Below are 142,840 nucleotides of genomic sequence, written 5' to 3'. Positions count from 1 at the left end.
GGAGTCACAAAGCATAGGAGAAACATAGAATCATAGAGTTGGAAGAGACCCCAAGGGCCATCCAGTCCAACCCCCTGCCATGCAGGAAATCAGAATCAAAGCATGCCCAAAGGAGCATTGGGGGGGGGGTTTGCAAAGATAGTAAGGGAGTCACAAAGCATAGGAGAAACATAGAATCATAGAGTTGGAAGAGACCCCACGGGCCATCCAGTCCAACCCCCTGCCATGCAGGAAATCAGAATCAAAGCATCCCCAAAGGAGCATGGGAGGGTTTTTTTTTTTGCAAAGATAGTAAGGGAGTCACAAAGCATAGGAGAAACATAGAATCATAGAGTTGGAAGAGACCCCAAGGGCCATCCAGTCCAACCCCCTGCCATGAAGGAAATCAGAATCAAAGCATCCCCAAAGGAGCATGGGAGGGTTGTTTTTTTTTTGCAAAGATAGTAAGGGAGTCACAAAGCATAGGAGAAACATAGAATCATAGAGTTGGAAGAGACCCCAAGGGCCATCCAGTCCCACCCCCTGCCATGCAGGAAATCAGAATCAAAGCATCCCCAAAGGAGCATGGGAGGGTTTTTTTTTTGCAAAGATAGTAAGGGAGTCACAAAGCATAGGAGAAACATAGAATCATAGAGTTGGAAGAGACCCCAAGGGCCATCCAGTCCAACCCCCTGCCATGCAGGAAATCAGAATCAAAGCATCCCCAAAGGGGCATGGGGGGGGGGTTGCAAAGATGGTAAGGGAGTCACAAAGCATAGGAGAAACATAGAATCATAGAGTTGGAAGAGACCCCAAGGGCCATCCAGTCCAACCCCCTGCCATGCAGGAAATCAGAATCAAAGCATCCCCAAAGGAGCATGGGGGGGTTGCAAAGATAGTAAGGGAGTCACAAAGCATAGGAGAAACATAGAATCATAGAGTTGGAAGAGACCCCAAGGGCCATCCAGTCCAACCCCCTGCCATGCAGGAAATCAGAATCAAAGCATCCCCAAAGGAGCATGGGGGGGGGGTTTGCAAAGATAGTAAGGGAGTCACAAAGCATAGGAGAAACATAGAATCATAGAGTTGGAAGAGACCCCAAGGGCCATCCAGTCCAACCCCCTGCCATGCAGGAAATCAGAATCAAAGCATCCCCAAAGGAGCATGGGAGGGTTTTTTTTTTGCAAAGATAGTAAGGGAGTCACAAAGCATAGGAGAAACATAGAATCATAGAGTTGGAAGAGACCCAAGGGCCATCCAGTCCAACCCCCTGCCATGCAGGAAATCAGAATCAAAGCATCCCCAAAGGAGCATTGGGGGGGGGGGGGTTGCAAAGATAGTAAGGGAGTCACAAAGCATAGGAGAAACATAGAATCATAGAGTTGGAAGAGACCCCAAGGGCCATCCAGTCCAACCCCCTGCCATGCAGGAAATCAGAATCAAAGCATGCCCAAAGGAGCATTGGGGGGGGGGGTTGCAAAGATAGTAAGGGAGTCACAAAGCATAGGAGAAACATAGAATCATAGAGTTGGAAGAGACCCCACGGGCCATCCAGTCCAACCCCCTGCCATGCAGGAAATCAGAATCAAAGCATCCCCAAAGGAGCATGGGAGGGTTTTTTTTTTGCAAAGATAGTAAGGGAGTCACAAAGCATAGGAGAAACATAGAATCATAGAGTTGGAAGAGACCCCAAGGGCCATCCAGTCCAACCCCCTGCCATGCAGGAAATCAGAATCAAAGCATCCCCAAAGGAGCATGGGAGGGTGTTTTTTTTTTGCAAAGATAGTAAGGGAGTCACAAAGCATAGGAGAAACATAGAATCATAGAGTTGGAAGATACCCCAAGGGCCATCCAGTCCAACCCCCTGCCATGCAGGAAATCAGAATCAAAGCATCCCCAAAGGAGCATGGGAGGGTTTTTTTTTTGCAAAGATAGTAAGGGAGTCACAAAGCATAGGAGAAACAAAGAATCATAGAGTTGGAAGACACCCCAAGGGCCATCCAGTCCAACCCCCTGCCATGCAGGAAATCAGAATCAAAGCATCCCCAAAGGAGCATGGGGGGGGGGGGTTTTGCAAAGATAGTAAGGGAGTCACAAAGCATAGGAGAAACATAGAATCATAGAGTTGGAAGAGACCCCAACGGCCATCCAGTCCAACCCCCTGCCATGCAGGAAATCAGAATCAAAGCATGCCCAAAGGAGCATTTGGGGGGGGGTATGCAAAGATAGTAAGGGAGTCACAAAGCATAGGAGAAACATAGAATCATAGAGTTGGAAGAGACCCCCAAGGGCCATCCAGTCCAACCCCCTGCCATGCAGGAAATCAGAATCAAAGCATCCCCAAAGGAGCATGGGGGGGGGGGTTGCAAAGATAGTAAGGGAGTCACAAAGCATAGGAGAAACATAGAATCATAGAGTTGGAAGAGACCCCAAGGACCATCCAGTCCAACCCCCTGCCATGCAGGAAATCAGAATCAAAGCATCCCCAAAGGAGCATGGGGGGGGGGGGGTTGCAAAGATAGTAAGGGAGTCACAAAGCATAGGAGAAACATAGAATCATAGAGTTGGAAGAGACCCCAAGGGCCATCCAGTCCAACCCCCTGCCATGCAGGAAATCAGAATCAAAGCATCCCCAAAGGAGCATGGGAGGGTTTTTTTTTGCAAAGATAGTAAGGGAGTCACAAAGCATAGGAGAAACATAGAATCATAGAGTTGGAAGAGAGTACTAGGGCCATCCAATCCAATCCCCTGCCATGCAGGAAATCAGAATCAAAGCATCCCCAAAGGAGCATGGGGGGGGGCTTGCAAAGATAGTAAGGGAGTCACAAAGCATAGGAGAAACATAGAATCATAGAGTTGGAAGAGACCCCCAAGGGCCATCCAGTCCAACCCCCTGCCATGCAGGAAATCAGAATCAAAGCATCCCCAAAGGAGCATGGGGGGGGGGGTTGCAAAGATAGTAAGGGAGTCACAAAGCATAGGAGAAACATAGAATTATAGAGTTGGAAGAGACCCCAAGGGCCATCCAGTCCAACCCCCTGCCATGAAGGAAATCAGAATCAAAGCATCCCCAAAGGAGCATGGGAGGGTTTTTTTTTGCAAAGACAGTAAGGGAGTCACAAAGCATAGGAGAAACATAGAATTATAGAGTTGGAAGAGACCCCAAGGGCCATCCAGTCCAACCCCCTGCCATGCAGGAAATCAGAATCAAAGCATCCCCAAAGGAGCATTGGGGGGGGGGGTTGCAAAGATAGTAAGGGAGTCACAAAGCATAGGAGAAACATAGAATCATAGAGTTGGAAGAGACCCCAAGGGCCATCCAGTCCAACCCCCTGCCATGCAAGAAATCAGAATCAAAGCATGCCCAAAGGAGCATTGGGGGGGGGGGTTGCAAAGATAGTAAGGGAGTCACAAAGCATAGGAGAAACATAGAATCATAGAGTTGGAAGAGACCCCACGGGCCATCCAGTCCAACCCCCTGCCATGCAGGAAATCAGAATCAAAGCATCCCCAAAGGAGCATGGGAGGGTTTTTTTTTTGCAAAGATAGTAAGGGAGTCACAAAGCATAGGAGAAACATAGAATCATAGAGTTGGAAGAGACGCCAAGGGCCATCCAGTCCAACCCCCTGCCATGCAGGAAATCAGAATCAAAGCATCCCCAAAGGAGCATGGGAGGGGTTTTTTTTTGCAAAGATAGTAAGGGAGGCACAAAGCATAGGAGAAACATAGAATCATAGAGTTGGAAGAGACCCCAAGGGCCATCCAGTCCAACCCCCTGCCATGCAGGAAATCAGAATCAAAGCATCCCCAAAGGAGCATTGGGGGGGGGGGGTTGCAAAGATAGTAAGGGAGTCACAAAGCATAGGAGAAACATAGAATCATAGAGTTGGAAGAGACCCCAAGGGCCATCCAGTCCAACCCCCTGCCATGCAGGAAATCAGAATCAAAGCATGCCCAAAGGAGCATTGGGGGGGGGGGGTTTGCAAAGATAGTAAGGGAGTCACAAAGCATAGGAGAAACATAGAATCATAGAGTTGGAAGAGACCCCACGGGCCATCCAGTCCAACCCCCTGCCATGCAGGAAATCAGAATCAAAGCATCCCCAAAGGAGCATGGGAGGGTTTTTTTTTTTGCAAAGATAGTAAGGGAGTCACAAAGCATAGGAGAAACATAGAATCATAGAGTTGGAAGAGACCCCAAGGGCCATCCAGTCCAACCCCCTGCCATGAAGGAAATCAGAATCAAAGCATCCCCAAAGGAGCATGGGAGGGTTGTTTTTTTTTTGCAAAGATAGTAAGGGAGTCACAAAGCATAGGAGAAACATAGAATCATAGAGTTGGAAGAGACCCCAAGGGCCATCCAGTCCCACCCCCTGCCATGCAGGAAATCAGAATCAAAGCATCCCCAAAGGAGCATGGGAGGGGTTTTTTTTTGCAAAGATAGTAAGGGAGTCACAAAGCATAGGAGAAACATAGAATCATAGAGTTGGAAGAGACCCCAAGGGCCATCCAGTCCAACCCCCTGCCATGCAGGAAATCAGAATCAAAGCATCCCCAAAGGGGCATGGGGGGGGGTTGCAAAGATGGTAAGGGAGTCACAAAGCATAGGAGAAACATAGAATCATAGAGTTGGAAGAGACCCCAAGGGCCATCCAGTCCAACCCCCTGCCATGCAGGAAATCAGAATCAAAGCATCCCCAAAGGAGCATGGGGGGGGTTGCAAAGATAGTAAGGGAGTCACAAAGCATAGGAGAAACATAGAATCATAGAGTTGGAAGAGACCCCAAGGGCCATCCAGTCCAACCCCCTGCCATGCAGGAAATCAGAATCAAAGCATCCCCAAAGGAGCATGGGGGGGGGGTTTGCAAAGATAGTAAGGGAGTCACAAAGCATAGGAGAAACATAGAATCATAGAGTTGGAAGAGACCCCAAGGGCCATCCAGTCCAACCCCCTGCCATGCAGGAAATCAGAATCAAAGCATCCCCAAAGGAGCATGGGAGGGTTTTTTTTTTGCAAAGATAGTAAGGGAGTCACAAAGCATAGGAGAAACATAGAATCATAGAGTTGGAAGAGACCCAAGGGCCATCCAGTCCAACCCCCTGCCATGCAGGAAATCAGAATCAAAGCATCCCCAAAGGAGCATTGGGGGGGGGGGGTTGCAAAGATAGTAAGGGAGTCACAAAGCATAGGAGAAACATAGAATCATAGAGTTGGAAGAGACCCCAAGGGCCATCCAGTCCAACCCCCTGCCATGCAGGAAATCAGAATCAAAGCATGCCCAAAGGAGCATTGGGGGGGGGGTTGCAAAGATAGTAAGGGAGTCACAAAGCATAGGAGAAACATAGAATCATAGAGTTGGAAGAGACCCCACGGGCCATCCAGTCCAACCCCCTGCCATGCAGGAAATCAGAATCAAAGCATCCCCAAAGGAGCATGGGAGGGTTTTTTTTTTTGCAAAGATAGTAAGGGAGTCACAAAGCATAGGAGAAACATAGAATCATAGAGTTGGAAGAGACCCCAAGGGCCATCCAGTCCAACCCCCTGCCATGCAGGAAATCAGAATCAAAGCATCCCCAAAGGAGCATGGGAGGGTTTTTTTTTTTTGCAAAGATAGTAAGGGAGTCACAAAGCATAGGAGAAACATAGAATCATAGAGTTGGAAGAGACCCCAAGGGCCATCCAGTCCAACCCCCTGCCATGCAGGAAATCAGAATCAAAGCATCCCCAAAGGAGCATGGGAGGGTTTTTTTTTTGCAAAGATAGTAAGGGAGTCACAAAGCATAGGAGAAACAAAGAATCATAGAGTTGGAAGACACCCCAAGGGCCATCCAGTCCAACCCCCTGCCATGCAGGAAATCAGAATCAAAGCATCCCCAAAGGAGCATGGGGGGGGGGGTTTGCAAAGATAGTAAGGGAGTCACAAAGCATAGGAGAAAGATAGAATCATAGAGTTGGAAGAGACCCCAACGGCCATCCAGTCCAACCCCCTGCCATGCAGGAAATCAGAATCAAAGCATGCCCAAAGGAGCATTTGGGGGGGGGGTATGCAAAGATAGTAAGGGAGTCACAAAGCATAGGAGAAACATAGAATCATAGAGTTGGAAGAGACCCCCAAGGGCCATCCAGTCCAACCCCCTGCCATGCAGGAAATCAGAATCAAAGCATCCCCAAAGGAGCATGGGGGGGGGGGTTGCAAAGATAGTAAGGGAGTCACAAAGCATAGGAGAAACATAGAATCATAGAGTTGGAAGAGATCCCAAGGACCATCCAGTCCAACCCCCTGCCATGCAGGAAATCAGAATCAAAGCATCCCCAAAGGAGCATGGGGGGGGGGGGTTGCAAAGATAGTAAGGGAGTCACAAAGCATAGGAGAAACATAGAATCATAGAGTTGGAAGAGACCCCAAGGGCCATCCAGTCCAACCCCCTGCCATGCAGGAAATCAGAATCAAAGCATCCCCAAAGGAGCATGGGAGGGTTTTTTTTTGCAAAGATAGTAAGGGAGTCACAAAGCATAGGAGAAACATAGAATCATAGAGTTGGAAGAGAGTACTAGGGCCATCCAGTCCAATCCCCTGCCATGCAGGAAATCAGAATCAAAGCATCCCCAAAGGAGCATGGGGGGGGGGCTTGCAAAGATAGTAAGGGAGTCACAAAGCATAGGAGAAACATAGAATCATAGAGTTGGAAGAGACCCCAAGGGCCATCCAGTCCAACCCCCTGCCATGCAGGAAATCAGAATCAAAGCATCCCCAAAGGAGCATGGGGGGGGGGTTGCAAAGATAGTAAGGGAGTCACAAAGCATAGGAGAAACATAGAATTATAGAGTTGGAAGAGACCCCAAGGGCCATCCAGTCGAACCCCCTGCCATGAAGGAAATCAGAATCAAAGCATCCCGAAAGGAGCATGGGAGGGTTTTTTTTTGCAAAGACAGTAAGGGAGTCACAAAGCATAGGAGAAACATAGAATTATAGAGTTGGAAGAGACCCCAAGGGCCATCCAGTCCAACCCCCTGCCATGCAGGAAATCAGAATCAAAGCATCCCCAAAGGAGCATTGGGGGGGGGGTTGCAAAGATAGTAAGGGAGTCACAAAGCATAGGAGAAACATAGAATCATAGAGTTGGAAGAGACCCCAAGGGCCATCCAGTCCAACCCCCTGCCATGCAAGAAATCAGAATCAAAGCATGCCCAAAGGAGCATTGGGGGGCGGGGGGTTGCAAAGATAGTAAGGGAGTCACAAAGCATAGGAGAAACATAGAATCATAGAGTTGGAAGAGACCCCCAAGGGCCATCCAGTCCAACCCCCTGCCATGCAGGAAATCAGAATCAAAGCATCCCCAAAGGAGCATGGGGGGGGGGGGTTGCAAAGATAGTAAGGGAGTCACAAAGCATAGGAGAAACATAGAATCATAGAGTTGGAAGAGATCCCAAGGACCATCCAGTCCAACCCCCTGCCATGCAGGAAATCAGAATCAAAGCATCCCCAAAGGAGCATGGGGGGGGGGGGTTGCAAAGATAGTAAGGGAGTCACAAAGCATAGGAGAAACATAGAATCATAGAGTTGGAAGAGACCCCAAGGGCCATCCAGTCCAACCCCCTGCCATGCAGGAAATCAGAATCAAAGCATCCCCAAAGGAGCATGGGAGGGGTTTTTTTTGCAAAGATAGTAAGGGAGTCACAAAGCATAGGAGAAACATAGAATCATAGAGTTGGAAGAGAGTACTAGGGCCATCCAGTCCAATCCCCTGCCATGCAGGAAATCAGAATCAAAGCATCCCCAAAGGAGCATGGGGGGGGGGCTTGCAAAGATAGTAAGGGAGTCACAAAGCATAGGAGAAACATAGAATCATAGAGTTGGAAGAGACCCCCAAGGGCCATCCAGTCCAACCCCCTGCCATGCAGGAAATCAGAATCAAAGCATCCCCAAAGGAGCATGGGGGGGGGGTTGCAAAGATAGTAAGGGAGTCACAAAGCATAGGAGAAACATAGAATTATAGACTTGGAAGAGACCCCAAGGGCCATCCAGTCCAACCCCCTGCCATGAAGGAAATCAGAATCAAAGCATCCCGAAAGGAGCATGGGAGGGTTTTTTTTTGCAAAGACAGTAAGGGAGTCACAAAGCATAGGAGAAACATAGAATTATAGAGTTGGAAGAGACCCCAAGGGCCATCCAGTCCAACCCCCTGCCATGCAGGAAATCAGAATCAAAGCATCCCCAAAGGAGCATTGGGGGGGGGGGTTGCAAAGATAGTAAGGGAGTCACAAAGCATAGGAGAAACATAGAATCATAGAGTTGGAAGAGACCCCAAGGGCCATCCAGTCCAACCCCCTGCCATGCAAGAAATCAGAATCAAAGCATGCCCAAAGGAGCATTGGGGGGCGGGGGGTTGCAAAGATAGTAAGGGAGTCACAAAGCATAGGAGAAACATAGAATCATAGAGTTGGAAGAGACCCCACGGGCCATCCAGTCCAACCCCCTGCCATGCAGGAAATCAGAATCAAAGCATCCCCAAAGGAGCATGGGAGGGTTTTTTTTTTTGCAAAGATAGTAAGGGAGTCACAAAGCATAGGAGAAACATAGAATCATAGAGTTGGAAGAGACGCCAAGGGCCATCCAGTCCAACCCCCTGCCATGCAGGAAATCAGAATGAAAGCATGTCCAAAGGAGCATGGGAGGGGGTTTTTTTTGCAAAGATAGTAAGGGAGTCACAAAGCATAGGAGAAACATAGAATCATAGAGTTGGAAGAGACCCCAAGGGCCATCCAGTCCAACCCCCTGACATGCAGGAAATCAGAATCAAAGCATCCCCAAAGGAGCATGGGAGGGTTTTTTTTTGCAAAGCTAGTAAGGGAGTCACAAAGCATAGGAGAAACATAGAATCATAGAGTTGGAAGACACCCCAAGGGCCATCCCGTCCAACCCCCTGCCATGCAGGAAATCAGAATCAAAGCATCCCCAAAGGAGCATGGGGGGGGGGGTTGCAAAGATAGTAAGGGAGTCACAAAGCATAGGAGAAACATAGAATCATAGAGTTGGAAGAGACCCCAACGGCCATCCAGTCCAACCCCCTGCCATGCAGGAAATCAGAATCAAAGCATGCCCAAAGGAGCATTTGGGGAGGGGGGGGTTTGCAAAGATAGTAAGGGAGTCACAAAGCATAGGAGAAACATAGAATCATAGAGTTGGAAGAGACCCCAAGGGCCATCCAGTCCAACCCCCTGCCATGCAGGAAATCAGAATCAAAGCATCCCCAAAGGAGCATGGGGGGGGGGGGTTGCAAAGATAGTAAGGGAGTCACAAAGCATAGGAGAAACATAGAATCATAGAGTTGGAAGAGACCCCAAGGACCATCCAGTCCAACCCCCTGCCATGCAGTAAATCAGAATCAAAGCATCCCCAAAGGAGCATGGGGGGGGGGGGTTTGCAAAGATAGTAAGGGAGTCACAAAGCATAGGAGAAACATAGAATCATAGAGTTGGAAGAGACCCCAAGGGCCATCCAGTCCAACCCCCTGCCATGCAGGAAATCAGAATCAAAGCATCCCCAAAGGAGCATGGGAGGGGTTTTTTTTTGCAAAGATAGTAAGGGAGGCACAAAGCATAGGAGAAACATAGAATCATAGAGTTGGAAGAGACCCCAAGGGCCATCCAGTCCAACCCCCTGCCATGCAGGAAATCAGAATCAAAGCATCCCCAAAGGAGCATTGGGGGGGGGGGTTTGCAAAGATAGTAAGGGAGTCACAAAGCATAGGAGAAACATAGAATCATAGAGTTGGAAGAGACCCCAAGGGCCATCCAGTCCAACCCCCTGCCATGCAGGAAATCAGAATCAAAGCATGCCCAAAGGAGCATTGGGGGGGGGGGGGTTTGCAAAGATAGTAAGGGAGTCACAAAGCATAGGAGAAACATAGAATCATAGAGTTGGAAGAGACCCCACGGGCCATCCAGTCCAACCCCCTGCCATGCAGGAAATCAGAATCAAAGCATCCCCAAAGGAGCATGGGAGGGTTTTTTTTTTGGCAAAGATAGTAAGGGAGTCACAAAGCATAGGAGAAACATAGAATCATAGAGTTGGAAGAGACCCCAAGGGCCATCCAGTCCAACCCCCTGCCATGCAGGAAATCAGAATCAAAGCATGTCCAAAGGAGCATGGGAGGGGTTTTTTTTTGCAAAGATAGTAAGGGAGTCACAAAGCATAGGAGAAACATAGAATCATAGAGTTGGAAGAGACCCCAAGGGCCATCCAGTCCAACCCCCTGACATGCAGGAAATCAGAATCAAAGCATCCCCAAAGGAGCATGGGAGGGTTTTTTTTTTGCAAAGATAGTAAGGGAGTCACAAAGCATAGGAGAAACATAGAATCATAGAGTTGGAAGACACCCCAAGGGCCATCAAGTCCAACCCCCTGCCATGCAGGAAATCAGAATCAAAGCATCCCCAAAGGATCATGGGGGGGGGGTTGCAAAGATAGTAAGGGAGTCACAAAGCATAGGAGAAACATAGAATCATAGAGTTGGAAGAGACCCCAACGGCCATCCAGTCCAACCCCCTGCCATGCAGGAAATCAGAATCAAAGCATGCCCAAAGGAGCATTTGGGGGGGGGGGGGTTTGCAAAGATAGTAAGGGAGTCACAAAGCATAGGAGAAACATAGAATCATAGAGTTGGAAGAGACCCCAAGGGCCATCCAGTCCAACCCCCTTCCATGCAGGAAATCAGAATCAAAGCATCCCCAAAGGAGCATGGGGGGGGTTTTGCAAAGATAGTAAGGGAGTCACAAAGCATAGGAGAAACATAGAATCATAGAGTTGGAAGAGACCCCAAGGACCATCCAGTCCAACCCCCTGCCATGCAGGAAATCAGAATCAAAGCATCCCCAAAGGAGCATGGGGGGGGGGTTGCAAAGATAGTAAGGGAGTCACAAAGCATAGGAGAAACATAGAATCATAGAGTTGACAGAGACCCCAACGGCCATCCAGTCTAACCCCCTGCCATGCAGGAAATCAGAATCAAAGCATCCCCAAAGGAGCATGGGAGGGTTTTTTTTTCCAAAGATAGTAAGGGAGTCACAAAGCATAGGAGAAACATAGAATCATAGAGTTGGAAGAGAGCACTAGGGCAATCCAGTCCAATCCCCTGCCATGCAGGAAATCAGAATCAAAGCATCCCCAAAGGAGCATGGGGGGGGGGGGCTTGCAAAGATAGTAAGGGAGTCACAAAGCATAGGAGAAACATAGAATTATAGAGTTGGAAGAGACCCCAAGGGCCATCCAGTCCAACCCCCTGCCATGCAGGAAATCAGAATCAAAGCATCCCCAAAGGAGCATGGGAGGGTTTTTTTTTTGCAAAGACAGTAAGGGAGTCACAAAGCATAGGAGAAACATAGAATTATAGAGTTGGAAGAGACCCCAAGGGCCATCCAGTCCAACCCCCTGCCATGCAGGAAATCAGAATCAAAGCATCCCCAAAGGAGCATGGGAGGGTTGTTTTTTTTTGCAAAGATAGTAAGGGAGTCACAAAGCATAGGAGAAACATAGAATCATAGAGTTGGAAGAGACCCCAAGGGCAATCCAGTCCAACCCCCTGCCATGCAGGAAATCAGAATCAAAGCATGCCCAAAGGAGCATGGGGGGGGTTTGCAAAGATAGTAAGGGAGTCACAAAGCACAGGAGAAACATAGAATCATAGAGTTGGAAGAGACCCCAAGGGCAATCCAGTCCAACCCCCTGCCATGCAGGAAATGAGAATCAAAGCATGCCCAAAGGAGCATGGGGGGGGGGGTTGCAAAGATAGTAAGGGAGTCACAAAGCACAGGAGAAACATAGAATCATAGAGTTGGAAGAGACGCCAAGGGCCATCCAGTCCAACCCCCTGCCATGCAGGAAATCAGAATCAAAGCATCCCCAAAGGAGCATTGGGGGGGTTGCAAAGATAGTAAGGGAGTCACAAAGCATAGGAGAAACATAGAATCATAGAGTTGGAAGAGACCCCAAGGGCCATCCAGTCCAACCCCCTGCCATGCAGGAAATCAGAATCAAAGCATCCCCAAAGGAGCATGGGGGGGGGGGTTGCAAAGATAGTAAGGGAGTCACAAAGCATAGGAGAAACATAGAATTATAGAGTTGGAAGAGACCCCAAGGGCCATCCAGTCCAACCCCCTGCCATGCAGGAAATCAGAATCAAAGCATCCCCAAAGGAGCATGGGAGGGTTTTTTTTTTTGCAAAGACAGTAAGGGAGTCACAAAGCATAGGAGAAACATAGAATCATAGAGTTGGAAGAGACCCCAAGGGCCATCCAGTCCAACCCCCTGCCATGCAGGAAATCAGAATCAAAGCATCCCCAAAGGAGCATGGGAGGGTTGTTTTTTTTTGCAAAGATAGTAAGGGAGTCACAAAGCATAGGAGAAACATAGAATCATAGAGTTGGAAGAGACCCCAAGGGCAATCCAGTCCAACCCCCTGCCATGCAGGAAATCAGAATCAAAGCATGCCCAAAGGAGCATGGGGGGGTTTGCAAAGATAGTAAGGGAGTCACAAAGCACAGGAGAAACATAGAATCATAGAGTTGGAAGAGACCCCAAGGGCAATCCAGTCCAACCCCCTGCCATGCAGGAAATGAGAATCAAAGCATGCCCAAAGGAGCATGGGGGGGGGGTTGCAAAGATAGTAAGGGAGTCACAAAGCACAGGAGAAACATAGAATCATAGAGTTGGAAGAGACGCCAAGGGCCATCCAGTCCAACCCCCTGCCATGCAGGAAATCAGAATCAAAGCATCCCCAAAGGAGCATGGGAGGTTTTTTTTTTGCAAAGACAGTAAGGGAGTCACAAAGCATAGGAGAAACATAGAATTATAGAGTTGGAAGAGACCCCAAGGGCCATCCAGTCCAACCCCCTGCCATGCAGGAAATCAGAATCAAAGCATCCCCAAAGGAGCATGGGAGGGTTGTTTTTTTTTGCAAAGATAGTAAGGGAGTCACAAAGCATAGGAGAAACATAGAATCATAGAGTTGGAAGAGACCCCAAGGGCAATCCAGTCCAACCCCCTGCCATGCAGGAAATGAGAATCAAAGCATGCCCAAAGGAGCATGGGAGGGTTTTTTTTTTGCAAAGCTAGTAAGGGAGTCACAAAGCATAAGAGAAACATAGAATCATAGAGTTGGAAGACACCCCAAGGGCCATCCAGTCCAACCCCCTGCCATGCAGGAAATCAGAATCAAAGCATCCCCAAAGGAGCATGGGGGGGGGGGGGGTTGCAAAGATAGTAAGGGAGTCACAAAGCATAGGAGAAACATAGAATCATAGAGTTGGAAGAGACCCCAACGGCCATCCAGTCCAACCCCCTGCCATGCAGGAAATCAGAATCAAAGCATGCCCAAAGGAGCATTTGGGGGGGGGTTTGCAAAGATAGTAAGGGAGTCACAAAGCATAGGAGAAACATAGAATCATAGAGTTGGAAGAGACCCCAAGGGCCATCCAGTCCAACCCCCTGCCATGCAGGAAATCAGAATCAAAGCATCCCCAAAGGAGCATGGGGGGGGGGTTGCAAAGATAGTAAGGGAGTCACAAAGCATAGGAGAAACATAGAATCATAGAGTTGGAAGAGACCCCAAGGACCATCCAGTCCAACCCCCTGCCATGCAGTAAATCAGAATCAAAGCATCCCCAAAGGAGCATGGGGGGGGGGGGGTTTGCAAAGATAGTAAGGGAGTCACAAAGCATAGGAGAAACATAGAATCATAGAGTTGAAAGAGACCCCAAGGGCCATCCAGTCCAACCCCCTGCCATGCAGGAAATCAGAATCAAAGCATCCCCAAAGGAGCATGGGAGGGTTTTTTTTTTGCAAAGATAGTAAGGGAGTCACAAAGCATAGGAGAAACATAGAATCATAGAGTTGGAAGAGAGCACTAGGGCCATCCAGTCCAATCCCCTGCCATGCAGGAAATCAGAATCAAAGCATCCCCAAAGGAGCATGGGGGGGGGCTTGCAAAGATAGTAAGGGAGTCACAAAGCATAGGAGAAACATAGAATCATAGAGTTGGAAGAGACCCCAAGGGCCATCCAGTCCAACCCCCTGCCATGCAGGAAATCAGAATCAAAGCATCCCCAAAGGAGCATGGGGGGGGGGTTGCAAAGATAGTAAGGGAGTCACAAAGCATAGGAGAAACATAGAATTATAGAGTTGGAAGAGACCCCAAGGGCCATCCAGTCCAACCCCCTGCCATGCAGGAAATCAGAATCAAAGCATCCCCAAAGGAGCATGGGAGGGTTTTTTTTTTGCAAAGACAGTAAGGGAGTCACAAAGCATAGGAGAAACATAGAATTATAGAGTTGGAAGAGACCCCAAGGGCCATCCAGTCCAACCCCCTGCCATGCAGGAAATCAGAATCAAAGCATCCCCAAAGGAGCATGGGAGGGTTTTTTTTTTTTTGCAAAGATAGTAAGGGAGTCACAAAGCATAGGAGAAACATAGAATCATAGAGTTGGAAGACACCCCAAGGGCCATCAAGTCCAACCCCCTGCCATGCAGGAAATCAGAATCAAAGCATCCCCAAAGGATCATGGGGGGGGGGTTGCAAAGATAGTAAGGGAGTCACAAAGCATAGGAGAAACATAGAATCATAGAGTTGGAAGAGACCCCAACGGCCATCCAGTCCAACCCCCTGCCATGCAGGAAATCAGAATCAAAGCATGCCCAAAGGAGCATTTGGGGGGGGGGGTTTGCAAAGATAGTAAGGGAGTCACAAAGCATAGGAGAAACATAGAATCATAGAGTTGGAAGAGACCCCAAGGGCCATCCAGTCCAACCCCCTGCCATGCAGGAAATCAGAATCAAAGCATCCCCAAAGGAGCATGGGGGGGGGGTTGCAAAGATAGTAAGGGAGTCACAAAGCATAGGAGAAACATAGAATCATAGAGTTGGAAGAGACCCCAAGGACCATCCAGTCCAACCCCCTGCCATGCAGGAAATCAGAATCAAAGCATCCCCAAAGGAGCATGGGGGGGGGGGTTGCAAAGATAGTAAGGGAGTCACAAAGCATAGGAGAAACATAGAATCATAGAGTTGAAAGAGACCCCAACGGCCATCCAGTCCAACCCCCTGCCATGCAGGAAATCAGAATCAAAGCATCCCCAAAGGAGCATGGGAGGGTTTTTTTTTTGCAAATATAGTAAGGGAGTCACAAAGCATAGGAGAAACATAGAATCATAGAGTTGGAAGAGAGCACTAGGGCCATCCAGTCCAACCCCCTGCCATGCAGGAAATCAGAATCAAAGCATCCCCAAAGGAGCATGGGAGGGTTTTTTTTTTGCAAAGACAGTAAGGGAGTCACAAAGCATAGGAGAAACATAGAATTATAGAGTTGGAAGAGACCCCAAGGGCCATCCAGTCCAACCCCCTGCCATGCAGGAAATCAGAATCAAAGCATCCCCAAAGGAGCATGGGAGGGTTGTTTTTTTTTTGCAAAGATAGTAAGGGAGTCACAAAGCATAGGAGAAACATAGAATCATAGAGTTGGAAGAGACCCCAAGGGCAATCCAGTCCAACCCCCTGCCATGCAGGAAATCAGAATCAAAGCATGCCCAAAGGAGCATGGGGGGGGGTTTGCAAAGATAGTAAGGGAGTCACAAAGCACAGGAGAAACATAGAATCATAGAGTTGGAAGAGACCCCAAGGGCAATCCAGTCCAACCCCCTGCCATGCAGGAAATGAGAATCAAAGCATGCCCAAAGGAGCATGGGGGGGGGGGTTGCAAAGATAGTAAGGGAGTCACAAAGCACAGGAGAAACATAGAATCATAGAGTTGGAAGAGACGCCAAGGGCCATCCAGTCCAACCCCCTGCCATGCAGGAAATCAGAATCAAAGCATCCCCAAAGGAGCATTGGGGGGGGTTGCAAAGATAGTAAGGGAGTCACAAAGCATAGGAGAAACATAGAATCATAGAGTTGGAAGAGACCCCAAGGGCCATCCAGTCCAACCCCCTGCCATGCAGGAAATCAGAATCAAAGCATCCCCAAAGGAGCATGGGGGGGGTTGCAAAGATAGTAAGGGAGTCACAAAGCATAGGAGAAACATAGAATTATAGAGTTGGAAGAGACCCCAAGGGCCATCCAGTCCAACCCCCTGCCATGCAGGAAATCAGAATCAAAGCATCCCCAAAGGAGCATGGGAGGGTTTTTTTTTTTGCAAAGACAGTAAGGGAGTCACAAAGCATAGGAGAAACATAGAATCATAGAGTTGGAAGAGACCCCAAGGGCCATCCAGTCCAACCCCCTGCCATGCAGGAAATCAGAATCAAAGCATCCCCAAAGGAGCATGGGAGGGTTGTTTTTTTTTGCAAAGATAGTAAGGGAGTCACAAAGCATAGGAGAAACATAGAATCATAGAGTTGGAAGAGACCCCAAGGGCAATCCAGTCCAACCCCCTGCCATGCAGGAAATCAGAATCAAAGCATGCCCAAAGGAGCATGGGGGGGGTTTGCAAAGATAGTAAGGGAGTCACAAAGCACAGGAGAAACATAGAATCATAGAGTTGGAAGAGACCCCAAGGGCAATCCAGTCCAACCCCCTGCCATGCAGGAAATGAGAATCAAAGATGCCCAAAGGAGCATGGGGGGGGTTGCAAAGATAGTAAGGGAGTCACAAAGCACAGGAGAAACATAGAATCATAGAGTTGGAAGAGACGCCAAGGGCCATCCAGTCCAACCCCCTGCCATGCAGGAAATCAGAATCAAAGCATCCCCAAAGGAGCATGGGAGGTTTTTTTTTTGCAAAGACAGTAAGGGAGTCACAAAGCATAGGAGAAACATAGAATTAGTGATTAGAGAAACCCATGTTTTTCTTCTCGTTAAGTGAGAGCTTGAGGAGAACTTTTTAAAAAAATATTCGTTCCACAAATCTCTCTTTCAAAGGGTGATTTCTTCTCTCCCTTTCAGCAACTAGCTAAATATTTTTCACAGATTTCTCTGAATGACAATAAAAGACAAGGCGAATAATTACGCTAATTACTTTGCATTTCAAACTCAATTACCATGTCAAAAGGAAGTTTGGCAGAGGTTTAAAGAACATTCCTATGCTTAAAATACCCTGAAGGCACACACACAAAAGGGAAAAATAAACAGTCCCAACAAGAAATGCTAGAGTTGAGGGGACCCTCAAGGACTATCCAGTCCAACCCCCTTCTGCTATGAAGTAATACATAGGAATACATGGCATACTAGAGGACATGTATTATTATTATTATTATTAACCTTTATTTATAAAGCACTGCAAATTTACACAGTGCAGTACATACAATCTTTTTAATCGGACGGTTCCCTGCCCTCACGCTTACAATCTAACAAGACACAACACAAAAGGAGAAGGGAGTAGTGGTGAGGAAGGGACCTCTCTAGTAGCATGTCCTAGAGGACATGTAGTCTGACCCCTGTTCAACATCAGGATGTCACTGGAAGATGGGACAAACTGAAGGTTTTCTTGGCATAAAGAGGAGTTTTGCCATGGGATGCCCCTCAAGCTGAGACAGTGTGACCCACCAGGGACGTAGCCAGAATTTTGGGAAGGGGGGGTCAAGACTAAGTGCCACCATTTTGAGAGGCTAAGAGCCCCCCCAAGACACAAAAAGAGGGTCGAGCGTTTACCCTCGACACCTCGATGGCACCACTTTAACTTCCGTTATGGCTTCGTGCTATGGAATCTTGGGATCTGTAGTTTTGAGGACCTGTTGAATCATCTGTCAGGTTCCGCAACAAACTACAAATCCCAGCATTTCACAACATGGAGCCAAGGGCAGTTAAAGTGGCCAGCTGGATTATTTTTTCAGTGCAGATGCAAACTGAGTCCTTCCTCTGAAGGTGTTTACATCAGATAAATTCATCTCGATCAAGCAAAGTGCAGCTGCTCGAGCAATGAGCGGCAGCCACTCTGTTCATGCTCAGAGGCACTCTGCTCATGCTTTGAGACACTGTATTCCAACTTCTGAGCTGAGTTAAGAACCCAGGCTGCATCCACACATTTCATTCCCACTTCCAAGACTCAGGCTTGCATCCTTCCGAGGTCGCTAAAATGAGTACCCAGACTGTTGGGGGCAAATTAGCTTACTTGCTAATTAGCTTATTTGCTGTTCACCGCTATGATCTTTGGAATAGCGGTATATAAATAAAACAAATTATTATTATTATTATTATTATTATTATTATTAATTTTAAGACACACACACACACACTTTTTAATTCCAAGACCTATCTATCTATCTATCTATCTATCTATCTATCTACCAACCATAATTTTTAATTCCAAGCCATTATACGTTCCTTTCTTTTTATAATAAACAAACCCCTTTAAGAGAATCCTATTTTGGGAGAAAGGCAGGGTATAAAATCAATCAATAAAAAATTATAGTGCAATAGTCCATCAGTGCATGGCTTGCATTATAAGACTTTATACCTTTATACATTTAAAAACAATTAAAATCACAGTAGGCTCAGAGTGCTATAGAATCATGGAATCATAGAGTTGGAAGAGACCCCAAGAATGGCTATCCAGTCCTACCCCATTCTGCCATGCAGGAACTCCCAGTCAAAGCATCCTCAACAAATTATGTAATGGAGGTGTCCATCTACATTGTAGAAAGATATACTATAGCCTTATTAGACTGCAGTTCCCAGCAGTCTGTGGTGCTCCTCTTTTTTGTTGTTGCAAAAATCCAGAAATGACTGTTTTTGAAAACATGAGTCCATTCTCAGGAGAAATGTCCAGAGTAGAGTCTGAGTCTCCTTTCTCTGGACTTCTGAAACCTAAATTATCAGCTCAGTGTGCAGAAGCACAACATTATTTTAAAAATATTGTGCATTAAATTACCTTCAGTCTATGTCTATGAGATGCATATGAGACATACATGGATCCCATCTCCCAGTATATCCCATTAGACATACTGTATAAAAATATACCAAACTCTGAAAAACTCCAAAATACATCTAGTCCTCAGCATTTTGGGTAAGGGATATTATTATTATTATTATTATTATTATTATTATTATTATTATTGCATGACCTTAGCATCACCATGAGAGAGGTGCAGAGAGAGAGAGTTGGTCATGTCTTGCCTCTGAGGCTGAGAGAATGTGACCCTCACAAAAGAGAATGTGGGAGAATGAGGATCTGCTGAACTTTTCCCCTGCCATTTGCTTCTCCTTTTGTCTCTTGTCCCTTTAGATTGCAAGCCTGAGGGCAGGGAAATATCTAGTAATTTGTAAGCTGCTCTGATAGCCTTTTGGCTGAAGAGCTGGGCAATAATAATAATAATAATAATAATAATAATTATTATTATTATTATTATTATTATTATTATTATTATTGGCAAGGAGAGTGCAGAATTTCCAGGAATGAGAGAGTGTGACTTACCCAATGTCACCCTGTGGATTTACATGGCTGAGCTGGGATCCTCCCAGTTCACCATAGAAATTCACTGGCTGACCTTGGGCAAGTCACATCCTCTCAGCTTCAACTCCAACTCCTAGGTATTCCTTCATGGTAGGTTTTATTCATGGCAGAATTCTTGCCATCACACCCTACTCTGCTCCTAATTGAGGATTCCTGCTTGGCAGAAGAGCATTGCCACTTGGCACCCGACCCCTCCCCTTCTCATCTGTGAGGGTCACACTATCTCAGCTTCAGGGGCATCCCATGACAAAACTCCTCTTTATGCCAATAAAACCCTCGGTTTGTCCCATCTTCCAGTGTCATCCTGATGAGACAGTGTGACCCACTTGGCTGTTGATGTTTGTTGCCTTCTGGTGGGCACTCTCAGTGCTTTGGGAGGACCCTGGCAAAACGGGGCAAGAAGGGGGGTGTGTGGGTTTTGTGTGTGTTTAGAGGGCTCTTGCAATGAGGACATGCCAATGTCTTCCTCTGAGACCCAGAGAGTGTGACTTGCCCAAGGCCTCCCAGAGGGCTCCTATGGCCATCCAAGCCCTGAGCTCCCTTTCCCCATGACCTCTTGGAAACATGGCTGTTGTCGTGTGTTGTGACTTTTAAGACTCTCCTGGCATGCAAGGCTTGTTGGGGGGGGGCAGTGCCTCCCTTTGAGGCTGAGAGTCTGTGCCAGGGATATAAGAAAACAACAACAACAACAACAATATCTGGGTATTGTAGTTTTGTGAGACATTTAGCCTTCTTTGTCAGAGAGCTCTGGTGGCACAACATACTACAAATCCCAGGAGTTTCCATAGCATTAAAGTATTGTCGAACTGGATTATTTCTGCAGTGTGCAGCCTTATTAGACTGCAGTTCCCAGCAGTCTGTGGTGCTATCAGAGCAGCTTACATATTGTTAGACATTTCCCTGCCCTCTCTCTCTGCACCTCTCTCATGGTGATGCTAAGAGGTCATGCAATAATAATAATGATAATAATTGGCACATTCTCTCAGCCTCAGAGGCAGGACATGACAAACCTCTCTCTCCAGCTCTCTCAAGGTGATGCTAAGGCAAACCTACATTTATTTTGCATTGTGTGTGTGTGTGTGTGTGTATGTACTTGAATTTCTTGGCCTTGGAGAACCCAAATCAATGTCTCCACTGCAAGGTAATCTCCAGATCATAGTGATGTAACTGTATTTCATCAAAGTGATTAGTCATTTTTTTATCATCAAAATACCTGTCTTAATCCAAAAAACTGTGGCCAAGACCTTTCCTACTAAGTTTTGAGATTTCAAGTTCTTCTCTTCTGTGAGAATTTGAATGTCAGAGCATGGCATAAAGGGCAGAAGCCTCACCTTTTGTTATCTTTTGTTTTTCAAAGCAAAGCTGCTGTGATTAAGCAAAGTTGGAGCAAATCACCCTAACAAAGGAAATAGCCTCCAGGATGAATGGTAGCTTTTCTTACACAAAATATGCAAATAGTGGCCATCGAAATGACTAACCATCAAGATTCTTACTCATTGATCAGAACTGCTCAGAATTTCTCCTCTCTAACATGTTATAAAAATTGTCGAATTAGGCATATTTCTCCTAATTTTCGAATTTTGGAGAATATTCTTTACATCCCTACATAGAATTATAGAGTTGGAAGAGACCCCAAGGGCCATCCAGTCCAACCCCCTGCCATGCAGGAAATCAGAATCAAAGCATCCCCAAAGGAGCATGGGAGGGTTGTTTTTTTTTGCAAAGATAGTAAGGGAGTCACAAAGCATAGGAGAAACATAGAATCATAGAGTTGGAAGAGACCCCAAGGGCAATCCAGTCCAACCCCCTGCCATGCAGGAAATCAGAATCAAAGCATGCCCAAAGGAGCATGGGGGGGGTTTGCAAAGATAGTAAGGGAGTCACAAAGCACAGGAGAAACATAGAATCATAGAGTTGGAAGAGACCCCAAGGGCAATCCAGTCCAACCCCCTGCCATGCAGGAAATGAGAATCAAAGCATGCCCAAAGGAGCATGGGGGGGGGGGGTTGCAAAGATAGTAAGGGAGTCACAAAGCACAGGAGAAACATAGAATCATAGAGTTGGAAGAGACGCCAAGGGCCATCCAGTCCAACCCCCTGCCATGCAGGAAATCAGAATCAAAGCATCCCCAAAGGAGCATTGGGGGGGGTTGCAAAGATAGTAAGGGAGTCACAAAGCATAGGAGAAACATAGAATCATAGAGTTGGAAGAGACCCCAAGGGCCATCCAGTCCAACCCCCTGCCATGCAGGAAATCAGAATCAAAGCATCCCCAAAGGAGCATGGGGGGGGGGTTGCAAAGATAGTAAGGGAGTCACAAAGCATAGGAGAAACATAGAATTATAGAGTTGGAAGAGACCCCAAGGGCCATCCAGTCCAACCCCCTGCCATGCAGGAAATCAGAATCAAAGCATCCCCAAAGGAGCATGGGAGGGTTTTTTTTTTGCAAAGACAGTAAGGGAGTCACAAAGCATAGGAGAAACATAGAATCATAGAGTTGGAAGAGACCCCAAGGGCCATCCAGTCCAACCCCCTGCCATGCAGGAAATCAGAATCAAAGCATCCCCAAAGGAGCATGGGAGGGTTGTTTTTTTTTGCAAAGATAGTAAGGGAGTCACAAAGCATAGGAGAAACATAGAATCATAGAGTTGGAAGAGACCCCAAGGGCAATCCAGTCCAACCCCCTGCCATGCAGGAAATCAGAATCAAAGCATGCCCAAAGGAGCATGGGGGGGTTTGCAAAGATAGTAAGGGAGTCACAAAGCACAGGAGAAACATAGAATCATAGAGTTGGAAGAGACCCCAAGGGCAATCCAGTCCAACCCCCTGCCATGCAGGAAATGAGAATCAAAGCATGCCCAAAGGAGCATGGGGGGGTTTGCAAAGATAGTAAGGGAGTCACAAAGCACAGGAGAAACATAGAATCATAGAGTTGGAAGAGACGCCAAGGGCCATCCAGTCCAACCCCCTGCCATGCAGGAAATCAGAATCAAAGCATCCCCAAAGGAGCATGGGAGGTTTTTTTTTTTTTTTGCAAAGATAGTAAGGGAGTCACAAAGCATAGGAGAAGCATAGAATCATAGAGTTGGAAGAGACCCCAAGGGCCATCCAGTCCAACCCCCTGCCATGCAGGAAATCAGAATCAAAGCATCCCCAAAGGAGCATGGGAGGTTTTTTTTTTGCAAAGATAGTAAGGGAGTCACAAAGCACAGGAGAAACATAGAATCATAGAGTTGGAAGAGACGCCAAGGGCCATCCAGTCCAACCCCCTGCCATGCAGGAAATCAGAATCAAAGCATCCCCAAAGGAGCATGGGGGGTTGCAAAGATAGTAAGGGAGTCACAAAGCATAGGAGAAACATAGAATCATAGAGTTGGAAGAGACCCCAAGGGCCATCCAGTCCAACCCCCTGCCATGCAGGAAATCAGAACAAAGCATGCCCAAAGGAGCATGGGGGGGGTTGCAAAGATCAGTGTTGCCAATTTCGCGACTTTCACACGAAAACGGTGACTTTTCAGAGCTTTTCGTGTGATTTCCGTGCCCTCCTCTATTTCAGTGCATTTTCGGCGACTTTCAGCTCCAGCCTGAAAGCTGCCTGCAGCATGCAACCAACCCTTTGGATTGTAACAGTTTCAGCCAATCAGAAAGAGGGCTGAAGAAAAAAACACACTCTCTCTCTCTCTCTCCAACGACTCCCTTTGAGAGCCAGAAGTTCAGAACGGAGCAAAGAGCAAACCAACCAACTCTGGAATCACACTAACAGTTTTTTCAGCCAATCAGAGAGAGAGGAGGACAGTGATTGATTGCCCCCCCCCCCTCAGGCATTCAGGCTCCGCTCCAGGCAAAGCGGCTGCTGGAGAGAGAGAGAGGCAGGCATTGGGCAAGCAACCAACCCAGGCACAAAGTGTTGCCCAGGAGGAGTGAGGGATTTGGCTGGCTTAATCCCAATTGCCTTGAATTTCCAAGTAAGCCATAAGTTTTAAGGCACACAATCACAAAGGCAATAGTTGATAATGGTATCATGGGTTGATGTTGGGACTACTGTGTGTGCCTGAGAGTGACATTTGAATTTCTGAATTCCTGAGCTTGGGCAGAGTGCCCCAAGCCTACCTCTCAGGGTTGTTGTTGTACTGTGAGGAGGACCATTTGGGTCGATGGGAGGAAAATCTAGTAGGGAAAAAGTAGAAGAATGGAGGAGAAAAAGAGGTGGAAAGGTGCTTCTGAGCATGGGCAGAGCACCTGGGTAGAATAATCAGGGATGTGTTTATCTCCATCTTCCCTCCCTTCCATGGGCTGCCCTACTAGTTAGTTGTGTGATGTGAATGTGATGTCCCTGAGACTGTGTGTGTGTGTTAGTGATTAAATATGCCTCTGAGCATGGGCAGAGCACCTGGTAAGTTGGCATCCCTGCTCTGTCTTCCAAGAAGTTTGTTTTGTGGCTCTCTTTTTCGTTCTCTTTTCCATTGCCATCCATACTGCAGAAATAATCCAGTTTGGCACTGCTTCTAACTGCAAGGCTCCCTGCGATGATGGGATTCTGGGCACAACAAACCACCAAGCCCAGAATTTCACGCATGGAGCCCTGGCTGCCGGTAAAAGCAGAGTCTCAACATGTCACAAGAAACTACAATTCCCAGGATTCCCTGGTTGAACAAGGGAATTGCCTGCACACTTCCATATCACAGCCCCAGAGAATGAGTCTACAGGATTCAGTGTTGTGTTGCCAATTTAAGTCCAGTTCTTCAGCTGCATTTGGATTTAATAATGATAATAATAATGGTGATGATGATAGAGAGATCTTGTAGCACCTTTGAGTCTCACTGAAAGAAAAGTTGGCAGCATGAGCTTTCCTAGACTTAAGCGTATTTCCTCAGATGCATGGGAATTGTAGTTCATTGTGGCACCAGAGCTCTTTCTCACAAAACTACAATTCCCAGGGTTCTCTAGCACTGAGCCAGGGCAGTTAAAGCAGTCTTAAACTGGTTTATTTCTTCTGTGTGTCTTGGACCCAACTCAGGCTGCATCTTCACTCCAGACTCCAGAGACAATCCAGTTTCATACTGTTTTTACTGCCATGGCCCAGTGCTATGAAATCCTGGGAATTGTAGTTTGTTGTCACACCAGAGTTTGCTGAGAGAGAAGGTTAAATGTCTCAGAAAACTAGAATTCCCAGGATTCCCTAGCACTGAGCCATGGCAATTAAAAGGGTGTCAAACTGGATTTATTTCTGCAGTGCGGTTGCATCCGAACACATTTCTATTTGGCACAAAGCTTCCTGAACCCCCTTCATGTCAAAATAAATATCTTAAAAGGACTGAAAGATTCTTTGTTTGGTTCAATGGTGATTTTGAGAGTTGAAATAAGTTACAATTATTTTTATTCAATTATATTTACGTTTATTTGCAAAACATCCGCCATTTTAACATTATGGGAATTTTCTGGGAATTGTGGCTGAAAATTCAGTGTGATGTGAGGGGATTCAGCGGGTTTTGGACAAGCATTTTCGGGAATTATCTCCGAGGCTTGTTGGCAACACTGGAGAGCAGGTCTTCAAGACATCTGCCACTCAGAGCTATTGCCAGCCCACTTGGTATATATACCCAGCAAGAGGCCTTACTTTCTTTTTTTTTTTTTTTTTTTTTTTGATTTTTATTGCAGATTTTATTTATACATCGACATAGGAAAAAAAAGATGAAATAAAAAATAAAAATAAAAATAAAAAATATAATAAAGAAAATATATACATATATTATACAGTTCCGTATACAATTGATTAGACAAATATCTAATGTTCATTACAGTATCTATCAATCTAATAGCCTCAATTTCTGAAATTTCCTTATGGTTTAGTGCTAATAGAGTTGCCATAATTTACTTATATTTTCCCATTTAGTGGCGTGCTCCTGTATGGTTCTGTTTGCTCCTATCATTGACATTTTATCCATTATATAGTAGTCATGCACTCTTGTTAGCCAGTCTTCTAGTGAGGGCAATGCCTCAGATCTCCAATTTTTTGCTAAACTAATACGTGCCGCTGTTACCATATATAGTATGATACTCATTGTATCCGTTGATAAGTTTGATTGAATTATATCTAGCATATTCAGTAAAAATAACTCAGGCTTTAGGGGAAATCTTAACATCAACGTTTCTTGCATCTTTTTATGGATCGTAATCCAATATTTCTTTACATATTCACACTGCCACCATAGATGGAAGTAAGTTCCGACCTTCTTTTTGCACTTCCAACATTTGTTGTCATAGGATACATTGATACAAGCTAGTCTGGCTGGAGTTATATACCACCTGTGAAATATTTTTACATAATTTTCTTTCAATGTATTCCCTTTAGTGAATTTTAGATTCAGTTTCCAAGAGCGTTCCCAACTGGACAATGGAATTGTATGACCAATATTGACCATCCATTTAACCATATTTTCCTTAATAACTTCTTCTTCCATTTCTATTTCTAACAGACATTTGTACATTTTTTTTATAAATCCTTTGTTGTCTCCAAAAAAAATCTTATCTACTGGCTGCCATTCGAGATCTATTCCTTTTTCTTTCATGTCCCTCTCGAATTCTTTTTTCAGTTGGGCGTATTGAAACCAGCTTATTATCTTCCCTTCTTTATTTAATTGTTCTCTCGATTTTATTTTAGGCTCACCTTTAGTTTTAATTAATAGATCCGCATAATTAATCCATTGATTTTTATCTACATATTCGTTTTTATGAAACGCTTCTTGTGTAGAAATCCATCTAGGTATTCTAGAATAAAAGACTCTCCTGTATTGGTTCCAAATCTTGTACAACGACTTCCTTATTAGATGTTGGTTAAATTCCTTTTCAGCCGTTTTATACCCTAAATAACAATGCCATCCATGTTTTATTCCCGCACTTTCTATTGATAATATCTCTTTATTTTCCAGCAGAATCCAATCCTTAATCCAAGATAATGCGCAGGCCTTATAGTATAATTCTAAGTTGGGAAGTCCTAAACCTCCCTTCTGTTTCTTATCTTGCATTACCTTGTATTTAATTCTGGGCCTTTTACCCTGCCAGATAAATTTGGATAATTCCTGATTCCAACTTTTAAATCGCATTTTACTTAAGAATATAGGTATAGACTGAAAAAGAAATATCATTTTTGGAAGTACTGACATTTGGATAGCGGCAATTCTGCCTAACAGAGAGAGTTGCTTTTTATTCCAATCTATTAGTTCGGTTTTTATATTTTTCCATGTCTTCTTGTAATTGTTTTTGTATAAATCAGTATTCTTTCCTGAAATTTCTATTCCTAAATATTTAATTCTTTCTGTTATCTGGATTTCAGTCTTTCCTTGTAATTCCATTATTTCTTTAGAAGTTAAATTTTTCGTTATTATACCACATTTTTTTTTATTAATTTTTATTCCGGCGATGCTTCCAAATTGTTCTATTATCTCTTCTAGCTTTGTTATATTATTTAATGGATCATCCAAAAATACGACAATATCATCGGCATAGGCCCTTAAGTAAAAGCTCTGCTTATTGATTCTTGGTACTTTAAGTATCTGATCTTTTTTAATTTCTTTAATTAACAATTCCATTGCGATAATAAAAAGGAGGGGAGATAGGGGGCATCCCTGTCTAGTACCTTTATTTATTTTACAGATTGGTGTTTTTTGCCCATTTATTATTATTTGTGTGGTTTGAGTCTTATAGATGTTTCTGACCCTATTAAAAAGTTTGTCTTTAATCCCAATTCCTTCTAACACAGCTAGCATATACTCCCAATTAATATTGTCGAAGGAAGAGGCCTTACTTTCCAGGTTACAGTGAGCAAAGAAAAAAAGTCCATCAATCATTCCTGTTTCACTGGGAGTCTAAATGCCTCATCTTTTAAATGTCTACCGCGTCAGTATTCTTGTAAAGATAGTAAGGGAGTCACAAAGCATAGGAGAAACATAGAATCATAGAGTTGGAAGAGACCCCAAGGGCCATCCAGTCCAACCCCCTGTCATGCAGGAAATCAGAATCAAAGCATCCCCAAAGGAGCATGGGAGGGTTTTTTTTTTGCAAAGATAGTAAGGGAGTCACAAAGCATAGGAGAAACATAGAATCATAGAGTTGGAAGAGACCCCAAGGGCCATCCAGTCCAACCCCCTGCCATGCAGGAAATCAGAATCAAAGCATCCCCAAAGGAGCATGGGGGGGGGGTTTGCAAAGATACCAAGGGAGAGTAAATCACAGTCACCAAGCAGAGGAAAATACATGCACCAACCAACCTCTTCAGTGGCTCGCTCCGGCTGGCTGGCTGGCTGGCTGGCTCTCTTACTTTCGCTTTCCTTTTCTCTGCCGCCTCCTCCTTTCCCTGCCCTCCACACTCTTTTATTCATAGAGGGAGGCGGAGAGAGGAGGGCAGAGCTAAGAAAACGGAGCCAGGAGGGCGAAGGGCAGAGAGAGAAGGGAGGAGGGCGGAGCCCATTCGGAGGGCTGGCGCGGCCCTGCAGCCCTGGAACAGGGCTGCAGCAAGCGCCCCGGGCCTCCTAGAGGGGCGCCGCCATTTTAAAAAACAAAATGGCGGCCGGAGCGGCGCCAATCGGCGGCAGGGGCGAGCGCGGGCCAGGCCTAGAGGCTTCGCGGGCCGGATGCAGCCCGCGGGCCGCACGTTGCCAATGCCTGTGTTAGACCCCTAGATATGAGTCAGAGACCATGTAAAAAAAGGAGCTATGCAAGCACAAAAAAAATGTGTGTGTCACACTCACATAGAACACTAACTAACACTACTGGTGCAAAACAATGTTACAGTTCAGTGGTATTAAGGGACACCACTATGCCTCATGTCAGGCAATATTCATAAAGCTGCTTCGTCCCAAGTTTCAAGATCCTTTCTCTGAAGGAAAATGCAAACACTGCCAATACTCTGCATGCTGAGCGAGGCAGAGACCCAATAATTATGAGTATCTTAGTAGTTTGATTCATGCACACAGAAGTCTGAGGATGGACTCGTAGAAGTGAAAGGATGCCATCTCTCAGCTGGTTTGCTGCAGATCCAGTGTTCTTCTCTTGTGCAGCTGGAGCTGGCAATAACTTCATGGTTCAGATAGGCACACCTTCCTCCTCCATAAATCGTAAACCTAAACAAAAATATAATCTTTAAACAAATTGTATCTGAAAATATTGATCTTAATTTTCATGATAGAAACTAATCCCCAGATAAAACAACAAGGTGATACCGAAGATATCTACAACTCATTTTCTAGTTTGGACAAAAATGATCAGAATCCCTTAGAATATTTTAGAAGTCCTGATAATCCTGAGTTACGTCACTATACTTCTTGTTTCTGAGCTGTGTGATTTTTCTTGCTTGAACCATACAGAAAAAAAGGCTCACCATTCAGGAAGAAGGGTATTGTTGATCCATTTCCAGGGCTGCAATGGATTATCTCTTCGGAGACCAATCCAGTGGTCAGGAGGACTTTTGTAACGTAAAAAGAAACTCTTGAAAAGTAAGAAAGAAATACCTTATCAATTCCAGTTTTATTGCAATATTTTACAAGAAACTAGAGAAAGTAATCATGACTTGATGAGGTGCTGAAACAACCATGATTTGTCACAATGGTATCTTTTAATAATAGTTTTGACTAGAAATATATATGACCACTGTCTTTCCCCCCATTAAAATGGTCTGCCCTTTTCCTTACGTCTGGCAAACAATGCTGGGTGACTCCCATTTTTCACAAAATGGGAGTTTACACCTCTAGATATAAACTCTGAAATGACATGATATATTTTTAAAAAGGAATATTTTGAACTCAAACAGGTTTGGTATCAATAATTCACAACTGCAAGGCCTGCCACCCTTTGTCATTTCCTTGTGATCTTGTGCCACCATGATGCCAGGATCAGCCATGCAAAAGAGAGGTGAAGTCATGAGTCCCACATGTCCACAACTTTCCATTGAAAAGACAAATAAAAGCAGCTGCCAATTTGAATGAAGGACAGAAAAAAAGGATATGTTCTTAATCTTTTACTGTCTTGAGTGTAAAAGATCAGCACCTCTGCACTTTTACACTTTGGCCTTCCATCCACCAGGCAAGAGAAGTTAGCATATTTTCCTAATGGGCGATGTCCCTTAAGAGGTAGGTGAGGTCTTAAGCAAACAAATGATCAAAGGTTTAAAAAAAAAAGGGGGGGGGAGGGGTCCTAGCTACACATATTTTATTTTATTTTATTATTATGTTTTATTTACTGGATTTATATCCTGCTCTTCTTCCAAAATGGGAATCAAGGCAGCTTATAATGATTTAAAAAGGATAAAACTAAAACATTAATTACAAAAGTTTAAAAAATAATACGAATATTATAACATAAGGTAAAAATCACAGCATATTTAAAAACATTTGGAAAAGTAAAAAAAACCACGAAAGCATTAAAACAGCAAACCATACTGAATACGTAAAAGTCACACACTTGCCGCTGTTGGTGAAAGGAGAGCAGGGAGAGAGACGATTTCATCTCCCATGGAAGGAAATTCCACAGTCATTGTTTCCAGGGATGGTTACAATCAGGAGTGCAAATCACAGTTCCCCACCCATTCCACAGTTGCCCAACGATACTGGACAACAGCCAAATAATTTGTGGGCTGATTACAAAACGACAGTGGCAAAAAGAATGCCAGGACATATTTAGTAATACAGTATCAGTTATCATAGTAATTTAATTATCATGGCTTCCCCAGGTAATTATATTTTTATTAGGGGATTGAGAATTACATCCCAAACCCCTTGCCTCCCAAATTTCTTCGGTGGGGGGTTATGGGGCAGGGAATCTACTTTTAAACCATGATCATTTGATGCTTATTTTGGGTGTGGATAATAGCTAGATTTATCAATCATGCTGTGTATAATTTTGTACAGTAAACCCATCAATTGTTATTTTAAAAACCTAATTGGTACATTCAGAAAATGCATCAGAAGTGCAAACTTTTCAGTTTAGCTGAACCAGTCAAATCCACACACATCAGAGTTTGCTTCTTCTAGTTAATATTAATTGTCTATTTCAAGATATTTTTATACTTTTCATTTCATAGATTCATAGAATCGTAGAGTTGGAAGAGACCACAAGGGCCATCCAGTCCAACCCCATTCTGCCATGCAGGAAATCTCAATGAAAGCATCCCCGACAGATGGCCATCCAGCCTCTGTTTAAAGACCTCCAAGGAAGGAGACCTCACTACACTCCAAGGGAGCATGTTCCACTGTCGAACAGCCCTTACTGTCAGGAGGTTCCTCCTAATGTTGAGGAGGAATCTCTTTTCCTGGAGCTTGCATCCATTGTTCCGGGTCCTGTTCTCTGGAGCAACAGAAAACAAGCTTGCTCCCTTCTCAACATGGCATCCCTTCAAATATTTAAACAGGGCTATCATATCACCTCTTAACCTTCTCTTCTCCAGGCTAAACATCCCCTGCTCCCTAAGCCATTCCCCATAGGACATGGTTTCCAGACCCTTCACCATTTTGGCCGCCTTCCTTTGGACACGCTCCAGTTTCTCAATGTCCTTTTTTGAATTGTGGGGTGCAGAACTGGACACAGTATCCCAAGTGGGGCCTGACCAAAGCAGAATATAGTGTCACTATTACTTCCCTTGATCCAGACACTATACTTTTATTGATGCAGCCTAAAATTGCATTGGCCTTTTTAGCTGCCGCATCACACTGTTGACTCATGTTCAACTTGTGGTCTACTTGGACTCCCAGATCCCTTTCACACATAGTCTTGTTCAGCCAAGTATCCCTCATCTTATATCTGTGCATTTCATTTTTCCACTCAAGTGCAGTAGCTTACATTTCTCCATGTTGAAGTTCATTTTGGTGGGATACAGACTGCCTATTTGGGGCGGCCTGCAGCCGCCCCTGAGCACCACATATTGGGGCCAGGGCAGCCACAGCAGCAGCCCAGAGGCCACAATCTGGCACTTTTTGGGATCAGGGAGAAGCGGCAAAATGCTGCTCCTCCCTGGTCCCAAAAAGGGGTGTCCTTGGGGCTTCATGCCCCAGGACACCCCGGAAGCCATCCAGGAGCCACAGCCAGGAGAGAAAGGGGCAACTCGCCCCCTTTCCCCCAGCTTCGTTCCCGCAGCCATTTGGTGGCTGTGGGAATGAGGTGCTCCTCAGGAAGGAGCTCCGTTTTGGAGCTCCTTCCAGCGCCACTGAAAGGGCGCCACTAGCGCCCTGCAGCGGTGCAAGCATGTCACACCCGCATCGCGCCATTTGGCTGTGGTGCAGCCATGACATCATAATGGCGGCACCCATGTACACAGGGCACCGCCATTATCACGTCACAGTATGTGCTAGAGTTGCGGGGCATCTGTAAAGGACGCCCCGAGGCAACCCTAGCACGTATCCAGGCCGGCGCAAAGTGCCGGTCTGGAAAGCACCTTTGTTAGCTTTAGCCCAGCTTTCTAGTCTATTCAGGTCATTTTGAATTTTGATCCTGTCCTCTGGTGTATTAGTGAAAAAGTACTCAAAAACATTTTACAATAACAAAACTAGTCTCACAAAACCAAGTGGTAAAATAGCATATTAAGGAGCAAACAATAATGAAAGCCCTCTGGGATTCACCAGGGGTATAAGCCATTGAACTCACCATCTCCTCTTGTGAGTCAATCACAGCCAAAGAGGCATTGTGAGAAGAACAGTGTAAATTACTAGAGGTCCAATTTCTTTCAGCTGCTGAAAAGTAGTAGCATTTCCTCTGGTAACCAATCCAGCCCTTTGGACATTCATCACCAGTGAGGTGATGAAGAGGAGCTGGACGTATTTCACATCTTCTCACTAGCAATAAAAATTAGAATTTGAAAAAAATAATGCTTATTATTAATTAGCATTCACAGTTTAGAAAGCAACATCCACTAACATTCTGCCAACATAACAATTCATGAACAATTTGTTAATTTATATCACACAGAATCGATCATAATGCTTGCTTCATCTGTTTTATATTATGACATTTTCATCTGCTAAATGCTTTACTCCCTCTCTCATAGAAAACAGATTTCCAGAGCATCCACCTCATTGCCCAACAGTCTCCCTGCCTGAGCTGGCTGACTTCATCTCATCAGTGGCATTGCAGTTCCCTCAGCTTGTTGTGCTGGGGGACTTCAACATTCATGCAGAGACTACTCTGTCGGGCACAGCTCAGGACTTCATGTCTGCCATGACAACTGTGGGGCTGTCCCAAGTAATATCTGGGGCCACCCATGCTGCAGGACACACTCTGGACCTGGTTTGTTTGTTTTTTTGCTCTGGGCAGGGTGACAGTGCACTGGGAATGGAGGAACTTTCTGTAGCTCTGTTGTCATGGACTGATCACTACCTGGTAAGGCTTAGACTCACTGGGACTTCAAGCCTCTGCATGGGTGATCCGATTAAGATGATCCACCCCAGGATGTGTATTGATCTGGATAGATTCCTGATGGCTCTTGGGAGTTTCCTGTTGCCTTGGCAGGTGATTCTGTTGAAGCTCTGGCTGATCTCTGGAATAGGGAAATGGCCAGGGCGGTGGACATGACTGCCCCCAAGCATCCCCTACCATGAAGTACAGCTAAACATGCTCCCTAGTTAACTAGGGAGCTGATGGTGATGAAAACAATGGGACAGAAACTAGAGTGACGATGGAGGAAGATTCAGAGTGAGTCTGACTGAACATGGGCTAGAACTCATGGCGATGATGGCAGCAAAGAAATTATACTTCTCTGCCAACATTGCATCTGGACAGCATCGTCCAGCAGAGCTATTCCAAGTGGTCAGGGGCCTTTTACATTCTGGCCCCCAAGAAGAAAGCAAAGACCACTTGACAGCTTGCTGTGAAGAATTTGCAAGACAAAATCCTTCACTCCCTCCCCCTTAGATTTATAAGCTGGTACCAAAGGCTGTATGTGAGAATGTGAAAGCCTGGCCCTATATCCTAGCTTGAAATCTGTACCCTGCTGGTAGCCTAAACTATGCCATTTTGCACTTATCATGCTGCTATGTTATAAGCTTAGAGTATGTGCTCATTGCTGAGATCATCGTTAAACCCTGAAAAGTGGAAATGCTGTTCTTTACTCAGTTGCCTAAATGAACTGAAGAGATGTGAAACAAAGATAGAGATGTAGCTAGTCTATCATAGTTGAAACACTACTTTATTTGTTAGTTTAGGGCATGAACAATTAAAAAACACTGCTTTTTTACTTTTCCCTGCTTTTTCAATCAAATATATATATGATATAATTTTTATTTTTATTTTTAAATCATCAGAAAAGCCTGTAATAATAGTCTAAGGGGCTGTACAGACTGGCATTTTGGGCTGGCCTGGGGGATCCACCCCCAGGACGCCATGACACTGTGCGCTGCACCACATGCCATATGGCATCACGGTGCTCTTCCAGTGCTACATCCATACAGTGCAGCACCAAAGGAGCGCCATATAGCTGCAGCACCACAGCTATCGTGTCCTTTCGAGGGCGCAAAAAGTATTGTTTCTTGCAGCTCCTTTTTGCACCCTGGAAAGGCCAGATTGGGGCTGTGGCATAGTTGCCACAGCACCAATCTAGCACAAAAGGAGGCAGCTGGAAGCCACCCCTTTGGGGTGGTGTGCATAGCCCCTAAAAGGGTTTCAGAATGTCTAATAATAATAACAACAACAACAACAACAACAACAATAATAATAATAATAATAATAATAAATCAAGGGACAGGCTATGGTAATTAGAATTTGGGTGAAGTAATGTTAGGGAAAACAAAGACTTAATAAATCTAATCAGAAACATTCTGGACTTCTCAACATTAAATATCTATTGAATTCTAAAATAAAATGGCAGAAAATACACAGCAATAAGATCAATGCAGCTCTTCACTCACCAGATAATGCAACGATGAGAAAAAGATTCAGAATCACACTGCTAACTACCACCCACAAAATTGCTCTGCGTATTATATACTTTCTATTTTTACTTCTGAGGCATGAAGTGCTTTTCCAGTCAGAACCTTGATGTAATAAATAGAAAATGCGATGTTTAATCTGTCTGTCAGGCAAGCATTCAAAATAAGACATGAATGAAAGACTGTATGGAAGAGAAATATTTGTTCTCCAGTTGGGGTTGCCAACTTTCTTTTTGTATTAGCCCTGCTTCTGGGTGTTTAAAAGCCCATGAAGTACAAGATACAGTGTCCACATAAGAACAGCCAGATGTTCTGGGGAGAATACATGAGGAGCAAAGTGGCCGTAGCCATACAACTGTTCATGTGGCTGTTCAAAGTCAACTCAAACATGACCTTTCAGCCCTGCTTTCTTTTCACTTGTGGTGCCTTTCCCATGCCATCTGAGTGACATCTGAAGTGCCCAACAAGAAAACTCCACTAATCATGCAAATGCTTCTTTTGCCATCATCTTCTCCACCAAGACCACTGAGTTGCAATAGCTGTACCCTCAACAGGGTTGTAGAATAGAATCATAGAGTTAGAAGAGACCTCAAGGGTCATCCAGTCCAAACCCCTGCCATGCAGAAAGACACAATCAAAGCACCCCCAACAAATGGACATTCAGCCTCTGTTTAAAAAACTTCCAAGGAGATTCCACAGTTTCAGACAAGGAAAATTGGAAGTATAATCCAATGGCAATCTGAACGCAATCATGGGGGTTTAACGTTATTGGGTGATAGCCTACTACACGCAAATTCGGGCAATGGGAAGTCAGTCCAAGTGCAATCATGGGGTTTCACATTATTGCATGATAGACTACCACACACAAATTCAGGCAATGGCTTGCTATATTCAGACAATGGGAAGCCAGTTTGAACGCAATTCGCAATCACGTAAATTCGCTGAACTAGCGAATTCACGTGAATGCGTTCTGGCCCCACTTTCTTTTCATTCAAAATTAAGAGAAATTCCTCATGTGTGATAAAGTCCTCCACCACTCTCTGAGGAAGAGTGTTCCACTATTGAATAGCTCTTGCTATCAGGAAGTTTCTCCTAATGTTTAGGTGGAATTTCTTTTCTTTTAGTTTAAACCCATTGATCCAGCTCCTGTTTCATCCAGAAACCCCCAGAGTTGGGAGGCCACCACATGTTCCAATACCTTGCTCAAAACTGGTAGCTTGGACATGGGCCAATAATTATCCATTATAGAGGCATCCGGGGATGGCTTTTTCAATGAAAGTCCTCAAAACTAGGCCATAGGAAGACATTGACTACCCTCTTCACCCACTCAGCCTGTCCCCATGCGGCCTGTTTAATAAGCCAGGAAGGGCAAGATTTTAGTACGCATGTGGTGACTATCATGTCTCCAAGTATCCTGTCCACCTCTCCAAGTATCCTGTCAGGCTAAATCAGGGGTAGGCAACCTACGGCCCGCGGGCCGGATGCGGCCCGGCGAGGCCTGAGGACCGGCCCCAGCCCCGTCCTGACGCCGATTGCCGCCGGGGCCTTTGGCCTCTCGCGTGAGGGCAAGGGGCTTTGGCCTATCAGGAGGAGGTGGGCAAGGTGGAGCAAGCGGCGGGCAAGGGGGGGCAATTGTCTATAGAAGCCTCAGAAACATACATTTATATTAACATTTTTTTAAAAATTAGCATTTTTTTTTCACGTGTCTTCCATTTATTTTTTAAAAAGTATCTCCATTTGAAAATTTTGTCCTACATTTGTCTTGGCTTATTTATTTATATTATTTTTTTAATTATTTAATTATTTATTTTTTGGCTTCGGCCCCCCAGTTGTCTGAGGGACAGCAACCCGGCCCCGCGTCAAAAAGGTTGCCTACCCCTGGGCTAATTAATGTGAAAGTACCCAATAAGAACAGATAAACAGAAGCCAAGGTTACATCCACTGGAACTGTATCAACTACCCTACCAGAACTTTGAGATCTTCAAGAAAAGGCTTTCTTTTGGTCCCACCATCATCACAGGCTCAGTTGGTGAGAATATATGACATGTGAGAACATGTGGCTGTTCCCACCTTCTGGAAGGCCCTTTTGCAGGAGGTTAGGCTGATCTCCTCCCTCCTTTCTTTTCTGGCTGTTAAAGAGGTTTTTGTTCAAGCAGCCTTGATGGGTAACCTGAGAAGGTACTTATTAACTGTTGCATGGTTTTTAAATGAATTTATATCAAATAATGTGGACACAGTCAAAGCACCCCCAACAAATGGACATTCAGCCTCTATTTAAAAAACTCCAAGAAGGAGAGTCCGGACTTTATCAGACAAGGGAAATTGGAAGTATAATCCAATGGCAATCTGAATGCAATCATGGGGTTTAACGTTATTGTGTGATAACCCACTATACCTGCAAAGTCGGGCAATGGGAAGTCAGTCCAAGCACAATCAAGGGGTTTCACGTTATTGCGTGATAGACTACCACATGCAAATTCAGGCAATGGTATGCTATTTTTGAGCAATGGGAAGCCAGTTCGAACGCAATTCTCATTCACGTAAATTACAACTAGCGAATTCACGTGAATGCATTCTAGTCCCACTTTCTTTTCATTCAAAATTAAGAGAAATGCCTCATGTGTGGTAAAGTCCTCCACCACTCTCTGAGGGAGTGTATTCCACTATTGAATAGCTCTTACTATCAGGAAGTTTCTCCTAATGTTTAGGTGGAATTTCTTTTCTTTTAGTTTAAACCCATTGATCGAGCTCCTGTTCTCTGGAGCTGCAGAAAACAAATGTACTCCTTCTATGGCATCCTTTCAAACATTTGGACACTACTATCAGGTCACCTCTTAACCTTCTCTTTTCCACGCTAAACATACCCAGCTCCCCAAGTCGCTCCTCAAAGGGCATGGTTTCCTGACCTGGAGTCAGAAGAGTCAACAGCAATTTTGAGTGGAGTCAGGTTTGGTAGAAATATACTGAATCCCACTCTGGCTTCAAAATAAAAAGGTATAAGACCCAAACAATATGTTTCTGTTAAAACCATCTGAAATGTGATTAAATGTCTAGTATGTTGCATATTTACTTTCACAGGAATTTAGGAAACTTTTCATCTTCAGAAAGTTTAATCAACTATGTTCCAAGTAGCCTACCGATTCATGTGGTGGTGAGGAATTGCCTTGTGCTGTCATTTTACTATAATACATTTGTTATTACTAATTAATAGACATTTGTCACCTATGAAGGAATGAGAGTCAGCAGAAAAATAGAGGAGTTGGAGTTAGTGTCAAAGGTTTGGAGTATCAACTCTCACTTTTTGTCCATTCTGGGAGTGGATTCATATCTCTTCTTCAACTAAACATAGACATACTCCTGCTTATGTTGTCACAACTCACCATCTTCAGAGTTCTCCAGCTTCAAAGAAGATTCTTCTGCTTTGATGCTTCCGTTTCTTATTTCATTCCCTTTTGCATGTGAATCCAAGGGACAATTGTGCTGCCATCCTTCTTTACTTTTGTGAGTTTCAGTCATTTTGTTTTTCTCAGCCAAATGATCTTATAGATGCCAGTTAGCAAACTATTTTACTCAGGTTTTTTATTCGTGTGATGTGGTCAGAGAAAACAAGCCATAAGTACCATTTAACCATGCACTTTATTCTCTGCCTTTTCCCAGCCAAACTGGGCCCTCTGTGTCGCCCTCCTGTCCTGCTTAAAGCAATCCTTTTTGTCTTCTTTTATGGCAATGTTAAGAGTGCTGCTCTTGATGCTGAAGTATCTCTCTGGGTTTTGGCAACACACTTTCACCCTGAGGTCTATATCCATGATTTCTCTCTGGAAAAGAATTACAACGTGAAATTAGTACTGCCTTTCCAAATGGCTTTGATAATTTTCTAAACTAATATTTCCATATAAGGCATAGAGGTTCACTTCCAAACTCTCTGTTAGAAGCAATCTTACTCAGTCTGTCTCACACATCTTTGGGTTCTGGTGGGTGGGTTAGAGGAGGGTACAATGCAGTTATTTTTTGTTTTCAGAATTTCAGCAGTTTCCGCAGCTGTTTCACTATAGTGAAACAAATTTGGAATGGATCAAAAGTTATGGCTACAGAACTGCAGAGCCCTCCAAATTTGTTGGAATACTATTCCCATGAAGCTAAGACTGCATAGGCAACTGTAAAAAAATGCTGGGTATTCAAGTCTAGAAAGATTTGGAAGGCTCTACAATCATCAGGTTGTAGAACAGTGCTTTGCAATTGGGAGTTCCCAGATGTTGGACTACACCTTTCGTTATCCCCAACTGGTAAGGAAAAAATGGGATAGGAACAGCCATGATGCCCTAGACTACTCCAGCATTCTGTTCATGTAGCAGCCGATGAGTTGCTTTTGAGAAGCTCACCAGCACACTGCAAGCTCCCCAGCCCTCCCCTATCTTGCCTTCCTCTGCAACTGACATGCAGAGTCATACCACCTCTGGTATTATTTATTTGTTAAGAGTATCTAATGGGGGGATCAACTTCCATCCCGACTAGTAACCACTGGTGGCCTTCTCTCCATGAATTTATCCAACCCCTCTTCAAAGCCATCCAATTTGGCAGCCATCACTGCATCTGGTGGGAGTGAAATCCAGTTATGTGCCCTGTAAAGATGTACAACCTTTGACTTGGGATGAATCTACACTTTCAGAGGATGACCCCCATGTTCTGGTATTATCCAGGCAGGAGGGAAGCATATCCCTCTCCACTTTCTCTTTTTTTCTAAGCTAGGCAGCTTCAAACATTCTCAGTTCAACAGCATTTCATGATGCCTCTGATTAAAAGAAGAGTCAACGATTTATCTGGGTATTTTGTTTCTGCTGACTGCCTAAAATTGTATGATGGGCTCTTCCTTGTTGGCCCTTTTCTAGCTTCTTCCCTGGTAGTGTTCATCCAATATTTGTGACATTGGCCTTCCTAAGTCTGGAAGTCCATCCTAGCCTTGGATGCCTGCCACTCGCACCTGAACCCAAGGCCCCTTCAGGATCTCTCCTTGGATTTGGGGTGTTTGACTCTCCAGTGTGTGTTAGCTATGCGTGTCCTTTAAGTGTTTCCTCAGCACCCCTTGATTTAGGGTTAAAGAAGACACTTTAACACTTTAACAAAATAACAAGAGAATTAATGTGGCTTTTTATATCTTGTAGAACAGTAATCAGTATAACAACTTAATTGTGTCATTACCCTACAAAACTCTACCTCTCTCACATACAATGCTAGCTGAATAAAACCTCCATGTCCACAGGCAGTGTTTAGCAACCACCTGATGCAGGGGGCAAGTCCTGTTTGTTCATGTGGTGCACAGAACACCTGGCTGACCAATCAGAAGGCAGCTGAGGACCAGCCAATAGAATGATTTGTAATTGGTTGACTGGCTGAACCCAAAGGGTGCTCAACAATAGCACCTTTTCATCCTGGAGAGAAGTGACCAGTGGGGTCCCACAGGGCTCTGTCCTGGGCCCAGTGCTATTCAACATCTTTATCAGTGACTTGGATGACAGAATTGGGAGCATACTTATTAAATTTGCAGATGACACCAAACTAGGAGGAAGTGCTAATACTCCAGAGGACAGGATCAAAATTCAAAATTACCCGAATAGACTTCAAAGCTGGGCCAAAGCTAACAAAATGAAATTCAACAAGGAGAAATGTAAGGTATTGCACTTTGGGCAGAAAAATAAAATGCACAGATATAGGATGGGGGACACCTGGCTTAAGGAGACAACATGTGAAAGGGATCTTGGAGTCCAAGTGGACCACAAGTTGAACATGAGTCAACAGTGCGATGCGGCAGCTAACAAGGCCAAGGCGATTTTAGGCTGCATCAATAGAAGTATAGTGTCTAGATCAAGGGAAGTAATAGTGCCACTATATTCTGCTCTGGTCAGGCCCCACCTGGAATATTGTGTCCAGTTCTGGGCGCCACAATTCAAAAAGGACATTGAGAAACTGGAGCGTGTCCAAAGGAGGGCGACAAAAATGGTGAAAGGTCTGGAAACCTTGCCCTATGAGGAACGACTTAGGGAGCTGGGGATGTTTAGCCTGGAGAAAAGAAGGTTAAGGGGTGATATGATAGCCCTGTTTAAATATTTGAAGGGATGTCATATTGAAGAGGGAGCAAGCTTGTTTCCTGCTGCTCCAGAGAACAGGACCCGGAGCAATGGATGCAAGCTCCAGGAAAAGAGATTCCACCTCAACGTTAGGAGGAACTTCCTGACAGTAAGGGCTGTTCGACAGTGGAACACACTCCCTTGGAGTGTAGTGGAGTCTTCTTCTTTGGAGGTCTTCAAACGGAGGCTGGATGGCCATCTGTCGGGGATGCTTTGATCTGGATTTCCTGCATGGCAGAATGGGGTTGGACTGGATGGCCCTTGTGGTCTCTTCCAACTCTGCGATTCTATGATTGTATGACTTTAAAAAAGATTCCAAGCTGGCAGTTGTGAGAGTGTTGGAACTGGGGCAGTTTAGAACTTCAGTTGGGGGTTTGGAATCCTGAGGGGTGGAGCTAGAATGGAGTTGGGGAGATAGTTAGGATTATAGAGTGAGGGAACAATAAAGTCCAAGAGAGGACTGAGTTCTGATAGTTCCTGAGGGAATATTTAGTTAAAGAACTGCTTTGTCCAGAGAGGGACAATAATAGTTTTGGAGAGTCTAGAGCATTGTTTCCCAACCTGGGGTTCGCGACCCATTTGGGGTTCACCACTCTGTTTCACAAGGGTCGCCTAAGACCACCCTCAGAGCCCCAAACAAAAGGCTCCTAGCCTTTGTTGAAGGCTGCAGGGCTGGTTGCTTAGCAATCGCCCTCAACAATGGACTTGGAGCGGCTCAGGGGGACTGGCTGCAGCGGAGGTGGATGGCTTTTTTCTGTCTCAGAACACAGAGCTTGCAAAAAGAAAGAGAGACTGCACAGCCAATGAGTTCCAGTTTCACTTTGAGCCACTGGGGGTTTCTGGGCTGGATTCTGCAGAGAGGCTTTGCATTGCTATGCTCTGAAGCTGAGAGAGTGTGACTTCTTGCCCAAGGTCAGCCTATCATGGGGTTTTCTAGCCTGGATTCTGCAGAGAGGGGTTGCATTGCTATGCTCTGAAACTGAGACAGTGTGACTTCTTGCCCAAGGTAAACCTATCATGGGGTTTTCTGGGCTGAATTCTGCAGAGAGGGCTTGCATTGCTATGCTCTGAAGCTGAGAGAGTGTGACTTCTTGCCCAAGGTCAGCCTATCATGGGGTTTTCTATGCTGGGTTCTGCAGACTGGGTTTGCACTGCTATGCTCTGAAGCTGAGACAGTGTGACTTCCTGCCCAAGGTAAAACTATCATGGGGTTTTCTGGGCTGAGTTCTGCAGAGGGGGCTTGCATTGCTATGCTTTGAAGCGAAGTACTATTTACAATACAATTCATAACAGTAGCAAAATTACAGTTATGAAGGAGAAACAAAAATAATTTTATGGTTGAGGGTCACCACAACATGAGGAACTGTATTAAAGGGTCGTGGCATTAGGAAGTTTGGGAAGCACTGGTCTAGAGAAATGATACACAGCGTAGTCAGACTCAAGAAGAGGGGTTTGGGTTACATAATTATTTCTTGAGGGAGATTATAGCCTGTGTGGCTGAGTTATTATTTGAAAGTAAAAACTAGACCTGTATATTTGTAACCAAAAGAAGACATAGTAACAACTTCCTGCCAAAGTTACCTTTGCTTATTCTGTTTCAAAATAAACTCTTCATTCTTGTTTATCTATCCACTTAGCCTGGGTTTTTTGAAATCCATCCACTCTACTGACCATTATAAACCCACAGGGGTCTTGAATAAAAAGAGGGAAAGCCTTGTGAGGTGGTGGAAAATCATCCCATAATTTGGTGGCGGGAAAAAAATCAAGTCCAAGCGCCTGCCACATAAGAAAGGAGGTTCATTACAGTTCATTTTCATTTCAGTTCAGTTCATTTTGGCTGGACTAAGATAAGTCAGGGCCCTTTCCCACTACACAATTGTAGCACTAGGGTCCCACTTTAGTGACCCAGGGTTTGTGGTTTTGTGAGTCACTCGTACTCCCCGGCTGAGAACTCCAGAGACCTCACTAAACTCCAGATCCCAGGATTCCATAGGATGGATGGAGCCATGGCAGTGTTGAGCGAAAGGCCCATCAGTCTCACAGGTTCTGTTTGCTTGTTTGTTGGTTTGTGTGTTGGTCCCTCCATTCCCGCCCCCTTCTCTGCTGAAACTGACCAACACAGCTCTCTGTTTGAACACTGATAGGTGTGGTACTCCACTTGTGACAGAATCCAAGGATCATCGTTACCACCATCCTCCTCGTCATCCTCAGCATCTTTGGAGGGCAGTGCTTCCAAACCCTTTCTTAGCTGGAAGCAAGAGTACTGAGGACAGGAGAGACACAGGCAACAGGAAGGCAGATAGACAGACGCTCAGCTGGGCTGACAGCCCTCTGGCTGCAGCAGGAAGACCCCCAAGAAGGAAAGGGGGAGACCCATGTCCTGACTCTCAGGGGCCCCAAAGGTCGCCCCCTTCGCCTTTCTCCTCCCCACGGAGAAAGCCCCCCCCCCTTTGCCCCTCTCCAAACCTCTTACCGGTCCCCTTTTATCCCGATCGACCTGGGCTATTTCGAGAGGGATCCGCTGGGACCCAGGGCTCGGAATTCCATCCCAGCGAATGAGTTTATTCGGAGAACCTCCCTAAGAAGATCGGCTGAAAACAAAGGCGAAAGCGATTTGAAACTGATCGGGGAGGTGGCTTCACCTCATTTGCTCTCTCTTCTTCCCTTCTCATTTACGAGAAACGAGAAACGAGGGTTTACGAGAAACGAGGATGGCGAAAGCGAAAGCGGGTTGGATCGTGGTGGTGGCTTACCTAGCCCCCCTCCCTCTCAGTCCGAACCTAGAGACAGAGAGAGAGAGAGAGTATCGAGTGTCTGTGTGTAAGGCCTAGCAAGTGGCAGGGAGAGAGAGGAGGAAAGGACCTGAGCCCCAGGGGCGCTTGGAGGGCTCCCATCCCGACCAGGGCCCATAGAGGCCTGGGCAGCACAGCTCCCAAAAGGCGGCTTCCTGGGAGGAGGAGGAGGAGGAGGAGGAGGGAAGGACCGGACCAAGGAAGCCCCAGCTTTGAGTTGGCAAGACCCGAGCAGCTCTTTGCATGTCCTGGGAGGCCTCTCATCGATATATGGTCTCCTTCCATCGAAGCTGCCTCAACGACAGACCCCCCAAAGGCCTCCCAGTCTTCTTTCCAGAGGGATTGGCCCTGGCTTTGCAAGACCTGAGCAGAAGGCGAGGGGGGAGTCTGGGAGGCCTCTCATTCAACAGGAAACCTCGGGTGCCTCTGGAGGGACCAAAGGGGCTGCAACCATTTCTTCTTCTTATGATTATGATTATTACCTGAAGAAGAGACCCCTACATGGAGGAGAGGGGCGGGGAGGGAGTCTGCTTCCCTCAGGAAAACAGATCACAAATCCCTCCCACCAACCTGACATACAGAGAAATGTACGGTATTGCACTAAGGGCAAAAGAAAAACAAAAATGAAATGCATCCAGCCTTGAGGAGAGGCAGGAAATGTTTTATTATTATTAAATAAGTTATTAGTTTGCTGAGGCACCAGAGCTCTCTGGCAGAGAAGGCTCAACGTCTCACGACACTACAGTTCCTAGAATTCCATAGCACTGAGCCAGGACAGTTAAAGTGGAGTCAAACTGGATTATTTCTCAGTGCAGATGCAACCTAAGAGAAGGCAACTGTTACAAAGGGAAAGAGAGTGGATTGGATTCAGGGAGGGAGCATGGAGAATAAGCAAAACCAGATCATTTTTGCACTCCTCCAAAATGGGTCTCCTTCAGATCCAAATGATTTACTTCCAAGTAAACCTGCAGCTTCTACACTGATTATTTTGCAGCGAAAGAAATTTATTATTATTATTATTATTATGGAATTATTATTATTAATAATAAAAATTATTTCAGTGCAAAATAATAAAAATATTAATAATGACAATTTTGCCAGTGATACATTCAGTTGAAGCAGAGGGCATGTAGGGATAGGTGACATTCCCTATCACTGACATGAGACTAGCATTCACATGAAACTGGAACCAGGAAGTGGCCCCCTTCTTCACCCCAGAAGTGCAAAGGTTCACAATGCGTTCAGACCCCCACTGAGTATGCGCAAGGGTCCTAATTCACATTGGTGAATCCGCATGGTATGTACTGGTGAGGTAATACAATGTGCACTTGATCCACTTTAACTCAGGAATGATCACAATTTCGTTCTTCACGTGTGATAATTCATCACATGAATTGCCTTGGATTCAAATTGACTCTGCTTCCCCTTCACTTTGGATTGGAGTTCCAGTTTCATGTGTGATTTTGTCAGCATCTGTGGCTGGCATTTTCAGAGAAAGAAGAAACTCTTCTAGAACATGGCCACATAGCCCAAAAACCCATAAAGAACTATGGATGCCGGCCATGAAAGCCTTTGACTTCACCAGGGCCAATCCCTTTGTAAGGAGAATGGGTTGTCTTTGGGGGATCTGTTGGCAAGGCAGCTCTGATAGAAGGAGAGGCACGGGGCAAAATTGCAAGTTTAAAGTGGGCCCAATGCAGGGTCATCCAGGATTCAGAGACCAATTCACAGCTGCTTTTCACATGACACTGCAGCCAATCAGAAGAGAATCCAGAGTGAATGTGAGGTCAATCTGGAAATAAGTAAATTCATAAAACTACCGGATTCACTTGTTCCTTTTCCTTGCAAATTGGCTGTTCTCAAGTAATGGCTGCTGTGGGATAATGCAAGGCTTCAGATGCCTCCGCTTTCCTGATTTTGCAAGCTGCCTTGCTGTCCCTGGGACTAGCGAGTTTTTAAAGGGAGACACACACACTTCCCTCCTCGACCCGTTCTCTCCTCCTCTAATGAAAGGCAGAGCTGCTGGTGGGAGAAGAAGGCAGAGGGAGGGTGCTTTGGAAGTCCTCCTAGACAGGAGGGATAAATGGAGGACATGTTCTGGAAAAGGAGGGCATCTGGGAGGCTCAACCCTCGCTGGAATCAGGCAAGTTTATGGACCCTCTCTCTCTGACAAAGATACACAGATAGATGACAGAGATAGGTAAGTGGGTAGATAGATAGATAGATGACAGAGATAGGTAAGTGGATAGATGACAGAGATAGATAGGTAATAATAATAATAATAATAATAATAATAATAATAATAAATATTTATTTATATCCCGCCTCTTCCGATTGAGGATCGGAGCAGGTAACAACAAGGAAAATACAATATACAACAATAAAAACAACAAGCCCCACAAAACCTCGACCCAACCCTTCCTCCCAGCTATAAAATTAAACAGTAAAAAAAATGTTTTAAAAATACATAACAATACATCAAAGTTAAAAACAAATCACAAGTAAGAAAACTAATAAAAGGGGGATTCAATTGGTTCTGGACATTATTAATCAGGGAACGCCTGCTGGAAAAGAAAGGTTTTTGTTGCCTTTTTAAAAGCCTCAAAAGAGCAAATTCTTTAAAAAAAAATTCTTTGAAAATTTCTCTGCTCATCCACGCACTTTTTTTACTGTAGTACTTCACAGGAAGCGCGGTCTTTGAGATGTTTTTAAAAGCTCTTGGATTTTTGGACTTCCCAATCAGTACAAGGTCCATTTTGAGGGTTGCAGATGCATTGCTGCATGCTAAAATTGTCAGCCTTTCTTTACTACGCTTGTAGCCTGGGGCTGCTGCTTCAGTTCTGGATGCAAGGCTCTTACTGGGTAACAGTTTGTAATTGAGGCCGGTCTCATGACAATTAAATATCTGATCGTCTGTTAGGCTTTCAGTTTCAACAAGGTCTAGAAATTTTTTTCTTGAATGCCTTCATTTCTTCAAAATCAGAAGATAGTTTCTCTCCACAAATACATAACTGACAGACTCCATAACGTTTCTTCCACCTGTCAAGCCAACCAACACTGGCCATAAAACCTGGGTCCCCTTCAACAAATTCCTTTCAAAAATGCAATGCCTTTTGCTGTAAAATAGGACCTGAAATAGGCACACCTTTGTCTCTGAACTGCAGAAACCAAACACTGAACTTCACTGAACTTTTCATAGCCACACTTTTTCATTGTTTTCCTCTCTTTCACGGCCTCATCAGTTAATCTGGAGGAACACCATTTCTCTATCTTCACTCAGTTCCTTCTCCAGTCTCCTACAGTTACCCTTCCAACGCCATAGTCATCTGCGACCTTCTGCAATGTCTCTCCATTGTCCAGTTTCTTGATTGCCTCAAGTTTCTGCTCCATTGATACAACAACCTTCTTTCTTTCTGTTGCAATGCTTGGGGATGTGCTTGGGGACCTGGAGGTTGCCATGCTTTAGGCTGCTCTAGGGGCCTAGTGGTGATCTGGGCCTGGTGGCGCTCTGGGCCTGGTGGCGCCCTGGGCCTGGTGGTACTGCTCGCTGCCACCACCAACAATGCTCCTGTGGGGCTCGGGGCCTGGTGGCAGTGGTGCTGCTTACCGCTGCGCTCGAGGCCTAGTGGTGGTGGTCGCCGCCTCCATGCTAGAGGCTGGTGCCGGTGGCATTCAGGGGCCGCGCTCAGGGCCACCACCTCCATGTATGTGGCCTAGTGCCGGTGGCACTCAGGGCTGCACTCAGGGCCACCGCCTCCGCGTTTGCGGCCTGGTGCCGGTGGCGCTCAGGCCGCGCTTGGGGCCGCCGCCTCTACGCTTGCGGCCTGGTGGTGGTGCTCGCTGCCGCACTCAGGACCGCCGCCTCCATGCTTGCTGCGCTTGGGGCCTGGTGCGCTTGGGGCCTGCTGCTGCTCGCCGCCATGCTTGGAGCCCTTTCCGGTTGGGGGCATGGTAAGGGCTCCAAGCCACGCCCACTGATAATCCGGAATGTCGGATTACCAAAAGTCAGATAAACGAGGCTCTACTGTATTGAAAACCACAAGTGTGAAACCCACAAATGTGAAGAGCCAACTGTACAAATAGTGTTCAGAGGTATGCATTTTTCCATATCTTTCACACCGTGAAGAGAAAATGGTAAAATTATTCATTCCTGGTGGCAGAAATGAAATTTAAATCACTGCTGCAGTGGTGTCACTGGGGGGTGCAGCCTACACTGGATGACAACCCAGAAGAGGGGTGACACCCAATTGGACCCTCCTCCCACTGCAGGGTGAGGAGAGCCAAGCAAACCTCCCCAGGCTTCACAGCAGTGGAACCTTCCTTATCTCTAAGGGGTCATTCCAACTGGCGGAATAACCCATGTTCAGATCCGGCTCTGCCCCACTATCTCAATCGAGTCTAAAAGGTCCCTTGTTCTCAGTATGAAAAGGGGGCCTGTTTTGAATTGATTTATCTAGTTGGCACACTTGTCATGCCCATTGGAGCTGGGAAGACAGAGCAGCCCTTCAGCCAGCCCCCCCTCCCCGGACCCTCCCAACCAGACCCTGTTTCTCTTGCCTTTCCCTTAATCCCTCTTCCTCCCCTCCCTCCCTCCCTCCCTTTGTTCCTTCTCCCTCTCCTCCCCCTTTCCTTCCTACCTTGCTGCTGTCCTTCCCTCTTCCTGCCACACCGCCACCACTTCTCCCGGGGCTGGTGGGGCTGGCGGCGCTGCTGATGCTGTGCCACCGCCGCTTGCCCATGCTGGCCGGTGTGGCAGCAGCACCACCGAACGTCCCACCAACCCTGGGAGAAGCGCCGGTGGCACAGCAGCAGCGCCGCCAGCCCTGCAAGCCCCGGGGAAGGAAGAGAGGCATGGCAGGAAGAGAGAAGGAGATTAGGAAGGTAGGAAGGAAGGAAGATGGGAGGAGGAGAAGGAGGATGGAGGGGTCTTTTCTTTTTCCTTTTTTAAAACAAAATGGGTAGAGTGGCCTTGTACCTATTCGCCTTTGGAAATAGCTGCTTTACTAATCTCTCAATTTTGCAATTAGTTTTATTTTTGTTTTTTGTTTTTTAAAAAAAAGGACCCCAAAAGGCAGCACTGGGGTGTGTGTGTGTGTGTGTGTGTGTGTGTGTGTGTGTGTGTGACATCTCTGGGAATGGATAACACACACCCCTCTGCCATTTGTCCCTCCCCTCTGAAAGAATCCATAGCAATCTTGTGTTCCCACTTATTGGATGTGGGTTGGGATCGAAGCTTCCCAAAAGAACCTCTGAAAAACGGCTAATTAAATACCCAGGGCTTTTGGCCTTTGCCCTGGGTTTTTCCCACTGGAATCAATCAAATGAGGATCAGAATCGATTTCCAGTGGCAAGGAGGGGCATATAGCTCGAATCAAGATCCAAAGTTTTGGGTAGTGTGAATGAGCCCTAAGAATGATATGATTCCACCCTTTCCCATTATCTGTGGGCCACAGCCACTTCTGGCTGCATTCCTGTGATATAGTTGCTCCTGGCTGGCTCATTGAAGCGCTTGGTTCGATGTGGTTCCCAAACTTTGGCCCTCTGGGTGTTTTGGACTTCAATTCCCAGATACCTCAGCCAACTTGGTCTATAGTCAGAAATTCTGGATTCTGCATGTCCAGAAATCAAAGCAAGTCAGAATATCCAGTTAGCTATTCTTGGGTTGATGTACTTGTACCACAAGAAGTATTATTGTTGTTGTTGATTTATATAGCATCATACATTTTCATGGCAGTTTACAGACGTCATCAAAATAGCATGTAACCTGCTAATGGCATACAATCTAAAAGTCATAAAATATAAACCACACAAAAATAAGCAAGTTATGTAATTACAATACAAAACTGTAAAAACATGTAATACATATAGTAAAATCTAAATTAGAAAACAACATTAAACAGTCATACAAAATGCTTCCAAGAACAAGTAGGGCTTGTTCTTGTTTAAATCCGGGTTTAAAGCTAGATAGAGAAGAGATGGTCTGCAGATGTTTAGGGAAGCAGTTTCCAGCAGTATGCTGCAGCATCTGAAATATTCCAAATATATCTCCATGGAGGTGTTATTTTCATATGCATGAAGCCCACAGAGACCATGGGGAAAGTGTGACTTTGCAAGCAAAGAAAGTGTGTGTGTCACCATCTTAAAATTCAGAGGGATTATGAACACCAATATTCATTAAGCTGAAGAAGGAGAGCCCTCTCTCCAGTCCATCTGTCATCATCTGGCCTGGGAGGGAGTGATAAGGCAGGCCCAATTCCATCAGGGCTAGCCAGAGCAAGAAGGCAGCCCTCCCTCCAGTCCATCTGTCATTGTCCAGGCCTCAGAGGGAGAGATGAACCACTGGACTTGATTCCCTTCCCCACCACCATTTCCTTCTTCTTTTGGGTCATGTCTTTTGAGATTGTAAGCTTCAGGGTAGGGAACCATCTGAACAACCATCTGTAAGCCGCACTGAGAGCCTTTAAGGTTAGGCTTGCCATTTCATGGCTCCAGGCGAGACCTGCCTGGTTTTTGACACTGGGGAAGGTCCTGCCCTGCCCCTGCATTCTGTCCCGGGGACAGCTGGACTCCTGGTTCTTGCCTCCCCTTCCCAAAGCAGCCTCCTCCGTTTGTGTTGGAGCGGCTGCAGCCAGGCTCCCAGCTCCTCCATCCCCATTGGCCAGGCAGAGGAGGAGGAGCTTTTCATTCAGCCATGCTGGGACTAGAGAGAGAGCTATGGAGGAGGCAGGCAGAGAGGCAATGCCTGAGAGGACTCTCTCTGGAGGGAGAAGGAAGGAAGGAAGGGTTTCCTCAGGGTTTGGCAACATTTCTTTAGGGAGGGGTTTGCATTCCATCCTCTGAGGCTGAGAGAGAATGACTTTCCCCAGGGCTTTGCAAAGAGAGGGGTTGCCGTTGCATCCCCTGAGGCTGAGAGAGTGTGATTTAGCCCAGTGGGGTATGTTTATGTCCAAGCAAGAGATGGAACCCTGGTCCTTCTCTACCACTGCCTCCTAATGTCCCTTAATCCTATTATTATTGTTATTAACTGAGAGAGTCTGCTTCCTCAGATGCATTTAGTCTCAAAGGTGCTACAAAATCTACATGTCCCTTAATTCTATTATTATTATTATTATTATTAACTGAGAGTGTCTGCTTCCTCAGATGCATTTAGTCTCAAAGGTGCTACAAAATCTACATGTCCCTTAATTCTATTATTATTATTATTATTATTATTATTATTAACTGAGAGAGTCTGCTTCCTCAGATGCATTTAGTCTCAAAGGTGCTACAAAATCTACATGTCCCTTAATTCTATTATTATTATTATTATTATTATTAACTGAGAGTGTCTGCTTCCTCAGATGCATTTAGTCTCAGAGGTGCAACAAGATCCTTATAAGGATTTATAGTAATGTGTTTTTTTAAAATATATATATATTAGTTTTTTTTGCTTTTAGTTGGTTGTGTCCTCCATTTTTTTGAATGTCCTCCATTTTGGGCTAAATTTTGTCCTACAATTTGCGCTACATTTTATCCTTGATTTTCTCCTACATTTTTCTACCTTTTGTTTGGTGGTAGTGAATTATGGCAACCCTATTTAAGGTTGAAGAGCGGGGTATAAATACTGTTAATTAATTAATTTGAAGAGAAGCTTAGAACTTGTAGCTAAGCAAAATGACTTGAACAAAATCACCTACTTGTTAGCGAATACAACTACGTCTTTATGTTCAACACTGCTAGATTTGCTGTCAAAGCAGCGAAACTTAGATTAGACTTTGAGGATAAAGGCCTGCATGGGAATCTGCAGTAAACATTTGAATGGAGTATGGAAAATTGTGATAGGTTTTTGTATGAAATATTTTTATAATTTTAGTGTAAACATATTGTGCTATATGTTATAGAACTAATTGACTGTGGAAGTTTTAAAGGGTTTTAATTATTTTTGTAATTTGATGGCTATAACCTGTATTTGGTTGTCATGAATAAACTGTGTTTACTAGTGTTTACTAATTAATAAATTAATTAAAATAATCTAAAACTGCTTCATCCTAAATTTCAAGTTCCTTTTTCTGACAGAGACTCAGTACATTCTGAGTACCTTGGTGACTTCATTCACGCATGCGTCAATCAGAAGGTGGCCTCAGGCAAGTGACATGGTTTGCTGCAGATCCAGTGTTCTTCTCTTGTGCAGCTGGAGCTGGCAATAACCTCGTGGTTCAAATATGAACATCTTCCTCCTCTATAAATCGTAAACCTAAACAATAATATAGCATTCAAAAAAATTATATCTAAAAGTATTAATCTTTTTTATGGCATAAACTAATTCCCAGATATTTGAATGGCAAGATAACACTGAAGCAGTCTGCAACCTATTTTTCTCATTTGAAGAAAAATTATCGGAAATTCTGAGAATATTTTAGAAGGCCTGATATTCCCATGTCATGTCACTGCACCTCTAGTTTCTGATCTTGATCTTTCTTGCTTGAACTGCAGAGAAGAAAGGCTTACCATTCATGGGAAATGGTACCATTAATCCATCTCCAGGGCTGCAATGGATTATCTCTTCGGAGACCAATCCAATGGTCAGGAGGACTTTTGTGACGTAAAAGGAAACCCTTGGAAATAAGAAAGGAAAAAAAATACATTATCAACTCCAATTTGATTGGAATATTTTACAACAAACCAGATAAAGTAAAAATAAAATCGCTTGACGAGGTGCTGAAAGAGCCATGCTTTATCAAAATGGCATCTTCACAACAGTTTTCGACTGGAAAATATAACACCCCTGCCTTTTTTTCTCCCTTGTTTCTGGCAAACAATACTAGGTGATTCTTCGCCACGTCCGCACCTTTCCTTTCAAAGAGGAGGTGCAGAGGGCAGCAGCGCCACAGGCCTTCAAGGCTTCCTGCATCATCATCCGGCCTCCTTGTCGCTGCCACCGCCGTGGAAGGGGTGGGTGTCGGTGCTGGCGGCTCTTGGCCTCCAACACCGGTATCCAGCCCTTCTGCGGCAGTGGAGGCCTCAAGGAGGTCGGATGCTAGCACTGGAGGCCATGAAGGCCTCCGGCACGGCAGCTCTGCCTCCTCACTGCCGGCGCAGGAAAGGCCCGGTGGCGGTGCTGTTCAGGGCCAAGAGGCCTCCAGCACCGCCATCGGGCCCTTCCACGGCAGCAGTGAGGAGGCCAGGGCTTGGCCTCTGCCACCGCTGCCACCCAGCTTTTTCCGCAGCGGCGGCAGGAGCGGTGGCGAGCGGAGGCCTGAAAGGTAAGTAAGAGGGAGGGAAGGGAGGGAGGCAGGGAGGAGGGAAGCAAGGGAGGGAAGGGAGGAGAGGAGGGGAGACCAGGATCTTTTGTTATAGAACTAACTGACTGTGCATGTGCGCCACCATTGGGAACAAATGCAACTTGAGCATACGTGGATTTTGGTATACGCGGGAGGTCCAGAACGGATCCCCCATGTATACCAAGGGCCCAGTGTAGTAACTAAGACAAATAAACCTTCATTTGAGTGAAGTTCTGCTGAAGTCTGTTTCATTAATTAAGCAGCTGTTTCACTAGGCATTGTTCCAGAAAGTTTTTCCTGTGCTGGAGTTGGCTTTGTTCCTGAGTTCCAGAGGTGACTGCATCTGTTCCAGTTGGTACCAGTTTGGGGCTATGAGGGCAAGATACATCACCCATCGCAAAGATTTTTCTAATAGAAGACACTTCTGAGGTCTTAAGCAGACAAAAGAGCAAAGGGTTAAATTCTTCCTCCACTTCCACTTGCAGCCATCTACTCTTCTGCCGTTGTGTCAAAAAAACAAAAACAGGGGAAAGATGTGTTCAACTGCACAAATGTTGGATTATAGCCCCAAGGAAGAAAGGTTTTCAAGCCTGTACCATGCCTAAATAAGATAATGGTTCTCTCATTATGGGAAGCCACTCTCTAACCAAAAACATGTTTGCTTTTCATAAGGGCAAAGTTGTAAAATAGGTGAGCCACATGCTTTCCCCAAGAAGATATAGATATAGATATATTCCAAAATGTGTGGAGGGCATTTCTCCTAAGTTCCCATCACCACCACTTTAGTCCGAGAAGCCTTTTTTGAAATAGAAAATGAATAAGAATGAGGTTTTCTTGGCAAGATTAGTTCAAATTCGAATTCCATCATTTGAATCATTTTCAGTTATCAAAGCACACTATAATTCTGTAATCAGCCCACAAATTGTTTGGTTATTTTATAGCATGGGCAGACAGATGTGGAAGGCTAGGGGCCACCCCCCTATTGCTCCCATCCTTGAAATGTAATATAAAATATATTTTAATATCATATTGTTTTGCTGCCAAATCTCTCTGGGGAGCATGGGGATATTTTCACTCCATTTTTGGGCCTTCCTGGGAAATTTTAGATCCAGTAGTGCCATAGTAATTTTTATACAGAGGGTTAAGTATCACAATGAAGAAAGTCTAAGAATTTGTATTAAAGTATAAATATAAAGGGAGGGGATTCTTTTCTTCAGCATGTAGAATGAAGTTTCTCAGACTTTTTTTTAGGAAAAGCAATGCTAGGGCATATATATTAAAACAGAATCAGTTATCATAGTCCTTTCATCACCATGGCTTCCCTAGGTAATTATATTTTCAGGAGGGCATTGAGAATAACACTCAGAGCCTTTCTTTCCCCGATCAATTTCTTGGGGGGGGGGGGGAATCAGCTTTTAAAACAGATTTATGTAAAGCTTATCTTGACTTTGAATCATAGCCAGATTCAGAAATTGTGCTTTGCATAATTTTAGAAGCTCATCAATTATTATTTGAAAAACATGATTGGTAAATTCAGAAAATACAGTAGTAACCCATATTTTCAATTTAGTGTAGCTGAAGCAGTCAAATCCACACACTTCAGTGTCTACTGCTTCTAATATTCATTATTTCAATATATTTTTATATTTCTCAATTATGTAAAAGGATTCAAAAACATTTTGCAATAATAAAAACTAAAATCCACAAAACCAAGTGGTAAAGTAATAAAATAAGGATAACACAATAATGAAAGCCCTCTGGGGGTCCTCAGCGATATGAACCATTGAACGTACCATCTCTTCTTGAGAGTCAATCACAGCCAAAGAGGCATTGTGGGAAGAACAATGTAAACTACTATAGGTCCAGTTTTTCTCAGCTGCTGAAAAATAGTAGCATTTCCTCTGGAACCCAATCCAGCCATCTGGGCAGGGATCACCAGGGAGGAGAGGAAGGGGAGCTGGACATATTTGACTTTGACTCACTATCAGTAAAAATAGGAATTTGAAAAAAAATATGTTTATTTCAGATATTCTCAGTAGTAATAAAAATCAGAATTTTAACAATTAATTTTCGTTATTAGCTAGCAGTAACAATTTACAAAGGAACATCCATCATTCCGCCCACCTCAGTAACAATTCATCAAAATGAGCTAATTTACATCACATAGTATCAATCATAATGTTTGCTTAATCTATCTTATATTATTGCATCTTCATCTGTTCAATATGGAGTCCTGTTTTACTCTCTTTCCCTTAGAAGACAGATTTCCAGAGTGTCATTTGGTTCACTGTAATATTTAAAAACTATTAATAGCCACGGTTATATATACTAGAAAAACCTTTAAAATGCTTTAAAAGAGTTTCGGAATATCTCATGATAGCTACAATGGACAGGCTAGCAATTGGAACTTGAGTGAAGTAACATTAGGTAGAACAGAAATTTTTAAAATCCAATCAAAATAAATCTCATCAGCAACATTCTAGACTCCTCAATGTTAAGAAACATTTGCATTCTAAAATAAAGTGTCAGAAAATGCATGGCAATAAAATTAATGCAGTTCTTCACTCACCAGATAATGCAGTGAAGAAAATAAGATACAGAATCATGCTCCCAACTACAATGCACATTACAATGCATATTGCATAGTTTCTTGTTCTGCTTCTGAGGCATGAAGTTCTTTTCGAGACATACCCTTGAAGTAATTAATAGAAAATATGATGTTTTATTCAAGATAAATCTATTTATCTTGCAGAACTCAAAATATGACACCAATGAAAGACCTTATGGAAGAGAAATATTTGTTCTACAATCGGGGTTACCAACTTTCTTTTCTATTGGCTTCACTTCTGGGTCCTTAAAAGCCCAGGAACTACCAGATTCAATTTCCACCTGAGCCTAGTGAGGTGTTCTGGGAAAAATACACCAAGAGCAAAGTGGCTTTATTCTTTTTGCCTGTTTGTTGTCCCCAGCAGCCATTCAACTGTTCATGTGGCCATTCAGTGACACTTAAAACATGACCTTTTAGCCTGGTTCCTTTTCCCGTGTGGTCTCTTTCCTATGCTGTCTCATGGCATCAGAAATACTACATCAAGACAATTGCTCAAATTATACAAGCACTTCTTTTGCTGTCATCTCTCTCCACCAAGACCACTCAACTGGGATGGATGTCACTACCCTCAGGGCTGTTGAGTTGGAGTCAGAAGACTCATCAGCAATTTTGAGAACAGTCAGACTTCATGGAAACATAGTGACTCACACTCTGGCTTCGAAATAAAAACTTATAATATTGAAACAATATGTTTCTGTTAAACCCTATATGTATGTATGTATGTATATATGTATCTGGCCATTCAATATATATATTAAAGACATAGTACATATGTTGCATTTACTTTTACAGGCATCTAGGAAACTTTTCTTTTTCAGAGATATTAATCAAATATGTTCTAAATAGCCTGATAATTCATTTGGTAGATGACTTGCCTTGTGCTACCATTTTGTTGTTGTTGTTGTTGTTGTTAACTGCCATTGAGTTGGCCTTAACTCATGGCTATCAAATGAGATACATTCAATACTTCCTGTCCTTCACTATTCTGCTCCATTCCTGTGGCCTCTCTGATTGAGTCTATCCATCCAGCTTGTGGTCTTCCTCTCTTTCTGCTGCCCTCTACCTTCCTACCATTATTGTCTTTTCTAGAGAACCATACCTTTTCATGATGTGGCCAAAGCATGACAGCCTCAATTTGACTTCCAAGGAAATTTCAGGCTTCATCTGCTTAAGGACCCATTTGTTTGTCTTTTTAGCTGTCCATGGTATCCTCAACACTCTTCTCCAACACCACGTCCCAAATGTGTTGATCTTCCTCTTACCTACCTTCTTCACTGTCCAGCTCTCACATCCATACGTGGTGATGGGGAATACAATGGTTTGGAAGATTCTAATTGTAATGCTCAGTTATATATCTTTGCTCTTTGGGATCTTGTCTAGTTCTTTCATAGCTAACCTTCCCATTCTTGTTCTGGTGGCGCAGTGGTTAAATGCCTGTACTGCAGCCATTCGCTCAAAACCACAAGGTTCCGAGTTCAAGACCAGCAAAAGGGCCCAAGCTCGACTCAGGCTTGCATCCTTCCGAGGTCGCTAAAATGAGTACCCAGACTGTTGGGGGCAAATTAGCTTACTTGCTAATTAGCTTACTTGCTGTTCACCGCTATGATCTTTGGAATAGCGGTATATAAATAAAACAAATTATTATTAATTATTAATTATTTCTTGACTGCAGTCCCCATTCTACTATAGTACATTTTTGTCACTGCTAATAAATAGACATTTGCCATTTATGGAGGCATCAGAGTCAGCATTGAGATAGCAGAAAAACAGAGTTGGAATGAGTGTCAAAGCTCTCCACCACCCTGGACCCCATTGAAGATGGATTCTATTATCTTTGTCGATATCAAGATCTAAGTGGCATAAAAGGGCCATTTTGTGCTCAGTAAGCCCTGCTAAATAGACTGTTCCTTAGGCCAGGCAGTTGAAAGGATACAGAAGTGGCTGGGAATGGACTAATAGAATAAATCTTCATGTTAGTAACCTGTTTCTACTATCTATAGGTTGGTTATTACCTATAAAACCCTAAATGGCTTGGGCCCAGGGTACTTGGAGGACCGCCTCTGTCCATACAATCCGCCCCACACACTCAGATCAGCTGGGAAGCAATTGCTAAGAGTTCCTGAAGTGAGATACTCTACCACCATACAGAGGGCCTTTTCCACCTCGGCCCCTAAGCTCTGGAACTCGCTTCCCAGCGAGCTCCACTCGGCAGACTCTCTGGACCAATTTAAAAAGGGGCTCAAAACACACTTTTTCCAGCAGGCATACCCCTAATACCCCCGAGATATCCCCTTTTCTCCCCTCATTGATGCACAATTGTGCTAGTTTGGACAGTTATTTTCATTGTAGGATGTTTTAACTGATGATTGATGTTTTAATGCATTTTATTGTATTTCATGGACTGTATTGTTGTATGGTCTTAAGTGTTGTAACCCGCCTTGATCTTTGGAAAGGCGGGCTAGAAATAAAGTTTATTATTATTATTATTATTATTATTATTATTATTCTCATGTCTGTTAGGATGGGAGATAGCTCACAACTGGCTGTTCCATTCCTTTGTTGGCTCTTGCCCTACACAACTGTGGGTATCCCTCTTCCAAGTGTCTCAATTGTGGGGGCATAGTCCAGCCTGAGTGATCCACTTTCAACCAAAGGGATCTGCCATGTTTGACCAGAAATAGTCAGGGCAGAATCTGTTGCTTAGTGCCTGATTCTATCTCTGGAAAAGGGCTGTGATGCTGCCTCTGCTATAGATAGAGACATCAAATCCCAGGGGAAAAAATGGAAAACAACAAGGAAACAAACAGGGGAAAAAATTAAAAAGGAAGAAAACCAATTGTGAAAGGTTTTATTTTATCATGATTCAGGGGGGAAATGGGGCCAGGGGTCATTTTTTTTTCTGAATTTTTGTCCATGCCTTCACATCTCTAGACCATCTATTCTAGAGTGTCATTTACCCTCAATTTAACTTGTCTTATAAGCAGTGATGTGTGTGAGCTTTTGGTATCAAAATAAGTTTTGGAAGGCATGGAATGGCAGCCAGTTCCACCCCAGAAATTAGACCAGGCACAAATTGGTAATGAATGCCCCCTAGCAGATAAAAATGGGTTGAAAAATCACATGCAATTAGAGTGACAGAAGACTCTGCCCCAATCTAATCATAGGCAGTGCATGAATCCAGCTCATTTCTAATGACCTCTCCTTCCACATTTATGCACTCCTTCTGCACAGTTATAATATCTGCTGAGGACTCACATCAAAGGTAGGGATCCAAGTTGGTGACGGAGGATTCCCTCCTGTACAGCCCTTTGTGGACTGGACAGCATCAGGGTAGTTGTAAGATATAACAGCCACACCCTGTAGCCCAGGGGAGTCAGGCTTAGGGTAGGGCTTGAGCAACAACAGGACCCAGAGGTTCTCCTCATCCAATAAGTGGTGTAGCGGACTATGCAGAATGAATTGAGTAGTAAGCAGACTGTAATTTTATCCTACTGGTCAAAATCATCACAGAAGAACAATGACAGCTGAAAAGGGGCTTTTCTCTTTCTAAATTTTGGTTAACAGACTCCCACTTCTATCTTATTCTAGGAGTGAATTCATATTTCTTCCAGGACTAGACAAAGACATACTTCTGCGTGAGTTATCACAACTCACCATCTTCACAGTACTCTGTCTTCAAAGGAGATTCTTCTACTTTGATGCTTCCATTCATTAGTCCGTTCTCTTTTGCATGTAAATCCAAGGGACAATCATGCTGCCATTCCTCTTTACTTTTGTGAGTTTCAGACATATCTTTGCTCTCAGCCAAATGAATCTACCAATGTCAAATAGCCAATTACTCTACTCAGAGCTTTTATTCATGTGATGTAATCAGTGAAAACATACCACAACTATCATGAAATCACACACTTAATTCTCTGCCTTTGCCCAACCAAATTGGGCTGTCTGTGTCACCTAGCTGTTCTATTTAAAACAATCCTTGTGTCTGCTCTTATGGCCAATCCCAAGTATGCTGCTCTTGATGCTGAAGAATCTGTCTGGCTTTGTGGCAACGCATATTCACTCTAAAGTCCATATCAAAGAGTAATCTGTGGAGAAGAATTACACTGTAAAAATAGTGCCAGCTTTCCAAATGGCTTTAATCATTTTCTAAGCTATTATTCCCATACACAGTGTTACCCAAAGAAAAATAGGGGACTGGAGATCCCCATCAACTGTATCTGCTTTTCTTTAGATGGGGGAATTACCAGAGAAGCTTTGTGAATGGCTGGGTAACCTTAGGTCCATTGGCACCTGTGTATAGCAGCAATAACTGAGGGGGACTCCAGTCTTAGGTGAATTGAGGTTTTATCTAGAAAAATGCAAAGCACAATCACATACACACAATTCAAACAGGCACAGCATTCAGAGCTAACCAAAATGGGAAATGGAAATTTTATAGAGGGTCTTTTTTTTAAAGTTTATTACAAATACATAAAAAACACAAATATCAGAAATATGACACACAAACATAAAACCATAAAACACCTTATATTTATTGAAAAATACATCACTTAAATTATCCTTCATTTTCTCAGTATCAGTGATATCTAATATAACTTCATTCAATTTAACTAATATACATTTTATTTTATATCTAGTAATTATATAAGGTTGTAACTTCTTGCTGTTACAGTTAAACCTGTTTATCCTAACATTGTTTGGTTACCGTTTTGTCATATACTTTATTTTTCCCTGTTCTAATTCTTATTTCCAAAAGACAAAACAAATGAGTTATAGGCCTGTTCTGCACGGGCAGCTCGGCACGTACTAGGGTTACGAAAGGGTGTCCCTTCCAGACGCCCTAACCCTAGTACGTGTCGAGCATGTACAAAATGGCAGCGCCTTTTCTACATGGGCACCGCCATTTTGATGTAGCGGACACTTAGAGCCCGCACGTCGTGGCACAGAAATGATGCTTTTTGCGGCTTCTTTTTCCGCCACCGGGAACCCTCCCTGTTTGGAGGCTGAGGCTTCCTGGTGGCGGAAACGGAGGCGCTGGCAGACCGGCCTTTTTGGGCAGTCTGTATAGTGCCATAGTAAAACGAAATATTGCTGAACAGGGGATTTTTTCCATTCTTACATATGAGTTTTGCCTAGCGACTGCTTAAATCCAATTGCCTAAAGACAAATAAACAAATAAAAAGATTAGACAGTAAATATCTTTCTTTACTTATAATATCCACCATATTATCTTATACTTCATCTACTATTTAACCATTTCCCTATGGTTACAATGATCTGCATATTTTTTACTCAGTCACTAATCTTTCGAAAGACTGGTTGTCAAAGGACCCCAGTTGTTTTCTATGAAATCAAACACCTGTTTCCATTTCTCCAAATATTTATCTGATTTTTCATGCCTCAATTTTCTTTACAATTTATCTAGTTCTAATATTTCTTGCAATTTTAGTATCCAATCTTCGACCTTGGGACTATTGTATTTTTCTAGAATCTTGCATATAGCGTTCTTGCAGTACAAATCATATAAAATAACACACAGCCAAATTTCCTTTCTAAATCTTCGTTAACCATATTTATTAGAACTATTTCTGGTTTGTTTTCCAATTTTATATTTAATATCTTATTTATTGTTTTACGTATAGCCATCCAGAATCTTTTTGCCTTTTTACGGCCCGTTACAGACGGGCTAAAAAGTACGTGCGGAGCGCATACTAGGGTTAAGACGGGGCGGTGCTTCCGCACCGCCCTAACCCTAGTGCGTTCTTTGCGCGCACAAAATGGTGGCGGCCATTCCACACAGCCACCGCCATCGATACGCGACGACCGCGCCGCCTCCAAATGAGGCGGTGCGGTTGTGACATATTGGGGGCGCGGCAGGGTGCCTAGGGCGCCCTTTCCGTGACCCTGGAAGGAGCTTCATTTCGGAGCTCCTTCCTGGTTTGGTCCGCTGGGGGCAGCCTTCAGACGGCTGCGCCCAGCAGACCAAAGGAGAAAGGGGCCAAATGGCCCCATTCTCCTTCTCCCCACCACCGCGGGGTGTCCTTGGGGCTTGAAGCCCCAAGGACACCCCTTTCCAGGTTGCGGGGAAGGGGCCTTTTGCCGCTTCCCCGCAGCCTGGAAAGCGGCAGATCGGGGCTTCAGCGGCTGCCGGTCTGGCCGCTGAGGCCCCGATCCGGCAGGGAAAGGTGCGCCTACAGGCCACCCCAAAGGGGCGGTCTGTAACGCGCCTACATTTCCACCAAATGTGAATGAGTGTCCCTTTTTTATTTTATTTTATTTTTGCACTTCCAACATTTGCTAGAGTGCTTCCCATATATTTTGCATAATCTCACGGGCATTAAGTACCATCTATAGTAAATTTTGTAGCAATTATCTTTTATGTCTTGACACAGGGTGTAATTCATTCTTTTTATCCATGATCTTTACCATTGTTTCAGTTCTAATGGTTTCCCAATATCTTGTGTCCAAGCCACCAAGTTTGTTTTAGCTATTCCATTTTCAGTATAATACTTCAACAAACATTTATATAATGCTGATATTGTTACACCTTTTTTGCCCCCAAAGTTTCCTCCAGTTCCGATTTCTTATTCGTTATTCCCATAATTTCTTGATCTTTTTAAACCTTTCGTTCAGTTGAAAATACCTGATATCTTATTCAACTCCATATCTTCTATCCCTTTAATATTTTTGTCATAATTTTATAGAGGGGTTTAAGGGTTTAGAGAGGGCAATATTTATCTGTCTAGACCAGTAGACCATGAAAGCAGGAAGTGGCTCAAACTGAGTTCATATATGCAGTGCAACTTGGGGACAACAGTGGCAGAGTGGTTAAATGCCTGTACTGCAGCTACTCACTCACAAACCATAACAAAAGGGCTCAAGCTCGACTCAGGCTTGCATCTTTCCGAGGAAGTCGCTAAAATGAGTACCCAGATTGTTGGGGGCAAATTAACTTACAATTTGTAAACTGCTTAGAGAGCGCTTAAGTGCACTGATAAGCAGTATAGAAATGTACTTGCTATTGCTATTACTATTGTACAGAGCTTGGGGGTTGGAACCAATATTTATACTTGAAATCTAGCCCTGAGCAATGGATGGGCTATTTTACAAGATAAAAAAAGTCTTGATGTCTTTCCTAGGAATCGACAATAGGATTCTGGGCTGGTTGATGGCTTTAACTTTAAAGTCACATAAACAGTGATTGGATCAGGGCAACTCTGGTTGTGAGGATGGGTTAGGTGTCTGGGAATATGGCAGGGGGGCAGCAGAGGAGTATGCTTACTGCTTTAGGTGCAAGGAAATCCTTTGTGTCATGGTGCAAGAGGAAATCTAAAGGACTTGGGGGGAAGGAAGAAGCAATTAGTACACCCATTAAGGATTATCTAGGTTGATCCACATGCATTTAGGTCTACCGTGACCACCCATGGGAAGTTCATCTGGTCTTTCAGAGGTCATTGTGACCAACTAGAAACATGCCTGATACTTAATATGAAAACTATGAAATATGGAAATCTGGAACCCCAAACAATGCAGGGTATGCAGGGTGTGCTAACAACAACATAGACATTATCTTCCAAACTCTCCATTAATAGAGACTTTACTCCTGTCTTACACACCTTTGGTATCAAAGGTGGATTGCTGCTGTTCAACCAAAATGTGGTTTGGAGAGGCAGTATAGCTCTCTGGCTGAGAATTCTAAATGCGCCCCACTATACTGCATTTCCCAGGATTCCACAGGATGGAACCATGCTAGTTAAAGTAGAATCACAGTGCTATAATTGCATAGTGTGAATGGGCCCCAAGTCACAGAATCTCTGCAATGCTGGATCTCTTTTCATATTATCACCTACAGGGGGCAGCAACAAGGTGTACTCAGCAGAGACAAGGGTGCTTACACATTAGAGTTCATTGTGTGGGTCTGCTGGCTTCAAATACAATCTGCCAAAATTAAGGGGATGCCCTAGAGATCCCACGAACCAGCGACAGGAGCTAGGATGTGCAGAGTGAAGTATAAGATCCAGATGCTGGTTTATGGTTTTCTTTAGACTTCTGTTCCAGCCATTCTTCTTCTTTAGGAAGTTTTCTTAATGCAGTGGTGCCTTAAAGTCATGGCAGTTTTATGGGTTTTCCCTCCCATTCACAGTAACAATACTGCATATCAAATGCCTGAGTTTCAAGATACAGTATTTATTTCTATCACATCTGATAACATACAGTATGAGCATTTTGTGTTCCTGCAATCCTCTTGAAGCAACTGTATGTAGGGTTGCCATTCATCAAGACCTCCAAACCGGGACAAATGTAGGACATAATTTTCAAATGTAGGGCACATTTTTTGTGTCCTACATTTGAATAGGAGCCTCGGAGGCTTTCCCTCTCAGCCTGGGCCTCGCCCTTGGCGGGGGCAGAGCCCAAGCAGGGAGGGACTCCTCCCCTTCAGGGAGGCTTTCCCTCTCGGTCTTGGCCCTGCCCTCGGCGGGGGCGGAGCCCAAACAGGGAGGGACTCCTCCCCTTCAGGGAGGCTTTCTCTCTCAGCCTGGGCCCCGCCCTCAGTGGGGGCGGAGCCCAATCGGGAGGGAGTCCTCCCCTTCAGGGAGGCTTTCCCTGCAGGCCTTGGCCCAAGCCGCGAGGAAAAGCCTCCCTCAGCTTGCCATATCTCGCCCGGGGGCGGGGGCAATCCTGGGGGCGGGGCCAAACCGGGGCGGGACCATGAGGACCTTCCCCAAACCGGGAAAGTCCCGCCCCCAGGCGGGATATGGCAAGCCTAACTGTATGTCTGAACTGTTGAAAGAACAGGAGTGAGGAACACAGAGGCCTACCTGCAAGCATACCCTTCCATACCATCTGAACCATCACAACCATCACAACATCTTGACTAAATGCAGGGCCAGGACTAACATGATCTCTTTTTTTTCTCCTGTATCATTTTTAACACCTTTGCTTGATGAAAGTCCAAAACACACTGCAGAAATAATCCAGTTTGAGACAGCTTTAACTGCCCTGGCTCAGTGCTAGGGAATCCTAGGAATTGTAGTTTATTGTGACATAGAAGGAAAAATGTCTCAGAAAACTATAGTTCCCAGAATTCCCTAGCACTGAGCTAGGGCAGTTAAAGCTGACTCAAATTGGATTATTGCTGCAGAGTGTTTTGGATCAAAGAAGCTAGTGGAGTTTTGAAAGCTTGCAACATGTATAATGTGTATTTTAGTTGTCCAATAAACGTATCCCTGTTTTGTGGATTTTGGATGATACTATACTTTGCTATATGGCCAAGAAGGCTACATCCAGAGATTTGTACATGGTGTGTGATTTGTTAAACTACTCTTTAAACTGAAAAGGTGTAACTAGCTGGTATTTTCCAAATCAGCTAAACAAGCGTCTTGTAGTTTCCACAAGTACATTTGCCTCAGATGCTGCTGCAAATAACCACAACACAATGCACTGGAAGAAAGGCCACAACTTTATTAGCAAGCAATTGGTAAGGGTTGGCACAAAGCATGAGGTCAGGATCTGCGAAATCAAACAACCCGATGTTGTCTGATTATCCAAAACCTGGCACCCACCAGGCGCTTGGGATGACCTAGGGGCTAAGGAACACAACTTGACCGCAAACCATGCCATGCGTTCACATATTCATTAAGCCCCTAGTCACCGGGAGGCATTCCCGCATTATGGCCCCCGCAATGGCCATACGCCTGCCCTATTCGCCCCCGGGTAACTAGTGACTCCCAAACCAGAGCTCCATAACCCTGGTACCACACCGTGCAGATCCTGGCCTATGCTGCCGCCCCAAGTCGTGACAAAAAAACCCACAAAACAGAGGTGGGTGGGCGGGGGAAGCTTCTACTGTCTTCCTCCCTTCCTGCTTGGCTCCGACTGGGGGACAGGGCCTGCAGCATGGCCTTATATAGCCCTAAGCCCCTCCCCCCACAACATGCGGTGCAGAGCTCCTCCTCCAAGGCAGCTCAACCAATGGGCTGCCCTGGAGGACTGGAAGCTCTGCACCACAGAGCCCGGCTCCCAGAGTGTCGCGGGGCGGAAGGGCCGCCCCTTTCGCCCCGCGCACAAATAGGGAGCCGGGGCAAGCCCCAGTGCACACTGGGGCTTGTAGTTTTTCACCGCTCATAGCGGCAAAGCGGTCTGCCCAGCTAGCGGGCGACCGCTTTTTGCCTCCATTATGCTTAATCTGTACTTGCAGTTATTGACTTACACCTAACTCAGTATGTGAAGTTAGGTTTAGTAAGCAGCAAAACGACTCATGAAAATTAAAGTAAGTGTATGGGAGCCTGCTTAGTGTAGTGGCTTCAGTGTTGCTGAATTAGCTTACAGTTGTAAACCGCTTAGACCAGGGGTCGGCAACCTCCGGCCCGCGGGCCGGATGCAGCCCGCGGAGGCCTGGCGGCCGGCCCCTGCCTCCCGTTGCCGCCGCCACCGCTGTGGCGGCCGCCCGTCGCGGCGTTTCGCCGCTCTGGGCGCCGCCATTTTGGGCGGCAAAATGGCGGCGAAGTCTCGCGCGACCTCCCTTGAGGTCGCGCGAGACTTCGTGGCCATTTTAGGTGAAAAAATGGCGGCGCCCAGAGCGGCCTCTGGGGCTATGGGCGCCGCCATTTTTTCACCCAAAATGGCGGCGAAGTCTCGGGCGACCTCCCCCAAGGTCGTGCGAGACTTCGCCGCCATTTTGCCACCCAAAATGGCAGCGCCCAGAGCGGCGAAAAGCCGCGATGGGCAGCCGCGGCGGTAGCGGCGGCGGGCCTTTGAGAGGCCCGCTACCGTCTCTGGGGCCCTCCAGCAGGGCTCCGAAGGTGGCAGTGGGCCTCTGGGAGGCCCGCTGCCGTGCTTGGGGCCCTCCAGGAGGGCTCCAAGGGCGGCAGGGGGCCTGCTGCCATCCCTGGGGCCCTCCAGGAGGGCTCCGAGGATGGCAGGGGGCCTCTGGGGGGCCTGCTGCCGTCCTTGGGGCCCTCCAGGAGGGCTCCGAGGGCAGCAGGTGGCCTCTGGGTGGCCCGCTGCCGTCCCTGGGGCCCTCCAGGAGGGCTCCGAGGGTGGCAGGGGGCCTCTGGGGGGCCCGCTGCCGTCCCTGGGGCCCTCCAGCAGGGCTCCGAGGGTAGCAGGGGGCCTCTGGGGGGCCCGCTGCCGTCCCTGGGGCCCTCCAGGAGGGCTCCAAGGGCGGCAGGGGGCCTGCTGCCGTCCCTGGGGCCCTCCAGGAGGGCTCCGAGGGCGGCAGGGGGCCTCTGGGGGGCCCTTTGCCGTCCCTGGGGCCCTCCAGGAGGGCTCCGAGGGCGGCAGGGGGCCTCTGGGGGGCCCTTTGCCATCCCTGGGGCCCTCCAGGAGGGCTCCGAGGGCGGCAGGGGGCCTGCTGCCGTCCCTGGGGCCCTCCAGGACGGCTCCGAGGGCGGCAGGGGGCCTCTGGGGGACCCTTTTCCGTCCCTGGGGCCCTCCAGGAGGGCTCCGAGGGCGGCAGGGGGCCTCTGGGAGACCCTTTGCCGTCCCTGGGGCCCTCCAGGAGGGCTCCGAGGGCGGCAGGGGGCCTCTGGGGGGCCTGCTGCCATCCCTGGGGCCCTCCAGTAGGGCTCCGAGGGCGGCAGGGGGCCTCTGGGGGGCCCTTTGCCATCCCTGGGGCCCTCCAGGAGGGCTCCGAGGGACGGCAGGGGGCCTCTGGGAGGCCCGGTGCTGTCGCTGGGGCCCTCCAGGGGGCCCTCCAGCGCTGGTGGCCCCCACCAGCTTTTTTGACGGTCTTTGACGGGGCCTGGGGCCCCGTCAGGGGCCAGCAAAGGTGGGGAGGCCTGGCCCCCGGAGGGTGGAAGCTCCGCCCCTGGCATGCAGCCCCCCCCGGAGGGTGGAAGCTCCACCCCCGGCACACGGCCCCGCCCCGGAGGGTGGAAGCTCCACCCCCCGCACGTGGCCCCACCCCGAAGGGTTGAAGCTCCACCCCCGGCTTCGGCCCCCCAGTCGCCTGAGGGACACCAACCCGGCCCCCGGCTCAAAAAGGTTGCCTACCCCTGGCTTAGACACTGCTTAGGCGGTATGAAGCGGTATATAAATGAAGCTTGTTTGTTTTGTTGGACTACAACTATGGAGACCAGGGTTCAAATCAACATTTGGCCATGACAACTGACTGTGTAGCCTTGGACAAGTCACACACTCTCAGCCTCAAAGGCAACGGCAAACCCCCTCTGAACAAACCTTGGGTACATAACAACAACACTATCAGCATATTCCTAATTTAATGTGGTTTATAAAATATTTATTGTTTTAAATTTACTATGAACTAGTATAGGACTATGGAGCCTTCAAAATATGTTGTGCCACAAAGAGGTACCAGAAGTGAAGAAAAAGCAGACTGAAGTGTACTGGCTGCTCCCTGGAGAATCCCAGTAAATTGGCAAGGACTTTCTTGTTTAACAAAATCAACAGGTTCTCTTCTCTTCTCAAACTACACTTCTGGAAAAAAGCAGTAAGAGGTGGGAAAGAATACCAGGAATGCTTTTCAGTTAGGGGGCTGAAAATGTATGAGGCACCAGCAGTTTGATTATAAGCGCTTCATACCACTTGGACTGCCAGAGCTCTCTCCTACCTCAATGAACTACAAATTCCAGGATTCCATGGGATGAAATAGAATAGAGAAGTGATTTCATATGGGTAGAACCACACAGTGCAGACAGTTTTTTAGTCCCTGACCTGATCATGTCCCGAGAGGCTGTCTGCCTATAATGCTGTATACATTTCACTTTATCAGTCTACCTTGTAATGACATTCATTATGTTACTGGATTATAAAGATGGCTCATGTATTTTGTAAGAGGTGTGGTAACTCAAGGTGTCACCCCTCCCCACTGACCTCTTCCCATTCCATTCCATACAGAATGCTTAGTAATGCTTTTTTTCCACTAATGTTACTCATAAATCCAAGTCCCACTGAATATAATGCTGTGACATGAAGAACTAGCAAAATTAAAATACCTTCAATTTATAATATCATATGCACAACTTAAATGAATTTACATATACCTAGTGAAGATGTGGTTAAAATGTTACAATTTTAAAGAAAATTTCAAAAGAATAATAAAAATTAAAAATTAAAAAAATAAAATTCTGATTTTTGAAATTTTAATTTTAAAAAATCCTGGGGCCTCTCCCTTCTCCTCCAACTGAGCTTTATCCCACTCCCATCATCTCTTAAAGCATTTTAAAGGGAATCAGGTGAATGCCACAGTCCTTGTATGTCAAAAGGTAGGTGTTTGAGGAGCAGTACTGTCACCTTACCCTTAAGATGTCACCTGGTACAGCCTGAACCCCCTGAACCCCCCCACCCACCCAGTGATGCCACTGAGTGGATATGCAACCTTATTTTCCGCTGAGTGCAGTTAATGTAAGCCTTTATATATTCAGCAGGTGTTACTTATAGCAACCACATGAATTTCATAAGGTTTTCTTAGGGCACCTCTGGTGCAGGAAACCTGAGAGGTGCACAAAGTCCATCTCAGCATAAACTGGCTGGAACTCAAGGTAATCCTGCATTTTGGAAGAAGCTTTCAAGTAGTCTCTAGAATATTACTTTGAACAGCTTTTCTTTTTAGAAACTTATCCCTTTTGCTATACCTTTGATACCTCTGGTACCACAGTTTCTATTAAAGAAATAAAGCCCAAGAACACATATACTTTGTTAATTTGTGGTATACCTGAACAGGATTTTTGGTGTCCCATTCAGTATACATAAAGTACAGTCACCCCCTCCATTTTCACGGACTTGAAGTCTGCATCCCTTTCCCGTTCATAGGGGGGGGGGATAAAATGGGGGGGGCATTCGCAGGTGGCCATAGGCATGCACGGCCATTCAACCAATGGGGCTTGAAAATAGGAGAATTTCCATTTTTTTTTGCGGGGGTGGGTGGGTCCAGAACACATCCCCAGCAAAAACAGAGGGGTGATTGTATGAGCTATTCAGTCTTCAAGGAAGTTGCCTTACAGTATTTGTCCCATTACTAATTAGCTAAAGGATAGTATAAGCTCAGAGCAGATACTGTGGGTAGGACCTCAGACGGAGATCTTGAAAAACAAAAATATGCTACATTTCTAATATCTTAACTTTATTCATTCATGGAGGAGGAAGGTAATGACTGAGTCACACACACTCTCCGGATTAGCAGTCTTAGAGACATGCTGAGAGTTTTAGTCCAACAATGTCTGCAAGGCCACACAGCTCTATTGGACTGAAGTAATGGATTAATGGTTAGATGGTAAAATTGACACTCATGCAAATCACAAGTAATGCCTATGGTGGAGTTTTGTTTGGAGCAATCATGACTATTAGCTGTTTGAGTCATTGGCAGTGGCTACACGTCCTTCCAGTTCAGCTGCTGGCTTTCCTGACAGCTGTAAGGGAACTAAATGGAGGAGGAGAGGAGTTGTATTGTAAAGATAAGCACAATGGGGCTGATTTCCCTTGCCAAGTGTGAATAAGATTTCAGTTTATACATGCAGTTTTTCTGCATACACAGACAGGACACTCGAGAGACTCAAATGAAAAGGGTAAAATGATCATTTATTACCTTTAATTTAAACAGATCTTGTTTATATAGCATCCCCTGGTGCAAAATGCTCAACTGCCTGAATGGTTGTTCAGATACATAACCCTACACACCCATCATTTCATCTGCAAATGAAATAAAATGAAATAAATTTAAATTCTCAGGCCTGGGGTGAGCAGGTGCTGAATACACAGCTTGTAAAAGATTTGTATCAAGCATCATATTCCTAGGCATGCATCAGCTCCCCATGCCAGCCCAACCTTTTTCTCTTCTCTTCTCCCTCACCCCAATTTCTTTTTCTTGCTTGCTGACCTTTTGACCTGCTTTCCTCTCCCACACACACCTCTCCATATTGTAGTTCCTCAAATCCAGGTAGCTATATTTGCAGATTGGCTCATTGTGCAAATCATGTAGTGGGTCATGAAAGGTTTAATGAGCACAGACAGACCCTCTAACAAATTTCTGTTCAGAAGGCTGGGACCAGGAGCTTGTATTTTCTTAGCTTCTTTGCATGTTAATGCACAGGTGTACAGCCTGCACTTCAAGGTCTTTTGGGCACTCCCCACAACCTGTTTTCTTTACTATCTTTTCCTAGAGCTTATGTGCCTTTAACACAGTGATTTCCAAAGTGGCCTGGGTAATACAACCCCCCCCCCCCGGAAGGGGCAGTGGAAAGATTCAGGGGGATGTTGCCCAGGGGAAGGGGGCAGCCATTGACACTTTTTTTGTCATCAATGCACTAGCAGGATGCTTCCATGACAATAAGCATAGCCTTTCTCTCATGTTTCTTACCTTGTGTGATAATCTTTCTTTTTAAAGGCCTTACTGAAAGCAAGATATGGTACATCCACAGCACTCCATCCATCTACCAAGGTTGCTGCGACTAAGGTGATCAAATGCAAAGGAAGCAGTGACCAAGCTTGGTTGTTTTAAGTTTAATATCAAGAAATAAGTATCAGAGGGCACTAGGGTTATTGCCCAAAAGGAATGGGGATAGGAACCCAAAAAGGGGTAGAGACCATTTTAACAGATCCGGGAGGTAAAGATACTTAAAATACATCTATAAAGGTTATAAGGACACTTAGCAAGCAGTACTGTATCACTTTAACTGCTATGGTTCCATTGTAAAGGATCTTGGGATTTGTGAGGCACTTGTAAATATCTGCTAAAGAGTGCTACTCAACTCCCCTAGAGTTCCCAAGATACTGAGTGCTGTCTGTGCTACAGAGTTAATCCTCAATCCCGCTTTTATCAGGATACCTTACTAGCTTCATAGAATCATAGAGCTGGAAGAGACCCCCAAGGGCCATCCAGTCCAACCTGATTCTGCCAGGCAGGAACACACAATCAAAACGCTCCTGACAGATGGCCATCCAGTTCTGTTTAAAAAACCTCCAAAGAAAGGGACTCCACTACACTTACCATCAGAAAGTTCTTCCTAATGTTGTGGGGGAATCTCTTTTCCTGTAGCTTGTATCCTTGTTCTGTGTCCTAGTCTCTGCAGCAGCAGAGAACAAGCATCATCCTCAGTGTGACACCACCTCAAATACTTAAATAGGGCTATCATGTCACCACTTAACCTTCCCTTCTCCAGGCTAAAAATACCCTGTCACTGCCGGGATTCTGCATCAGAACATGGCTTCCAAATATCTTACTATTTTTGGAACCTTTCTTTGGACTCGTTTCAGCTTGTCAAATCCTTTTTGAATTCTTGTGCCTACCATTAGACACTCCTCCTCTTCTTCTCCACCTCATCCTTCCCCTCTTCCTCCCCTTTTTCTTCCTCTCTACTTCCTCTTCTTCCTCCTCCTCCTTTTCCCCTCTTTCTCCTCCTCTTCTTCCTCCTTTTCTTCTTCTCCTCTTCCTCCTCCTCTGCTTCTTCCACTCTTCCTCCTCTTCTGGTTTTTGGCCAGAAGGGGAAGCACATTTCTACCATCTGTCTAGGAATAATGCCAAATGTCCTCCATTTTGATCATGCCTAAGAAACATGCATTTATATGAATTTTTTTTTAAAAAAATCATCAATTTTTTGCGTATCCTCCATTTTTTAAAAAATGTGTCCTACATTTGAAAATTTTGTCCTACATTTGTCCTACATTTGTCCCGGTTTGGAGATCCTGACTTATGGCAACCCTAAGTCAAAGAAGCCCCTGTGTGTATAACTATATGAGGCCACCTCTCTTTACTTTCATTCATACAAGCCTTAATGACTGACAAGGACTTCACTGTAACCCTCCACATGCCCCAAATCCAAAAGACAACCAAAAAACTGAGGCCCTGTACAGACTGCTGCAAAGCGGTGGCCTGGTGCCAATTTTAGTGCTCTGGAGAGGTCAGCATCCACGTGCTTCCGAGCCCTAGTATGGACTGTGTGCACCATCATGGCACAGCCCCATCCACATGGGGACCGCTATGATGACGCACGCATGGTGCAGTGTCTAAACATCACCGCACCATGTGTATGTCATTGCTGCACGCCAGTGCTCCAATGGCACAGTCCGCCACACAGTGCGCCCACCACACGGACTAAAAAGAACCCATTTTCAGAGGATTCTTAGCCCTGATGGAGGCTGTGCCGTTTGGTTGCCGCAGCCTCCATCAGGAGTAAAACCAGATGGCTCCAGACCACCCTTTTGGGGTGGTCTGTCGAGCCCCGCACTAAACCAAAATGATTTCAATGCTTAATTTCTTCAACTCCTCTTCACCCAGGAATTTTATTTTTTTTAATATATATATATATCTTGCTTCCCCCTCTCACTGTGTTGCATATTATATTCTGATAAGGTGTGACTGATGTTGTGGTTGAAAAGAACGGCTGCTCAGGTGGGCGTGTTTGAACATCCACCGAGGCTATGCATGCAAACCTTCAGAGCTATGCTCTGCACTTCTAAGCTGTTTCTTTGCAACCTTTGCCTGCTAATGGAGGATGAAGAAGGCTATACTGCTCTGAACATCCAGTATAGGAGACCCAGGGATACCTCAGCAAGATCTCCATCTCCAGCTGGGAAGCAAGGTACCCTTTCCAGGCCTTTCTACCAGAACGGGACAGAAGGCAGCTTACAAAAATACTAAAAACAAAAAAACTAAGAATAAGATAATAAAAAATTGGAATGCAATTGTAAGTTATCTTATTAATATGCCAATATTTTTTTCAAAGTGTACAATCATATTTTAAAAGTGCAATAGAGTTTAAAATACAGCACAGATGTCCCATACATATATGACTCACTGAAAATGAAGCAGAGAGAGAGATGGTTCTCTAGAAGCAGTACTATCTGGGTAAAACATAATTAAAAATTCCTATCTGAGGAATATTCTGTACTTAGTGATTGCTTAGGAGTATGAACCAGCATGGTGGTGTGATCTGAGCATTGGACTACAACTGTAGATCTGGGTTCAATTCCTAACTCAGCTATGGATATCCAGTGGATGACCTTTGGCAAGTCACACACTCCAAGCCCCCAAAAACCCAGTGACAGGTTTGTCTTAGGGTTGCTATAAGCTGGAAACAACTTGTAGGGACACAACAACCTCAAAGCAGTACGAGCAGAAGGCAATCTCATTTCAATTTTTTTTTCATAATTTCCCCCTTCCCCCAAATTTACAAGGTTCATCTTATTAGAAATTTAAAAGTTTTGGAGTTAAAAAAAAGTGTGAGGAAGATGGGAAAATGACAGATTAATGCACCAGGGCTCAGGCGTTTCAGTGTTTGTAGTCTTTAAACTCTGGATCTCAATCCTGGTGTATTCAACTGTTAGTCCTGAACAGCCTTTATATTTCTGAAAAGTACAGCATGGTCCTGGGAATAGTTTCTAGTGTAAATGGAGTAGGGTATGATTGTTGATTTTTCCCAGTTCCATTTTGTAGCATTTACCAGGGTGTGTGTGTGTGTGTATTTATTTATTTTCAGGAAGGAGACTGTTAAAATGTAGAATGTGGAATAAAGCAAAACTTATAGGTTTTTCTATCTGTAGCATGAACCTTTATGTGTCTACTCAGAAATAAATCTCACTGAGCTCAGTGGAGTTTGTTCCTAGGTAAATTGGTATAGAAATCCCACCTGAATAAACATATACCATTGCTTCCAGAATTAAATCAAAAGTGAGAAGGGGAAACAAGAATTAGATCAAAAGATAATACATAGATGCTAAGGAACAACATCTTTTCCTTCCAAGAGTAACACAGTCAAGGATGTCATTTGCTTCAATGTGTGATAGTCAGATGTGTGAAACAGTCAGCCTTGAATATCCATGGATTCTTTATCCATAGCTTGAAAATATTCAAATAAATATAAATTCCAAAAAGTGGATTTTTGCCATTTTATATAAGGGACATGATTTTACTACACCATTATATTTAATGGGATTTCGGTATTCGTGGGAAGTCCTGGAACCAAACCGTAGTGGATACAGAGGACCCAATGTAGTAGAAAACTCTTTGTTAGGGTTTCATTTTTCTATAAGAGGGGTGTGTGGAAGGGGGGAATGTTGACCCAGGGCCCTTACTGAAATAAAATGCAAGGACCAGTCCAATCAGCTTCTTTAAGTTGTGTGAGGACAGTGTTGTAGTGGTCACAGGGCTCACAGGGACAGAGTATCACAATATTTTGTTATTGACAGGGACTATCACATCAACGGCCACCCTCTTCTGTTTCCTCTGAGTTTCTCTGCAATTCTCTGAATAGCTCATGAGGGAAGTGGAATTTTCTAGCATTAGTTAGTATGAGCCATCCCTGTTGTTTAAACAAAATATATTGTAGTGTCTCAGTCATGGACAACTCAGGCCCATTGGTTTCTTGAACTATTTGATCTCGGAAGGAGTGGAAACTGACAGAACTGGACATGAGGGTATGTTCTATGTCAGGAACTAATGAATCCCAAGGTTGTTGTTTTTTACGGGGGGAGGGAGCTCAGTTAAAATAAAAATGATGGTGACTTTTTCCCAGCATGTTACAAACACTCCAGATTAATTCAAAGATATATCTGTGTTCGTCTGTAGAATCAGTATGTAGAGAGATCATGTAGCATCTTTGAGACTAACTGAAAGAAAGAAATTGACAGCATGAATTTTTCTTTTTTTCAGTTCGTCTCAAAGGTGCTACAAGATCTCTTTATGTACTGATCCAGATCAAAGTTATAAACAATCCAGATGAAGCCTCACCAGCATTGCTAATGTTAGGCAGGTTGTACGTTATGTACTGCTGTAATGTTCCTCACATTAGTATCCCATCCCTCCTTCATGGAGCTCAGAATTAATATGGGCTACTGACACAGAGAGGGCTATGACATGTTCTGTGGGCATAGCCTTTAAATCTGGCTATACATTCTTCCTTATCCTTCATGGCCCTCGAGGGCAGGTTATATGTGCCCGAAGTACACTGCCATGGCCATTGCATGGGGGGAGTGGAGAGAAGACCACACAAATGCAGTTTGCAACCAGGGGGAGGTCAGCTTCCTCCTGGATCTTCCATAACTCACAGGAGATCTGTAAAATGGAGGTTAACTTTATCTGTTTTTTGAGGGTTTTTCAGGCTATGTGGCCATGTTCTAGAAGAGTTTTTTTTCCTGCCTTTCTACCAGCATTTGTGGCTGGCATCTTCAGAGAATGCTTGAACCCCAGCAAGCCTTTAGTTTTGAAAAACAAGTTCTGTATGTCTCTTTAGCTCACAAAATAATTGCTATCACATGCTTTAAGCAACAAGTAGAGATTTTCTTGGGCTCACAACTTAAGCAGCTTTTTCCTAACACAGCATGGCATAATTTAAGGAGCTGGGGATGTTTAACCTGGAGAAGAGAAGGTTAAGAGGTGATATGATAGCCCTGTTTAAATACTTGAAGGGATGCCATATGGAGGAGGGAGCTGACTTGTTTTCACTTGCTCCAGAGACTAGGACCCGGAGCAATGGATGCAAGCTACAAGAAAAGAGATTCCACCTCAACATTAGGAAGAACTTCCTGACAGTAAGGGCTGTCCGACAGTGGAACACACTCCCTCGAAGTGTAGTGGTCTCCTTCCTTGGAGGTCTTTAAACAGAGGCTAGATGGCCATCTGTCGGGGATGATTTGATTTGGATTTCCTGCATGGCAGGAGGTTGGACTGGATGGCCCTTGCGGTCTCTTCCAACTCTATTTTTCTATGATTCTATGATTCTAGAGAGATGCTGGCAAAACGTCAAAAATAAACTCTTCTAGAATATGGCCACATAGCCCATAAAACCCACAAAAACGATGGATGCCGGCCATGAAAGCCTTCAACTTCACATTATTCCCACTGCTGCATAACTATAGTAGGGGCCAGGTACTGCCTGGATGCCTCTTCCTTTGCTTTCTGTTAAATGGCAGGATAATCTGGTTAGGATTGGGTTAGGAATCACCATATATTGTTTGACACTGAAGAATCTGCACAGCAAGAGGATTTTGTTTAGTGTTTCATGTACAGCATTAAACACTCCCCCCTCCACCCCCAATAGCTTTATGCCAATCCTTCTCATCACATGCGTGATATCCTGACTGACCGACTGTCTAAAAGTGTCAAAACCCAAAGCTTCCTCTCCTTTACTCTGTACCACATCCTTTTCCTTTATGAGCAAAATGCAGTGAAGACCGTCTCTGGTACGGATACTCAAAAGCTGATCTATCTCTGTCAGTCCATTTTAACCAATGTGACCCATACATTTTTCCATTGCCTATCAGGGCTATGTGTGATGCCCTGTCTCTACCTCGCTCAAAGAGCAGACTTCATGGATGAGTCCAGAAAGGTTTTATTGAAGATTAGGCCCAGCACAGTAGCAAGCTCATTGCCAGCTCGGAGGTTGAAGCATAGGTTTCACCTTTAAGAACTCCCCAAAAGGCATTCTTTCTTCCAAAGGCTAAACAACCTTGGATCTCACAAATATCTCCTGCAGCTGCTTACGCCTCCCAACATACCAGCCCTATGCCAACATGGCTTCATGACAGCTAAGCAAGCTTTTGCATGGCTAAGAAGCCTGAGTCTGTGTTTCTCTGATACTATAGAGATTACCACATGGGGGACTGGACATCATTGTCCCGTCCCTGTCCTGTCCTTCCATGCAATCGTGAGAAGTACTTTCAAACTACACCTGTCATTCTCCTGTCCAGGAAGCATGAGTGAAAGTGATCATGCAAAAGGCTTTCACAGTACACTGCACTGATCCTGTCATTCTCCCATGAGTGAAGTGAAATTGTCCCGTCATTTGCCATCATTTTGTTTTAACGGAAGAACCCATTAATACAATTTTACTAGCCTGTACCCCATGTGGTAATCTCAAATGTGACTCGTTGATTCCTCTCCAAATTTATGCCAAGCTTGCAAACATGATAGTTGAAGTTCTTTCCACCTCAGATGTACTTTGCTGTGGCTTCTGAAATCTGGCTCTTGTTTGTTTGTTTGTTTCAAACAAAGTAGCAACAAAAAGTAAATAAATAGTAAGTTGGAACCAGAACCTGTGTCCCATGAGCAACAGGCCTCCACTCACCCAAAGTGACTCTACCAGATTTCCATTTGATCCTGTGGAGCATGTCACCCCATCGGGTTTAGGCCATTGAGATGGGTCCCTTGACCTTCCATGTGTTTTCAGGAGGCTGGAGTTGCTGCTTGGGGCAGGGGGCATCTGCTAACACAGATTACATCCACCTTAATCTGATGCCAACTCAATTATTATGTCAAACACTCAATAGCAGTCACACTCCTTTGAAACTTGTTTTTCCAACAGTAAAATGATTGAAGGACTACTGTGCCAGTGGCATTTGGTGGCTTCCATGTCACTGGAGCAGCAACTCTATTCCATGTTTTATTCTGATCTTTCAAGAATCGTTCCAAGAAAACTATCCCCAAATCATGTTCAGTGCCATTTATAGCTTCAGACTAAAACCTGAATTAGGTTAACTGCCCCATTGACATGGAAGCTGCCAGGTGTTGCTACATCCAACAAGAGTCTGTATTCAGTTTTGGTAGCACTGGGAAGGTGTGGAAGACCCCTATATAAAACCAGTCAGTGTTCACACAATAGGAAATTAGACAGACCAGGAATGAGAACTATATGGTCTTCTAGATATTGTTGGACTGCAACTCACAGCAGCATTCACTGTAATAGCCAAAGGACCAATAACATCCTGAAGGTCACATGATTCCCATTCTTAAGATTTACTGGTGGTCTAAACTGGCTTAAAGCAGTTTTCATTAAGTGCCTGGAAATACACTTTTGGGGACTGTAAATCCCAGAATCTAACCTATAAATTACTCATAGTCCAGCTAAATAATTCCTCCAAGTTCCTCATGTTCTCAAAGTACATTTGTTTACTCTTCACTCTCTCTTTCCTCCTTGCTCACTCTTGCCTGTTGCATTGGGGGGGGGGGGGGGCTTCTCAAAGCATCCCATAAGGACATAAGATTTGTGTTTACCTGCCATAAATTGTGGAATGCAGTCAGCACACCTGGCTCACACACTCTGAACCACCACAAATCTGCTGTCATTCTTTACAGATGCTCCCCCATCTCCTCATTGCCATCAGATCCTTCCATGGGCAGCATCCCTTGTGATTTTCCTCCTGCTAGCAGCTGTCATAGCCTTAGGTGAGTATTAGAATAGTCCGCATCATATGTAGTATTTTTATAGTGTGATATGATTTCTGATAAGCATAGGAATAGCTGAACACATAGATGCCTTGTGGTTCTCCAAAGAAGCCTTTCCAGCATTTTCCAGGGCTCTTGTGCCTTCTAGGGACTATGGAGGGGGGTAATTGTGCTACATTTTCCCCTACACACATTTACTTTAAGCTTCATGGGAGCTTTCCCTAAAACTAGGGCAGATGCAGCCCTCTGAGGCCCAGGGGGAGGAATGTGTGGTATCCAGACCTTTGGAAGTGCCCTACATCTGCCCTCTCCATCCAGGTCACAAACAAAAAAAACAGGGCAGGGGGAATTTTGTGGTCTTTTTCTTTCCTTTGGATTGATATACTTCCTGTTTCTTTTTGGAAGCTTTGAAAGTGAAAGTTGAGAAAGGACAAGCTGAGGTTGACAGCATGTGCTCTGTGAAATGTGATATGCCTACAGATGATGCCTTATCTTTTCTAAGAAGCAGGCTCTGTAACCAAAGCCAGGGCAATTCCAAAGGTAGGTAACATTCATACGTTCCAGATTTGTTAATTATAACTTACCAAGAAGGAAATGTAGTAATTACACGCAACAGCTATCTTTGTAACTTTATTACAAAACTGTGATATTTTGTGACGTTTGAACTTCTGTGGAGACATTCGCTGGATTTAGGAAATACATTCCATCGGCAGAATAGCTCTCTGTTGGAAAAAACTTGTTTTTTGAGGACAGTTTGAGGACTGGATATCAATCCCACATCTTCAGCTCAGCCCATACATCAGTATCTCCTGGGATGGCCATAGGAAGGGAGGGACATCTTTTTTTAGCTATGCACCTACGTTTGGATCAACCTATGTTGTGCATGTGTTCCAGCAGTAAATCCAGCAAAACTACTTACTTCTGTACACTAGTGTAGTATAGTATAGTTAGGGTTGCCATAAGGCAGGACCTCCAAACCAGGACAAATGTAGGGCCACATTTTCTAATGTAGGACACTTTTTTTAAAATGGAGGACACATGAAAAAATTGATAATTTTTTTTAAATGTGAATATAAATGCATGTTTCTTAGGCATGCTCAAAATGGAGGACATTTTGGCATTATTCCTAGACAGAAGGCTGAAATGTACTTCTCTTTCTGGCCAAACACCCCCCCCCCAAATTCTACAAGAACATTTCCCACTTCCAAGCTAGCATTTGCAAGATCACAGGCAGTCCCTTGTGCCATTGCAAACTATATTTCCCACTCCAAAGCAGACATAGCATTTGCAAGACCACAGGCAGTCCCTTGTGCCACTACAAACTACATTTCCCACTCCCAAGTAGGCATAGCATTTGCAAGATCACAGGCAGTCCCTTGTGCCATTGCAAACTATATTTCTCACTCCCAAGCCTTCTTAGCAATTCCCCCCTTCCTCCTTTTCCTTGCCCCCTCCAACCCCCCCAAACCCCTCCCCCCCTCTTTTTCCCAGGTATGTCTCAACTTAGGAGGGATTTATGGGACAGATCCAAAGCCTTTTTTCTTTTCTAATGGGAGCAAAGCCTTGAGAAGCCCTGGACCCCTGAGAAGAAGAGGAGGGGGGCTTAGAGAGAGGAAGAAAGAGAAAAAGAAGATTTGGAGGGGGAAGAAAGGAAGAAAAAGGAGAGGAGGAAGAGGAGGGGAAGAGGAGGAGAAGAAAAAAACGGAATAACAAGAAGAAGAGAAGGAGGGGAAAGAGAAAGAGAAAGAGGGGAAGAACAAAAAGCAACTTGCCTGCAAAGCCCTCTCCGCTTGGAATTTGGAGCATCATGCCCAAATAAGGAAGCAGAGGGCTGGCCAATAGAGGCAGGGCAGTGCAGCAGACCCCGCCCCTGCTGGTTTCAGTCCTCCTGCTGTTGCTGCTCCAGACAAACTGCATAGGCAGCTCTCTATAGAAGACAGGCAGCAGCCCTGGGAGCCCAGAGTTGGGCAGCCACCCGGGAATGGGGGTGGGGGCGGGGCGGGACCGGGCACGCCCCCAGGGGGCGGGAAAATCCTGCCCACCACCGTGAAATGGCAACCCTAAGTGTAGTATAGTGTAGTCTCTGCATAACATAGCGATAGCAATTTGATTCCACTTTAATGGTCATGCCTTCCTTCTATGGAATACTGTAATCTGTAGTTTGGGAAGACACTTTAGAAATCCCTCTTGGAAAGACCTAATGCTGTAGTTCAGAAGAGTGCAGAAAACTCTGTAGAAGAGAACTGCTTCATCAAACCAGGATTCTATAAGACAGAGTCATGGCTGTTAAGCAATTTAAAGTGGTATCAGTCTGTTGTAACTGTGTATAGCAGTTAAAGCTTTCAAGGTTCTGCTCGTTCTGACCCATTTCAAGTTTGTGTGGACTGGTAAGCTGGCTCAGACCAGTACTGAGCAAGCAAAGAATATACATGCACAATAAAGTCTCAGTTACTTTAGAATGGAGCATATTTTTAGAAAGAACCCATAACATAGGATTCTTTATATATTATTCTAGCAATGAAGTGGTGTCTTGCCCACACCACCAACTGGGGACTGGTAGGAATATAGAATGCTGGCTCTTGTGGAAACAGGTTTTCTCCAATGCTTTTTATTATTATTTTATTAAAATTACAATGCATACAGTATAACAACACAAATCATAACGGAAAAGCTTCCACTCCCCCCCCCTTCCCTAATCATGCAATTGTACAAAACTAGTGAAATCTATTTTAATTGGTTTGTATTCTTCGGGTGGTCTAGCGCTATTGGATTCTATACTTGCTAGGTCTCCAGTTTCCCATCAGTAGAAATGAAAGCAGAGTCCAAAACATAAAAGGGTTGCTTGGCTCTTCCTCCCTAGTCAATTCCAGTTGTAAACTCTGCCCTGCACACTGGCATCTTTACAAGGACAAGTGCTACTGGCCATCAACCGATGTTAAATCCTGGAATGAGAGCCAAGCAGACTGCTCAGCAAGGATTTCTCAGTTGGTGGTGATCCAAGGCAAAGAAGACCTGGTAAGGGAATCCATCAGATCATTCTTATTTTGTGTCGATATGCATTTTTAGCACAAGTAGATTCCACTGATTTCAAGCAAGAGTTCATTGGATTTCAGCTTTCTGATAATAACAGTGGCCATTGAAAATGAGGAGGTTTTCAAATGTAAGGCCTACTCCTGTGTTTCACTGATACAAATGCTGTAGTAATTCTTAGAGCATATATAGAGAATCAGGACATCTTAGGGTGCATATACATTGTAGAAATAATGTAGTTTGTCCCCATTTTAAGTGCTATAACTCAATCATATGAAATCCTGGGACTTTTATTCTCAGCCAACGTGTGTTTGTGCCTCACAAAACAACAAATCCCAGGATTCATTAGGATAGAGCCATGACAGTTAAAGTGGCATCAGATTGCATTATTTCTACAGTGTAGATGCACCCTTGGTCAGTAATTCTGAAAGAACACAAAGATGACAATTCAAAAATGCTTCACTGTTTAATTCATCCCAGATCTGGGTATAATTTCATGGAATGTAAGTATGCTTTTCCGTTTAAATTGTCTCTGTTTTGTATCAAGGTAGGCCACATAATTTTATATGTGTGTGGAAAAATAAACCAGTAAATCTTTTGTACTATGTCAATGAAGTATTTATTGGCATGACAGTTGACATGGATAATGTATGCAAAATGATTTTGTAACATTCATGTATCATCCATGCAGCTGATGAAGTAGACCAAGTCTAGTAAAGCTTATGCCAAAGCATCTAAGTTAGTCTCAAAAGTGCTACAAAATCCCTTTGCATAGTGATATGCCAGACTAACAGGGCTATGTCTCTAAATTCTACCCCCATGGACTATATAGACAAGCACATGGTAATACTCTGATGTGCCAAACAGGCTCAGAGAAAAACACTGTAAAAATGTAGAAGTATTTTCTATTTGTGATACAGGAGTTCTTACAGCAGATTACTCAAGATATGCGTACGTACTGGGCTGGACTTTTTATGTCATTGCCAGAGAGGAAATGGATGTGGATGTCAGGATCCCAGTTTGACCAGACTCTGTGAGTTTGTATTTTGATGGTGCTTTTTATTTTATAATCAATGTTTCACACCTTGCAATTCTTGGAGTTGAAATAGGTGATTCAGCAGATGCTATCCATTCTGCTGGCTCTTATTTCAACCACCACCATTTTTATCAGAGGGGGAATTAAGTCTTAAAGGAAAGACAGTAAGAGGAGAATTAATTTAGCAGAATTCTGGCTGGATTACCTACTTCTAAGCAGCACTGTGTTTTGTTTTGTTTTTAATTGTCATACTCTATTCAAGATCCTGGGGTTTACCTTAAAAGCTTGAATGACTTGGAGGCAAAAATAACTACTCCTCATCAGTGGCGTCATTAGGTTTGGCATCATCCGGTGCAGTAACTCATGGTGTCACCCCCCACATAGACCTCCTTTCCCATTCCACACGATACAGAATCCTTACTAAAAAAAATTGTACTAATATTACTCATAAGTCATAATTCCTGTATATCCCTAAATGTAATCACAGATAGTTGTGACATAAAACAACTAGCAACATTAAAATTATACCTTTAAATTAAATAAGTAGATCACAGGCACAGGCTAAATGTATCCATGTGCATTGTATTATGTGATTAAAGAGAAAAGTTGGTAAAATGTAATTAAGAATTAAAAAGAATTAAAAATTTGTAATGTTTTTATTTTAAAAACATTTAAAAAGTGTAACAAATAAAATAAAAACCAGGGGCCTCTCCTTTCTCTTCCCACTGAGCCTTGACCCAGTCACACCATCTCTTCAGCATTTTAAAGACACACACATGAATGCCACAGCCCATTTCTGCCAAAAGGCAGATGCTTGGTGAGCAGTTCACTCTAGCATTCCAGCATGTGTTGTGAGAGCCAGCATGGTATAGTAGTTTCAGTGTTGGCCTGAAACTCTGGAGGCCAGGGTTCAAATCCCTGCACAACCATATAAACCCACTAGGTGAATTTGGGCAAATCATACATTCTCAACCTCAGGGGAAGGTGATGGTAAAGCCCTTCTGAACACATCTTCCCAAGAAACCCCATGATATGGTTGCCTTAGGGTCACATAAGTTGGACGTAACTTGAAGGAACACAACAAAAAGTTGCCCCCTATTATGCCACTCTTCCTCATTGATTTTGTTGGCAGGGAAACATTATTATCATCTAACAAGGTTTGGGAAACTGGCTACATTAAAGAAAAGGCTTCAGTAGTGGACTATGCTGATTTTAACTGCCTTTAAATGGATATTTCAAATAGTTTCATTACATTTCATTGTTCATCTTTTCAATGTTTTGTCTATAGTGTGTTCTATATAATATTGTAGAATTGTATTTTTGAATTTTGTATTATTTTAAAAATTAGTAATCCTCTTTGATTGGGGGGAAAGTGTACGATACACAGACGTTGTACTCTTTCTGGCACAAAGTTAAGAATATTTCCACTGGCTTTTTTTTTTATGAGTTTACATGTAAAGGTCTATTTCAAAACCAAATCTAGTTGAATCAGTTTTATCCCTTTGATTTTTCTCTTACGTGTTTAGATCTTAGGTCTTTTAAATGTACAAAATGTGCAGTTTTTAATGTACAGTTCTTTGAAATCCTCTTTGGAATGAATGGAGAGTACATAAGTTTTAAAATAAGATATATGCATGATGGGTAGAATGGTAGAGGTTGTCACAGGGGGAAATTGACACAGTCTTGAATCCCATTGACTGTATCCTCATTTTTTCTCCAGGTTTCAAGAACCAAAACTCTATGGAGAAGAATATTGTGGAGCCATAAAAAATAAATTAATTATTTCTGATACTTGCAATGCAGTATTTAGGTGGATTTGCCAGAAAGACTCCATCCTGATTTGATTTTTTAAATAGATGTACAATATAATTATGATATCTAATTTTATTATTTTCTGAAAACACAAGATAAAAAATAAAATAATAAATGAGCATATTAATGTAGATGAAAGAATTTAGCTCAAGAAATGAGAGGTATATGGTGAGGTATATAAGGATCTGTTTTATGAGGCTATGTCCACAACAAGGGAGAAGAATAAAGAATATTTGTCAGAAGTAATCTGCAGCTGGTTTCTTTTTTAAAAAAATATTGCTTTAGTACTTCAATATGTAATTTTGCACAATATTATGCAAAATATTACATATTATTCTGTAACAGAAATTTCAGGAAACTTAAATTTCTAGGATTAGCATAGCAATAGAATTGGCAAGAGGACCTAGTAATTGAAAATCCATAAGTTTATTTCCAATTGTCGACAAAGGAAAACAATGAACTCAGTGGAATTCAAGTTCCAAAAGCTGAGACCCCAAACAAGACAAAATGGCTCTTTTTATATTATTCAAGACAAAGAAGCTTCTTCTATACACCTGATTGGCTAATTACAATTTAAACATACAGAATTCTTACAATCAGAACAGAAATACATGCATACATTAAAACTGCATCATCACTCCTTACCCCCTCCTGTAGGAATTCAGTGGCTTTCCTCCTAACCTTGCTCCTGAATGTCCTTATCTCAGTAGTTTATGTTATGTCTTTTTACTGGTGCCAGCTTCCATCCAGGTCAAGATGCACTCCTTATTCCTTTGCTCTAGTTTTCTAAACTCCAAGCCTTTATTTCAAAAACCATCTCTCTGGCTGACAAAGGTGACTCCATCTTTCTATAGTTTTTTATTTCAACAAGGAATATTTCCACCACAATTCCTTTCTTACCCCCCCCCCCTCCTCCTCTTCCATGGCTTTCCAGAGGTCAAAAATATTCCTACTACAGTCAGAAACCTTCTTGAAAAGTGTGGGTCATGGATTTAATTACATCATTTACTGGTTTCATTTTCTGCTAATGAGACATTTTTCATCTAATACTAATATTAAAAAACCCAGCTATTCTTAACCCAATATGGAACAATAATTCTGGAGGCTGAAAAATAGCTCAGGAATATACTTATTGTTAGGGTTATCCAATAAGAACAATCTGAAGAGTAGGATCTGAAAATAATGATATTCCCAATAGTACAGGATGAAAATATAGAATATGGGCTCTTTATAGTCAGTCTCAGTCAAATTAGAGAAAATGCTTCGAAAACCATGCAATAATTATTGGAGGGTGGGAGAGTCATGTGTCATCTTTAAAATCAATTTTCTCTTTTAAAATAAACTTTCGTGGATTGAAATCACCTCCTTCAGATTGTCCTGATGGAGGACCTTATCACACGTGGGGGGTTTGCAGCTCAGATCCGCAGTCACTCCTGTTCTAGCAATGCACAAAGCCAGTTTGTTGACCTTTTTTTCCAAAAGATTGTAACAGCTTGGGTTACAAAACTTGGGAGTTCTCAAGTCTTGGCATTAGCAGGAGAAAAACGTCTACTTCAAGCTTACAATTAAAAGGCAAAGAAGCTGGAGTAGAAAGAAATTGTGATGCAGCTTGGTTCCTGCAATCTTAGTAGCTCTGAAAAAGGACAAAGCAGGGCAGCAGGTGAAAATCATATGGAATTGAGCATTTACATTCTTCCTCTGGGCTCCAAATGACGAAGTTTGATCCTAATGAGTTAGGTGCAACTACAGACATGTTTTTCCACACCAGATCCGGATTCACTCCTCTCTAGCAATGCGGATTGAGGTTAAAACGTCATGTTTTACCACACCTGGTTGCCTTTCTGTTGCCCTTCCGAATTGAGGGGGAAGTGAAGTCAGTTCTATTCCAAGCAAGTCACGGATGCGGATTCAAGCAAAGGGAAGTGGGTGCACTTTGTATAACCACACCAGAGGGTTCAACAATTCGAATTGGCACTTTTGCACATGCTCAGTGGGGCTCTGTACGCTGTCCTCCTTCCCTGACCCCTCCTTAGCTGTCATCCTTCACCGGAGCGAAGAACCAGTCAGGGGATGGTGGGATAGGTCACTGGGGATGGCTGGAGCCAGGACTGGGATGCAGAAGAAGGCAGGGGATGATGGGATAGGTCACTGGGCCCAGGATTGGGAGGCAGGAGCAGTTAGAGGATGATGGGATAGGTCACTGGGGCTAGGATTGGGAGGCAGAGGCAGTCAGAGGATGATGGGATAGGTCTCTGGGGGCAGGATTGGGAGGCAGGGGCAGTCAGATGATGATGGGATAGGTCACTGGGGCTAGGATTGGGAGGTAGGGGCAGTCAGAGGATGATGGGATAGGTCGCTGGGGGCAGGATTGGGAGGCAGGGGCAGTCAGATGATGATGGGATAGGTCACTGGGGCTAGGATTGGGAGGCAGGGGCAGTCAGAGGATGATGGGATAGGTCGCTGGGGGCAGGATTGGGAGGCAGGGGCAGTCAGAGGATGATGGGATAGGTCGCTGGGGCCAGGATAGGGGTGAAGGAGAAGGCAGGGGATGATGGGAATGATGGGATGGATTACAGGGTGGCAGAGGGGGCGAGATAGCATGAAGGAGAAGGAGGGGGATGACGGAGCAGGACACGGGGCCAAGGGGGGTGGCATCGGCGTGGTTTTCCACACCAGACCAATTTGAAATACAATCGAAGGGAGCTTGGAAGCGATTTCTGTGAAGTCCCTTTTTTACCAGTTTTACCAAAATGAGGGGTCACTTCGGAAACACTGCTGAAGCACCTCACAAGGAGCTCCCATAGAAATGAATGGCATCTGACAACACATTCACTTTACGACGTGAAACCGCATCGTTGGAAGTGCAGTCACTTTGGAAGTGAGCCGGAACTGGGCCAGAAAACCACCCAAAAGCTCCGTGTGATATACTCCAGAGTCACCAGCTAGGCCAAAGATTCTCTCCTCCATCCTTTCAAGCGGCAGCCTCAACATGTCTGGGCTTATTTTCCCCAAGTTGATTCAAGCTCCCACAGAAGGGAAGAGGAAGGAAGGAAGGGGGAAGTTGGCAGAGAGATCAAGAGGAAAAGCAGAAGGTTGGGGGTTTTTTTGGAAGAGAGAAGTAAAAGGGAAAAGAAAAAGCATCTGAAGCACTGGAGCCCTGGGGAAGCAGCAAAGCTAAGGAACAGCATATTCTAATGAAGCAGTAGGAAAGAAAAAGACTGACCTTCTAGGGGTTGCTCCCCCTGGTGGGGATCCCAAAATGTCTTTTTCTTTTTCTTGCCTATAGGAGCGACTGGGAGCAGCAACCCAAGCAGAGGATGTTTCTCCCTTCTCTGCTGCGAAATATTACATTGTTAGAGTTCTTATTGCTCAGATAATCCATAAACTATTTCCAGTCTTTCAAACAGTGTTCAATTGGCTTACGCTTTAGAACCCACATTAATTTAGCCATTTGGACTAACTCAGCAAACTTAACAATCCATTTTTTTCATCATCAGTGCTTCAGCCCATTTTCAAGTTTAAGCAAACAATATTTTTTCTGGTGTTGGTATGTAACCCATTACAGTACTTCTAAGTTCTAACCAAAGCATGATGACAGAACACATACAGCCAGTCTTTGAGAAATCCAGTATGGAATGTTTCCCCAGCAAGCATTCACAGGTTGTGCACCCAGATTGTATAAATGAGGCAGACATAAGCTAATTTGCCTCTTGTAGTGATCAACAGAAGATGGGCAGGGATGAACACATTATGAGCACATCCATCTTAGGATGCACTGTTGTTAAAAGATGAGGACATTGGGGGCATGGGATGACCTTTTATGATCTCTTTACTGATTTGCTACAGATCCAAGGCTCCTCTCTTGTGCAGGAGGAGCTGGCAGCTCCTTGATCATTTATGTAAGCACATTTTCCTCCACCACGAATCTGAAACCTAAAAAGCAACAAAAGAGATGTCCCAAACATGCACAAAAATTCGAGGTCATAGCTATGTTAGTCTGGAGAACCAGTGTGCAAATGGATTTTGTAGCACCCCTGAGAATAAATGGAAGAAGCTTGTAGCATGAGCTTTTGCAGACTTCAGTTTACTTCCTCAGATGCACACACAAAAATTGTAACTCTGGGAACTACAGATTGAGTCTTACTTATCCAAAATATTCAGTACCAGATATAAACATTCATTTATATTTCACATACACCTTATACACATTTGTTGGTGTGTGCCTCTTGTTGTTTCAAATTTATGGTGATGCTGAGGCAAACTGATCATGGGTTTACTTGGCAAGATTTGTTCCGAGAAGGTTTGCCACTTCCTTCCCCGGAGACTGAAAGCATGTGACTTGACCAATGTCACCCAGTCTGTGGATAATATTATACAGTAGTTTTAATAATTTTGCTCATGAAACAAAATATGTGTACATCAAACCATCAGAAAGCAAAGGTGTCACTATCTCAGCCACAAATGAAAAAGTATCTGCTTTTGGAATACATTGGAATTTCAGACAAGGGAGACTCAACCTGTACCATAATATTATGTTCCCTGGAGGAAACAACCAAGAATATAATGTATATATTATAATTATAAGTCTAGACATTTTAATCAAAAAATTGACTCTGAAAACCTGAGTCAGCTTATCCACAGTAATGTAAGTAAGTAAATCTACAATGTACTGTACTTTAATTCTTATTAAAAAATGAACCATCCCCTGGTAAAAGGCAAGAATGTAATCTGTTCTAGAAGCACTCACCCCACCTCCCTTTATATATATATTCTCTCATCCATTAAGCCTATATGAACAAAAACCATTATGCCTGCTGGAATTTTGTACATTTTCTGGCACTGTTTTCCTTTGCTTCGTCCTTTGCATCCTTTGTAACATATCCCTAAGTTTTACTCTCAACTTATTCATGAGTCACACCAAAATCCATAATATTAGTCCCAAAACCTGCCCTTGACTAATACATGACGTCGATTTATAGTTCAGCATATACTGTAAACTAATCTGGAAACTAATTTTCACCTGAAAAAATAGAGGGCCCCTTGAGTTCTGATTATTAGGCTGCTAACCAAACAAAATCCTTCCAAATCAGCTCTGATGATCAACATAAAGTAAAATTTTAAAATTGCCATTGTCTAAAATTCCAAGATGCTTCAAATTCTTTTGATTCCAATTCTACTCTAGTTGGGACTGCCAACGGGATTCAGGCCCATTTGTTGTGTTATGATGGCAGGTAATAAAAATGTATTTATCTAATGTATTTTGTACCATCCTTCCGTCACACTCCCAGAGCTTATTTATACAAAAGAAAAACAAACCTAAGAACTTTTTAAAAACAAAACAAAAACAAACTACATTGACAGAGCCAGCAGAACTTAACAATTAAATATTAAAAAGCTAACAAATTATCCTTATTAATATTCAGAGTTAATTTTCTTTCTAAGGCAGATTCCAATGATAATATCTGAATGTTCTCCTTAAAGATAAAAATTTGTGTATGACGACACTTGATGTTTATACATGTTGACCCATTTCTCCATACTGGCTCAAAAATGACCACTTTTTGTAGCTCAAGGTCCAAAACACACTGCAGAAATAATCCAGTTTAAGACCACTTTAACTGCCCTGGCTCAATGCTAGCCAGTCCTGGGAACTGTAGTTTATTGTGGCATCAGAGCTCTCTACAGAGGCGGCTAAATGTCTCACAAAACTACAGTTGCCAGAATTCCCTAGAATTGAACCAAGGCAGTTAAAGCAGTCTCAAACTGCATTATTTCTGCAGTGTGTTTTGGCCCTATGTCAACAGTTCTAGTAGGAGGAGAAAAGACAGATCTACACCAATACATCTACCTGGGAAATGGTCCTAATTAATCCTGGAAATAGCCAAAAAGAGATAGGTTTGACTACCTCCAAAATGGCAGGATCCCACTTCTACATGTTCAAAATTATCAAAAAATCTTAACAAGCATCATCTCAGGTGGGAAAACTTTTACTATACAAAAAGCTTCAGAACCTACCTTCACTCATTGCGTATGGATCTGTCTCACTCTTACAACAATTCACTGACATGGCATTCCTTCAGCAAGTCTGAATTACCCTGATTCCTAGATTTCTCTGTTCTCCACTTTGGGTGCTTCTGTGTTCTACCTCTCTTGCAATGGACATTTACCTTGAAAATTCTCCACAAAATCTCTTAGAGTCTTTTCTAACTCTTCCTTAAAGCCAACACTGGACTTTATCACACTGGGAAAATCAGTGGTTTAAACAGCCATTATCCCGTGAAAATTGAGCGAATTTAGTTAACATTTTCACACGACATTGTGATAAAAGTGCCATTATCCCAGGAATAAATAGGCAATGAACAGCAACAAATCATTCATGGGGAAATCCCGTGAATGATTTGTTGCTATTCATTGCCTGTTTATTCTCGGGATAATGGCTCTTTAATTGCAATGTGTGTGAAAATGTTAATTGCGATTAATTGTGGGAGCACTGGTCACCCAATGGGCAACCCAATCTACCCTCTAACATAACTGCATTCAATTCTAGTTGAAATGACAGGAGTAACAGCAAGGCTTTGTGAAAGCTTCACACTCAGAAACATCTTGAAAAGCCCTCACTGTTTTGTGACTGGTGCTGGTGAATGATAATAATTAGTTATTTTTATTTTTATTTCCCTCCTTTCCCACAATAATGGGACTCAAGGCAGCTTACAACATATTGTATATACTCCTCTATAAATTAATCTCATGTATAGGACAGAACATTTATATAACCCCTTGCTAAATTGAGAGTACAACTTAGGGGCATGTAACAAAGGATGCAAAGGACCAACCAAAGGAAAAATATTGCTTTTCACTTTATAACTTTCCATAAATTTAATATTTTACAAATCTTTTTAATGTAGCTGTGGACATTCAGTAAAGCACCAAGCTCAAAAGTTTTGTTTTGTGTGTTGTTGTTGTTTTTAAAAAGAAAGATTCATGATAAAGCAACATCCTAACAAGATCCTAACCATTAAAAAAATCTATATAACTTTACCTGATTTTAAAGATTAAAATTTTAAAGATTAAGACAAGATGGTTACCGCTACAGATACAGTGGTGAAAGCAAGAGCTTAGTCCATTCGGCCCTCTCAACTATTCCTGGTGGACTTTTGCAATGGCTGGGCAGAAAAATGCTAACTATAGCACTGCAGAGAAGCATCACCCCCCCCTCCGCCCCCCTGGAGTTATTTCAGCAAAGGAGTAGCTAGCAATATTTCTGGCTTCTGAATATCACCGTTTATTTCTTGAAAGGTGACTCACCATTTGTTGAAAATAGTACCATTGACCCATTTCCATGGCTCTGTTTCTAGATCCCTCTCAAGACCAATCCAGTGGTCAGCAGATGTTTTATACCGTAACAAAAAATCCTAGAGGAAAAAAGTATGCATACATTACCAACACCAGTTTAAGTGACCCCATATGTTTTCATTTTGATAAAGTATTATAACTAGAGAAGAGACATGAATTTTAGTAGTTATGAAGATGGGAGCATACGAATAAATAGACCTTGACAAAACCTTTGGTTGAAAAGAGAACAGGACACAGAACAATGGACCCAAGCTACAGGAAAAGAGATTCCAGCTCAACATTAGGAGGAACTTCCTGACAGTAAGGGATGTTCGACAGTGGAACAAATGTCCGCAGAGTGTAGTGGAGTCTCCTTCCTTAGAGGTCTTTAAGTAGAGGCTGGATGGCCATCTGTCAGGTATGCTTTGATTGAGATTTCCTGCATGGCAGGGGGTTGGACTGGATGGCCCTTGTAGTCTCTTCCAAGTCTATGTTTCTATGATTCTATGAAAATACAAATTTATCATGAATGGTGAAAAACCCCACATCTGGAAATTTGAGAGGGAAAAAAAAATATAGATTTGGAAAAAAATGGCAGAAGTTATTTTAGTCAATGGCATTGCCTTGTACTGATGCATGATGAAAGATAAGCAATGAGAAACACATGGATACTCTGTTGCCATAGATTCTTTATTATTATTATTATTATTATTATTATTATTATTATTATCCTTTATTTATAAAGCGCTGTAAATTTACACAGTGCTGTACATACAATCTTTATGTTCCCTGCCCTAAGGCTTACAATCTAAAAAGTGCATCCGTGGATAGTGATGCAAATTTATCTCTTTATATTTCCCGTACTTGAAAGAGAATGAGAAATGTTACTATTCTTTCTCCTCTGTGAAAAACAAGATATTTCAGTTTGATCACTCCTCATAAACAAGTGAACCATTCCTGACAAATTCTCAGAGAATGAGGCCTATAAAACACTCAGCTGGCTCTTGTTATCATTGGTGTTGTGAACCATAAAACTCCATTCCCAGTATCTAACAAAGAAGGATGGTCTGTGTTTATTTTTAGATTAGAATTCCCTCTCCTTTTCCCCTTCTGCAGCTGAACAGAATAATTCAAACTGCCTTGACTGAGGGGCCATTCAGACTACCTTTTACCCCAGATCAAAACCCAAATTAACCACGAGAAGTTAATAATGGCCCTGATTCTTCCACAAGTGAAATCGAGGCTTTCACACCCGTTCAGGGTCTTTTGAAAGCAGAGCAAAAGCGGTATCTTTTTGGGGAAAAAATGGGTCCAGTGAATATGAACTTGGCCCCGGTCATGTTTGGGTCAAGTTCAGGGGAGGGACTTAGGTCAGAGGGAGGGTTCATCAGGGTGACAGAGCAGGAGGAGGGAAAGGATGGAGCCAGGGGTGCCAAGGGCAAAATTGGGGGGTGGAGCAGGAGGAGGAGGAGGAGGAGGATGGAACCGGGGGTGCCAAGGACAGAATGAGGGTAAAGGGGGACCAGGAGCAGGAGGATGGAGCTGGGGTGCCAAGGACAGAATCGAGGTAATGGGGGAGGGGCAGGAGGAGGGGGATGGAGCTGGGGCTGGAGATGCCAAGGGCAGCATCGGGTGAAGAAGGAGGAGGGAGCTGGAGAAAGGGTCAGGTTCAGGGAAGGGATGGTCAGAAGGAGGACAGAGAATGGAACGACTCTTATCTGTGTTTTCCTACATGGCAGGAGATGGGCTGGCCCTTGGGGTCTCTTCCAACTCTATGATTCTATGATTGGTACTGCAAACAGAAGAATGAAATCTTCTGACTAAGATTTGGTGATTAGAACCACTCAGTGCACTTGCTTTCCATATCACTACAGTCCATATCATTCTATGTTTAAATGATTATATGTGGTTTAATCCATGTTGTACTCTGCCTTAGGTCTTGAGGAGAAGCACGTAAGAAATAAAATCTATTATTACTACTACTACTTACCATCTCATCTTGGGAATCAACTACAGCTAAAGAGGCACTGAAAGAAGAACAGTTTCTCTTGCTAGATATCCAGTTTCCTTCTGTCTTTGCAAAATAGTAGCATTTCCTTCTATATCCAACCCAGCCATCAAGACAGCAGTCCACTGGAGTGGTGGAATGAACTAGTAACAGTTGCTGTGCTCTTCTCTCTGATGGTAAGAAAGCTTTAAAAAATTGAGACAGGTGATTAATAATATCCTGTCCTATCATGCGATCACGCTGAAGATTTTCAGATAACATCGCTTGCACAAAGCTGTTTCTGGGTAGGTTTTTGAACTTTTTAAACTGTGAGTCACTTCTGTGGGTCAGGACTAGCAGCCTAATTCTATATAACTGCTGACAGAGGATTGTCTTGAATGGAGAACACACAGACGAAGTTGCTAGGGAGGAGGTCACTTCACAAACACAGGAGGTAGACAGTTGGAGGAATGTCACACATTGGGAGCTTGCAGCTACAGAATTGATTTGGAGCCCTCTCCCATTTCAAGGATGATGAGGAAGGGCAGCAGGGACAGACTTCAGGGACAGTGCAGGGGACCCTGGGAGTACCACCTCAGGGAACAGCCACTGCTAAGTCTTGGAGGAGGCATGTGTTGGGGGGACTCCTTGCTGAGGAAGCAGTGGTTTGTGTTTGTCCCAGGGAGACAACACACCTTCCAAGACATTTTGTCAGGCCCACAGAAGTAGTGGTTTGTGGGCCTGACAAAATGTCTTGGAAGGTGTGTTGTCTCCCTGGGACAAAAATCTGTGATGTGACAGTCAGGATGACAAGACCTGTCAAGCCGATTGACCATTACCCCCTTCCTTTTGGTCCATGTGGGAACCAATGATACTGCAAGGCATAGCCTTCAGAATATCAGAAGGGATTATGAGGCTTTGGGTAGGAAGCTTAAAGAGCTAGATAACAAGTTGTTATCTCATCTCTTCTCCCAGTTGAAGTATATGGTCCAGGAAGGGAGAGGAAAATAGCATGGTGAATAACTGGCTCTGCAGATGGTGCCACCAAGAACGATTTGTATTCTTGGATTATGGGCTGCAGTTCCATGAGGGGGGACCTCTGACAAGAGATGGGTTGCATCTCACACCAGTTGGCAGAAATGTTTTTGCAAATAGTCTCAACAATTTGATCACGGAGTTTTAAACTGAGTTTCATGGGGGAGGGAGTATTTTGGAAGGCAAAAGGGATGGAGAAATTAGTCAAACTATTATAGAGGGAACAAGGCAAACAGTGCAAGGACCCAACAGTGGGAGGGGAAAAATTGCACAGGCAGCAAGTAGGGGGAACACATGTCTCTAAACTAATGAACAGAGCATGGGAATTAAGCAAGATGAACTTGAACTCCTAGTACAACAAAGCAAATATGATATAATAGGCATCACTGAAACCTGCTGGGATGAATCTCACAATTGTAATGTATAATAGAAAGGTATAACCTTTTTAAGAGATATAGGTCAAACAGGAAAGGAGAAGGAATGTTTACACCAGTGAAGAAATCCAGGACATCAATCCTAGAAGCCAGGTGGAGAGCATCTGGATTAAAGGGGAGAGAAACAACAGGGATGTTTTTGTGGGAGTCTGCTACAGACCCCCAAGTCAGATGGAGGAATTAGATGATGCCTTTCTAAAGCAGATGACTACATACTCAGAAAGGAGAGGTGTAGTAGTGATGGGTGACTTCAACTATCCTGATATTTGCTGGAAGTCAAACTCAGCCAAAACTTTAAGTTCTATCAAATTTCTCACTTGCCTAGAAGACAATTTCATTGTCCAAAAGGTGGAAGAAGCAACAAGAGGATCTGCTATTTTAGATCTAATCCTAACCAACAGGGGTGACCTAGTTAATGGGGTGCATGTGGAGGAATCCTTAGGTGAGAGTGACCATGTTCTGCTGGAGTTTGTTATACAGTGGAAAGGAGAAGCCAGACATAGTCTGATGCACAGGTTCAATACAGACCAGCACTTTGTGGCCTGAAATCAGATACAGGTGTCTTCTGTAAATAGAGATATTGCCTTGGGTGTTGCTCATCTAGTGGGATGCATCTGAATCTATTCCATCTGCTCTTGCACATTATGAGGAAGACCAAGCAGCGCATTTTCTCAATATAACTGTGTGCCTTCTTCCCCAGGCAAAAGAAGGCAACTAGAATGTTTCCTCCACTGTGACCGGGGTGGGGGGGAGCTAAAACTAGAAATCCACTAGCTATTGCTTTATACTAAGGCTGTTTGACAAGGAGGTAATGGATAACTCCTTCTTTGTCATTGTTGTGTGCCACCAAGTCATTGTTAACTTATGGTGCCCCTAAGGTGAAACTATGATAGGGTTTTCTTGGCACGTTTCTTTAGAAGGGGATTGATGTTGCCATCCTTTGAGCCCCAAGATAACCCAGTGGTTTTTTATGCTCAAGTGGGGATTCGAACACTCGTCTCCAGAGCTGTAGTCCAATGCTCAATTCACTACACCATGCTGGCTCTCCATGCCTTCCGCTCCTTCTGCAATCTCACAAAAAGCACATACATTGGTGCAACCTAGAGTTAAGCTGGTGTATGTCACCTATGGGATCCAGGACCAGGTAGGTATATTGGCTTATCACAACTTTACACAAAGGCTGAATTAACTGGATGGTGGGTATCCACTTCTAAGTGGTCCTTAGGGAATATCAGAAATGTTACCACTGAGGTGCCTCTGTACAAGAGAGTGGGGAATGTTTGCAATGAAATTGACAGAGAAAGCACAGCAGAGTAGATAAATGCAGCTCTTCACTCACCTAATCCAATAATGACTGTGAGCAGAATGGCATTAAGCATCAAGCTCACAAGTAATGTACGAGCAACTCTTCTACAATTGGGAAAGCACCGCATCCCTGCAAAGAGAAAGAGAGCTCCGATTGCTTGATTTTAGTGTGGACTGGGATGCCATCTTACTGAAACCCATAAAATGCACTCAGTATATCCAAAATGAGGTCATTATATAAGGTGAGTCTACCAAGTTTTTGTTGGAAACTAAACAAACAACCATTGGGTAAAAAGCTATCCTACCCTTTGCAGCGTGTTCAACTTCCTATTAGCCTTGCTCTTCTCCTTGAGCCATCTTCCTATATAAATGCTATTTCTAGCCCTGGCCAATCAAGTACCTCTAGGAAACTTATAATCAGGATATGAAGGGGAAAGACACCCACCTACTCCAATTCTTCACTATTTCTAGTGCTTGCCATGTTCAGGGCCGCAATATTTACACAGGAACGTAAATCAATTTTAAGCATATTTTCTCAACTCCAAGGGTTCCTTGATGAGACAGATTATCTAGACCCATGTCAGTCTGGGTTCATACAGGGTTATGGGACAGAAACAGCTTTGGTTGACTTGATGGATGACCTATGTGGGGAACTGGTCAGGGGGTAGTGTGTCCCTACTGCTTCTGCTGGACCTCTCAGTGGCTTTCAATGCCATCTACTATAGTATTCTTCTGAGTTGCCTCTTGTGGATAGGGCTTGGAGGTACTGTTCTACAGTGGCTCCATTCTTTTTGGGAGGGGTGCTCTCAGAGGGTATTGCTGGAGGATTCCTGCTAAACTCCTTGGCCACTGGTGTGTGGGTCCCTCATTGTTCAGCCTTATCCTCTATGCTTTTAGTATCTACATGAAACCACTGGGAGAGATTGTCTAAAGTTTTGGAGGCAGATGTCAACAGTATTCTGATGATACCCAGCTTTCCACCTAATTCCAAGGAAGCTGTTCCTATGATAAACAGGTGACTGGCAGCTGTAATGAACTGGATGAGGACAAAGAAATTGAAACTTGATCCACACAAGACAAGAGACAGTCTTAGACAGTGGAAAGACATATCCAGGAATAAGGATTCATCTTGTGTTAGATAACATTACACTCTCCCTGAAACATCAGGTTCACATTTTGGTGGTACCCCTGGATTCAGCTGTGAGCCTCAAGGCCAAAGTTTCAGCAGTGCTTTTGCACAGTTAAAACTAGTGCATCCATTCTTGGAGAACTCAGATATGGCCATGATAGTACATTCCCTTGGTTACATCCTGTTTGGAATATTGTAATTGACCCTATCTACATTGGCTATATTGTAATTGACCCTATCTACATGGGCTATCTTTGAAAAGGACCTTTACTCAAAGAGCAACAACCAGTTTGTTAATAGGCTGACTAGAGGGAGCACAGAACTCCCTTGTAGCAAGAGCTTCATTGGCTGCTGGCTTATTTCTGCGCACAATTCAAAGTACAGGTTTTGACCAATAATGTCTTATATGGCTTGGGTCCAGGTTATTTGAAGGACCGTCTCTCTCTTTATGAGACCACTAGAGTGTTTAGTTTGTCTGGAGAGGGTCTTCACACTGTCCCACCACTCTCTCAGGCTTTAGTGGGAACAAGGGAGAGGGCCTTCTCAGTGGCTGCTCCCAAGCTCTCGAATTTCCTCCCAAGAGAGGCCAGGATGGCCCCATCCCTGCTCTCCCTTTCAGCAACAGATAAAAACATTCTTATGGTGCCAGGCTTTCTCAAAGTGACACAAGTTGGGCTTTCAAATGCTGTTCAAGGATTTGACACTGTATACAAGGTTTGTATATAGTTTTAAATAAAGTTTAATATTTTAAGGCATAATTATTTTAACCTTTTAAATTATTTGTTTATACTTTTTAAAATGCTTTTGTGTTGTTTTTAAATTGTACCGTTTTAAATTTGTTGTTAGCTACCTTGAGTCCCTATATTGGGAGAAAGACGAAAAATAAGTAAATAATAAATAAAGCCTGAGACTTGAGAGTGTGTGACTTGCCCAAGGTCCCCAATTCGATTACAGGGCTGGACTGGGAATCAAACCCAGGTTTCCAGAGTTGTAGTCCAACACTTAAACCACTACGCCACACTGACTAACAATAGGGAAAAATCCTGCCTATATCAATCATAACTTACCTTTATAGAGAGGTTTTGAAATGGCCCTTTTACTCCGATATTCTTTGGTGCTTCTCTTGTCTTTGCTGGGCCCATTCACTGTTTCCCGTGTATCTATGTGAATTAGCTCTATATTTTCAGTTCCATGCATGGCCATTTTTCTCTTTTCTTCCAGAAGGATTGAGGGATATCAGTAAATGTTTCCTGATCTGTAGTTACACTGAATTCTGCAGTTTTGAACAAGAAAAGTGTAACATTTTTCAGAACAGCTCAGTAGATTGTACATTAAAGGACAGTTTGGTTAAATAAAGAAATCAGGAAATAAAAAAACCCTTTCTAAATATCACTTAAATTATGTGTTTTCTTCGGATACCCTGCTCAGCCAAACAGCCTCAGATATATTCTGACTAGGACACTGCAAGAGATATTGTCCAAATAGTAAAATTTCTATGGTCTGCAAACTGTTGGTCTGCAAATGTTGTGAGGCTAAAAACAGATGAAGGAAGATGATGAAAGCCACCCCTGAATTCTTTGAAGGATAGGATAAGATTAAAATGCAGTAATAGTAAAATGAAATTATACTGAAATCACATATGGATCTTCTTCAAATGAACTGCCACTGAGTTCAAGATGACATACTCTTGGTGAGTGGCTATCTGTTTCAAAATTCAAGAATATACAAATGTGGTGTTCTGTTGCAGCAAGTATTCCAAACTGAAGTAAATGTGGACAGAATTTAGGCCATTGGGATTAATGACTTTTAAAATAATCAATCCTGCTTTTGTACATCATATATCAGCCTAAGACTGGTTTACACAGGTGGAACATTGTCCTATCACTTTATGCCTTTAACAGATTGGGCTGTTTTCCTGCAATACCCACAAAACACACTTTTCTTTTCTTTTTTTTAAAAAAAGCCACAATTATTAATTTCCCTCCTCCTGACACTTCATGCAAAGGCATGGGTGCTATTTTATTCCATTACATATATGATCTGCAGTTTAGCAACTACTTTAAACCAAACTGTATTTCTGTTTCAAGAACATACAGTCAGCCCACTGCATTCACAGATTCTGCACTGACAGCGTGAAATATTTCCCCCCAAATTCCAAAAAGCATTCTTTGATTTCACCAATTTATATAAAGGACATTTTGTACTATATCACTGCATACAAGGGTACTTCAGCATCCATGGGTTTTAGTATCCATATACAGGGTTGCCACGACTAGGGGTCCATTTGAGGGCAGCTAACAACAAACAATAACAATCTCCACTGAGCTCTCCACCTATTTTTGAGGAAGTATGGAACGTGGAAATATAACAATAAAGGAATGTCACAACAGACCATGCGGACAATAAAGCTCCTATTCTAAGCCCAGTTTAGGAAAGGGCATGTCAGGATTTGAAGGGTTAAAACACAGCACACAGGGAAATGCTTGATGTGTGTGTGTTTGGCCATGAGCATTCAGCAGAGTGGCAAGGTTGAACAGCACAGCTGAAGCTCATTGGGCCAAGGACACTTCAATGTCCAAGTGCACGTAGCCATGGATGATGAAACATGTGTCTGGATTGCAGAGGAGACACATGAATCATAGAATCATAGACTCATAGAATCATAGAATCATAGAGTTGGAAGAGACCACTAGGGCCATCCAGTCCAACCCCCTGCCACGCAGGAAATCCAAATCAAAGCATCCCCAACAGATGGCCATCCAGCCTCTGCTTAAAGACCTCCAAGGAAGGAGACTCCACTACACTCTGAGGAAGTGTGTTCCACTGTCGGACAGCCCTTACTGTCAGGAAATTCTTCCTAATGTTGAGGTGGAATCTCTTTTCCTGTAGCTTGCATCCATTGTTCCGGGTCCTGTTCTCTGGAGCAGCAGAAAACAAGCTTGCTCCCTCTTCAATATGATATCCTTTCAAATATTTAAACAGGGCTATCATATCACCTCTTAACCTTCTCTTCTCCAGGCTAAACATCCCCAACTCCCTGAGTCGTTCCTCATAGGGCAAGGTTTCCAGACCTTTCACCATTTTAGTCGCCCTCCTTTGGACACACTCCAGTTTCTCAATGTCCTTTTTGAATTGTGGTGCCCAGAACTGGACACAATATTCCAGGTGGGGCCTGACCAAAGCAGAGTACAATGGCACAATTACTTCTCTTGATCTAGACACTATACTTTTATTGATGCAGCCTAAAATTGCATTGGCCTTTTTAGCTGCTGCATCGCACTGTTGACTCATGTTCAACTTATCGTCTACTTGGACTCCTAGATCCCATTCACATGTACTTTCATTCAGCCATGTGTCTCCCATTCTATATCTGTGTATTTCATTTTTCCGCCCTAAGTGCAGTACCTTGCATTTCTCTGTGTTGAATTTCATTTTGTTAGCTTTGGCCCAGCTTTCTAGTCTATTCAGGTCATTTTGAATGTTGATCCTGTCCTCTGGAGTATTAGCTATTCCTCCTAATTTGGTGTCATCTGCAAATTTGATAAGTATGCTCTTAATGCTGTCGTCCAGGTCATTGATAAAGATGACCTGGCTACACATGGCATGGCTACACACCTGAACTCACTGGGTTTGGGAGACCACATGGTCTGGAGTCTATATAAACCCAGAGGTTGCAAGGGTGGGTGTGGGTTTGAAGTAGGAGTTTGGATTGGTATGTTTTGGAGTTCTAGAGATCTAGTTTTGTATTATAGCACTGTGAATAAAGAGCACTTTGGGGATTTTTGTTTCTCTGGTGGTTTATCAGAAGAAGCTACAGCATCGGTTTGCTGTTTGTCCCCGGAGGTTCCTGCATTGCTGCAGTTCCTGGAAGACATCCAGTTGCTGTCATCCCAATTGGACTCTGGGAGCCACGCTTCGGCTTCTGGAAATTTGCCAGCTCTGCTCCAAGGGTCTGATTTAACCCCAGGACTCGTTTGAGTTGCTGACAAGGGTTGCTGGACCCCAGCAGTTACGCTGACAGGGCATCCCCAAATTCTCTGTCACCTCACAGAGGCTACATCCGCACTGCAGAAATAATCCAATTCAAAGCCACTCTAATTGCCATGGCTCAGTGCTATGCAATTCTGAGATTTGTAGTCACAAAACTAAAAATCCCAGAATTCCATAGCATTGTGTCCTGGTGGTTAAAATGGTGCCAAACTGCATTATTTCTGCAGTACAGATGCAACAGTAGTCCTGCTCCCCTGATGCAAAGATCACTATTAAGAGTGATTTGGGTACAGTTTTGTTTTTTGTTTTTAAATGACAAATTTCAAACAATCAAATGTTAATTAAAAAATAACTTTTTTGTTATTAAACAATGACTTCAGGGTACACACCACCTCTCCCCTTGTTTCAAAAATCATATTGCGCATATATATATATATATATATATATATATATTTACACACACACACACACACACATACGAATTAAGAAGGCACTTAAAACGGCCATGAAAATAGACAAGAAGTCCAAAAGAAAAATGAGATTGCAAATTGGGGCAGCTAAGAGAAGGAAGGAGTCACAGAATCCTAGAATCGTAGAGTTGGAAGAGACCACAAGGGCCATCCAGTCCAATCCCCTGAAGGGTGAGAAGAGAAAGAGGAAAGGCAAAGGAAAGGGGAGAGAGAGAGAGAGAGAGAGAGAGAGAGAGAGAGAATATGGATTAGAGAAAGTGAAGTTGGAAAGAAAAAGAGTGAAAGTATGAGAGAGAAGGAAGTGAGGGAGAACTTACTTCCTTGGCCCAGGTAGCAGAAAGGCCTACAAATACACAAATCGACCCCAGTCTCACCCATTTACCTGCAAAGGTGTGGCCAGGTTGGGCTAGATGGATAGTCAATGAGGGAGGTCACCGGCCTGAATTTGCAGGTCAGCTGAAGACAGGGTCTTCATGGGGTTGCCATGAGGTGATGCCGAAGGCAGTTAACAGCAAATCACAAAGACCACCTTTTGCTGCTTTGCAATTGGGCTGACAGGTACAAATGACCTGCAGTGATTCCCTCTCCCCCTAAATCCTGGTGTTTAGGTTGAAGACAGAAACAAAGTGAAAACTGGAAACCTAAAATGTAGAGTAAAGAGTATATCTATACTACATAATTATATTTGTTTAACGCCACTTTACAGAGCCAGTGTGATGAGTATTGGATTACAACTCTGGAGACCAGGGTTCAATTCCCTACTTCACCATGGAAACCTGCTGGGTGATCTTGGATGAGTCACACACTCTCAGTCCCGGAAAACACCATGATAGGTTTGCCTTAGGGCCACCATAAGTTGGAAACAACTAGAAGGAACAACAACAACAACAACAAATGCCACTTTAACCGTCTTAGCGTCTTACTACAGAATCCTGGGATTTGTAATTTTGTGAATTCTCTACCGGAGAGCACTAATGCTGTAATTCAAAGGAGTGTGCTAGAGAACTGAGATTCCTTCACCATACTACAAATCCCAAGATTCCACAGGATGGATCCATGGCAGTAATAGTGGGATCAAAGTGCCTTATAACTGCTGTGTAGGTGGACCTCCTGTTTTCCTGAATAAAAGACACAGAGGAAAAACATGGTTCCCTTGTCAGAACCATGGTAGCTGAAGTGGAATCAAAGTACTATAACTATGCAGTGTGGATATACCTTCTTTTTTCATAGAGTTGGAAGAAATCCCCAAGTGCCATCCAGTTTAACCGTCTGCCATGCAGGAACACAGGATCAAAGCACCCCCAACAGATGGCCACCCAGCCTCTGTTTAAAAACACCTAGAGGAGAGTCCACTTTTGAACAGTTCTTACTTTCTTCTTAATATTTAGGAGGAATCTCTTTTCCTTTAGCTTCCATCCATTGCTCTGTGTCATAATCTCTGAAGTTATTGTTCTATGCCTTCAAGTTGTCCCTGGGGAAAAGTGGGAATATATATTTATATGAGAAAATTAAAACAGTGTGCCTCTCATGCTGGACAGACCTCTCCCATTCCAAATTTCCAAATTTGAAATTTGATGCTCTGGGTGGTTTTATTGCCTCAGTACTGAATTCAGCAGTTAAACAGCAGGGGTTCAATTTTTGCATGGATCTACAACAACATTTGGAGCCAGACTGACTAGTGTGATTTTAAGGAGCACAGGATGCGTGCAGAGACAGCTGCTATATGTGTAGAATTTCACAGGATTCACAGTCCAGTACTTTAATTCATCCTTTTTAGATCATTTGGTCAAAAGCATCCATTCTGAATTTAACTGATTTTCATGTGTCCTATGTTTATGTTAAGCTTAATGTGCTTAAGTATTTTCATGTGTTTTAATCTATGTTGTGTGCCACCCACCTGGAGCCTTGGGGAGAGGTGGGTAAGAAATTCATTTTTGTTGTTGTTGTTAGCTGCATTGAGCCTCTATGTTGGGAGAAAGGCAGGATATAAGAAAATAAAATAATAATAACAATAGTTGTATAATTAGAGGTTCACCTTTTTCAGGAATTGTTTTACATGATATATTTTTGTAATACAATTTCAGGAGGCGACTAAGGTACTAAAGGGCATACAGGACAATTGATATTATCTATCCAACCCTGATATATTTATTCAGAATTCTTGAAGGCCAGAAAACAAATCCCAGCTAGATAAACATGTTGTTTCCAAAAGTTCCCCAACCCAATGAGATTGCTTCTAGGCAACTTTTTTTCTCAAGGTAGACTAGGCTATGTAGGAGTCACTTACTTAAACCAAGCCTGCACAAGTGACTAAAGATTTGAAGCTGGGTCTCCAAGATCTTTTTAAAACTGCTAAAGAAACAGAGTCCCTCACCTTCTGAGGGAGCCTGCTTCCTTATTGGACAGTTCTTGCCTACAACAAGTCTTCCCTAATGTTTACTTGGAAGCTGCATGTTTGTGATTTTAATCATCTGGTTTGGGTCCTAGCCTCTTAAGTATTAGAAAGGAAGCTCCTTCTTCCACATCACAACCTCCAAATGTTCAAAGAGGGCTGTCACATCATTCCCCGTCTTCTCCAAGCTAAAGATACCTAGCTCCCTGAACTATTATTCTTCACAAGCTTTGGTTTCTGGACTTTTTGGCATTCTGCTCACCCTGCCTTGGATACCTTCCAGCTTATCATTATCTTTCTTAAACTATGGTGCTGAAATCATTTAATTATTTCATTTTATTTGTATAAGGCACAATGACCCTTACAAAATATTACAAACAATGGCCATACATTTTGCTAGACTACAACCTATTAACTTATAAACAGAGATAGGGAAACCCTTAAGAGATCAGGTAGCAGTTGGTCAGTGGCAAAACAAACTGATGTACCATTCCACCTACAACATCTTGTCCCCATTACAACTCACAATTATTACTTTTATAAATTTAATATGGATGTTTTGGGCAGCTACAACAAAAGTAGCAACTTAATAGTAATGAGTTTAGAGCTGTCTGCCAGCAGATCACAAATAGTGTCATGCTGCAAGTAGCCTGCCTTTGCTTTCAAAAGCTCACACAGAATTGTCCCCTAGGATCCTCATATAAATATATAAATATTTACATTTAAAAGATAATGGGCTAGATCTTCCATCTCCCCTGAACCATAGTTATGATGCTGAAATGCAATCACAGTATTCCAAGTAATGCTGTTTCTCCTTGTCACCACACAACTGTCAGTTCCTAGGGGACTGAAATCATGAAGGCAAGCACTTTTTAAAACAAACAAAAAAGACTCAAAAGAATCCTTGAAGTGGTACATTGACATATCTCAAAGCTATATGTTGCCATCCTTGGAGCAAGGCCATGACTTTAATATCGCAAGCCCAGTTTCCTTGCTGACTTCATCTTTGGGTGTCCGTCCATTGTTTCTAAGGAACTCAGTACTTTCCACAAGCTGATGTACATACATGAGGAAACATGTACAACAGCCTTGTAACACAGTTAGTTCTTTTAAAAAACAACAACAACAACTGTGTTTGTTAAACCATCCTGAGCTTTTTCTTTTGTTCAAATCCTTTTAACATTTGTATGGATGGAAAGATGGACCAAGCTGAAAGGAGACAGACAGAACTTGCTCCTGGGAGAAGATGAACTGGACACACCATCTAGTACAACTCAAGGTATCAGTCATTATCTTCAGTTCTGTGTGAGTTTAAGTGTAGTTTAGCAGAATGAAAAGAGTCAATGTGGTGTAGTGGTTTGAGTGTTCGTCTAGGACTCTGGGAGACTGGGGATTTGTATCCCTGCTCAGCCATGGACACCCCCTGGGTGACCCTGGACAAGTCACACTCTCTCAGTCTGAAAAGAAAGGTACTGGCAAAACCCTCTGAAGAAATGTTGCCAAGGAAATTCCTTAGGAATGCCATAAATCAGAAATGACTTAAAGGGACACAACAACAAGCATATAGAAAATCATGAACGCTAACTATATATTATCAGCTGAGGGAAGAAAAAGGAATGTGGTAGAGGTCTGTAATATCATGCATCTTTTTACAACAGCAATGACCAACAACGTTTTTGGATTTCATCTTTCAATATCCCTCTCCGTTACTGCTGGCTCAGTCTGACTAGAGTGGCAGTGCAAAAACATCTTAGACAATTATAGCACTATCTTTCACTTTAGCCACCATGTTTCCATCCTGTGGAATCATGGGAGTTTGAAGTTTATGAAAGGAGTGTTTGGAATTCTCAGCCAGGGAGCTTGAGTGTCTCACTAAACTACAATATTCCAGGATTCCATGGACTCACAGACTATTAGAGCTGGAAGGGATCATAAAGATAATCTAGTCCAGCTCCCTTCCATGCAGGAATATACAACTACAGCACTCCTGAAAGAAGACCATCCAACCTCCACTTAAAGCCCCACAACAGTACAGTGGAGACTTGCCTTACATGGGGATGCATTCTGGACCCCTCACAGCAGCATGGTACATGTGCGCCATGGGCGCGTGCACCATTCAATAGATTGCAGCACGGCTTTTGCGTAAACTGAAAGCCGCGTATGGCTGCCAGTGTATGGAGCAGGTGCGTTGTACAATCTATTCCACTGTTGAAAGAGTTCTTCTAGCTTTGTGGCGTGGTGGTGGTGATATTAGGGTTTGGGAGCATGCAGCCACCGCACGCTCCCGAACCCTAATACGTACGAGTGCCAGCATCATTTATTTATTTATTTAGGTATTTATATCCCGCCCTTCAGCCCTAATGGCTCTCAGGGCGGCTTACAATATTATTTTTAATCAGACAGTTCCCTGCCCTCAGGCTTACAATCTAAAAGACACGAAACAAAAGGAGAAGGGAATGATGGAGGGAAAGGGGATGAGGTCCAGTGGTTCTTCTCTCCCTCTAAGGCCTGGACCAAGGCAGATGGATTGGAGGGAGGGCTCTTCCTTCTTCCAGGCTAGTCTTGATGGAACTGGACTTGCCTGGCGAACTCCCTCTCAGGCCGGCAGATGGCAGTTGTGGAGGGCGGAGTCTCCTTCCTTCAGGCTTAGTCCTGATGGAACTGGACTTGCCTGGCGAACTCCCTCTCAGGCCGTCAGATGGCAGTTGTGGAGGACGGAGTCTCCTTCCTTCAGGCTTAGTCCTGATGGAACTGGACTTGCCTGGCGAACTCCCTCTCAGGCCATCAGATGGCAGTTGTGGAGGACGGAGTCTCCTTCCTTCAGGCTTAGTCCTGATGGAACTGGACTTGCCTGGCGAACTCCCTCTCAGGCCGTCAGATGGCAGTTGTGGAGGACGGAGTCTCCTTCCTTCAGGCTTAGTCCTGATGGAACTGGACTTGCCTGGCGAACTCCCTCTCAGGTGGCCTCCCATCCATACAGGGGATGCTATGATGCCGCCACTGCCATACAGAAACTAGACATTGCTGGCAGGAAGTGGCATCATGGCGTCTCACCTTCCTGCTTCCGGCGTTGCAAAAAAGAAGCTGCTCCGGGTGGTTCTATTTTTTGCTGTGCATCTGTGCTGCAGCATGGGGTTGTTTGTTGTTTGATGACTGATATTTCACCGTTATCCCAAAATGCCTTCTCAAAGTATGTTACAATATAAGTTAAAACTGATAGAACAATATATGAAACAAAAGTTTTTAAAAAGTTAAACTATCGGTTCTGATTAAGATATTACTGAACACAGCCATGCTGTTAAAGTGAAATAATAGTGCTATAACTGTGTAAAGACCCCAGGATTGTGGAGAACAAGTGCTAATACAGATGTCTTCAGCTACTTTGACCCACAGAATCCCCCATGATGATGGGAATGCACTTGGCGTATTTGCATATCCCCACTGTTTTTATAGACGTCCACACCATCAGCAACCCTACTTCACTTATTGTTATCGGACTCTCTTTCCAAAAGCCCTCCCAAAACTGTAGGCAATCCTATGAACATGCCTATGACCTTTCCCAGAAGCCACCATACTGGTTTCTGCTGTGTTTTGACCACAAAATTTAATTTCACAGCTCCTTTCCTATTCCTCTGGTGGAAAATCATCCTGGGAATTCTGCTGGCGGGAAGCATTGCTCTGAAACTGGCTGTGATTCCTCTCATCTTCTCAGGTAAAATCCTTAACCAGCTACAAACACGGGAATATGGGAAGCCGCCTTATACCGTCAGACCATTGGTCCACTTAGCCCAGCATTTTTCCATGATTTCAGGCAGGATTTTTCCTAGGCTGCTGCTACACTGAAGAATTCATGCCATTTGACACCACTTTAACAACTACCAGACACAACTATAAATCAACCTCATGTATAGGTTGAGGGCAAGTTTCAGGGCCAAAATTATGGATTTTAATATGACCTGTGGATAAGTCGAGGAAAAAACATAGGGGCATATAACAAAGGATTTAAAGAATGAAGCAAAGGAAAATTATGCCCAAGGATGTACAAAATTCCAGCAGGCATCACTGTTTGTGCTCACACTAAGGATGGATGAGAGTGTAGAGAGGGAACAGTGCTCCCAGAACAGATTACGCTATTGCCTTTCACCGCTGATTATTTCTACAGTGTAGCAGCACCCCCAGTTTCCCCATCCTTTTGCAGAGTACTGTAGTCAACAAGTGTGTCGTCAAGCTATGCTGTGCAGACACAAATCCATGTAAGCAATGTCATGCCATTGAACTCCACGCCTTTGGAACATGGATGAGCTGACATTGTGCCTGGCACCATTTTGTAGCCATAGACCATGAAAATAGAATTTGGTTTTGGACAGGTAGGGCCTCAGATTCCATGGCATCCTTAGACTATATTTGCACCACAGTTATACTGGTTTGATACCATTTTAATTGCCATGTCTCCATTCTACAGTATTCCAGGATTTGTAGTTTTGTGAAGAACTTTAGAATGATACAAAGCTTTCTTTCACTGCCATGAACCACACCATTAAATCTCCCTAGTAGGGAATTCTCACTATCTCATCAAAGTACAAATCACAGGATTCCATAAACTAGAACCATAGCAATGAAGGTTGCATCCGACTATTGAAAAAATGTGTGTGTGTGTGTGTGTGTGTGTGTGTGTGTGTGTATATGTTTCTGAGTGAATGAGGAAACATGTTTCTACAAGGGAAAGTCATTCTGCACTTCCTCAGAAGCTCTTGGGCAGAATTGGGTAATTCTAGGGAAAGTATAGCAATTATGTACTCCTGTACAAACTTTTTCTGGTTAACTGGGGCAGAAACACCTATCAACATTTCCTTTACTCCAAGTGAGTACTAACCTTATGTCAAACTTTTTTTTAAAAAAACCCTTTGTTTGTTTGTTTGTTTGTAGACCCATTTCAAACCGGTTTTCGGGCGGGTTACGGGGTTGCTGCCATGGTCTCCTTGGTTGATGATCTTCGTCTGGGCATGGACAGGGGTAGCGTGTCCCTGTTAGTTCTCTTAGACATCTCAGCAGCTTTCGATACCAAAGACCATGGTATCCTTCTGGAGTGCCTGGAAGAGTTGGGAATCGGGGGCACTGCGCTCCAGTGGTTCCGTTCCTACCTCTCCGGGAGGTTCCAGATGGTGCAGCTGGGGGACATGTGCTCCAATAAGAGGGCGCTTACATCTGGTGTCCTTCAAGGAGCCATTCTGTCCCCCATGCTCTTTAACATTTACATGAACCCACTGGGAGAGATCATCCGGAGGCATGGGGCGCGGGGTTATCAGTACGCTGATGACACCCAAATAGTCTTCTCTATTTCTCCGACTGATGCAGTGACCAAGGTTGGCATCTCTCCTCTCGTGGCCTGTCTGGAGTCGGTAATGGGCTGGATGAGGGAAAACAGACTCAGCCTGAATCCAGAGAAAACGGAGGTGCTCGTGATAGGTTCTCCTGGCCCAGGGATGGCGGTGTTTCCACCTGTCCTGAACGGGATCACACTTCCTGTGAAGGACTCAGTACGCAGTCGGGGGGTGCTCCTTGACTCGTCGCTCCACCTAACATCTCAGGTGGATGCAACGGTCAGGAGCACCTGTTATCAGCTTCGGCTGATACGCCAGCTGCGTCCCTACCTGGGTCAGGGGGACCTTGAAACAATAGTACATGCTCTGGTAACCTCTCGTTTGGATTTCTGCAATGCGCTCGACATGGGGCAACCCTTGTACCATACCCGGAAGCTGCAATTGGTGCAAAATATGGCAGCAAGACTGGTCACTGGCACATCCAGGACCAGTCACATAACACCAGTCCTTAAAGACCTTCATTGGCTGCCTATTCGCTTCTGGGCGCAATACAAGGTGTTGGTTATCACCTATAAAGCCCTAAATGGCTTGGGCCCAGGGTACTTAGAGGACCGCCTCTCCCCATACAATCCGCCCCGCACACTCAGATCTGCCGGGAAGCATTTATTGAAGGTTCAAGAGGTCAGATTGGCTACCATCACCCAGAGGGCCTTCTCCAGCTCGGCCCTAAAACTCTGGAACTCGCTTCCCGATGAGCTCCGCTTGGCCACCTCCTTAGACCGCTTCAAGAAGGGGTTGAAAACACACCTTTTCGAGCAGGCATACCCTGACTCCTGACTCCTGTGATGCCCCCCTTCTCCTCCAGACAGCATTGTTGAGCTGTCATGTGTTTTGGTTTTTATTACTATTGATGTTATTGTTGCTTATGAGATGATGTAGATCAGGGGTCGGCAACCTCCGGCCCGCGGGCCGGATGCGGCCCGCCAAGGCCTTCCTGCCGGCCCCTGCGCAGTCCTGCCGCCGATTGCCGCCGATTTCCTGCGTTTTCGCGCCGCTCCGGCCGCCATTTTGTTTTTCAAAATGGCGGCCGAAGTCTCGCGTGACCTCAGGATGGCAAAGGTCACGCGAGATTTTGGCCGCCATTTTGAAAAACAAAATGGCGGCGCCCATTAGGAGGCCTGGTGCAGCCTCTCAAGCACTCCAACAGGGCTCCAGGGGCTGCAGCAGGCCTGCATCAGGCTCCACCTTGCCCTCCGCCCTCCTCCTCCTTATGAATAGCAGAGCAGGGAAAGGAGGAGGAGGAAGGAGGAGCCAGCAAGAGCAAGAGCAAGCCAGAGAGAGGTTGGTTGGTTGCTTCCTTAGGGGAGGGGGGTTAGCCTTCTATTCTGAACTGCATTTTAGTAGTTATTATTATTATTTATTTCCCTTGGTGGTTTCTTTGCAAAAACTCCTTTCAGCTCCTGGTGCTTCTCTGGGTTGAGACAGTGGTGCATGCTTTCTCCCTTCTATTCTGAATTGCATTTTAGTAGTAACTTGTTAGTATTATTATTATTATTTATTTCCCTTGGTGGTTTCTTTGCAAAAACTCCTTTCAGCTCCTGGTGCTTCTCTGGGTTGAGACAGTGGTGCATGCTTTCTCCCTTCTATTCTGAATTGCATTTTAGTAGTAACTTGTTAGTATTATTATTATTATTATTATTTACTTCCCTTGGTGGTTTCTTTGCAAAAACTCCTTTCAGCTCCTGGTGCTTCTCTGGGTTGAGACAGTGGTGCATGCTTTCTCCCTTCTATTCTGAATTGCATTTTAGTAGTAACTTGTTAATGTTATTATTATTATTTATTTCCCTTGGTGGTTTCTTTGCAAAAACTCCTTTCAGCTCCTGGTGCTTCTCTGGGTTGAGACAGTGGTGCATGCTTTCTCCCTTCTATTCTGAATTGCATTTTAGTAGTAACTTGTTAATTTTATTATTATTATTTATTTCCCTTGGTGGTTTCTTTGCAAAAACTCCTTTCAGCTCCTGGTGCTTCTCTGGGTTGAGACAGTGGTGCATGCTTTCTTCCTTCTATTCTGAATTGCATTTTAGTAGTAACTTGTTAATGTTATTATTATTATTTATTTCCCTTGGTGGTTTCTTTGCAAAAACTCCTTTCAGCTCCTGGTGCTTCTCTGGGTTGAGACAGTGGTGCATGCTTTCTTCCTTCTATTCTGAATTGCATTTTAGTAGTAACTTGTTAGTATTATTATTATTATTATTATTATTTATTTCCCTTGGTGGTTTCTTTGCAAAAACTCCTTTCAGCTCCTGGTGCTTCTCTGGGTTGAGACAGTGGTGCATGCTTTCTTCCTTCTATTCTGAATTGCATTTTAGTAGTAACTTGTTAATGTTATTATTATTATTTATTTCCCTTGGTGGTTTCTTTGCAAAAACTCCTTTCAGCTCCTGGTGCTTCTCTGGGTTGAGACAGTGGTGCATGCTTTCTCCCTTCTATTCTGAATTGCATTTTAGTAGTTTCCATGCTAGTAACTGTTATTATTATTATTATTATTATTATTATTATTATTATCACTCCGGGGGCGGAGCATGCGGCCCCGCCCCTGGAGGGTGGAAGCTCCACCCCCAGCATGTGGCCCTGCCCCCAGAGGGTGGAAGCTCCACCCCCAGCATGTGGCCCCACCCCCGGAGGGTGGAAGCTCCACCCCCAGCACGTGGCCCCGCCCCCGGAGGGTGGAAGCTCCACCCCACTGTTTCGGCCCCCCAGTTGTCCAAGGGACAGCAACCCGGCCCCCGGCTCAAAAAGGTTGCCTACCCCTGATGTAGATGTTTTTAATGTTTGAGGTTGCTTTATTGTTGTGAATTGCACTTGTTGTTAACCGCTTTGATTTTTTAGAAAAGCGGTATATAAATAAAAAATTTATTTATTATTATTTATTTATTATGTATATGTGGTCATTATTTTTGTTTTCCTTATGTTCAGTAGCAAGCATGCCTTTGCACTTTCTTCCTTCAAGCTCTGTGATGTTTGCTGCTAGTAGTATGATACAGCTATATTTAAATAAGCCAATGTAAATGAATGCAGGAACTGCATACAAGGAAGTTTTCCTCTTGCTTTATCTCTCATGGGAGTTTATCACATGAAGGAGATCCGGAGTTTATCCCGTGAATATCCCAGAAAAATTGTGTAATTATGCGAAACAATTTCACACGTCTCACAACACCTGCCATTAAAGTAGTCACAAAGAAAGCTTAACACACATTTTTTACTTTCGGCATTTCAGCGACAGTGCATTTCTGATATCACTTTATTTGCACAACTGCATGTGATAATCATTCACGCAACCACTTGCCATTTTCACTTTGGCCTGTTACAGACAGCCAAAATAAAGCTGCTTCGAGTCACAGTGGAGGTATTGTGTTTCAATGATGCATGCGTCCAAAGAGTCCAGAAGTCGCACCAAAGCCATGCTCCAGCCCTAAGGACTGGAGTGTGGCTTTGGTGTGGCTTCTGGACTCTTAGGACGCATGCATCATTGAAACACCATATCTCCACTGTGACTCGAAGCAGCTTTATTTTGGCTGTCTGTAACAGGCCTTTATTTGCGGGAAGCTTTAAATGCGGGATGCTCAACATTGCAGGAATTCAGTGGTTCCAGAGCTTGTTTGAAAGTTGTGAAGACACACCCAACTAAAGGTGGTGGCAGGTTTGGGTGTGCAACGCCGGTACCCTGGTGAGATCAAACTCTTTACCCAAAAAAGGCTCTGAAGCTGAATGTAAAGTTCAAAAGGGGGGAAATTTAATTTAAAGGACAAAAATAAAGAGTTTTCTCCTCCCCAGCTCTAAACAAAAGGTACTTTACAATTTCAGCTTTCTTCCAGACGACATCTTTCTGGGTCCGATGTAGTTTGCTCTCCTCACTCAATGGAGCTGGTGCAGGGTCTTTCAGCTCCTGAATTCCTCTATTTTCTTGCTGATGGTAACTAATTCGGCTGAGTTGGTAACTAATTTGGCTGAGTTGGTAACTAATTTGGCTGAGGTGTAAGAAATGCCCTTTCCGGTTGTCTGGGCCTGCTTGCCACCAAAAGACAGCTCTCTGCTTGCTCTCAGCAAAGACTGTTCCCCAACTAAAAACCTCTAGCTACAGCAGAGCATGCTGGGAAAGGGCAAACCAAACCTGGAAATAATGCAGGGGAAACCTACAGCTCCTCCCACAAACTAATACAATGACTTTTCTACACTAAAATAATCTAAGGCCTGAACCAATGTGAAAGAAAATGCAGGGGAAAGTTTCAATCAGTCCTGGCAGGACATCACAAAAGTGAAACTGTAGAAGGGAGATTTTGGAGAGGGAAGTTGCATTCTTTGCTCCTCCTCCTTTGTGGGTGGATATCCTAAACTTTGTTTCTGTCTCACTGTGTTGCTTGCAGATAAACAGTCAGGCCAGTTATGGACAAAGTGGACAATCCCATGGAAGAGCTCCAGAAGGCCGCCATTTGCTCCATCTGCCTGGAATATTTCAAAGACCCAGTCTCCATACAGTGTGGGCACAACTTCTGCTTGCATTGCATCACAGAATGCTGTGAGAAGGCCAAGAGACGGTTCTGCTGCCCTCACTGTCGAAGGCAAGCCTGCAAGAGGGATTTCAGGCCCAACAGGGAACTAGCCAATGTGGCCGAAGTAGCCAAGCGGTACAAGATGCAAGCAGAAGAGACGTCTGGAGAGAAAGCAGTGTGTGAGAGACACCGGGAGCCCCTCAAGCTCTTCTGCGAAGATGACCAAGGCCTCATCTGCGTTGTGTGCGATAGATCCAAGGACCACAGAGCCTACACCATGCTTCCCATAGAAGAGGCTGTCCAGGACTACAAGGTAGTAATAATAATAATAATAATAATATGATTTATTTGTATACCGCTTTTCCTACGATCAAAGCGGTTTACAGCATACATATGCATATACAACAACAAAGCAAGTAACAAAAAACAAAAACTCTGCTTCTCTCCCCTCAAGATGGAGGTCGGGGGAGGGCTCTTCAACTTGGCAGGCAGAGGCCTGTTGTTTCCTGCCTGCTTCTCTCCCCTCAAGATGGAGGTCGGGGGGAGGGCTCTTCAACTTGGCAGGCAGAGGATAGTATGGAGTAACCTTTCGAGTGATACGGAGCGCTGCATTTGGGCCGTCTGCTAAACTCTTTGTGGGTCTATTCAGACAGTGGAAATAATCCAGGTAGAATCTGTGTTGAATCTTTGTTGTTCAAATACATTTTGAATCTATCTGATTAAGTTTGGTGGGGGGAACTGACAAACCCCCCACTTAACCCAGGATTAGGGTTACCATTCATCAGGACCTCCAAACCGGGACAAATGTAGGACAAAAATTTCAAATGTAGGACACATTTTTTTTGTGTCCTGCATTTGAATAGGAGCCTCCCAGGCTTTTCCTCTGGGCCTGGGCCCCGCCCTCGGCGGGGGCGGAGCCCAGGCGGGGAGGGACTCCTCCCTTTCAGGGAGGCTTTCTCTCTGGGCCTGGGCCCCGCCCTCGGTGGGGGCGGAGCCCAGATGGGGAGGGACTCCTCCCTTTCAGGGAGGCTTTCCCACTGGGCCTGGGCCCTGCCCTCGGCAGGGGCGGAGCCCAAGCGGGGAGAGACTCCTCCCTTTCAGGGAGGCTTTCCCTGCAGGCCTTGGCTCAAGCTGGGAGGGAAAGCCTCCCATAGCTTGCCATATCTCGCCCGGGGGTGGGGGCAGTCCCGGGGGTGGGGCCAAACCGGGGCGGGACCATGCGGACCCGCCCCAAACCGGGAAAGTCCCACCCCCAGGCGGGATATGGCAAGCCTACCCAGGATAGTTGATGTCAGATTTCCCCCCCTGAGTTTTTCTAAAAGATTAGCATTCTTGGCTGTGTGAATAACCAATGTCCAATAGATCTGGGATGAAACTCTGCATGCTTTGAACATGCTTCGAATACATTTTCATCATTGGAAATTATTAGATGGGGGATGGAACGTTCTTGTCCCGTCCTTTTCCCATTCTTATAGTGTGATCTCGAGAAGATTTTCATATGACATTGCACTTATCCTGTCAGTGGCCCGTTATTAAACTGCGTTTGACCACGATTGCATAAAAGACTTTCACATGATGTCACACTGATCCTGTCATTGTCCCGTCAGTGAAGTGGAACTGTCCCATTCTTGCCCTTCATTTTGTATTAACAGAAGAATGCGTTAAGAATGCTGTTTAACATTTGCATGAAGCTGCTGGGAAAGATCATCCGGAGACATGGGGTGCAGTGTTATCAGTACGCTGATGTCACCCAAATCTATTTCTCTATGTCTCTGACTGCTACAGTGACTAAGGATGGCATCTCTCCTCTGGATGCTTGCCTTGGGTCAGTAATGCGCTGGATGAGGGAAAACAAACTGAAATTGAATCCAGAGAAAATGGAGGTACTTGCTATAGGTACCCCAAGTACGGGGAAGATTTGTCAAACAGTCCTGGGTGGGGTCACACTTCCCCTGAAGGACAAAGTTTGGGAGCACTCCTGGATTCTTCGCTACAGTTGTCACCTCACGTGGATGCGAGGGCCAGGAGTGCTTGGTATCAACTTCGGTTGATACGCCAACTGCGCCCCTACTTGGACCAAAAGGACCTTTAAGCAGTGGTACTTGCACTGGTAATCTCTTGTTTAGATTTCTGTAATGCGCTCTACTTGGGGTACCCTTGTACCAAGTTCGGAAGCTTCAACTGATTCAAAATGCTGCACCTAGGTCTGGCCACATAACACCAGTCTTAAAATCTCTTCACTGGCTACCAATCAGCTTCCGGGTGCAATACAAGGTGTTGGTTATTACCTAGGGTTGCCATATCCCACCTGGGGACGGGACTTTCCCAGTTTGGGGCGTGGCCACATGGTCCCGCCCCGGTTTGGCCCTGCCCCTGGGACCCCCCACCGATGCTCCACCGACGCCAGGCAGGGAAAAGAGCCTTGCCTCAGCAAGGCTTGTTCCCTGTTTGGCCTACTCCGCCGGCCAGGGAGGCGGCCTGGGAGGGCCAGGGGAAAGGGTCTCGCCTCGGCAAGGCCCTTTTCCCCTCCCTTGCCGCTTTCCCTGCCAGCCATGGAGGCTTCAAGGCAGGGACGAATGGTCTCGCCTCGGGGAGACCCTTTCCTCTCTGCCTTGAAGCCTCCTCCGCCGGCCAAGGAGGCTTCAAGGCAGGGGAAAGAGCCTTTCTTCTTCTTTCTCCTCCTCCTCTTCTTCTGTCTCCTCTCCTCCTCCTCTTCTTCCTCCTCTTTTTCCTCTTCTTCCTCCTCCTCCTCTTCTTCTCCACCTCTTCTTCTCCACCTCATCCTTCCCCTCTTCCTCCCCTTTTTCTTCCTCTTCTTCCTCTTCTTCCTCCTCCTCCTTTACCCCTCCTCCTCCTCTTCTTCTTCCTCCTTTTCTTCTTCTCCGCTTCCTCCTCCTCTGCTTCTTCCACTCTTCCTCCTCTTCTGGTTTTTGACCAGAAAGGGAAGCACATTTCTGCCATCTGTCTAGGAATAATGCCAAATGTCCTCCATTCTTATCATGCCTAAGAAACATTCATTTATATGAATTTTTTTTTTAAAAAATCAATTTTTGAGCGTCCTCCATTTTTTCAAAATATGTCCTCCATTTGAAAAACTTGTCCTACATTTGTCCTACATTTGTCCCAGTTTGGAGGTCCTGACTTATGGCAACCCTATCCAAAGAAGGAGACTCCACCATTCTCCGAGGGAGTGTGTTCCACTGTCTAACAGCTCTCACTGTCAGGAGGTTACTCCTAATGTTGAGCTGGAATCTCTTTTCCTGTAGTTTGCATCCATTGCTCTGTGTTCTAGTCTCTGGAGCAACAAAAAAAAAGCTTGCTCCATCCTCATGTGACACCCATTCAAATACATAAACAGGGCTATCATATCACCTCTTAACTGTCTCTTCTCCAGGCTAAACATACCCAGATCTCTTAGTCTTTTCTACTTCCAACAAAGGTTAAACATTTTTTTTAAAAAAAATGGTACAGCATTTGGCCTGTTTTACTTGATCAGCACCTAAAGGTTCCTAATGAAAAGCATGGAGGCTTTTAGAGGAATTCAGTGTTCCCTGCCTAAACACTGTGGCAGCCTCACACAGGACAGAGGCAACCTTGATCTCAACCCTTTTGAGTTGCTAATAAAATTTAGATTTGATTTCCTGGACTTTACAACTCGTTTTGTCTCGCCAGAAGGAGGAGTGGCCTGCCTGTATGTATATCCCTCCATACCATGTTAACTGAGAGAGACCATAACAACATCTTGACAAATTGTAGGGGTGTGACTCTAACATTGTCTTATTTCCTGCCCCTTTTCACTTGCTGCCCCATCACTCCTTCCCCCACAAACACGGTTCATCATCATCACCTCTTTACCTGGCTTTAAAACTGGGGAGATTATCGCACTGCGTTCTGAGAACGTTCCTATCATCACGTGATGAGAACGTTCCTGGAACAGATATTACTGCATTAGTAAACTAGAACGTGATCAGAACGTGATCAGAACTGCATTTTACCGCACAGCGATTCCTGAAACCGTTCCGAGAACATATTCCACCAAAGCCGCCTCCGTCTCCTGATTGGCTGAAAGAATGACAGACAGGGAGGCAGGGAAGCAGGCAGGCGAGCGACTGCAGTGAGGGAAGGTGTGTGTGTGTGAGAGAGAGGGGGGAAAGGACGAGGGAGGGAAGGGAGGGAAGAAGGAGGGATCGGGAGGAAGGCAGGAAGAAAGAGGGATCGGGAGGAAGGCAGGGAGAAAGAGAAATGGGGAGAGATGAGCCTTGCAAGTTACATCCCAAACCTCCTTTGCAAGGTTGGGAAGAAGGAGGAGCTCCATGCAGGTCTCTTCAAGCCGAAGGAAAGCAAGTTGCCAGGACGGGGACTGGGCCAAGGGCAGAGCCCCGGCAGCCATAGCAGCTCTTTAAACCGGTTAGAAAAGAAGAGTCCTCTGCTGTCATCCCAATTCCCCATTTTGGCTGCTTGTCACCCTTTTGCCTCCTGTGTGTGTGCGCATGTAATGTGTGCCTTCATAGAATCATAGAATCATAGAGTTGGAAGAGACCACAAGGGCCATCCAGTCCAACCCCATTCTGCCATGCAGGAAATCACAATCAAAGCATCCCCGACAGATGGCCGTCCAGCCTCTGCTTAAAGACCTCCAAAGAAGGAGACTCCACTACACTCCGAGGGAGTTTGTTCCTCTGTCAAACAGCCCTTACTGACAGGAAGTTCCTCCTGATGTTGAGGTGGAATCTCTTTTCCTGCAGCTTGCATCCATTGTTCTGGGTCCTGTTCTCTGGAGCAGCAGAAAACAAGCTTGCTCCCTCCTCAATATGACATCCCCTCAAATATTTAAACAGGGCTATCATATCACTTTTTATCCTTCTCTTCTCCAGGCTGAACATCCCTAACTCCTTAAGTCGTTCCTTGTAGGGCATGGTTTCCAGACCTTTCACCATTTTAGTCGCCCTCCTTTGGACATGCTCCTTTTTGAATTGTGGTGCCCAGAACTGGACACAATATTCCAGGTGGGGCCTGTGAGCTTCCCTCCCCGCTTTAATTCTTGTCTGGCTCTTTGCTATGGAATTCTGGGAGTTGTTTGCTTGCTTTTGTGTGTTGCTCCAAACAGAGGAGCATTTGTGGGTTCCTTCCTGGAGGGAAGGAGGAGAAGGTCCTGGGCATCCCTGCCATCCTTGCCTCCTGCAGGATGCCAGCACAGGAGCCCCGCTGGACATGACACTAGAGGCCTCCGCAGAAGCAGCCAGACCCTCTCCCTCTTGCTCTCTGCTCTGGCCCCCCTGTTTCCCTCTCTCTTTCTCTCTCTTTCCCTTCTTTCCTCTTCTCTCACTTGTCCCAACTTTCCTCCCTTCCCTCCCTCCTTCTTTCCCCCCTCACACACACACACCTTCCCTCACTGCAGTCGCTCGCCTGCCTGCCTCCCTGTCTCCCTGCCTGTCATTCTTTCAGCCAATCAGGAGACGGAGGAATGAGAGAACGGATTTGAGAACAGATAAGAATATCGCACACACCTCTGTTGGAACGTTCTCATCACGTTTCAGCTCTCTGGGAACACATTCATATCTGTACCCTCCTGGAACACATTTGGAACACATTTAAACGTTCTGAGAACCCAATTGGAACACATACGTGCGGTATACTCAAATGCGTTCCGTTCTCATCACGTGATGAGAACGTTCTCAGAACGCAGTGCGATAATCTCCTGGGTTAGAGACAATATTGTTCAGGGAAGTGTTCCCAAACATTACATGATTGTTATCCAATGTTATTTTAAATTGTTGTCTGCTACATTTTATTATTTGAATGTTAAGATGTATTAATGTGTATTATGTTTAATTATTTACATAGCAGGTTTATTTTATCTATTTTAATTGATTGTGTGTACAGCACAGTGTAAATTTACAGCACTTTATAAATAAAGCTTAATAACAATAACAATAATAATAATTTTTCTTTCTCCTGTATGATTTGTAACACCTTTGCCTGATGAAGAGGCCAATGGAGCACCAAAAACTTGCAATATGTATTTTATGTATTTTGGTTGATAATATAAAAGTATTGCTGTTTTGTCCATTTTGGATGTTATCATAGTACTCTGTAATCTCATGGAAGTGAAAAACGACCTCATTGTGTTCAGTGGGACATATTCTCTCAAGCAGGCAAAAGATTTCACCTAAGCGATTTTTGGTATTAGAACCATAGAGTTGAAAGGGGCCACGGGGGGCCTTCTACTTAAGTCCTCCATTCAGGAGGACTTAATTAAGATAACTAAGGTCCAAAATACTAATCCAGTTTGAGACTGCTTTAAGTGCCCTGGCTCAATGCCAGGGTATTCTGGGAACTGTAGTTTTGTGAGACATTGAGGCTTCTCTGTCAGAGAGAGTGCTGGTGCCACAATAAACTATAGTTCCCAGGTTTCCCTAGCCCTGAGCCAGGGCAGTTAAAACAGTCTCAAACTGGAGTATTGCTGCAGTGTGATTTGGACCTATATTTCTGCTGTGCAGGAATATACTAAGCACTTCTGAAAGATAGCCATTCAACCTCTCTTTAAAGACCTTCAACGAAGGAAAGTCCACCACACTCCAAGGCAGGCTATAGTAGTCCCTCCACATTTGCTGGGATTAAGGGTGAAGGATCCCCATGAATGTGGAAAGACTGCAAATAAAAAACAACAACTATTCTTTTTACCTGAGAGACTACATCTCTAGGAATCTCCAGGTCCTCCAGTGCAACTCTATGGTGAACATTTGGCAGAAATTGACCATAGAATCTTGTTGGAGGACCTCCAAATGCCTAGAGAAGTTTTTTCTCTATGAACATTTAGTTCTCCAGCACAACTCTATGGTCATCTTCTAAACAGTTGCGCTGGAAGACCTTGAACTTCCTAGAGAGAACATATTAATCAAATCTGCAAATAATCAAATCCACAAAAGTCAAAGGCACAAATGTGGAAGGCCTACCAAGGAAAGTAAGGTGTTTAGCAATACTACAAAAACTCCTTATAATCATAAATTATGTGTATTTAAATCATAAATTGCATCTACTGTATTTCCAAATAAAAGTGCATATAAAGAAAATACAAAGCCTATATGGTTATTAATGTATGTTTTGTAAAACCTGAGTTGTGAAGATCCTGTACTTTGAGAAATTAAGATTTTTTTAAAACATTTGTCAAAAACTTCTGGAAATATATGTCTCTTCTTAAAGCCCCTTGGATTCATACAGTTCCAATCCTCATGTTCTATTGAAGTTGCTTTCAAATTTTTTCAAGCCTCAAAATTTTCACACTTCAGATTCTACAAAATTCTCATCACAGTTTTCAAGTTCCTTAAAGCCACAGCATTTCAGACTTGCCTGTTACAGGCGGGATACAAACCGCTGCTTTGCAGCGGTCTGCCGCCGCCGCCGGTTAGTCCGCGGGGGAGCCGGAGCCTCCACACGGCGCGGCTCCCGTGCAGACCAAAAAAGAAGCTCCAAAATGGTGCTTCTTTTGGAGTCGCGTTTGCGACGTAGCGAGGCGCCAGGGGCGCACTCGCTACGTCACAAAGGACGCGACGCGTACGGACGCTCAGCGTCCGATACGCAAAGATGGCGCCAGCCATGTAGAAGGGCCGGCGCCATCTTGTACGGACAGAGTCCGTATTAGGCCCAGGGGCGTCTAGAAGAGATGCCCCTTTTTTAAAATGGGACGTCCTCCGGACGTCCCAAATGCCGGTTTGTAACCGGCCACAGACTGCCAAAATAAAGCTGCTTCAGGTCTCTTTGGAGGTATGCTATTTAAATGATGCATGCATCCTAAGAATCCGGAAGCTGTGCCAAAAGCTGCACTCCGGTGCTTAGGGATGGAATGTGGCTTTGGTGTGACCTCCGGACTCTTAGGACCCATGCATCATTTAAATAGCATACCTCCAAAGAGACCCAAAGCAGCTTTATTTTGGCAGTCTGTAACAGGCCAAAAACTTATTTTCAAGAACTTCTCAAGCTACAGGGTCTGTATTTCAGCCAGACCCACTTTTTAGGGAAATGTCTTCTGAAATAGGATTTTGGATGGATACTATTAACATTGGCTCCTGGCTTTTTTAACAGTCACATTTCTGAAAAGCAAAATTAAAGGTTAGTGTTTCACATTGGGCTGCTGTTATTGTACAGATGCTTTTCTGCTGTGTTAGTTATATTGCTTCATGATGATATTGTTAGCATGATGATATTGGTTTTTTTGTTTTTTATATGGGGTGTTTGTTATATGGGATGGGTACTGTGGTTTTATTGTGGTTGTAATTAGGGTTGCCATAACCCGGCGGCCCCCGTGCCAATCATGGTTTTGGGGGGCCCCTCCCAGTCCCGGTCCGGTATGGGCCCCCACCCATGCCTTGTTCCCGGTTTGGGGGCCCGCTCCAGCCATTGCCACTACCGCTAATGCAGCTGCTGCGGCGCCAACCCACCTCCTCCTCCGGCTCCGCCTTCCTCCTCTTCCTCGGCGGGCGGCAGAAGCGCTGCCGCCACCGCGCCCCCACTGTGAGGGCTTGCGCGCCGCCCAGGCCTCAGTAGGGGCCAGTGGCAGCGCGCGCGCCTGCCCCATTCCCTCTGCGCGCACGTGCGCACCTGCCCCACTTTCTTCCCCCCCACACGCGCGCCTGCCTCACTTTCCTCCTCGCGTGCGCGCCTGCCCCACTTCCCTCCGCGCGCACGCGCCAGCCATCACAAGGAGGAGGGGGGGAGGAGGAGGGGGGAGGAAGGAGCCGGAGGAAGGGTGCCTGAAGGCCAAGGCAGAATTGGGCCAGAGAAGGAGGAGGAGGAGGAGGAAAGCTAAGTCAGTGGCCATTAGGTCTGCCTTGGTATTTTGGGGTTTTTAAATTATATTTAAAAATATAAAATACTTATTTTATTTAATTTTTTAATTTTTATTATTGCTTTTTATTTTTTATTTCATTAATTTTTATTATTGCTTGTTTTTTATTTTATTACATTAATTTTTATTATCAAATATATACACCCTGCCTTATTTTTTATTATTAAATATATGCAAGTGCATTTTCTGTGTATTTATGGCGCTTTGAATGCTAACAAGTCTGCCTTTCTTGGAAATTATAGTGATGATGATGATGGTGGTGGTGGTGGTGGTGATATTGATATCAACAAGCCTCTGAGGCACGGCCAATGTAACTTGCTGTGATTTTTACAAACTCATGCGCAGTGAAGAAAAACCACAGTCCCTTGCCCAAGTACACACTTCTGAGAAGTACAGTTGAACCCAAGGGCAAATACATTTCTGCCATCTGTCTAAGAATAATGCCAAAATGTCCTCCATTTTGATCATGCCTAAAAACATGCATTTATATTAACATTTTTTTAAAAAACCTCAAATTTTTGCACGTCCTCCATTTTTATAAAAATGTGTCCTACATTTGAAAATGTTGCCCTACATTTGTCCTACATTTGTCCCGATTTGGAGGTCCTCACTTATGGCAACCCTAGTTGTAATGTTTGTAAATTTACATGTTTTTATGTGATGTTTTAATTGTTTTACTGTAACAAGGTTTTAAGAGTTTTTGTGAGCCACCTTGGGCTCCTTTCAGGAAGAAAGGAGGCATAGAAAGTTCCTAAATAATTAAATAAAATAAATTAGCAGCCCTAGCAGAGGTATATAGGGAAATATCGCAAAATTAGCACTAAAGACATATTCAAATATCAACTCACGTCTGCCCACAGAATGTTTATGTGATGGTGAGGCAGTGAATCTTGTCCTCAGTCAGTGAAGCATTTTGGGTTGGCCCTAATTAATGGGTAAGAATGCCATTAGGCCTTAGGTCTACAAGAGACTGCTATGTTTACTTTTCTCATTTCTGAGTGCAAGTGTAGTGGAGTCTCCTTCCTTAGAGGTCTTTAAGCAGAGGCTGGATGTGTCGGGGATGCTTTGATTGAGAGTTCCTGCATGGCAGAATGGGGTTGGACTGGATTGCTAGTACTTGCTATTGAATAAACTCACAGTCATTGTTGAAATTCTTCCAAGTCCTTGGAGGTTCTTTCTCATACGTTGCAATAATATTTACACATCTGCACAAACTCTCTGTACCACTCCTCTCAACATTCACCGGCCATGGTGTAACAATCTGACCAACTCCATCAACAGTCACCAACCACTATCTGCAACTGATTGTCTTCAACCCACACATGTACAGAGTCTCAGTGCAGTTACAGAGAGCGTTGCTTTAATGGTTATCACCTGTTGCCACTTAACATGATACAATCCCTATAATGCAAGCCTTTGCATCCTGTCAAGTGCTGTGATTTAGCAATCTCCACTGTACAAAATATTTTTACCATTGTTTAAAAGTCTGGGAGTGCTCCTAGATTCGTCACTCCTGATGTGAAATCATGTAAATGCGAAGGTCAGGAGTGTCTTTTATCAGCTTTGGCTGATACGCCAGCTGTGTCTTTTCCAGGAACCGGGGGACCTGGCAACTGTAGTACATGCACTGGTAACCTCATGACTTGACTTCTGCAATGCGCTCTACATGGGGCTACCCTTGTCCCTAGTCCGGAAACATCATTTAGTCCAAAACATGGCAGCCAGGTTGGTCACTGGAAAAACCAAAAGTGACCATGTAACACCTATCTTAAAATTGCTACACTGGCTGGCTATTAGTTTCTGGGTGCTATACAAGCTGTTGGTAATGGCCTTTAAAGCTATTCATGGCTTGGGTCCAACCTATCTACGGGATCACTTCCTTCCATATACTCCACCGTCCTGCACACTCCGGTCCTCTGGGAAGAATCTACTGCAACCTATAAAGACTAGGTTGACTGCAACTACCCAGAGGACTATGACCACCCAGAGGCCGCTCCCAGATTATGGAACAGCCTGCCAGAGAAGATCCATCATATTACCAGCTTAGACAGCTTAAAAAAGGCTGGAATCACTTCCAGCAGGCCTTTCCTGAATAGCAAACCCAGTCACCAAATGAACTGCATCTACCATCTCTCTCAGTACTCTGCACTCCCACTCATCCATCTCTAATTATTTTAATGTATTGTTTTTAATAATGTGTTTAATAATGTTTTAGGGGAGGGAGGGAACAATTGGGGTATTGGCCATTGTATGTCTTCTTTTTCATTGTAAGCTACCTCGATTGTCTTCTGACAGAGAGGCGGGGTAAAAATAAAACTTTATTTTGTCATAAAACAACATTGTTCTAACACAGTGGTGTCCAAACTCTGGTCTTGTATGTGTTTTGGACTTCAGCTCCTAGCATCCCAGACCATTGGCCAAGGGGGCTGAGGCTTCTGGGAATTGAAGTCCAAAACACCTACAAGACCAGAGTTTGGACGTCACTGTTCTAACACAGCCATAGGCATCCCATGATGTGAGCAGGGTTAAGACTGCACCCTCAAACGTTAAGGCCAAACTCTGCCCTTGAAGAGATTTTGGACTTCAGCTCCCAGGATCCCAGACTATTGGCCAACATGGCTGAGGCTTCTGGGAGCTCAAGTTCAAAATCTCTTCAAGGGCAGAGTTTGGGGACCACTGCTTTAGGATAATGTTGGAACAGCTCTTCCTGTGAGGCACTCCTTCCTAATGCTGAGGTGGAATCTCTTTTTCTGGCGTTTGAAACCATTGCTCTGGGTCCTCTTCTCTGGAGCAGCAGGAAAAAAGCTTGCTGGTCTGCTTGTTTGGTGGCTACCGCTTTGCAGAACGCCTAGAGAGAGCCTTGCGCACAGCTGGGAGAGCCTTTCCCTGCCCCCTTCCTTCCCTCCTTCTTGGCCCTTGGCTCCCTCCTCTTCTTCTGGAGGAGTGAAAAGGAAACGAAAGCGAAAGCCAAGGCTTTGCCCAGCAGCCAGCTCAGTCCCCCAGCAGCATGGCCTCCTCCAGCCTGGCCGAGGACCTGCTCTGCCCCATCTGCCTGGCCCTCTTCCAGGACCCCCAGATGCTGGGCTGCGGCCACAACTTCTGCCTGGCCTGCCTCCGGAGCTGCCTGGCCCGAGAAGGAGGGAAGGAGGAGGCCCCCTGCCCCGAGTGCCGCCTGCCCTTCCAGCTGCAGGACCTGGCCCCCAACCGGGCCTTGGCCAGCCTGGCCAGGAAGCTCCGTCGCTTCCAGTGGGACCCCGAGGAGCCCTTCCCAGGAACCCTGCTGGAGGAGGAGGCCTTCTGCCAGGAGCACCAGGAGCCCCTCAAGCTCTTCTGCCTCCAGGACCGGGTCCCCCTCTGCGTCATCTGCAGGGATCTCCCCCGGCACCGCAGGCACCGCTTCCCAGTGTTGCCAATTTCGCGACTTTCACACGAAAACGGTGACTTTTCAGAGCTTTTCGTGTGATTTCCGTGCCCTCCTCTATTTCAGTGCATTTTCGGCGACTTTCAGCTCCAGCCTGAAAGCTGCCTGCAGCATGCAACCAACCCTTTGGATTGTAACAGTTTCAGCCAATCAGAAAGAGGGCTGAAGAAAAAACACACTCTCTCTCTCTCTCCAACGACTCCCTTTGAGAGCCAGAAGTTCAGAACGGAGCAAAGAGCAAACCAACCAACTCTGGAATCACACTAACAGTTTTTTCAGCCAATCAGAGAGAGAGGAGGACAGTGATTGATTGCCCCCCCCCCCTCAGGCATTCAGGCTCCGCTCCAGGCAAAGCGGCTGCTGGAGAGAGAGAGAGGCAGGCATTGGGCAAGCAACCAACCCAGGCACAAAGTGTTGCCCAGGAGGAGTGAGGGATTTGGCTGGCTTAATCCCAATTGCCTTGAATTTCCAAGTAAGCCATAAGTTTTAAGGCACACAATCACAAAGGCAATAGTTGATAATGGTATCATGGGTTGATGTTGGGACTACTGTGTGTGCCTGAGAGTGACATTTGAATTTCTGAATTCCTGAGCTTGGGCAGAGTGCCCCAAGCCTACCTCTCAGGGTTGTTGTTGTACTGTGAGGAGGACCATTTGGGTCGATGGGAGGAAAATCTAGTAGGGAAAAAGTAGAAGAATGGAGGAGAAAAAGAGGTGGAAAGGTGCTTCTGAGCATGGGCAGAGCACCTGGGTAGAATAATCAGGGATGTGTTTATCTCCATCTTCCCTCCCTTCCATGGGCTGCCCTACTAGTTAGTTGTGTGATGTGAATGTGATGTCCCTGAGACTGTGTGTGTGTGTTAGTGATTAAATATGCCTCTGAGCATGGGCAGAGCACCTGGTAAGTTGGCATCCCTGCTCTGTCTTCCAAGAAGTTTGTTTTGTGGCTCTCTTTTTCGTTCTCTTTTCCATTGCCATCCATACTGCAGAAATAATCCAGTTTGGCACTGCTTCTAACTGCAAGGCTCCCTGCGATGATGGGATTCTGGGCACAACAAACCACCAAGCCCAGAATTTCATGCATGGAGCCCTGGCTGCCGGTAAAAGCAGTGTCTCATGTCACAACAAACTACAATTCCCAGGATTCCCTGGTTGAACAAGGGAATTGCCTGCACACTTACATATCACAGCCCCAGAGAATGAGTCTACAGGATTCAGTGTTGCCAATTTAAGTCCAGTTCTTAAGCTGCATTTGGATTTGATAATGATAATAATGATAATAATAATAATGGTGATGATGATAGAGAGATCTTGTAGCACCTTTGAGACTCACTGAAAGAAAAGTTGGCAGCATGAGCTTTCCTAGACTTAAGCGTATTTCCTCAGATGCATGGGAATTGTAGTTCATTGTGGCACCAGAGCTCTTTCTCACAAAACTACAATTCCCAGGGTTCTCTAGCACTGAGCCAGGGCAGTTAAAGCAGTCTTAAACTGGTTTATTTCTTCTGTGTGTCTTGGACCCAACTCAGGCTGCATCTTCACTCCAGACTCCAGAGACAATCCAGTTTCATACTGTTTTTACTGCCATGGCCCAGTGCTATGAAATCCTGGGAATTGTAGTTTGTTGTCACACCAGAGTTTGCTGAGAGAGAAGGTTAAATGTCTCAGAAAACTAGAATTCCCAGGATTCCCTAGCACTGAGCCATGGCAATTAAAAGGGTGTCAAACTGGATTTATTTCTGCAGTGCGGTTGCATCCGAACACATTTCTATTTGGCACAAAGCTTCCTGAACCCCCTTCATGTCAAAATAAATATCTTAAAAGGACTGAAAGATTCTTTGTTTGGTGCAATGGTGATTTTGAGAGTTGAAATAAGTTACAATTATTTTTATTCAATTATATTTACGTTTATTTGCAAAACATCCGCCATTTTAACATTATGGGAATTTTCTGGGAATTGTGACTGAAAATTCAGTGTGATGTGAGGGGATTCAGCGGGTTTTGGACAAGCATTTCCGGGAATTATCTCCGAGGCTTGTTGGCAACACTGCCGCTTCCTGCCCACCAAGAACGCCCTGGACTACGCCCAGGTGGGAGCCCCACCCCTGGCTTGAATGGCCAGGGCCAGCCTTCATTCCATGATGGGGGACAGCACTTGCCCATAGCCCTACCATCCTTGCCCAGAGGGCATCGCTGGAGAAGACTTGCCCACAGAGAACGCTGGGGATTTTCTGTAGGCAAGCATTCCCCAGGATACTCTAGAGGCAAGTATTTTCCAATTCTTCTCTATGCACAAGTATTCCCCATGTTTCCCTCTGGAAAAGTATTCCTCATGATTACTTATGGGCAAGTATTCTCCAATGATTCCCTATAGGCACGTAATCCCCATGATTCTCTAGAGTAAGCCTTCCCCATGGGCAAGTATGATTTCTCTGTGGGTAAGTATGGTTTCTCTAGGGGCAAGTACTGTCATTTTTTTATGGAGCACTGGAGGATGTCGTGAGACCAAACTTGGCCATGCAAACCCACTAAGGTGAGTGGTTCCCAAACTTTGGTCCTCCAGTTGTTTTGGACTTCAGCCCCTCCAGAAATCCTGACTGTTGGCCAACCTGTCTGGGGCTTCTGAGAGTTAAAGTTAAAACACCTGGAGGACCAAAGTTTGGGAATCGCTGCATTAGATGAACTTGGAGAAGTCACACACCCTGGTGGAACCCAAGACCACATCTGGATGTGAGTTTGGGAGGACATGGACAAGGGGTTGGCCATGGCCACCTTCTGAAACTGAGAGAGTGTGGTTTAAAGTGTGATTGGGTAGCCTCCCCAGAGCCAGCATAGTGTAGAGCCATGGCCATTAATGTGGTGTCAGACTAGATTATTTCTGCAGTGTAGATGCAATCAAAGTCCTTTTAGGCCCATTCAGCACTTTTCCTCCTTGTCCTCTGTCTAGCTAGAGGTTTTTTAGAAGCACTGACATTGGGACAATGGTGAAGAAGGGCTAGACAAACACAGACTTTCAGTGTTGGGTTGCAGTAGGCTTTCTCAATCTTGAAATAATTTCCAGGTCTCAGGGAACCTTAGCATTAAAAAATGTATCTAGCCACTAAGAAATGTTTACATCTTGCAATCTCAGTCAATTGTGGACCTCTAGTGGCCTCAAAACAAACAACAAGATTCAGTAATCATAGATAAAGGGATCTCAAAAAATGGTCTGCTTAACTCTTGGCAAGTAGAATTGCTGCCAAAGGATTCTTACCCTTTCTCTGTAAGTGAGAAAACTGTGCCATGGTTTATTGTAGCACCATGGAGGGAGTTCATGCACCTGCCATAATCATAGAATTGGAAGAGACTGCAAGGGCCATCCAGTCCAACCCCATTCTGCCATGCAGGAACTCTCAAGCAAAGCATCCCCGACAGATGGCCATCCAGCCTCTGTTTAAAGACCTCCAAGGAAGGAGACTCCACTACACTCCAAGGGAAAGTGTTCCACTGTCAAACAGCCCTTACTGCCAGGAAGTTCTTCCTAATGTTGAGGTGGAATCTCTTTTCCTGGGACTTGCATCCATTGCTGCAGGTCCTAGTCTCTGGAGCAGCAGAAAACAAGCTTGCTCCCTCCTCAAAATGACATCCCTTCAAGTATTTAAACAGAGCTATCATATCACCCCTTAACCTTTTCTTCTCCAGGCTAAACATCCCCAGCTCCCTAAGTCATTCCTCATAGGACATGGTTTCCAGACCATTCACCATTTTGGTCTCCCTCCTTTGGACACATGGCTCCAGTTTCTCAATGTCCTTTTTAAATTGTAGTGCCCAGAAGTGGACACAGTATTCCAGGTGAGGCCTGACCAAAGCAGAATAGAGTTGCACTATTACTTCCCTTGTTCTATACTTTTATTGATTTTGCCTAAAATTGCATTGGCCTTTTTAGCTGTTACATCACACTGTTGACTCATGTTCGACTTGTGGTCTATTTGGACTCCTAGATCCCTTTCACACGTTGTCTTCTTAAGCCAGGTGTCCTCCATCTTATATCTAATCCTTCCATTTGCTCATAACTATTGAAGATATTTCAGCATTCTCGCTGAATAAGTTAATGTGGTAGCTGATTTAATTGCTTTAACTGTTTTTGCTAGTAATTTTTGATCCATACATATTATTTAAATTCATGTTGTGAGCCACCTTGGGGTCCTGTTCAGGAGAAAGGTGGGCTATAGATTAAATAAGTAAATAACTGCTCCCCTTACCTCCTTCCACTCCATATTGTATCACAAATATGCTTCTGGTCTACATATGCTTCACTCTCTTGCTTCATTTTTTAAAATTATTACTGTTGTTTTTGCTGCTGCTGCTGCTACTCAAATTTCTGCCAAAAGAAAACTTTTGAAATTTGAATTCTATAATGGAAAAAAAAACTTCTTTCTTGTCTTGCCTTTCTTTTTTCCCCTATGGAATCCTGGGATTTGTAATTTGTTGGGGCACCATTGCTCTCTGACAGAGGTGGCTAATTGTCTTACAATATCTACACATCTCAGAATTGAATAGCATCAAACCATGGCAGTTAAAGTGGTTTCAAACTGGATTATTTCTGCGGTGCAGATTCAGCCTATGATTCTCTCCTTTCTTTTCATCAGGAGGCAAAGACCTTCTCATTTGAAGAAGGCTAATTATCTCACAAAACTACTAGTCCCAGAATTACATACCATTGAGCTGTTGCAGTTAAAGTGGTGTCAAACTGCTAATTTTGCTACATAGATGCAATCTCTCATTCTGTCCCAGCATTATTGCTGCTATAGTTGGTGAAGACATGGGAGAGAGCCCTTTCGGTGGCCTCCCCTATTCAGTGGAACTCCCTGCCACTAGAAGCTAAATTGATCCTCTCTTTTCATAGGGAGAAGGAAGACCTTTAAATGGGCCTTCAGTGTTTAATGGGGTGTGGCAGAAGCATCTTTCAGCACAACACGCTGCACTTTTAAATGTATTTTAACTGTTCTAAATATTTTCACCAGATTGTTCAGTTAATAGCTTTTAAACTGTTACACCATACATTATTTTAAACGTATTCTGTTCTTAACTTCAGCTGTAAGCTCCCTCCTTCCCACACTGGGCAAAAGACAAGATACAAATAAAATGAATTTTCATGGGTCGATTTCTTTTTAATTTAAATTTTTATTATTAAAAAGGCAAAACAAATACATATTTACACAAATAAACATTACAAACGATTACCTCGATGTACATCAAACAAAACAAAAAACAAATTAAAAAAATACATAGAAACAGACATTTCATTCTTACTTATTAACAAGGATACACAAGAGGAAAACCTACCTAAGATTTCTGTAAGTCTGGGGCTTTGGCACTTTCTAGATATAATCAGACTCTAACTCCCAGCAGCCCCACCTAGCATGGGCAGTGATCAAGGATAATGAGAGTTGGAACCTAACAACACCAAGAGGGATGCCAAAATAATGAGTTTTTCTGGCGAGAGAAAGATTTAAAAGTGTGCAAAGGAATCTTGCAGTTAGTTTCAAAGGTGCTGTAAGATCTCTTTGCATATTGATTTTCCAGATTCTAGGGTCATTCAGACGTTCTTGTTTCTAGTGCGACAGTGTGAATAATCTCACTCACGCATTCCAGTTTTGTTGTTCACACTATTTTTTTTATCGGAACCACATCTCTGTGTTCTGTTGTGCACATGTGTCAGCACTGTGAATAAAGATGGAGTCAATGATGCAGACGTATTTGAAACATGTTCAAGGCATTAGAGTTTTATCCTGATTTATCCTGGGTCTATTTGCATTGGTTATACACACAGCCAAAAATACAAATCTTTTAGGGAAACTCGGGGGGGACCCCGAGATCAATTATCTCAGGTTAAGGGGGGGGGGGGTTGCACACACACACACCAGGATAATTGGATGGATTCAAAATGCTTGTGGGCAACAAAGATTCAACCCAGATTCTAGCAGGATTATTTTCACCATCTCAATAACCCCTAACACTGCTAGGTCTTTGTCTTTTAAAAAAATATAAAGAACTCTAGGTCCTCTGTTCTAATATCCTCCAGCCTTTGATATCCTTCAGGAGAAAAAATTGTTGAATGATGTTTAATCACTCTGAGTTTCTGTGCTACATAGGGAAAACTGAAGCCATACAAGAAGCTGTTGCAGAGGAAGCTGGCATTCATCATTAGTGACAAATCTGTGCAGGAGAAGGAAATTGCTAAGCTGGAGGTAAAAGCAAACAGTCACAGTGATTCTGGTTGTGAGGTTTGTTGTTGTTAACTACCCTCGAGGCGAACTTGACTCATGGCAACCCTGTGGATAAGACATCTCCAAGACTCCCTATCCTCTATCTCTCTGCTAAATATCTCCTGAAACTTCAAATCCCAGAATTCCTTAGCATTAAGCCATGACAGTTTAACATGTTGAGAGCTAGTGTGGCGTAGTGTTTTGAGTGTTGGACTAGGACTCTGGAGATCAGGATTCAGTTCCCCTTGGCCATGGAAACCCAGAGTGGCCTTGGGCAAGTCACGCACTCTTGGCCCCAGAAAACTCCATTATAGGTCCCCCTTAGGGTCACCATAAATTGGAAATGACTTGAAGACACACAACAACAAGTTGCTCTAGGAGCCTTTTTGGGGAAGAGTGGGGTACAAGTTAAATAAATGATAAATAGCATAAATAAGGCACAGTTTCTCTATGCTTCCTCCACCTGAGTGGTCAGAGCCCAGGAGGGGACCTCTTTTCAAAACTGGAAGTGAACAGAAGGATGCGAGCAAATGCAGGGTGGGAGGAAATGAAACTCATAGGTCTCATCTTGGGACAGCTATGAAAGTCAGCATTAAACTGGTTGATGGCTGTCCCTGATCTACATTTCTAAAGTTCTCCACTGAGGAAAGGGAGCTTTCGAGAACATGGACGGCAGTAAACAGTGCTGATCAGTACCTTATGGCTCGGTTAGCTATCCTAAGCAATAGTGTTTTATTCTGGTAGGATTATGCCAGGGTGTGCAATATGTGCATGGTTTTTTTTTAAATTTTGTAACAAGAATAGCAAGTTTTCTGCCATGTGCAGAATAGCTATTCTTGTTACAAGGCCACAGGGATTCTACTCCCCATCCTTTCAAGGCTGCATGATATTCACCCTGGTGTACTGTATTTGATGCTTTCTTTTGCTGTTAATACTACATTTTAATTTAATTTTTTTCTGCTTTGATTTTCACCACTAGAGTTGTACTGAAGATATTTTGGGTGACATTTCCAGTGGATTTGAACTTCTCCACCAGACCTTGCATAAAAAAGAAGAAAGCTTTAAGAGGTCTGTGCAGGAAATCAAGGAGAAAAACCTGGAGGAGATGAATGATGTCTTGAATTTCATTAAAGAGGACAGGGATTTATACACTGAGAAACTTACCAAGATGAAAGTAGCATTACGAAGTACAGATCACCTTGCCTTTCTTAAGGTAAGTAAACTATGGGGCAGTACAGACTGCCCTGAAACAGCAAGCTGAAGTCACCCATTTTAACTGTGGGGAAGAATGCTGCAGCTGCCAAACCGTGCAGTGTCCCTCCGCAGTAAAAAAAAACACCCCGGTTCTTCCAGGTTCTTTTTGTGGCATGTTGCGTACGACACGAGTGCACCATTAGTGCACTTGTGACGTACGAAATGTGCAGTAACATGGAAATGCTGTGTGGTGTTGCTGCACACTCTGGAACCCTAGTTTCGGTGCTGGCATGCCCCTTTTGACCAGAGTGTCTCAGGCCTAAGAGACTTGGAAATTTGCCGGAAGTCACAAAATTGAAGGAGGTTTTTAGAAAAATATCTGTACAGTTGGGCTTCCATATTCAAGCCTTCCACAGCTTGAAAATATTTTTAAAATATATAAATTCCCAAAAGCAGCCCCTGGTTTTTGCCATTTTATATAAGGAACACCATTTCACCAGCCCATTATATTTAATGGTACTTGAGCATCCATGGATTTTGGTATCCACTGGGGATTCTGGAAAAAAATGCCAGCAGATACCAAGGACCCACTGTACAACTCACAGAGAAGAATGTGGCATCCCATGGTCCTGACCAGTTTGAACTGAAGAATTCTGTGGACCTAGGAAGCTAGGACAGAGAAGATAGTTTTAATGTACTTAGCCAATGAACCTTGGATGGATCTAAATTAGCATGACTGCCTGGTAGCTTCCGGTGAGCTAACCCGCCCAACTGTCCTGGTTCATGCAAGATTTTGGGTGAAATTCCCCAATATATGCCTATTTAAACTTGAGAAGTAGTGAACTTTAAAGCTGAGGTTGTCTGGGAATGGGATTCAGGGCAGGGCTTTTTCTGTGGTGGGCCAGCTTTTGGGAATTGGTGTCCCAGTGGAATTGATTTTAGATTCCATTATCTTGCAGAACATAGAAAGAGAGAACTTAGAAGCAGGGCTCCGCTCCTGAGAGACCATATAACACTCATCAACAGCTGTTCCATCCATTCCAGCCACTTACTCTTAAAAACTGGCACTTAAGTTTGTTTGCTTTTATTCCTTCCTCTCAATAACTTTTCTTTTGGTGGCATGCCACTCTGAATTGTAAGATGGAAGGGTTGGGGGTGTTTGTATTACTGTAGGAAGAATGCTGTGAACCAACCTAACTGAAAGGCAAAGATGCTTAAATCACAAAATACACATTAATAGGAAACATCAGGCATTCTGTTGACTCTGTGAAATATTATTTTGATAGATTATTTTACCAAGATTATATAAATTCATCGACAATACTCCTTATTTTTCCTGCCTTTCATCTAAGGAATTTAGAGTGATGTATGTGCCCCCATCTAGTTTTATCCTCCCAACAATCTTCTGAAGTAACCTAATCTAAGGTCATGACTCATCAGGAATCATGCTCTAACCACTGTCCAATACATCTTTCCCATACCAACTTTGATCTGTAAGCAGCAATCTTTCATTACTGACACTTAAGAGATATTTTAGTTTGTGATGTTTTGCACTTTTTTCAACTTATTTTGATACATTGAGGTGGGGTTGGTAAGTAGTTGAATTATGATACTCACAGATAATAGTACAGATAAAATAGTATGTTTTGATACAGATAAAATAGCATGTTTTATTGATTTGAGCATGGAGAACTATATAAATGACTACATTTCAGTCTTTTTCTGTTGTCTAGGACTTCAAAGACCTGATGGGCAAGTAAGTTTAAAAAAAAAAAATCTCCATGGTTTGTTTCTGCGTCTCTTCAAAACCTTTTTCTTTCTTGAAATCTCATAATATCCAGTTGAAAAATGTCCTGAGTACATTTAACAGCCTCTTATTTCTGATATATTTACCCCATTCTTTGTCCAAGGACCTAAGTGCATGTGGTATCCTTTCAACAACCCTGTGAGTTAGATTAGGTCACTTGTCCCCACACTTTGGTATTCTAGGTGTTTTGGACTCCAACTCCCAGAAGCCCCAGCCAGTTTGGCCAATGGTTAGGAAGTCTGGGAGCTGAAATCCAAAATATCTGAAGAACCAACATTTGGGAACCACTGGGTTAGGTTATGAGATAGCAGGCTCATTTAGCAAGTCGTGATTTGAACATGGGTCTCTGCTGTCCTAGTTCAACTCATGATGAACATCAGCTCTCATCCATGTCTTATAAATGTAGGGGCAGCCGTGTTGACCATAAGACATATTCCAAAATGTGTATAATGGTGATAACTTTATTGGGCCAACCAAAAAGGCAGAAAATTCTTCACACACTTCATCATTAGACAGGGCTATGGTTTAAAAAAAAATCAGGAAAACTGGTGTGGGAAGGGAATGACAATTTTAGACTCCAAGTCCATATGTTGTTGCTTTGAGATAACATGGAGGACAGGTCTGTTTGAACTATAAAAGGAAGACCACTTCCCCTCTTCTTTTGTCATGAGAACACTGGGAATAAAAAAAATAAAGGAGAAGGAATAAAATGTTGGTTCATCCATGTGAAACACATCCATCTCTTACTAACTTTGCATCTTCCTCTTCTCTACTATTTGGTCTCTTGTCAGTGTTGAAGTTTAGAAAAGTGAATAGTGGCACAGCTGTGTTTTGGTTTTTTTCTTTTTATTCATTCTCTTGGAACCTTTTTTCCACCATTGTACTTTGCTGCAGGTAGTTTAAAATTAATTGAAATAACAAATTAAATAATTAAAAAGAAGTATATATTCATAAAAACAGTAAAAACTCAGAATAAATTGCATGAAAAGTGAGTAATAATAATTGTTAAAGCATAGCACCTGAAGTAGTTGACTACCATAAAGGCAGTGACAACATAATAAATGAAATAGAAATAGAAAATTGTATCAATTAGTCAAGGCATAAGAGAGAGCAAATAGAGAATAAGAAAAATTGAGAGAGGCCTTTTACAGACCACCCAAAAAGGGCGGTCTGCTGGTGCTGTCATTTGTGGCGCGGAGGAGTCCCAGTGGCCAAACCACGCGACTCCTCCGCGCCACAAAAAAGAAGCTGCAAAAGCAGGATACTAATTAAAATTTTTAAAAATCACTAATTTTTCACTATAACTGTACCTTGTTAGTTACTTCTCTAGTTATGGGAGTGTCCAGAAATGTCTTTTCTAAAAGATGGAGGCAGAATTCTTTTGGTTCATGTGCTGCCTTTTGGGTACTGAAGCAGCTGGAGCTGGACGGAAGAAGAAGAGCGTGCCTTGTACCACAAGTCATTGGCTTACTGCATTTAGAGTTACTATTCTTACAGTATTATTTTAATTAATTCTGAGAAATTCCTATTCCTAAATTCCCATGGTAAAGAGTTGACATTAATAACTATAAAGCTAACATGGAAGGGGGCATAGTTTCAGGTTCTTGGAACTATAACTAACCAATTACTTTTTCTTAAGTAATCTGCTCTACCTGCTTGGGCCATCTCTTTGCAGAGTCAAGAAATACTCTCCAGATGAGGAAGAAAATGGTGAAAGCAGTGGGAATTATGAGGAAGAGGAGGAGGAAGATGAAGAGAAGGAGGAGGAGGAGTACGACAGAAATGATGACAGACATGAAGTGATAGTAATGGATCCAGCCCTTGTAGAGTTCAGGGATTCCTTGGACTTTGAGGCTTGGAAGGAAATATTGTTGAAGCAAATCAGGGCCTGGCAGGAGGATGAAGAAGAAAGGGAGATGTTGGATGAAAGCGAGAGTGATAAGGAAGAGGATTATGATGACAAGGACCGACTGGATCAAGCTTTTAAGAGACTTGGAAAGAGTGTGAGGAATGTGAAATCTAGGTCACAGAATTAACTCTTTCATTGCCAAAATGAAACATGAGGGGTGAGTCACCCCACTTGCGAAAAATCTGTATTCTGGAAGTTAACAGGCAGTTCTGTGTGACAACCTGTAGTAATGACAGGGCTTCATTTGTTTCCTCCTCCGTAGTTCTTCAGCTAAGTTTGCTACAAGATTTCCATGTAATCTTTATTGATATTTTCAACAGGATGCAACTGAAATCTATTATCTTTCTTTCAGGAGGTTTTGGCCATTGCTTATTATTTGTTGCTGTAGCTGGCACTGCCTGCAAATATTGAGTCATTCCATACACCTAAATTTAGAACTTATAAAAGTTTTTGTTTGTTTGTTTGTTTGGGAATGTTTGGGACTGTCATTCCCAGAATCCCCCAGTTCTGGCTATGGGGTTCTAGAATCTGCAGTCAGAATTTTTTTTCACTACCTTTCCAAGATCTCTGTGTAGTTATATGAACACAGAAGACTCGATCATCTCAGTTGCTGTTCTTATTTCAAAAGTTACTGTTCTGATAAATAAATAGTTACTGGTTGTATAAATAAAATCTATAAGCATTATTCACTGTTAACAATTTGTGACTTTTTTCAAGCCTGATCTCTTGATCTCTTCAAAATATTTGAAGATATGATGAGATATATTTCCTGCTAGTCCTCTCATCTCCAGTTCCTTGTCAACATCTTCAAACTTACACTATCCTAAAATAACCCAAATTGTCAAATCCAGCAGGATGCCAAAGTTCAGAAACTCAGGCTCAGTAGCAAAAACTCAAAAACCTTTATTAAAAAAACTATAGATCCAGTCCAGTGACTTTCGTTGTCAGAACTGACAGAACTAATGTATGTGGCAAACATCACAGCCACATAAACTGTATATAATTCAAATTTCAGGTGTACTTAATTCATTAAAATTAATAAACACATTTCCCTTTATCTCATACTACCCCTTTCTCTTTGTTGTTACAACCAAAAGCTCTCTTACAAATGACCTTGGATATGCTTGCCTCCTTTCCTGGCTTATCTCATCACCTGGTCTGAGCTCACAGTTGTGAATAGAATAGAATAGAAATTTCATTTTACCCCTCCTCTCCTGCAGGATCAGGAGTGCTAAAACACTCCTAAAGAATGCTATCACTAATGCATAATCCTATACTGTATTACAGCAGGACAAAAAATATGCAGTTCTTGACACAAATGTCACTTGATGATAATACAGAACTACACTGAAAAATGGCAGAGTGATCTCAATACAATGCTTTTTTGTTGCCAATCTGAACAAAATTCTCTTTAGAAATGATGAAGATCCTGGCCTCTATAGTTTATCTACCTCTGTAACAGAATACACAAATTGAGACACCTACAACAGAGAGACTGGGCTTGGATGCAACAGAAAGCAGGCACTACAGTTTGTTGAATTTTTGCTTGTAAGCCTGCCCTTACCAAAAAGCAAGGTTTGTTAGCCAGCTACCTACTGTAGTTTAAGGCTATGGCTGTTCAGTGGTGTAGCCAGGGAAGAGCAAAATAAGAACATTGCCCTTAAATTCTTGCCCTCGGTGAAATTTGGCTGCAGTCCCCAAATTTCTAGCATCATAGAAAGTGAGGTATTGAACATTGCTGGCCCCAAAAGATCTAATATTTTGTGTTATCATATCCTTGGTAACTTTGCCTACCCCTTTTCCTTTGATGCCAGGACTGTAGTTTTAAGTTACTGCAATGCTAGAAGTTTAGGAACATGAAGGAAAATTTCATTTGAAGACGACAGAATTCTTATTTGGAGGAGCAATGCTCTCACTTTGCTCCCTTAGTCATATCCACACCCCTGTAGTTTTTGTCTGTGACATTGTGGTTGTGCACCTTCAAGTTGTTTCCAACCCTAAGGCCAAGCTAGCCTGCGGTTTTCTTTGCAAGATTTCTTCAGAAGAGGTTTGCCATTGCCTTCCCCTGAGGCTGAGAAAGTGTGACTTGCACAGTGGGTTACAGGATGGTTTGCTTTCTTGTCTTCAGAAAAATTCAGCTTAACTGATAAACCACGGTTAACATAAATCTTGATTTATCACAGAGATGGGCAACTGAGAAGGGGGCAGGGGCATTCTCCCCTCACCATGGGCTGCTGTGTTGCTGTGTAAAAGTGGCAAAACATTTTTTCATCCTGGTTTCATTAAAAAAACAAACAGCTGTTTTCCAATTATTTTAGTGGGTATTGAATGAGATGGCCATGTGTACTTAACTGCCATTTTTCTGTTGTTATTTTGAGGTTGTTTGGGAACTGGGAAATGAGCCAGTTTTTTAAATGAGATGGTTGGGGGTCTCCTGGGGTGTTTTGCAGGCTACAAAATAGGGCCCCAGTGGTTACACACTATCAACACTTTCCCCAACCCTTCTTTTAGTATGACATACAAATGTCACCATCTGATACAGTGATTAAAAGCCAGTGTTGGTCATTTCTTTTCGTGAAGATGTTCCCTTGATTTGTCCAGACTGCATGTAGGGAAGGGGTGGGTCAGAGTTATAAGTAGGGAGAACCCATCTGCATGTGCTAGACTCATATAACATGCTTCTTTTTGATGCTCATTTTTTCTCCGTCTTTGCAATAAATTGACTCAGCGCAAGTGTGAACGGGATGCAGATTGGAATTGATTTTTTTTTTACGATGTGATCAGATGATCGTCTGCTGAAGAGGGTCCCTTTGGAATTGAATCACTGGTCAATGTGAATGAGAAGTGGGTTATTTTACAACAAGAAAATGCAATTGAGGGAAATGCATTGTGAACTCTGCTGTCAAACTGATCCATCCATTCGGATTGCAAACTGATTTATTTGTAAGTGAGAATGAGGCCTATCTAATGTTTAGGTAGAATTTCCTGTAATTTGAATCAGTTTGATTAGTCAGAGAAATTACAACAGCAGATGTTTAATTAGTTTCACTTTTATTCTGCCTTTCCTCTCATGAGCTCAACAGAGCATGAAACCGTTTCCTTGATTTTATCTTCCCAAGAACTCATTGGGGTAAATTAAACAGTGAGTGAGAGAGTGGAAAAAAATATTGAATTATCAACAACGTTTAAAAAAAATTAAAACAGTTCCAATAATAAGCAATTTATAAGAATACAGTTCAAACAATACACTCCCCTCTTAAAACTTTATTGTTTACAAAGTTTCAATTCTCAGAACCCTGTCAGACCTGAACTGTGGTAATCAAAAAAACTGCAACAGAACAATGGAAAAACAGTTATGAAATACTAATAGAAATCCCAATGATTACTACGTGAATGCAATATATTGGAGAATATATCACTTCAGTGTCTAGATATGTATTGTAAATGTACCAACAGATAGCTGTACTATAGGACTGTATTGCTATTGCTATGCAAACCTGTATACAGTCATCCCTCAACATTTGTGGTTTTGACTTGCAGTTTTGATTATTCATAGGTTTGGTTAATTTGTTCTTTCAAGGAATCTGTAAGTCTTCCAGCACAACTGTATGGTCAAAGTTCGCCAGAAATCATGTTGGAGGACCTTGAAATTCCTAGAGAGAACAATTATCTAGACATTTGTAGGTCTTCTGGTACAATTCTATGGTCAACTGCTAGCACATGTTGACCATAGAGTTGCACTGGAGGGTCTAGATATTCCTAGAGAGGTGCTCAGGTAAAACAAAAAGTGTTTTTTTTTTATTTATGGCTTTCCCATTTTCACGGGGGTCCTGCACTCCTAGCCCCAGCAAACATTGGAGGGTCTGCTGTTTGCATAATACAATTTATTGCAAGATAGCCCAAAAGGCACAAGGAGGAAAAAAAAACAGATTCCCAATTACAATATAAATTGTTTCAGAGAAATCCTGCACTGAACCCCAGATAAATGTCAAAGACATAAAGAGCATAAAAATCCAGTGCTGCAAGTTGCTGTTCATTTTCTTCAAAAAGTTCTCCACTTACATCAGGCAGAAGAATCACACATAACCCAAAAACCAAAGGGAGAAGAGAAAAAATGGCAAATCTGGAATTATTCTGCCATTTCACAATTCTTCAGTGTTTACTAACTCCATTCGATACATATAGGTACTTTCTTCTCCTTCACAAGAGAAATCTTAAAGACTTCCTTGAGTACGTTTTGTTTACAGAATCGTAAAAATGGAAATTATGCCAAGATCATCTAGTCCAGCTTCCTTCCAGCACTGGAAAAATAATACACAGGTTGAGTCTCTCTTATCTGGAATTCTGAAATTCAAAATACTCCATAAACCAAAACATTTTTCATGGGTGGCTGAGATAGTGATGCCTTTGATTTCTAATGATTCAGTGTACACAAACTTTGTTTCATACACAAAATTATTAAACATGCTGTACAAAATTACCTTCAGGCTACATGCAGAAGATGTACAGGTTGAATATCCCTTACTCGGAATTCCAGGATCATCCAAAATTGTCCACATGGGTGGCTGAGATAGCGACATACTTGCTTTCTGGTGGTTCAGTGTACATACATAAACTTTGATGCACAAAATTACTAAAAATATGTATACAGTTATCTTCATGCTAAGTTTATAAAGTGTATATAAGAAATGAGTTTCATGTTTAGATTTGGGCCCCATCTCTGAGATATCTCAGTATGTATATGCAAATGTTCCAGAATTTGGAAAAAATATGAAATCGAGAACACTTCTAGTCCCAAGCATTTCGTATAAGGGAAACTCAACTTGCATAGTCACAGTAGTTTCTGTTTGCCTTTTGCATGCTGGGAGAGCCCATTCTTTCATGTTTTTGTTCCTTTCTTCTGCTTTTCTGTGTTTGTGTCACCCGAGCAACTGGCCACACTTTTTCAAAGCTGCTAATTTGAAGAGATTATTTCCTGACAGGCAGATGGAAGCGACAAAACTCACTTCTGCAGTGTTTTTGCAATATGTTTCTCCTTCTCTGTGGAGATGTCAAAGATGTTCAGATGTCAGCAGTACCCATGCAAAAAATAAAATACTGGAGGGGAAGCAAAACTGTTCCTGCTAGAACTACAAACTCTGCTATCTAAGACATCCGGCACTTACGAGGAAGGCCCTTGCCCATGTACTACCCTTAGATGGAGAGCCTTGACTGGAGAACATTGAGAAGTAGAGTTGTGCATGGTTCAGATCTTTTTTTAAAATATTGACTGCCCATGACATTTTGCTGTCTGGGGGATGAAGCAAGAGGGAGCTTCTTCCATGCACAAAAGCATGCAACAAAAGTGGCTGGCTTGTCCAGTGCTTCTGC

The 142,840-nt window shown here is 43.9% G+C and overlaps 5 protein-coding genes across 7 annotated transcripts; 2 read left to right on the top strand and 3 right to left on the bottom strand.

The window, feature by feature from the left end:
• Positions 1 to 23,109: 23,109 nt before the first annotated feature.
• On the top strand, positions 23,110 to 138,149 carry LOC149321068 (zinc finger protein RFP-like). Of its 2 annotated transcripts, none has more exons than XM_089515290.1 (6): positions 23,110 to 23,810; positions 113,922 to 114,360; positions 132,447 to 132,542; positions 133,540 to 133,773; positions 135,488 to 135,510; positions 137,237 to 138,149. In XM_089515290.1, the coding sequence occupies exons 2-6, from the start codon at positions 113,941 to 113,943 to the stop codon at positions 137,595 to 137,597; spliced, it is 1,134 nt and encodes a 377-aa protein (XP_089371416.1). In that variant the 5' UTR covers positions 23,110 to 23,810; positions 113,922 to 113,940; the 3' UTR covers positions 137,598 to 138,149. The 2 variants fall into 2 exon arrangements, with proteins under 2 accessions (XP_089371416.1, XP_089371424.1); XM_089515298.1 differs by lacking the exons at positions 23,110 to 23,810; positions 113,922 to 114,360 and adding exons at positions 125,885 to 126,295; positions 128,346 to 128,402.
• On the bottom strand, positions 27,579 to 43,132 carry LOC149321072 (C-type lectin domain family 2 member D-like). Its single transcript, XM_089515276.1, has 6 exons — positions 42,919 to 43,132; positions 37,704 to 38,138; positions 34,303 to 34,428; positions 32,048 to 32,235; positions 28,794 to 28,900; positions 27,579 to 28,536 (listed from the first exon to the last, which is right to left on the bottom strand). Exons 2-6 carry the CDS (start codon positions 37,837 to 37,839, stop codon positions 28,365 to 28,367), a joined length of 729 nt encoding a protein of 242 aa, XP_089371402.1. The 5' UTR covers positions 37,840 to 38,138; positions 42,919 to 43,132; the 3' UTR covers positions 27,579 to 28,364.
• On the bottom strand, positions 51,296 to 71,145 carry LOC149321071 (C-type lectin domain family 2 member D-like). 2 transcript variants are annotated; one of them, XM_089515263.1, is made up of 5 exons: positions 71,055 to 71,145; positions 55,067 to 55,189; positions 54,291 to 54,478; positions 51,725 to 51,831; positions 51,296 to 51,470 (listed from the first exon to the last, which is right to left on the bottom strand). In XM_089515263.1, exons 2-5 carry the CDS (start codon positions 55,122 to 55,124, stop codon positions 51,344 to 51,346), a joined length of 480 nt encoding a protein of 159 aa, XP_089371389.1. In that variant the 5' UTR covers positions 55,125 to 55,189; positions 71,055 to 71,145; the 3' UTR covers positions 51,296 to 51,343. The 2 variants fall into 2 exon arrangements, 1 of the variants encoding a protein (XP_089371389.1); XR_016280472.1 differs by lacking the exons at positions 51,296 to 51,470; positions 51,725 to 51,831; positions 54,291 to 54,478; positions 55,067 to 55,189 and adding an exon at positions 59,047 to 59,193.
• On the top strand, positions 75,873 to 84,334 carry LOC149321070 (killer cell lectin-like receptor subfamily F member 1). The gene is made up of 7 exons (XM_089502538.1): positions 75,873 to 75,929; positions 76,102 to 76,243; positions 78,135 to 78,224; positions 78,630 to 78,764; positions 81,085 to 81,239; positions 82,175 to 82,287; positions 84,011 to 84,334. Exons 1-7 carry the CDS (start codon positions 75,873 to 75,875, stop codon positions 84,132 to 84,134), a joined length of 816 nt encoding a protein of 271 aa, XP_089358664.1. The 3' UTR covers positions 84,135 to 84,334.
• Positions 87,921 to 98,521, bottom strand: LOC149321069 (C-type lectin domain family 2 member B-like). The gene is made up of 4 exons (XM_089501651.1): positions 98,392 to 98,521; positions 93,425 to 93,612; positions 91,408 to 91,514; positions 87,921 to 88,035 (listed from the first exon to the last, which is right to left on the bottom strand). Exons 1-4 carry the CDS (start codon positions 98,519 to 98,521, stop codon positions 87,921 to 87,923), a joined length of 540 nt encoding a protein of 179 aa, XP_089357777.1.
• Positions 138,150 to 142,840: the final 4,691 nt, after the last annotated feature.

Source organism: Sceloporus occidentalis, unplaced genomic scaffold (assembly GCF_023333645.1).
Source record: "Sceloporus occidentalis isolate IW3139 unplaced genomic scaffold, rSceOcc1.0.p SCAF_1, whole genome shotgun sequence".
Classification (NCBI taxonomy): Eukaryota; Metazoa; Chordata; class Lepidosauria; order Squamata; family Phrynosomatidae; genus Sceloporus; species Sceloporus occidentalis.
Note: the sequence above shows the minus strand (reverse complement) of the source record. Positions and strands in the feature narration are given on the sequence as shown.

What these genes read in the sequence shown, in the direction of transcription:
- LOC149321072 (XM_089515276.1), bottom strand. Translation starts at nt 37,839, where the DNA reads ATGACTGAAACTCACAAAAGTAAAGAAGGATGGCAGCACAATTGTCCC. An exon ending in GCTGGAGAACTCTGAAGATG is followed by an intron (nt 34,429 to 37,703) that starts GTGAGTTGTGAC and finishes TATTACATCAAG; the next exon opens with GTTCTGACTGGAAAAGCACT. An exon ending in TCTCATCGTTGCATTATCTG is followed by an intron (nt 32,236 to 34,302) that starts GTGAGTGAAGAG and finishes TTTTATTGCTAG; the next exon opens with TGAGAAGATGTGAAATACGT.
- LOC149321071 (XM_089515263.1), bottom strand. Translation starts at nt 55,124, where the DNA reads ATGTGCATTGTAGTTGGGAGCATGATTCTGTATCTTATTTTCTTCACT. An exon ending in TTGACTCTCAAGAAGAGATG is followed by an intron (nt 51,832 to 54,290) that starts GTACGTTCAATG and finishes CTTATTTCCAAG; the next exon opens with GGTTTCCTTTTACGTCACAA. An exon ending in GGTACCATTTCCCATGAATG is followed by an intron (nt 51,471 to 51,724) that starts GTAAGCCTTTCT and finishes ATTATTGTTTAG; the next exon opens with GTTTACGATTTATAGAGGAG.
- LOC149321070 (XM_089502538.1), top strand. Translation starts at nt 75,873, where the DNA reads ATGAAAGCCTTCAACTTCACATTATTCCCACTGCTGCATAACTATAGT. An exon ending in TCCAAGGCAAAGAAGACCTG is followed by an intron (nt 81,240 to 82,174) that starts GTAAGGGAATCC and finishes TTTGTGATACAG; the next exon opens with GAGTTCTTACAGCAGATTAC. An exon ending in TCCCAGTTTGACCAGACTCT is followed by an intron (nt 82,288 to 84,010) that starts GTGAGTTTGTAT and finishes TTTTTTCTCCAG; the next exon opens with GTTTCAAGAACCAAAACTCT.
- LOC149321069 (XM_089501651.1), bottom strand. Translation starts at nt 98,521, where the DNA reads ATGCATGGAACTGAAAATATAGAGCTAATTCACATAGATACACGGGAA. An exon ending in TTGATTCCCAAGATGAGATG is followed by an intron (nt 91,515 to 93,424) that starts GTAAGTAGTAGT and finishes TTTTTCCTCTAG; the next exon opens with GATTTTTTGTTACGGTATAA. An exon ending in GGTACTATTTTCAACAAATG is followed by an intron (nt 88,036 to 91,407) that starts GTGAGTCACCTT and finishes GTTGCTTTTTAG; the next exon opens with GTTTCAGATTCGTGGTGGAG.
- LOC149321068 (XM_089515298.1), top strand. Translation starts at nt 125,900, where the DNA reads ATGGCCTCCTCCAGCCTGGCCGAGGACCTGCTCTGCCCCATCTGCCTG. An exon ending in ACCGCAGGCACCGCTTCCCA is followed by an intron (nt 126,296 to 128,345) that starts GTGTTGCCAATT and finishes ATTATCTCCGAG; the next exon opens with GCTTGTTGGCAACACTGCCG. An exon ending in TTCAAAGACCTGATGGGCAA is followed by an intron (nt 135,511 to 137,236) that starts GTAAGTTTAAAA and finishes ATCTCTTTGCAG; the next exon opens with AGTCAAGAAATACTCTCCAG.